Below are 144,179 nucleotides of genomic sequence, written 5' to 3'. Positions count from 1 at the left end.
AGAAGTTACACAACGCTTCCCCAGGTTATTGTCAAACAGGTTTATTTGAAATCACACAAGCTTTCAGAGTGCAGCCCCCTTCATCAGGTGACTTCTGACTTTGTCCACCCCAGTCCAACACTGCACCTTCACACCAATATTTGTCATTTGCTTTTCTTGCAAGTCTCACATTTGCCTTAACCCTCCTCTCTGAAACACTTGTGACCTGAGTCATTGTGAATATTAGTCTTTGGATATAAATACTCTATGGTGAGTCCTGATCACTCACTCACATTGGGGAATGACCATATTTTATTCCATTGGACTTCACTTAGAAAACAGGAAAATATTTCAGGTATAAGGGACCTTGTTTACTTTAATGCACTGTAACAACGTAGAACAAAGAGCAGTCTTTACTCAGTCTTATACTTATATACAAAGTGAAATATCACAAGTTTACACATCTCTGTTTCAATAAGTACAGCAAACCTTGTTTTAATTGGCACCTTATGAACCAGCACTCTCGATAAACCGGCAATAATTGTATTCCCGAAATATCGGACATTTACTGCATTACTGCGATCTCCAGGATATCTGAGTTGAGGGTGCGAGTGAGAAAGCTCTCTACCAGTAAGTTTTATTTAAAGCAAAGTTGCATTCTATTTAAGTGATTTATAAATAGAATATAATGGTGATGTGTATATCCCCTGCATTACTTTTCTATTACTTAGTGTGTGTTTTTACATTAGTTGTGTAGACTCCTAATCAAACTGGCACACTCCTGGTCCAACAGATGCCAGTTAATAAAAAGTTTGCTGTATCTGTTTGTGCTCAATATTGTTGTTGACCAGTAGAGGATTAAAGAAAATTGATATTTGTTTAGAACATGGCAGTAGTTGAAGAGGAGAAAAGGAGTTCTCCCAGTACCAACATTAATATTTATCCTTCAGTCAACATCACTGGGAAAAAAAAGTATCACCTTGCAATTTCTTTAAAAGTTATATTTTCATTGAATGTGGGAATGACTGGCAAAGACAAAATCTGTTGCCCATCTTAATGCTGTGTCACCTTCTTAATGCTTTATAGTCTATCGTGTTTAGGGACATCCACAGTGGTGTAAGTTCCAGGTTTTTGACTTGATGATAGTGGAGCTACAGTGATATAGCTCCAAATCAGGCTGATGTGTGATTTGAAGAGGAACTCGTAGGTGGTGGTATTTCCACGCAGCCTTTTGCCTTTTAATGTGGTGATGATCATGGGTTTAGAAGGTGCTGACAAAGGTGTTTTGCTGAGTTGCAATGGTTCAAGAAGGGAGATCCCCATCTTTTTAGGAGCAATTTGTATAAGCCTATATGAATTAGGCCTATTCTCTCTCGAATTTAGAAGGTTAAGGGGTGATCCGAATGAAGTCTTCAAGGTATTAACAGGAAAAGATACGTGAGATACAAATACACTACTGGTTGGGCATTCTGGAACTAGGGAGCATAGATTGAGAATGAGAGCTAGATTGTTAGGAAGTACTTCTACACAAAAAGAGTGCTTTGTTTTGGAACATTATTCCACAAATGGCAGTGGATGCTGGATTAGTTGTTAATTTTGAAATCTCAGATAGACACATTTTTGTTAAGCAGAGATATTAAGGGATTTGGGCAAGGGCAGGTTAATGGAGTTAGGCCACATATGATGGGGTTGAGTGGTGGAACAGGCTTGAGGGGCTGAATGGCCGACTCCAGTTTCCACATGCCTGGGTCTCGAGGGCAAGTGTGCAGACTGAAATGTATGACATCACAGGTGACTCAGGCATACATGGAAGTGGAAACAAAATTGGGGGATAGTAATGGTGGATTAGTCTCCTTTTTGAGGAAATGTACAAGGATCTCTGGATCCACAGACATGATTCCAGATGGGATGTCACCTCTTTGGTTCCAAAAAAATGGGAGCCATCACAGAGCTATACAGCGCACTGATGATGAGGATGGACTGCCAGAGACTGTAGTCAATATCAATAGTGGTAACATAAGTAAAGCAGGACTGAGTCCCACAGACAGATATTAAGGAGCTAGGAAAGACACTAGAGCCTGAATCTTTTGGATAAAATGAGTGTTGCATCGAGTTTTTGGGTGTTTCTTGCTGCCAGGCCGAGTGAGATATTTTGCCACATCTGACCAAACTCATCTCATTAACTTTCTACCCTTCCCCTATGGAATCCATCTCATCCAATTTTAGCCCCTTCTTACCATGCACCATTCCCAGCAAACTCTCCAGTCATAGAGTCATACAGTTGTAGAGATGTACAGCATGGAAACAGACCCTTCAGTCCAAGCCGACCAGATATCCTAAATTAATCTGGTCCATTGACCAACATTTGGCCCATCTCCCACTAAACCATTCTGAGTCATATACCCATCCAAATGTCTTTTAAATGTTGCAATTGTACCAGCCTCCACCACTTCCTCTGACAGCTTGTTCCATTCACGTACCACCCTCTGTGTGAAAAAGTTGCCCCTTAAGTCCCTTTTAAATCTTTCCCTTCTCAACTTAAACCTATGCCCTCCAGTTTGGACTCCCCCATCCCTATTTACCCTATCCATGCCCCTCATGATTTTATAAACCTCTAAAAGATAACCCGTCTGCCTCTGACACTTCTGGGAAAACAGCCCCAGCCTATTCAGCCTCTCCCTATAACTCAAATTCTCCAACCCTGGCAACATCTTTGTAAATCTTTCACATTTCACAACATCCTTCCTATTGCAGGGAGTATTCCAAAAGTGGCCTAACCAACATCCAGTACAGCCACAACATGACCTCCCAACTCCTATTCTTAATGGAGAAAGTGAGGTCTGCAGATGCTGGAGATCAGAGCTGGAAATGTGTTGCTGGAAAAGCGCAGCAGGTCAGGCAGCATCCACGGAACAGGAGAATCGACGTTTCGGGCATAAGCCCTTCTTCAGGAATGAGGAAAGTTTGTCCAGCAGGCTAAGATAAAAGGTAGGGAGGAGGGACTTGGGGGAGGGGCGTCGGAAATGTGATAGGTGGAAAGAGGTCAAGGTGAGGGTGATAGGTCAGACTGGGGTGGGGGCGGAGAGGTCGGGAAGAAGATCTCAGGTTAGGAAGGCGGTGCTGAATTTGATGGATTTGACTGAGACAGGGTGGGGGGAGGGGAAATGAGGAAACTGGTGAAATCCGAGTTCATCCCTTGTGGTTGGAGGGTTCCTAGCTGGAAGATGAGGCGTTCTTCCTCCAACCGTCGTTTTGTTGTGGTCTGACGATGGAGGAGTCCAAAGACCTGCATATCCTTGGTGGAGTGGGAGGGGGAATTGAAATGTTGAGCTACAGGGTGGTTGGGTTGGTTGGTCCGGGTGTCCCAGAGGTGTTCTCTGAAACGCTCCGCAAGTAGCCGGCCTGTCTCCCCAATATAGAGGAGGCCACATCGGGTGCAGAGGATGCAATAGATGATATGTGTGGAGGTGCAGGTGAATCTGTGGCGGATATGGAAGTTTCCTTTGGGGCCTTGGAGGGAGGTGACGGGGGAGGTGTGGGCGCAAGTCTTGCACCTCCTGCGGTTGCAGGGGAAGGTGCCGGGAGTGGAGGTTGGGTTGGTGGGGGGTGTGGATCTGACGAGGGAGTCACGGAGGGAGTGGTCTTTACGAAATGCTGATAGGGGAGGGGAGGGAAATATATCCTTGGTGGTGGGGTCCGTTTGGAGGTAGCAGAAATGACGGCGGATGATGCGCTGTACATGGAGATTGGTGGGGTGGTAGGTGAGGACCAGTGGGGTTCTGTCCTGGTGGCGGTTGGAGGGGCGGGGTTCAAGGGAGGAGGAAAGAGATGCGGTGGAGGGCATCGTCGACCACGTCGGGGGGGAAATTGCGGTCCTTGAAGAAGGAGGCCATCTGGGTTGTGCGTTTTTGGAACTGATCCTCCTGGGAGCAGATGCGGCGGAGTCAAAGGAATTGGGAGAATGGGATGGCTTTTTTACAGGGGGCAGGATGGGAGGAGGTGTAGTCCAGGTAGCTGTGGGAGTCGGTCGGTTTGTAGTAGATGTCCGTGTTGATTCGGTCGCCTGAGATAGAAATAGAAAGGTCGAGGAAGGAATCTGAGACTGTCCAGGTGAATTTGAGGTCGGGGTGGAAGGTGTTGGTGAAGTGGATGAACTGTTCAACTTCCTCGTGGGAGCACGAGGCGGCGCCGATACAGTCATCAATGTAGCGGAGGAAAAGGTGGGGGGTGGGGCCAGTGTAGTTGCGGAAGATGGATTGTTCCACATATCCTACGAAGAGGCAGGCATAGCTGGGGCCCATGCGGGTGCCCATGGCTACTCCTTTCGTTTGGAGGAAGTGGGAGGATAGAAAAGAGAAGTTGTTCAGGGTGAGGACCAGTTCAGTCAGTCGAAGGAGGGTGTCAGTGGAAGGGTACTGGTCGGTACGGCGGGAAAGAAAGAAGCGGAGGGCTTTGAGTCCTTCGTGATGGGGGATGGAGGTGTACAGGGACTGGATGTCCATGGTGAAGATAAGGCGTTGGGGATCGGGGAAGCGAAAATCATGGAGCAGGTGGAGGGCATGGGTGGTGTCCCGAACGTAGGTGGGGAGTTCTTGGACTAAGGGGGACAGGACGGTGTCAAGGTATGCAGAGATGAGTTCGGTGGGGCAGGAGCAGGCGGAGACAATGGGTCGGCCGGGGCAGTCAGGGTTGTGGATTTTGGGCAGGAGGTAGAAGCGGGCGGTGCGGGGTTGTGGGACTATGAGGTTGGAGGCGGTGGATGGGAGATCCCCCGAGGTGATGAGGTTATGGACGGTCTGGGAGATGATGGTTTGGTGGTGGGGGGTGGGGTCATGGTCAAGGGGGCAGTAGGAGGAGGTATCTGCGAGCTGGCGTTTGGCCTCAGCGGTGTAGAGGTCGGTGCGCCAAACTACTACCGCGCCTCCCTTGTCTGCTGGTTTGATAGTGAGGTTGGGGTTGCAACGGAGTGAGTGGAGGGCTGCGCGTTCCGAGGGTGAGAGGTTGGAGTGGGTGAGTGGGGTAGGGGAGTTCAGGTGGCGGTTAATATCGCGGCGGCAGTTAGCTATGAAGAGGTCGAGGGCAGGTAGGAGGCCAGCACGGGGTGTCCAGGTGGATGGGGTGTGTTGGAGGCGGGAGAAGGGGTCGTCAGAGGGTGGGCGGGAGTCTTGGTTAAAGAAGTAGGCACGGAGGCGAAGGCGGCGGAAGAATTGTTCGATGTCACGCCGCGTGTTGAATTCATTAATCCGGGAGCGTAGGGGAATGAAGGTGAGGCCTCTGCTGAGGACTGATCTTTCATCCTCAGAGAGGGGTAGGTCTGGAGGGATAGTGAAAACACGGCAGGGCTGGGAGCTAGGACCTGGTGTGGGGCTGGAGGTGGGTCTGGGGGCGGGGTTAGGTCTGGGGGCGGGGACAGGGATCGGCGTGGGGGCGGGGTTAGACGTGGTGACGGAATTCTTAATGCACTGACTAAGAAAGGCAAGCTTACCAAATGTCTTCCTCACTATCCTATCTACTTACCACTCCATATACAAGGAACTATGACCTTGTGAGCAGATGTCCACCAAAAGACCAGCATCCCTTGCAGCCACATCATCTTTGAAAGGCTGCTGTGCATATGAACAAAAGTGGAAAATCTGGCAGTGCAATTCACTGACAATGTAATTGTACAATGACCACAAACCCAGACTGCACACAGTGCATAGCCAGCATAGCTGACACTCACTCACATGTACAATGCCTTCTTCTCACCCTCTCACTGCTTTACCGCCAGGCCACATAGTTTACCTATCCTTAGTTACATCCTGTCTAAACACCCTCTCTAAGTCAGTGCCACTCTGTCCCCAATGCCCACTGTAGACCTGCATCTTGTCATTGCCCTGTAAAAGGAGAAAGTGAGGAGTGCAGATGCTGGAGGTCAGAGTTGAAAAATGTGGTGCTGGAAAAGCACAGCCAGTCAGGCAGCATCCAAGGTGCAAGTCGCGGAATGTTTCAGGAAACATCTCTAGGATACATGCATCAAACAACCCCATCACCCTGTGGCCGACCATTTCAACTCCCCCTCCCACTCTGCCAAGGACATGCAAGTCCTGGGCCTCCTCCACTGCTAAATCCAACCCACTCAACATCTGGAGGAAGAATGCCTCATCTTCCACCTTGGGACCATCCAACCATATGGCATTAACATTGATTCCACCAGTTTCCTCAATTCCCCTCCCCTCTCCTCATCCCAGATCCAACCCCCCAAATTAGTGAAAGGAGGGGAAATGAGGTGAGGGGAGGGAAAATGAGGAAACTGGTGGAATCAACATTAATGCCGTATGGTTGGAGGGTCCCAAAGTGGAAGATGCCCTCTTGACCTGTCCTGCCTGTCCATCTTCCTTTGCACCTATCCCCTCCACCCTCCCCTCTTAACACCATCACCCCCCCACCTGCATCTACCTATCGCCTTCCCAGCTACCTTCCCCACAGCCCCACCCCCACCCCACCCTCCTATTTATCTCTCAGCCCCCCTCTCCCCTCCCCCAAATTCCTGATGAAGGGCTTATGCCCCAAATGTTGACTCTCCTGCTCCTTGGAGGCTGCCTGACCTCCTGTGCTTTTCCAGTGCTACACTTTTCAACATTGTCCTATAAGAGTCTCATGCTGACAAGAAATCTGGCAATTCCAAGTACAATCATATACTTACAGCTACCTAAAACAAGCATAAACTATAGGAAATGAGATAAACGAAGAGCCGCCTGATGTTTAGTGACTATGAAGCACTCCACAGCGGTCTTCCATATCTAGCTCACATCTACTGGAACTGAGTGTCAATCAGGTTCTGCCTGGCTTGTAGCACCCACTACTGCTGAACTCTGTCAGGCAACCTTCTTCTTCCCCAATGTCCTCACCCTCTTCCTCAGGTGATTGCTCCCATTGCCCCAGTTCCTTAACATCCAGCATATCACCTCCAATTCTTGAGTACCCATCGCACCAAGATAATACAGCAGACTCTGTCCAGGCCGTACTGGAGGGACCCCCAAATTGGTTCAAGCAGCATCTTCAGCAGTCCTGTACCCTGCTCCAACATGGGCCTAGTCAGAGTGTGGACAGCATTGACTATGTGTTTTGCATCAGGTGCTGTGCAATGCTGTCATGAGCCATGGTTGCAGCAAGTAGTCTTTGTCCTCAGTAACCAGCCTTGGAGGTATCAAGACTCTCAAACACACATGAGCATGCTCCAGGATGTAGCAGTGATGGCAGCGGCCAGGTTAGCCGGCACGCACCTCCAAGAAGTGGCAAAGGCAATCACAGACCCGCTAAGCTTTGAAGAAATAGATCTGTTGATGAATTTCTCATAGTTGCGAACTAGTTCTTTAAGTGCCATTCATGTGCAGTCGATGGTATCCTGTATGTGGGAGGATCAGCAGAGGTCTTGAATCCAATGCCCAGGAAATGGTGTGGTGGATAGGCCTCATGTGGACCCACACATCCTGAGAGGCCCTACAACTGGGATCTCTCCTTGAGCTGACTGCTCCTCATTCTCTGTGAAAGCACGTTGCTGCACCTGGGCTTGTTGTGATCCTCATCCCCATCCCACCAGCAGCAGGGCACAAGACTCTTGTTGGAAATAACCAGCTTTGGTAGCCTAAGAAATAGATTAGATTAGGTTAGATTCCCTACAGAGCGGAAAAAGGCCCTTCAGCCCAACCAGTCCACACCGACCCTCCGAAGAGTAACCCACCCAGACCCATTTCCCTTTGACTAATGCACCTAACACTATGGACAATTTAGCATGGCCAATCCACCTAACCTGCACATCTTTGGACTGTAGGAGGAAACCGGAGCACCCGGAGGAAACCCACGCAGACACGGGGAGAATGTGCAAACTCCACACGGATGGTCACCCAAGGCTGGAATCGAACCTGGGACCATAAGGCAGCAGTGCTAACCACTGAGCCACCATGCCACCCCAATAAAAAAAGGATGTTAGGTCTCAGAAAGGTCACTGATGTATACCCTGCATGGGAGGGCTGCACACACTCTTCCACACAGTGAGACACACTGCACCCGATAACAAAGGGCTGTCTCCATCGTTCCTTCAGCTTTAGCCTCAGCATGTGTGCCAACTTGCTGAAGGTACAACACTGGCTAAGTGACCAACACATTACTGCAAAATGGAGTGCCTGCTGCACTCTGAAACCCTTCCCAGCCCACACCAACATCTATCATTTCACTTCTTACAGTTTTTAATTCAGCACAGACCATCATTAATCTTATATGACATGATGTTGAAGTGATGGTTTGCACCTCCCACAGCTCCTTTGGAAGTTGCACAACTAATAATTCACCTTTGGCCAGTATTAGCCTCTTTTTAAGTCATTACTGCTAAGTTCAGCATCATTGAGGCATCAACGTCTAGCTTGCAAGGAGCAGTGACAAGCTGCCCTTGACTGCTATTTGAATCCGAAACACTTTGACTCTGCATGCATCGCAAATGGATGGTGATTAAAATTAAATGTAGTTGCAGTTTGCCAATGCAAGTTTCATGTATTTGCTTTTTCACTGTCTTACCACTTGGCAGATGTGGATCCTGTGCTTTTGCCTGTTAAACTGACACTGCCCGTACTATATGACTCGATGTGAGCATTGCTGGCTGGGCCAGCATTTATTGCCTCTCCCTAATTGCCCTTGAGGAGGTGAGCTGCCTTCTTGAACCGCTGCAGTCCATGTGCTGTAGGTTGACCCACAATGCCATTAGGGAGGGAATTCCAAGGTTTTGATCCAACGGCACTGAAGGAACGCCGATATAATTCAAAGTCAGGATAGTGAGTGGTTTGAAGGAGAATTTGAAGGTGATAGCATTCCCATGTATCTGCTGCCCTCGTCCTTCAAGGTGGAAGTAGTTTTGGATTTAGAAAGGGCTGTTTAAGGATCTTTGGTGAATTGCTGCAATGAATCTTGTAGATAATCCACATTGCTGCTACTGGGCGTCGGCGGTAGAGGGATGCTTGTGGACATGGTGCTAGTCAAGCAGGATGCTTTGTCCTGGATGGTATCAAGCTTCTTAAATGATGCTCAATCCAGGCAAATCTTCCAGCCTTGTATCACTCCTCATGAATTCTGTATTTTAAATCTGAATATGAGCTCTTGTGTGGTGAACCATGCTGGTGTGCTACCTGTAGCTGTTCTTTTTCTCGCAAACACAGCAGACTAACTATGCCTGTGAACTTTCATGGATATTTTAGACCGTTCCCATCTCAAAGCCCATCTCAATGTGTACATGAATCATAAATCCTGTATCCAGGTACAAATGCTGATTATTTATTCTTGAGATCACAATTCTCTTCTTAGCTTTAAAGTAAATGGACAGTTAAGAACATAACTATGAAAACCTGACAATCTCAATATTTTTCTGTCACATTGGAGACTCACAGTATATCCACGCTGTCAGGTGCCATTATCTCCAATGTCAACACCTTGCATTTTCTTCCAGCAAAATAATCAGGGTCCCCTTTAAACTCGAATAATTAAACCAGCTGGAATTGTTATGAGGCGGATTTCAAAACAGGTTTACATTTTATGTTCACTTAAAAACATGGTCCCAAAACATCATAACCTTGTATATCCCATAACTATAACACAGAAGGCTGAAGATCCTAGGATTGTATTCATTAGAGTTTAGAAGGTTGAGAGGAGATCTAATAGAAACTTACAAGATAATGCATGACTGAGAAAGGGTGGACGCTGGGAAATTGTTTCTGTCAGGCGCGGTTACTAGGACTCATGGGCACAGCCTTAGAATTAGAGGGGGTTAATTTAGAATGGAAATGAGGAGACATTTCTTCAGCCAGAGAGTGGTGGGCCTGTGGAATTCATTGCCATGGAGTGCAATGGAAGCCAGGACGTTAAATATGTTCAAGGCAGAATCTCGCAAGAAATTAAGGGATACGGGAAAACTGTGGGTAAGTGGCATTGAAATGCCCATCAGCCAGGATTGAATGGTGGAGGGAGCTCGTTGGGCTGAATGGCCTTATTTCTTATGGTCTTGTGGTCTTAACACAGAAACACAGCAGTGGTGGACGGCTGCTTTTCAGGTTGCTGGTAAGAATTTTGTGTGGTTTCGCAAGGGTGGTGTGTGAACCATTGCTTTTCTTGATCTATATTGCTACTGTAGGTTAGCTGTATGGAACATGATTTCAAAACTTGCAGTTTTCGCAAAATTTGAATATATTGTGAACTGTGGAGAGGCTCATGATGGACTTCAAATGGACACAGCTAGACTGGTGAAACAAATGGCAGTGAAGTGTGTGTCCTTGACTGGCCCTAATCTTACCCTAATTTGCAGAATGAAGAAAAGAAATATAAAACGAAAAGCCAAGTCCTGAAGGAGATGCAGGAGCAGGGACCTGAGTTGTATATATTTACACATCATTGAAGGTTGTACAGAAGGTTAAGAAAGTGGTTGAAATAACATGTTGCATCTATAGCTTTAAAGAAGGACTGAGAGTACAAAAAACAATGAGGTTCAAATAGAGCTTCAGTCTCAGCTGGGGTATTATGTGCAATTCTGGGCAACACACATTAGGAAGGATGTGGATGCTTTCTTGATGGTGCAGAAAAGATTAATGAGAATGGACCCAGGGATGGAGAACTTCAGTCACATGGATAGATTGGAGAAGCTGTGGCTGTTCCTTAGAAAATAGGTATAAAGAGATCAAAATCACAAGGGAACTGAACTCTTGGATTAAAATTTCCCATCAAACATGGCCTTCTGTCTTCTTATAGCTAGCCAATTTCTGATCCAAACCGCTAAATCACACTCAATCCCATGCCTCCATATTTTGTGCAATAGCCTACTGTGGAGAGCCTTATCAAACGCTTTACTGAAACGCATATACAGCACATCAACTGATTTACCCTCATCCACCTGTTTGTTCACCTTCTTAATGAATTCCATAATGTTTGTGAGGCATGACCTACCCTTCACAAAACTGTGTTGATGATCCCTAATCAAATTATTCCTTTCGAGATGATTATAAATCCGATTTCTTATAATCCTTTCCAAAACTTTACCCACAAGCGAAGTAAGGATCACTGGCCTATAATTACCAGGGTTGTCTCTATTCCTCTTCTTGAACAAGGGGACAACATTTGCTCTCCTCCAGTCTTCTGGCACTTATTCCTGTAGACAATGGTGACATGAAGATCAAAGCCAAAGGCTCTGCAACCTTCTCCATAGCTTCCCAGGGAATCCTAGGATAAATCCCATCTGACCCGGAGGGCTTACCTATTTTCACATTTTCCAGAATTGCTAACAATTCTTCCTTATGAACCTCAATCCCATCTAATCTAATATCCTGTATCCCAGTGTTCCCCTCAACAACATTATCTTTTTCCTATATGAATACTGATGAAAGATATTCATTTAGTGCCTGTCCTCACTCTTCGGACTCCACTCATAACTTCTTACTACTGTCCTTGACTGGCCCTAATCTTACCCTAATTTGCAAATGCATTTTTTAAACATTGTGGCCTTCCAGCATGACAGAGTACCACTCTGCACAAATGTGTCGTAGCACGGAAACAGGATTTCCTTGTACTCGGTGTGGTTAGAACGGCATGGTGAATCAAGTGAAATTAGCCCATCATGGTAAAGAAAGGAAATGCACTGGATTACACTTACTTGGTTAACTGCTTCATGATTCTGAATCAGCTTAACAACAGCACAAAAGTAGTTTGAATTTGTTTGTGTTTCCTCAAATTAATTTGTATCCATTCTGATGTAAAATATGATAAGTATACTTTCACAGCCTCCAACAGTTTTCAAACATAACAAGCATGTTGTCACTTTTAAACTCTGAGCTTTAAATACTGTGTGCACTGTTTCAGTGCCAAATACTGTTAAAAAAGGATTGGTCTCTTCAGGAATATGACCTCAATAAGGAGCTCATTCTGTCGCTTAGTGTCTTTGCATGGTATTTACTGGTGGAATCCAGAAAAAAAGTCATTTTCATTTACTATCCTCTGTGTCAATTGCTCAATGTTCTCACTTCTATAGAAGTCCCACAGCATAGAAGCAGACTGTTCAGCCCATTGAATCCACACTGATCTGCCAAAGAGCATCACACTCTCTACCCTATCCCTGTATTTCCCCTGGCCAATCCACTTAGCCTTCACATCCCTAGGAAATTTAGCATGGCCAATTCACCTATCCTGCACATCTTTGGATTGTGGGAGAAAACCATAGCACTTGAAGGAAACCCTCGGAGACACAGGGAGAATGTGCAAACCCCACACATTCGCCCAAGGCTAGAATTGAACCCAGATCCCTGGTGCTGTGAGGCAGCAGTGCTAACCACTGAGCCACAGTGCTGCCCTACATAAAGAATGTTTCCCTTAATCCTCTTTTCAGTCTTGTCATGGAAATTTCAAACCACTATCTCCTCCTCACTGATTCCTAACCAAAGGAGGTAGTGTATCCATTGGCTGTATCAAAGCTAATAATGCCTCATACAACCAATGAGCTTATTGTGGAAACTGACAATGATATCATGGTCTCGAATGAGTCATGGCGAAAGAGCAGTGACAGCTTTTCTACTTAGTGAACTTTTCTCACCTGGCTAGACTTTTTGCATGTACACACTCATGGACTGTAGCATTTCCTCCAATGTTGAGGCAGCTCACCAATACCTTCTCAAGGCCAGTTAGAGGTGGAAAATAAATGCATGCCCACATCCCCAGGACTAAATATACAAATATTCATCCCAGCTGGTGGCTGGGAGTTTTGGGGATGTTAACTTGGTAAAGGTTGAAGGGGCTTCTCCATTAAATCACACTTTGGTTTGTTGCCCTACTCCTTTGGCAACGTCTCTTTTGAGCAGATGACTTTATCCTGGTCTTCACAACTCTCATTTAAAATCCAATCAATGTGAATATATCACATGGCACTCCATAGAAAGAATGAGAATGCATTGAAGGGAGTGCAGAAGAGATTTACTAAAGCTCCAAGATGAGAACTTCAGTAATGAAGAGAGACTGAAAACATCGATACTGTCAGCTTTGGGCAGAAGAAAATTCAGAGAAAATCTGACAGAAGTTGTCAAATTGTTAATGGGAACTGAATTGAGTAGATAGGGAGAACATGTTCCCATTCATAAAAACAATAAGTACGAGAGGGTACAGACTTAAATTATTCATCAAAGAAGCAAATGTGGTGTGAGAAAAGCTTTTTCAGACAAGTGTTTTAGGTCTGGAATGCAGTTGCTGGAAGTGTGGTGGAGGTAGGTTAAACTGCGACGTTCAAGAGAACATGAGATAGTTCTTTAAATAGAGACAATGTGCAAGAGCTCGGAGAAATGGAGGGTGAATAGTATTAAGTCATGATGCTCATTTGTCGAACTGGTTGCGACACAATGAGCTAAATGGCCTCTTTCTGCACTCTACTACTTCTTTGATTCTGTGATTACGTTTCTGCAAATATTGGATAACACCTTTACCTTCTAATGTCCCTTGTCCCCATGTGTATTATAACACAATGACAAACTATTCTCTTCCCATCCATTTTAACCTGTCTCCAGTTTTCAGGCCTTGATCACATCACCTCCATAAATGCAATAGCTCAATGGTCCAGGTAGATGGAATTGACCTAACTTATCAATTCACTCATAACCAAAGAATTACTAGAAAATGGTTTGTTTTTCCATTTTCATACTGAGACTGGAAACCCCCATAGACTTACCTTTGACTGTTTTCAATTTCTTAATCATTGCTAAAAAGAGAGGTGGGGTTAAATCTCTTACCATAAGTGAAATGCTGGTGACAGTAGTGGCAAGGCAAGTGCATTCTCGAAGCTACATGGAACTTGCACACGAGACACCCTTCAGGCAATTATGGATTGCATTAGGTCTGAGTCACCCTGAGGCAATGTGTAGCTGGGAAGCAAGCAGACATCAGAAGCTGTGTGAGGAAGGGTAAAGTCTAAGAGAAGAAAGTAAGGAGTGTATTGAGGTGGCAACAAAAGCATGAGACTAGGGTGGCACAGTGGCTCAGTGGTTAGCACTGCTGCCTCACAGTACCAGGGTCCCAGGTTCAATTCCAGCCTCAGGCAACTGGCTGTGTGGAGTTTGCACATTCGCCCCATGTCTGCATGGGTTTCCTCCGGGTGCTCTGGTTTCCTCCCACAGTCCAAAGATGTGCAGGTCAGGTGAATTGGCCATGTTAAATTGCCCATAGTGTTAGGTGCATTAGTCAGAGGGAAATGGGTCTGGGTGGGTTACTCTTTGGAGGGTCGGTGTGGACTGGATGGGCAGAAGGGCCTGTTCCACACTGTAGGGAATCAAATCTAATCTGTAACTGAAACTGTGGTGAAGAGGAAGAATTTGTTTACAGTCGCAAAACATGGGATTCATTCAGTGAAGCTGTTAAAGAGAATGGGAATTTTCATTACAAACACAGGGCAACGTGGGTTATTAGCAGTGCAGGGGACAGCATGAATTCTGCATGGAAAGTCATTAATACAGCAGGAATTATCTTTAAAGCTGCAGATAGTGAGATTAATTTAGGAAAGCCATTAAAGAAGACAGAAATGATTTATTAGCCCACAAAGGCAGGAATCATCCACATTATTAGCAGGAGGCAGGAAGTCTCTATCTCCGACACAAATGCGAGGGAAAATCTTCAATACAGAAGCACAGGAAAGCTAGCTCACAATGCAGAGCGATGACAGCAATGTAAGGGGAGGTGATGGCCTCATGGGATCACTGCCAAACAATCAATCCAGAGACGTGAGTTCAAATTTCTGCCAAAGAAGAAGGTGGAATTTGAATCCAAAATCGGTCTGGATTTCAGAATCTAATGATGATGATGACCACAAAATTGCTGTGAACAGCTGCCTGATTCACTAAACCCCTTCCGGGAAGAAGACCTGCTGTCCTTACCTAGCCAGGCCTACATGTGACTCCAGATGTGGTTGACTCTTAACTGCTGACCGAGCCAGTGACTCCTACATCCTGTGAATGAATTTAAAAACAATGTTCGCTCAATTCCCACACCAGCTGAGGTTACCATGGTGACCCTCCTTTGCCCCTCGCCTGAGATGTGGTGTTTCTCAGATTAAACCGTCACCAGTCATCTCTCTCCAATGAGACAGCAGCCTAGAGTCTGGCAGGACAGTTGCAAAGTTAAAGAACTCCATGTACAGAGGTTATTGTTGGGTCTGCCTGGCAACTCCTAGAAACATGCAGAGAGCAGCAGCAAGGTCTACACAAAGCCATGTTTGATCTCATAAGCCTGAAATTCTGTCAACTGAGAGGAACTATGGAGCAGTGTTCTCAAATTTGATTGTTTGCAGAAGTTTATCACCATCCTCTCTACCTGCCGCATGATGACATGCGAGCTGTGATCTTTACCAATGGATCCACCATAGACAAACATGAGTGCAAGCTGGTGTCAAGCAAGGCTGCTTCATTAATCCAATGGTCCTTTCCACCTTCCTCACAACAAACCTCCACCCTATGTTTATGGAGCTAGCTGCTGGAGTGTAACATCACTATAGGATAAGCAGGAAGCTGTTCAACCTGAGTCATCTCCAGTCCAGAACCAAGACCACCCTGATCTTTATTATCATGCTGTAGTGTGTTGATGGTGAGCGTACACTCAGAGGCCAAGACAACATCCTACTCCTACTTCACATCTTTGTCCCTGAAGATCAGGATCCATAGCGAGCCACTGGACAATGTGAGCCATTCTTTTTACACATTATGAGCTTCCTCTCACTGAGGGCAAACATTGAAACTCAACATTGCCTCCAGGTCACCAGCATGGACTTTAGCTTTCTGAGGACAAAGTGTTTGATGACAAGAATCTCCAAACCAGCTCCAGGTTCATGAATCTGCCAAGCTCCTAGTACCCCCCTGTATGCCTCAGAGACATGAACAATGTACAGCAGCTACCTCAAATCCTTGGAAAAATATCATCAGTGACATTACTGCAGTGTCCAGCATGTCCACTGACAGGGACAAGCATTCCAATATCAGTGTCTTCTCTCAGGCCAACATCTCCACCATCCAGACATTGGTTACTGTCCATCAGCTGTCGGCCCAAGCCACTCTGAGTGAATACTTGAAACAGGACTCCCACAGCAAGCTCTCCCACTTTGACATTTACCCCGAGAGCAGCGGAAACACTTCCAGGACATCCTCAAAGCCATGGATAAAATGCCACACCCCCTACCACCTTGTGGGAATGCCTTGTCCAAGGCCACCCAAACTGGAGAAGAAGGCGACAAACATTTCGACGACCTATGACAGGCCCAGGGGGAGTCCAAGGCAAAACAACAGAAGACCCATGTTAAAAGCTGAGTATCCCACCTATTTGCCTCACCAAACACCAACTACCCTCTCTGTGGCAGAAGGTACAAATCCAGTATCAGACTGTTTAATCACCGTAAAGGGTGCTGGAAGCAGAAATCCAAAGAAGACAAGGACATCCTTCGCACAGAGGAGCCATTTAGAATCCATTTAGCTTATAATATAAAAGCCATAAGACCATAGAAAATAGGAACAGGAGTAGGCCATTTGGCCCATCTAGCCTGCTTCAAGATCATGATTCAAGATCATGACGGATCTAACATTCCATTTTCCTGCCCTTTCCCCAAAACCCTTGATTCCCCGACTAATCAGGAATCTATCTATTTCAGTCTTAAAAACTCAAAAGGACTCTGCCGCATAGCTCCCTATGGCATGAAGTTCCAACCCTCTGATAGAAGGAATTCCTCCTAATCTCAGTCTTAAATTGCCACTTCTTAATTCTGAGACTATGCCCTCTGGTCACAAACTCTCCCACGAGGGGAAACATTCTCTCAGCATTTACCCAGTCAAGGCCCTTCAGAATGCGATATGTTTGAATGAGATCACCTCTCATTCTTCTACATTCCAGTGTGTAGAGTCCCAATCTGTTTAGCCTTTGCTCATAAGAAAATCCCTCCATATCAGGGACCAGCCGAGTGAGCCTTCTTTGAACTGTCTCCAAATTAAATGGTATATTTTCTTAAATAAGGGGACCAAAACTGCTCACAATACTCCAGCTGTGGTCTCCCCAACACCTTGTATAGTTGCAGTAAGGCTTCCCTACTCTCATACTCCAAACCTTGAAATAGGGGCCAACTTTCATGAGGCAAGCCGAGAGTGGTGCTGGAAATGCACAGCAGGTCAAGCAGCATCCAAGGAGCAGGAAAATCGATGTTTCAGGCAAAAGCCCTTCATCAGGAGGGCTGATAAAGGACTTTTGCCCAATACATCAATATTCCTGCTCCTTAGATGCTGCTTGACCTGCTGCGCTTTTCCAGTACCACTCTCATCTTGTCTCTGATCTCCAGTATCCGCCGTCCTCACTTTCACCAAATTTCTATGAGCCTTCCTGATTACCTGCAGCACCCATGTGTTCGAGGTTGGGGCACAAGGCCTCCCATAAGTCCATGGGTGTTGCTGCAGATAGTATTCAACTGATACTCAGTTCTTTTCTTCTACATTCCAAGATGTACAGTGATCTTTCAAGAGCAAGCGGATGAGTGTTGGAAATTAGTGTAATTTTTCTTTCTGGGCATTATCAGGCAGGGAGACATGTTGTATCATTTTAGAGCAGGAATCTGCCTCAGTCACATGGGAGTGCAAGAGGTTTTCAGACAACATCCTTCAAACCTTCACTGAAGGCACTCACAGAGACAGACCATAAGTCATTGCCTTCTGATAGATAAGCAGCAGTTGGCAATGACATTTCCATGGATACACTGACTCTGATTGCACCTTCTGCAGGTCACATTTGAGACAAGACGTATGCAAGGGAATTGACAAACAATGGTGCACGCATTCTGTAGAGCAAAGATTATAAAACATGATGAGTAATTTGCTAATGAAAATGAGTCATATACACAGTGGTGCAGTAACCACATGCCAGAATAGCATAAAACTATTCAAAGAACTATGTTAGAAATCACACAACACCAGGTCATAATCCAATAGGTTTAATTGGAAGCACAAGCTTTCAGAGCACTGCTCCTTCATCAGATGAAGGAACAGCGCTCTGAAAACTAGTGCTTCCAATTAACCCTATTGGACTATAACCTGGTGTTGTGTGATTTTTAACTTTGTACACCCCAGTCTAATACCGGCATCTCCATATCAGTGGAAATAGTGTGTCTCATACCTGACTGTGACACTATTCACAGGCCTAGCAGTGAGAACTTGCTAATACCCACCTGACCAAGGGAATGGGTAGGAACAGAGTGATTTAAATTTAACTTATTGGTGTCAACTACTTATTACAGTGCATAGAGGTGCAAATTTATATACCACTGCCAGTCATCAGGGTCTTAAATGAAGTATTCATTACACATGGGATCCCTGAAGTGGTCATGTCAGATAATTGATTACAGTTTGCCAACGAGTCCTTGTGCCAATTTGCAGCTAATTCTGGATTCGAACATATAACAAATCAACCGCTATACCCATAGGTGAATGGGCGAGACAAACATAGAATCTAGATGTACAAGTAACTTTTGAAGAAAACCACTGACTTCAATACAGCATCATTAAATTAAAGGACCACATCATTCCAGTGTGAATTAACAGCATCAAAATGGAGGATGGAGTGAAAACTGAAGAGTCAACTCCCTAACCTACCAAAGAGGTTGACTCAAAGGTTACATCCATGGGACTATTACGTATGTGAGAGAAAGAACTGTCTTACTGAGATCACTACAGTAATATATATGACACCGCACATGAAGAAAACTTTAATTCAGCCAGCAGCTTTAGTGAGTCAATAACAGTCATTGAGTTGAGAAACTCTGTGTTAACCAGATGACCATAGCATCAAACAAATATTGTAATACTTCACAGATGGTCAGTGATAATTAGGACTCAAATTAAACAGTCAGTTAGAATGAAGAACAGATGCAAACTAAACAATTATAATAAAGCAGAGGTTTTTTTAAAGTTAGAATGAAGCAAAGGCCTGTATCTTTTTAGATTACATTACATTACAGTGTGGAAACAGGCCCTTCGGCCCAACAAGTCCACACCAACCCGCCGAAGCGCAACCCACCCCTACATTTACCCCTTACCTAACACTAAGGGCAATTTAGCATGGCCAATTCACCTAACCTGCACATCTTTGGACTGTGGGAGGAAACCGGAGCACCCGGAGGAAACCCACGCAGACACAGGGAGAATTTTATGGGCCACTTGCAGATGACAAACTTGGCAGAAAGACTTATAGTTTAAGGTACCACACCAATGCATATGCCTGCTGTTGGTCCACCTGAGCCTGAGCTGAAGAGCAGGAGAAGCCTACAGTCTATGCGTAGCCAGTAGATAAACCACAGCAGGCTGCTGGTCAATGTGCTTTCTTGCTTGCCCCCACTATGCCAGAGGATCCCACTCCACCGAGGATATGCAGGTCATTGGACTCATCCACCGCCAAACCACAACAACCCGACGGTCGGAGGAGGAGCGTCTTATCATCCGACTGGGAACCCTCCAACCGCAGGGGATGAACTTGGACTTCACCAGTTTCTTCATCCCCCCTCCCCCCACCTTGTCTCAGCCGGATCCCTCCAGCCCGGCACCGCCTTCCTGACCTGCAGTCTTCTTCTTGACCTCTCCGCCTCCATCCTACTCCGACCTATCACCCTCACCTTGACCTCTTTCCACCTATCACATTTCCAACGCCCCTCCTCCAAGTTCCTCCTCCCTACCTTTTATCTTCTCCTGCTGAACACTCTCTGCTCATTCCTGAAGAAGGTCCTGTGCCCGAAACGTCGAATCTCCTGTTCCCTGGATGCTGCCTGACCTGCTGTGCTGTTCCAGCAATAAAGTTTCAACTTTGATCTCCAGCATCTGCAGACCTCACTTTCTCCTTCCCAGAGGAATTATCCCCCAGTGCTTCGTTCCTGCCTCCGTTAAAAAGGACCTTCAAGATGAAGGCTTCTCTCTGAAGAAATTATGAAATGATAAATGTTAACTGTGGCCCCAGCTGCAAACCATCCTTACGGAGAGTGAATCTCACCTCAGGATGGTCAGCAGCCACAGTTTTCGCCTCTTGGTCTTCCCATTTAAAGAAGGTATTGATGTCTCTTCAGCCGACTGATACAAGGCTCTGAAGGTCTTGAACAAACAGACTCGCCTGGTTTAAATTTAAACAAAACCTCAGCAGTAGCTACTCCATTGTACATTGTCCATGGCAACGCTTTTACCAATCAAAGTATAACCAATCCATACACTTCTCTCATGCAGTATACTTTAGTAAGTATTTAGATGTTCACTTGTGTTGCCAAGGTTTATAATGCAATGGATCAAGAGCTGGAAAGTATTAGATAAGTTAGATGGTTGGTTTTGATTAGTGTGGACATGATGGACTAAAGGGTCTTTTTCTGTGCTGCAAATCACTATCACTCTATAACTCTAAGTAGATGTTCCCTTGGAGATATGGCATTCTTGTGAATCTACCCTGATGTGTGCAAGATGAAAACTTTGACAGACTCTATCTCTGTTCAGCAATACTCAAGTAAACAATGGTTAATGTTTTGAGTGCAGTGACCACTCCTCAGGACTGAAGTACTAAAAAACAGTCACTGGACCTGAAATGTTAACTCTATTTCCCTCTCCACAGACACTGCCAACCCACCGAGTTTCTCCAGCAATTTCTGTTTTTGTTTCATATCTTCAACATCCGTAATGCTTAGTTTTGTTTTACTCAAATAGACATTATTTACCGTGGTAGAAAAAATACTTGCTTGATCCTCAAGTATAACTAATTTGTTAAAGTGTAATCAGTGTCATATTAAACAAAGTTTGATTTGGTTTTCGAGATTTCCTTGAGCGCTTAAAATGCAGGGATTGGCATGATCACAATTTACTTTAGTAGGATATTGTGTTAACTTCCCATCATATTTCTTATTATTTACTGCAAAATAAATACACTACATTTTACTGGGCACTTGGACAAAATAATTAATCTGTCTGCTTCAGGGATTGAAACGGAGACATTAACCAGTTTCCAGCTCAAAGCTTGGCTACTCACATGATCTCAGTTCCTCCTGATTATTGAAAGATTTAATTTTAATACTTTGCACTTGTGGCCTGTTTATTCTTGTTTCAAGATGGCGGCGGCAGGAGCAAGGTAGCAAATGTTTGGTCTCCGTGCCCATACATTCCTGCTCACCTGGCCGGCCGCGTTCTTCTTCGTGTTGTTTTCTGTTTCTTATCTTCATTTCTCTTTCATATCTGAGTTCACCTTTCCTTCTCTTCCGCAGCTGCGGGTAGGGAAAACTGACGTGGCAAGAGGACTGGTCTCCTTTCTGAATAAGCAGCACTACAGACCCTCCTATCGAACTTGCCACATCCCTGGGCCACCCGTTTTGTCCTTCATCTGACTGGACTCCCAGAAGTGTCTTCTTAATTGGTAGGTTCCAGAGGGTGGTGACCAACACCTGGACACAATCACGTCCGGGTTTCCTGACACAGAGTCAAGGCCAATGGGGGGTTGGAAGCCTAATCCAGAAAATGCTGCCCCCTCCCCACACACACCACCCACCCCGAATCCTTTTTTCAGCCTGAATCATTTTTTCACGTTGCAAATAAGAGATGTCATTCTCTGGAAGATGATGCCCTGATTTAATAGATCATTCAATTCATAGGTCGCATCACCTTTGTTGGTTTTACGCAAATTATTGACAGCACACTGAAGTAGAGTACAGGAAAAGATGGGCAGCAAGGTCAGCAGCCTGCCCTTATCTCAGGAGGCTGGAACCTTACAGGAGCACTCATAAGAAGTCAAGAAGAGAGCCAACATGGGATTCACCAGTGATTTAAAAATCTAAACATTACAATCAAAAACAAATTTGGTGGAAAGACTCAGCAGGTCTGGCAACATCTGTGGAGAGAAAGCAGAGTTGATGTGACCTGCTTTCAAAACTCCCAGCATTCACAGCCCTTTGAATTTTTTAAAAATTGAAATATTACATTTCCTTTCGCTACCTCAATTAATCTCTTTAGTTCAATATTCCTGCTTCTCTTTCCAATTTTTGCTTCGTTGTGAGAATTCAACTATTCCCTTCTTTTCTCAAGCTACAGCAAGCAATGGATTAAGGCGCAGCTGTTCATTTCTTCAGCTTTGCCAAAGTGTCCCGTGCATCTGGACACTAGGATTGAGCAAAAATCCCCATCGTCTAAAATACTGGACAAGATCCTGCACTTTTCCAATGTCTAAAATACTGTACTGGACAAAATGCTGACCTCAGGCTGCAACTGACACGCAACAGATCTGGACTGATTTCTGTCAGTGACTATTGTTCATCCACAACCACCTGATGAAGGAGCGGCGCTCCGAAAGCTAGTGCTTCCAAGTAAACCTGTTGGACTATAATCTGGTGCTGTGTGATTTTTAACTTTGTACACCCCAGTCCAACACTAGCATCTCCAAATCATTGTTCAGCCTGGAATTCCAATTTACACTTCCAGTCTAAGAGAACAACCAACCAAGCCTGACACTCTGCACTGAAACTAATTTGTACACCTCGGGCAACTCAGCACAGACAGCATGGGGCCTACAGAGATACTGAGCATTCAAGTACAATCAAATCCATTCACACATATTGTTAACTATCAGAAAACCAATTGACTTCGAAAGGAACACCAGAAACACAAAATAAGGCAGAGATAAGGGGCCCACAATCAGTATAATTGCAGGCCTGACCTCACCCGAGGCAGCTATCCCCAGGAACATTCCAGAGAGCTATCTCCAGAAGACGAATTCCAACAATTAATTCCAGCGGCCACTTTCCAACAGCAATTTTTCCAGCCGCTATTTCCAACAGCTATCTCCAGAAGGGGGGTCCCAACAGGAATTCCAAGAGCAGCTGACACAGGCCTGTTCTGAAGCAGGGGAACCGACCATGTCCAGCAAACCTAAGAACCGACAAACTCTGAAAACCCACTGACCCGACTGACACCACAAGGCCTCAGACACATCCTGAGCAGAAAGTAAGGAAAGGCAGGTACTCACCTGACAGATTCACCATGTGCCTGACTGGATGAGCGAACTCAACTCAAACTGAAAGGCCGATGCAGTCTGATGTCTTCAGCCAGGCTCTGGGTATGGCGGGGGGAACAGCCAGATGTACTTCCAAATTGCGTTTTCCTCAGTGATGAGCTTAAACTCCAGATTCCAAGGTTTCCGACCTAGCTAGCAGGGAGTGGAAGACGAGTGGTGACAGTGCATGGGACCCCATGGTTAGGAAGCCTGAGTAAAGTTTCTGTGATCAAAACTGTTGTCTTTAGGTTCTAATAGTATTAAGTCCTCTGTATAGTTAGATTAGATTCCCGACAGTGTGAAACAGGCCCTTCCGTCCAACCAGTCCACATCGACCCTCTGAAGAGTAACCCACCCAAACCGATCTCCCTCTGACTAATGCACCTAACACAATAGGCAATTTAGCATGGCCAATTCACCTAACCTGCACATCTTTGGACTGTGGGAGGAAACCAGAACACCCGGAGGAAACTCACACAAACACGGGGAGAATGTGTAAACTCCACACAGACAGTCACCCGAGGCTGAAATTGAACCTGCATCCCTGGCGCTGTGAGGCAGCAGTGCTAACCACTGAGCCACCGTGCTACCCTTGTGTTACACTCACCTTTTGTATTGTGAATCACCTGTCTACTGTCTTCTCCATTTCACATTCCCTAAATAAGTCCAGTGTCTCGAACCAGGGATCTGGTGGCGATTCAAAACACTTAAAATCATAAAATTACTGATTGCAAACCAGAACCCGACAGTGCTGGGATGTGGAATGCTGAGACGTAGTGGACCAAATTAACAGCAACATTTTATGGAAATATTTCCAAAAGCCAAATAAAGGCTGACAAGAAAAGATTTTCTTTTGGTATCTCAAGCCTCCCTTCCTCTTTTCTCATTGTACCATGCCTGTGAACAATGGGGTTCCTTGTCTTAAATTGCCTGAACAGTATGCTTCTCTGCATGGTCATTCTCAAGGAGGCTACACAATTATAGAGTCATAGAGATGTACAGCACGGAAACAGACCCTTTGGTCCAACCTGTCCATGCCGACCAGATATCCCAACCCAATCTAGTCCCACCTGCCAGCACCCGGCCCATATCCCTCCAAACCCTTCCTATTCATATACCTATCCAAATGCCTCTTAAATGTTGTAACTGTACCAGCCTCCACCACATCCTCTGGCAGCTCATTCCATAGACGTACCACTCTCTGCGTGAAAAGGTTGCCCCTTAGGTCTCTATTATATCTTTCCCCTCTCACCCTAAACCTATGCCCTCTAGTTCTGGACTCCCCGACCCCAGGGAAAAGACTTTGCCTATTTACCCTTTCCATGCCCCTCATAATTTTGTAAACGTCTATAAGGTCACCCCTCAACCTCCGCGCTCCAGGGAAAACAGCCCCAGCCTGTTCTGCCTCTCCCTGTAGCTCAAATCCTCCAACCCTGGCAACATCCTTGTAAATCTTTTCTGAACCCTTTCAAGTTTCACAACATCTTTCCGATAGGAAGGAGACCAGAATTGCACACAATATTCCAACATTGGCCTAACCAATGTCCTGTACAGCCGCAACATGACCTCCCAACTCCTGTACTCAATACTCTGACCAATAAAGGAAAGCATACCAAACACCTTCTTCACTATCCTACCTACCTGCGACTCCACTTTCAAGGAGCTATGAACCAGTGATGTCCTTATTGTTCATTGTGTTATGGACTAGACTAAATCCCTTCAAAGTATTCGGAAGATAGTCCAGAGGGAGAAAGTGCAGACTGCAGATGCTGGATTTTTGAATCGAGAGTGTGGTGCTGGACAGCAGGTCAGGCAGCATCCAAGGAGCACGAGAATCAATGTTTTGAACATAAACCCTTCATCAGGAATGAGGCTTGTGGCCTTAGGGGACTGAGAGATAAATGGGTGAGGGGTGGGGCTGGGGGGGTTTGGTACGTTTTGGCACAGCCGTTTGGGCGCCATCCTATTTGGCGCCAGGCGTTTGGTGGCGGATGTTTTGGTGCTAAAAGCATTTCTTTATTTGTAAACCTGTATGGACAGCTTTAGTGTAACAAAATTACAATATATCTGTTATACAACCATCTGTTATGTTGAATAACCATGCATGTTTATTGAATGGTGTAGATAAGTTTAATAGGAGAAAGTGAACACTGCAGATGCTGGAGATCAGAGCTGAAAAATGTGTTGCTGGAAAAGCGCAGCAGGTCAGGCAGCATCCAAGGAACAGGAGAATCTCCTGCTCCTTGGATGCTGCCTGACCTGCTGCGCTTTTCCAGCAACACATTTTTCAGCTCTAGATAAGTTTAATTTCAACATAAATATACTACTTGTACATATGAACATATAATTGCATGCATTTTTTTGTACTAAGTGTTTTTGTATATAGTAGTTGAGCATTTAGCCTCGAAAAGACCAATAGCTATTTTGATTTTTGCACTTCCTTTGTATTCCTTTATATAAATTGAGGTAGTATATATTTGGAAACAGGAAAACTAGCTCTCTCCTTGTTTCGCTGTTTGCTCAGGCTGCAATTAGTCCTTAGCCTCAGTTGAGTTAACTGCGGGTGCGCTGCCACAAGTGTTCCGTTCTTTTGACATCTTTTTATATTTTTTAATAATTTTATCCATATGATGGCTGAGGAGGTATTAACAAAACGTGGTAAAGAAAAATTTACGCATAATGGATTCCTCTACGTCTTTGACAAAACAAGCAAAGTTGACAGCGACTTGAAATTTTGGCGTTGGGAGCAAAAAAGTCGTGCAAAGCACGGCTCCATACTAAAGATGGAGAGGTGGTGAGGGAGCTGAACAGCCATTCGCATGAAGCTTCTGCTGCACAATTTGAGGTTACACTTGTGAAAACTAAAATAAAAATGAGAGCAAAGGAGACTCTTGAGTCACCGACTGTAGTTGTTAATGAATGTTTGAAAGGCGTATCCTAAGCTAGTCTAGCCATCATTCCTAATATGTCTGCTTTGAGGAAAATAATATGCAGAAAGTGTAATTCAGTGATGAACGCCCCACCAATCTAACTGATTTGTAACAACTATTTGTGCCAGAATGCTACAGAATATATGTCCCTCAACCAGGTGTGGAAGAAAATGTTTTACTGTGTGATAGCGGACCAGGTCCCGACCGGATATTAATCTTTGGAAGACAGAGCTGGCTCCAACACTTAGTGACATCTGATATGTGATTTGCCGATGGCAGATTCAGTATTGCTCCCAACCTCTTTTCTCAGATTTATGTAATTCTGGCAACAAAACACAGAGGTGTTCACCCTATAGTGTATGCTTTTTTGCCCAACAAACAACGCACCACATACATGAGAACGTTCGAGTTATGGAATCCAATTTGAAACCCACTTCAATCGTCTGCGATTTTGAACAAGCTGCACACAGTGCTATGAAGGACATATTCCCTGATGTTCAAATAAAAGGATGTCTTTTTTCATTTAGCTCAAAATATGCAAAAACATTTAGCTAGATTGGGGTCCACTAGTTTGTACAACACTGATCCTGATTTCAGGTTAAAAGTTAGAATGATTATTACCCTTGCCTTTCTACCTTTGAACAAGATCGATGAATATCTGGATGCTCTAGTGACCGAACTACCGCAAGAACTTCAAGATTTACTCAACTGGTTTGAAGATACATATGTTGGTCATCAGAACAGACGAGGAAATAGGGTGTAGGTTTGCTCACTGAGCTGTAGGTTTGATATCCAGACATTTCATTACCTGGCTAGGTAACATCATCAGTGGCGACCTCCAAGTAAAGCGAAGCTGTTGTCTCCTGCTTTCTATTTATATCTTTCTCCTGGATGCGGTTCCTGGGGTTTGTGGTGATGTCATTTCCTGTTCGTTTTCTGAGGGGTTGATAGATGGCTTCTAGATCTATGTGTTTGTTTATGGCGTTATGGTTGGAGTGCCAGGCCTCTAGGAATTCTCTGGTATGTCTTTGCTTAGCCTGTCCCAGGATAGATGTGTTGTCCCAGTCGAAATGGTGGTTTTTTTCATCCTTGTGTAGGGCTACGAGGGAGAGGGGGTCGTGTCTTTTTGTGGCTAGCTGGTGTTTGTGTATCCTGATGACTAACTTTCTTCCTGTTTGTCCTACGTAGTGTTTGTGGCACTCCTTGCATGGAATTTTGTAGATGACGTTGGTTTTGTCCATGGGTTGTACTGGGTCTTTTAAGTTTGTTAGTTTTTGTTTGAGAGTGTTGGTGGGTTTGTGTGCTACTAGGATTCTGAGGGGTCTTAGTAGTCTGGCTGTCATTTCTGAAACGTCTTTGATGTATGGTAAGGTGATTAGGGTTTCTGGCTGTGCTCGGTCTGCTTGTCGTGGTTTGTTCTTGAGTTCTCTAGCTCCTGATGGCTTTTGTGATTACATCTAGCGAGTAGACTTGTACCTATTGCTAATATGCAATAAATTATGTCTCGCTCTAAGTGTCTCTTCTCATTCAGCCTCAGTAGTGATTTATACCACTGCTTACTAGATAGGCCCCTGAATTCAGCAGAGAAAGAAAGATCCCTTTGATGATTTGGAGGGGTGTGGAGGACTGAATACATCATCACCCATCAAAATTATATTGTAATTTAAACTGGTAAATTTCCTTTGAAATGTTGATTCTCTGTTATCCTTTAGGAACTGAGGACTCTAAGTTGGTTTATTTAAAACCATGGTGCAGTAACAATGTCCATACCCCTGGGGCTGGTGGTCCAGGATCAAGTCCCAGCTGCTCTGGATGTAATAACATTTCTGAGTAGGTTGATGAGAAAAATAGGTTAATAAAAATAAAATACAATAATACATAGGAAGTTGATTCAGTGGGGAAGTGGAGGGAGGTTTTCCCCAACCGCAAACTTCCACTGTTTGGTTACGGAGAGGAAAATAAGACAATATTTTGTTCTGGAGGCTGTTCTATTGATGCATTCTGACACACCACCACATGAATGTTCCACGGTGCTGCTGTTCCATGAGGAAGCAACAACAACATTACAAGAACACTACAAGGTGAATAAGGAGTTGCAATGGGCCTGTCGCAAAGGTATTACTACAGTTGTTATGGGGGATTTCAACATGCAGGTAGACTGGGAGAATCAGGATGGTACTGGACCCCAAGAAAGGGAGTTTGTGGAGTGCCTCCGAGATGGATTCTTAGAACAGCTTGTACTGGAGCCTACCAGGGAGAAGTCGCTCCTGGATCTGGTGTTGTGCAACGAACCAGATTTGATCAGGGACCTCAAAGTAAAGGAGCCATTAGGAGGTAGTGACCACAATACAATAAGCTTTAATCTGCAGTTTGAGAGGGAGAAGGGAGAATTGGGAGTGTCAGTATTGCAATTGAACAAAGGGAACTATGGAGCTATGAGGGAGGAGCTGGCCAAAGTTCAATGGTTCAATCCCCTAGCAGGGATGGCAGTGGAACAACAATGGCAGGTGTTTCTGGATATAATGCAGAAGGTGCAGGATCAGTTCATTCCAAAGAGGAAGAAAATCCTAAGGGGAGGCAGGGGTGGCCGTGGCTGACGAGGGAAGTTGAGGACTGTATAAAAGATAAAAGAGAAGTATAACATAGCAAAGATGAGTGAGAATCCGGAGGACTGGGAAACTTTTAAAGAGCAACAGAGGAAAACTAAAAAGGCACTACGCAGAGGAAAAAAGGAGGTACGAAGGCAAACTGGCCAAAAACACAAAAGAGGATAGTACAAGCTTTTTTAGGTATGCCTAAAGAACAAAAATGGTTAAGACTAAAATTGGGCCCTTGAAGACAGAAACGGATGAATTTATTATGGAGAGCAAGGAAATGGCAGAAGAGTTGAATAGGTACTTTGGATCTGTCTTCACTGGGGAAGGCACAAGCAATGTCCCAGATGTAATAGTAGCTGAAGGACCTAGGGTAATGGATGAACTGAAGGGAATTTATATGAGGCAGGAAATGGTGTTGGATAGACTGTTAGGTCTGAAGGCTGATAATTCCCTGAGACCTGATGGTCTGCATCCCAGGGTATTAAGGAGGTGGCTATAGAAATCGTGGATGCATTGGTAATCATTTTCAAATGTTCTATCGATTCAGGATCAGTTCCTGCGGATTGGAGGGTAACTAATGTTGTCTCACTTTTCAAGGAGGGAGAGAGAGAGAAAACAGGCAATTATAGACCGGTTAGTCTGACATCAGTGGTGGGAAAGATGCTGGAGTCGATTATAAAAGTTGAAATTACGACTCATTTGGATAGTAGTAACAGGATAGGTCGGAGTCAGCATGGATATACGAAGGGGAAATCATGTTTGACTGGAGTCAAAACTTCTGGAAATTTTTGAGAATGTAACTATGAAGATGGACAAGGGAGAGCCAGTGGATGTAGTGTATCTGGACTTTCAGAAAGCCTTTGATAAAGTCCCACATAGGAGATTAGTGAGCAAAATTAGGGCACAGGGTATTGGGGGTAAAATATTGACTTGGATTGAAAATTGGCTGACTGACAAGAAGCAAAGAGTAGTGATATACGGGTCCCTTTTGAAATGGGGTACCACAAGGTTCAGTGTTGGGACCGCAGCTGTTTACAATATACATTAATGATATAGATGAAGGCATTAAAAGCAATATTTGCAAATTTGCTGATGATACAAAGCTTGGTAGCAGGGTGAAATGTGAGGAGGATGTTATGAGAATACAGGGTGATTTGGACAGGCTAGGTGAGTGGATGCAGTTTAATGTGGATAAATGTATGGTTATCCACTTTGGTAGCAAGAACAGGAAGGCAGGTTACTATCTAAATGGAGTCAAGTTAGGTAAAGGGGAAGCACAACAGGATCTAGGTGTTCCTGTACATCAGTCAATGAAAGCAAGCATCAAGATACAGCAGACAGTGAAGAAAGCTAATGGCATGCTTTCCTTCATAACAAGAGGAATTGAGTATAGGAGCAAAGAGGTCCTTCTGCAGCTGTACAGGGCCCTGGTGAGACCACACCTGGAGTATTGTATTAAGTTTTGGTCTCCAAATTTGAGGAAGGACATTCTGGCTATTGAGGGAGTGCAGTGTAGGTTCACGAGGTCAATTCCCAGAATGGTGGGACTATTATATGTTGAAAGATTGGAGCGACTGGGCTTGTATACACTTGAGTTTAGAAGGATGAGAGGGGATCTGATTGAGACGTATAAGATTATTAAAGGATTGGACACTCTGGAGACAGAAAGCATGTTTCTGCTGATGTGTGAATCCAGAACCAGAGAACGCAGTTTAAAAATAAGGGGTAGGTCATTTAGAACAGAGCTGAGGAGAAATTTCTTCACCCAGAGAGTGGTGGATATATGGAATGCTCTGCCCCAGAAGGCAGTGGAGGCCAAGTCTCTGGATACTTTCTAAAAAAGAGATGGATAGAGCTCTTAAAGATAGTGGAATCAAGGGTTATGGGGATAAGGCAGGAACAGGATACTGATTGTGGATGATCAGCCATGATCATAATGAAGGGTGGTGCTGGCTCAAAGGGCCGAATGGCCTACTCCTGTACCTATTGTCTATTGTCTATAACACACACTACTGTTACCTGATGATGAAAGAGAAAGAGGTAGAGAGGAGAATTCTTTGACTAATGGGCACTGCATGGACTGTGGTGAATTGTCATCTTTCTCCCCAAAAACAAGATCTTAATTTAAATTTGTATGTTTCCTCTGTGATTTTAACCTTTGTTCTAATGGGTCGGGGTTCAGGGACTGAACCTATCAACAGTGAATGTAGGAGAGAAACGAGCTGAGATCGCAGGAGCAGTGAGCAGCGCATCATGAGCTACCAAGGCCTGCAGCCAAGGAAGATACCATCTGGTGGAAGAGTGAAATGAGACTTGGGCATTGAGATGCCGGGAGCAGATTTAAATTTAAACATGGTGAGAAATGGGCCATTGGGGGAGGGGGGCTGACACGTAGTCATTAACAGGTGGGGAGAGATATTGAGGGTCAGGTCACCTGAGAATGGAATGGGGGTTGATTGCAGTGGTGCACGAGATTCAGGCAGTTGGGTGTAGATAGGTGAGAGTTACACAGTTGGGTGAGTGATGGCAATCAGATGACTGGGTGTGGATAGGTGAGAGTATGGTAGTTGGGTGAGGGATGGAAATCAGGCGATTGGGTGTGGATAGGTGAGAGTATTGCAGTTGGGTGAGGGATGGGAATCAGACGATTGGGTGTGGATAGGTGAGAGTATTGCAGTTGGGTGAGGGATGGGAATCAGACAATTGGGTGTGGATAGGTGAGAGTATTGCAGTTGGGTGAGGGATGGGAATCAGACGATTGGGTGTGGATAGGTGAGAGTATTGCAGTTGGGTGAGGGATGGGAATCAGACAATTGGGTGTGGACAGGTGAGAGTATTGCAGTTGGGTGAGGGATGGGAATCAGACATTTGGGTGTGGATAGGTGAGAGTATTGCAGTTGGGTGAGGGATGGGAATCAGACGATTGGGTGTGGATAGGTGAGAGTATTGCAGTTGGGTGAGGGATGGGAATCAGACGATTGGGTGTGGATAGGTGAGAGTAATGCAGTTGGGTGAGGGATGGGAATCAGGCAATTGGGTGTGGATAGGTGAGAGTATTGCAGTTTGGTGAGGGATGGGAATCAGGCAATTGGGTGTGGATAGGTGAGAGTATTGCAGTTGGGTGAGGGATGGGAATCAGACGATTGGGTGTGGACAGGTGAGAGTATTGCAGTTGGGTGAGGGATGGGAATCAGACGACTGGGTGTGGATAGGTGAGAGTATTGCAGTTGGGTGAGGGATGGGAATCAGGCAACTGGGTGTGGAAAAGTGAGGGTCAGGCAATTAGGTTGAGAGTGAATGCTGGTTTGTTGACTCCCATGAACCTCCCATGAATCTTTCTCAGATTGCTTTTTGAAGAAATTACTGTGGCTATAGAAATACTTCGGGGTTAATCATTAAACACCCTCAGATGCATATAAAATCCTCATATGTCACTGGTTCAAATCCAGAAGTCCAAACTGAAAAATAAATACTAATATATATAATTGACATACTGAAGTAAAATGAGACTACATAAATTTTCTTGAGTGATCATAATTCAGTTCCATAAAACACAATTTCCATAATTTAGCACAAAATACCACTGTGAGATCACGCAGGATGCACTGTGAGAAACAATAGTATAATGATGTGTTATCTGTTTTTCATTGCACTTAGTAAACACAAGGGAATATTATTCCATATCTATTGAGAGGATCTGACACTAAACTTGATACTGGGCTTTTAAAAATAGTGGAAACTGTCCCAGTCTTTTCAGGGTCTAAGGCTGGGCAGAATATTTTACAGCCTGTGCAGGACGTTTTTGAATCATTGCCACCTTTGGAAACGTATTCACCAACTTTACAATGGAAAAAATAACACATCTTTTTGAAGAAATATGCCAGTCGTCAAAACCTTTGCAGAAAATGGAAGCTGAATGAAAATACATAGAACTGAGAAACCCCGAAAAATCTGTCAAGATGTACATCAGAAGATTTGGATCCTGATAACAAGTAGGTTATAGTATAAATCTGGTGGCCCCCAGTTACAGAGTCATACAGTCATAGAGTCATAGAGCTGTACAGCATGGAAATAGACCCTTCAGTCCAACCCGTCCATGCCGACCAGATATCCCAACCCAATCTAGTCCCACCTGCCAGCACCCAGCCTATATCCCTCCAAACCCTTCCTATTCCCATCCAAATGCTTCTTAAATGTTGCAATTGTACCAGCCTCCACCACTTCCTCTGGCAGCTCATTCCATACACGTACCAATCTCTGTGTGAAAAATTTGCCCCTTAGATCTTTTTTATATCTTTCCCCTCTCACCCTAAACCCATGCCCTCTAGTTCTGGATTACGCCACCCCAGGGAAAAGACTTTGTCTATTTATCCTATCCATGCCCCTCATGATTTTATAAATCTCTATAAGGTCACCCTGAGCCTCTGATGCTCCAGGGAAAACAGCCCCAGCCTGTTCAGCGTCTCCCTATAGCTCAAATCCTCCAACCCTGGCAACATCCTTGTAGTCATGATTTGGAGATGCATGTGTTGGACTGGGAGGAACCACCTGATGAAGGAGCGGTGCTCTGAAAGCTCGTGCTTCCAATTAAACTTATTGGACTATAACTTGGTGTTGTGTGATTTTTAATTTCGAACATCCTTGTAAATCTTTTCTGAACCCTTTCAAGTTTCACAACATCTTTCCGATAGGAAGGAGACCAGAATTGCACACAATATTCCAACATTGGCCTAACCAATGTCCTGTACAGCCTCAACATGACCTCCCAACTCCTGTACTCAGTACTCTGACCAATAAAGGAAAGCAAACCAAATGCCTTCTTCACTATCCTATCTACCTGCGACTCTACTTTCAAGGGGATTTGAACCTGCACTTCAAGGTCTCTTTTTTTCAGCAACACTCCCTAGGACCTTACCATTAAGTGTATAAGTCCTGCTATGATTTGTTTCCCAAAATGCAGCACCTTACATTTATCTGAATTAAACTCTTCTGCCACTTCTCAGCCCATTGGCCCATCTGATCAAGATCCCCTTGTAATCTGAGTTAACCTTCTTCACTGTCCACTACACCTCCAATTTTGGTGTCATCGGCAAACTTACTTAACTACACCACCTGTGTGCACATCCAAATCATTTACATAAATGACAAAAAGTAGAGGACCCAGCACCAATCCTTGTGGCACTCCACTGGTCACAGGCCTCCAGTCTGAAAAACAACTCTCCACCATCACCCTCTGTCTTCTACCTTTGAGCCAGTCCAGAATCCAAATGGCTAGTTCTCCCTTGCTAATCAGTCTCCCATGGGAACCTTGTGGAATGCCTTACTGAAGTCCATATAGATCACATCTGCCGCTCTGCCCTCATCAATCCTCTTTGTTACTTCTTCAAAAAACTCAATCAAGTTTGTGAGACATGATTTCCCACGCATAAAGCCATGTTGACTATCTCTAATCAGTCCTTGCCTTTCCAAATACATGTACATCTTGTCCCTCAGGATTCCCTCCAACAAGCTGCCCACCACCGACATATGGCTCACTGATCTATAGTTCCCTGGTTTGTCCTTCCCACCCTTCTTAAACAGTGGCACCACGTTAGCCAACCTCCAGTCTTCCAGCATCTCCCCTGTGACTATCGATGATACACATATTTCAGTTGGAGGCCCAGCAATCACTTCTCTAGCTTCCCACAGAGTTCTAGGGTACATCTGATCAGGTCCTGGGGATTTATCCACTTTAATGAGTTTCAAGACATTCAGCACTTCCTCCTCTGTAATATTGATATTTTTCAAGGTGTCACCATCTATTTCCCTACATTCTATATCTTCCATGTCCTTTTCCTTAGTAAATACTGATGCAAAATACTTGTTTAGTATCTCCTCCATTTTCTGTGGCTCCACACAAAGGCCGCCTTGCTGATATTTGAGGGGCCCTATTCTCTCCCTAGTTACTCTTTTGGCCTTAATGTATTTGTAAAAACCCTTTAGATTCTCCTTAAGTCTATTTGCCAAAGCTATCTCATGTCCCCTTTTTGTCCTTCTGATTTCCCTCTTAAGTATACCTCTACTGCCTTTATACTCTTCTGAGGATTCATCCGATCTATCCTGTCTATACCTGACATATGCTTCCTTCTTTTTCTTAATCAAACCCTCAATTTCTTTTGCCATCCAGCATTCCCTATACCTACCAGCCTTCCCTTTCACCCTGACAGAAATATACTTTGTCTGGACTCTCGTAATTTTATTTCTGAAGGCTTCCCATTTTCTAGCCATCGCTTTACCTGCAAACATCTGTTTCCAATCACCTTTTGAAAGTTCTTGCCTATAACCGTCAAAATTGGCCTTTCTCCAATTTAGAACTTCAACTTTTAGATCTGGTCTATCCTTTTCCATCACTATTTTAAATCTAATAAAATTATGGTTGCTGGCCCCAAAGTGCTCCCCCAATGACACTTCAGTCACCTGCCCTGCCTTATTTTCCCAAGAGTAGGTCAAGTTTTGCATTTTCTCTAGTAGGTACATCCACATACTGAATCAGAAAATTGTCTTGTTCACACTTAACAAGTTCCTCTCCATCTAAACCTTTAACACTATGGCAGTCCCAGTCTATGTTTGGAAAGTTAAAATCCCCTACCATAACTCCCCTATTATTCATACAGATAGCTGAGATCTCCTTACAAGTTTGTTTCTCAATTTCCCTCTGACTATTAGGGAGTCTATAATACAATCCCAATAAGGTGATCATCTGTTTCTTATTTCTCAGTTCCACCCAAATAACTTCCCTGGATGTATTTCTGGGAATATCTTCCCTCAGCACACCTGTAATGCTATCCCTTATCAAAAACACCACTCCCCTCTTCTCATGCCTCCCTTTCTATCCTTCCTGTAGCATTTGTATCCTGGAACATTAAGCTGCCAGTCCTGCCCATCCCTGAGCCATGTTTCTGTAATTGTTATGATATCCCAGTCCCATATTCCTAACCATGCCCTGAGTTCATCTGCCTTCCCTGTTAGGCCCCTTGCATTGAAATAAATGCAGTTTAATTTATTAGTCCTACCTTGTCCCTGCCTGCCCTGACAGTTTGACTCACTTCTGTTCTCAACTGTACCAGTCTCAGATCGATCTCTTTCCTCACTATCTCCCTGGGTCCCACCCCCCAACTTACTAGTTTAAATCCTCCTGAACAGCTCTAGCAAATTTCCCTGCGAGTATATTAGTCCCCTTCCAATTTTGGTGCCATCCGTCTTTCTTGTACAGGTAACTTCTACCCCAAAAGAGATTCCAATGATCCAAAAATGTGAAACCTTCTCCCATACACCAGCTCCTCAGCCATGCATTCATCTGCTCTATCCTCCTATTCCTGGCCTCACTAGCTTGTAGCACTGGGAGTAATCCAGTACCTGATCTTTTCCAGCCTGCCTTATAAGCTACCAAGAATGTCCATTCAATTTTCATGGGGCAAATCTTCATGGGGATCTAGAAGCTGGTATGCACCATATGAGCTGGAACAGGGGAAGTGAGGGGAAGAGTAGGAGAGGGGGCACAGGAAGTAGTCAGGTGAAGGGTGGGAGAGGGGATACTGGGGGAGTGAGGTGAATAGTGGGAGAGGAGGCACAGGGAGGAGTGATGTGAAGAGTGGGAGGGGGGCACTGGGGGAGTGAGGTGAAGAGTGGGAGAGCTGGCACTGGGGGAGTCAGGTGAAGAGCGGGAGAGGGGCACTGGGGGTAGTGAGATGAAAAGTAGCACAGGAGGCACTGGGTGGGTGAGATGAAGAGTAGGAGAGGGGGCACAGGGGGGAGTGCGGTGAAGAATGAGAAAGGGGGCACTGGGGAAGTGCGGTGAAGAGTGGGTGAGGGGGCACTGGGGGGAATGAGATGAAGAGTAGGACAGGAGGCACTTGGAGGAGTGAGATGAAGAGTAGGAGAGGGGGCCCCTGGGGGGAGTGTGGTGGAGTGAGAGACGGGGCACTGGGGGGGTGCGGTGAAGAGTGAGAGAGCTGGCACTGAGGGAAGTGAGATGAAGAGTCGGAGAGTTGGCACTGGGAGGAGTGAGGTGAAGAGTGGGAGAGCTGGCATTGGGAGGATTGAGGTGAAGACTGGGAGAGGGGGCACTGGGGGCAGTGAGGTGAAGAGTGGGAGAGGGGGCACTGGGGGGACTGGGATGAAGATTGGGAGAGCTGGCACTGGGGGTGAGGAGTGAAGAGTGGGAGAGCCGGCACTTGGGGGAGTGAGGTGAAGAGTAGGAGAGCGGGCACTGAGGGAGTGAGGTGAAGAGTGGGAGAGGTGGCACTGGGGGCAGTCAGGTGAAGAGTGGGAGAGGGTGCACTGAGGGGAGTGAGGTGAAGAGTGGGAGACGGGGCATTGGGGGGAGTGAGTGCCCCCTTTCTCATTCTTCACCGCACTCCCCCCTGTGCCCCCTCTCCTACTCTTCATCTCACCCACCCAGTGCCTCCTGTGCTACTTTTCATCTCACTACCCCCAGTGCCCCTCTCCCGCTCTTCACCTGACTCCCCCAGTGCCAGCTCTCCCACTCTTCACCTCACTCCCCCAGTGCCCCCCTCCCACTCTTCACATCACTCCTCCCTGTGCCTCCTCTCCCACTATTCACCTCACTCCCCCAGTATCCCCTCTCCCACCCTTCACCTGACTACTTCCTGTGCCCCCTCTCCTACTCTTCCCCTCACTTCCCCTGTTCCAGCTCATATGGTGCATACCAGCTTCTAGATCCCCATGAAGATTTGCCCCATGAAAATTGAATGGACATTCTTGGTAGCTTATAAGGCAGGCTGGAAAGGGAGAGGGCACACTGGGGGAGTGAGGTGAAGAGTGGGAGAGCTGGCACTGGGGTGAGTGAGGTGAAGAGTGGGAGAGCTGGCACTGGGGTGAGTGAGGTGAAGAGTGGGAGAGCTGGCACTAGTGGGGAGTGCGGTGAAGAGTGGGAGAGGGGGCACTGGGAGGAGTGAGGAGAAGAGAGGAAGAGCTGGCACTGGGGGGAGTGAGGTGAAGAGTGGCAGAGTGGTCACTGGGGGGGTGAGGCGAAGAGTGCAAGAGCTGGCACTGGGGAGTGAGGTGAAGAGTGGGAGAGCTGGCACTTGGGGGAGTGAAGTGAAGTGTGGGAGAGCTGGCACTGGGGTGAGTTAGGTGAAACTTAGGAGAGCTGGCACTGGGAGGGAGTGTGGTGAAGAGGGGATAGCAGGCACTGGGGTGAGTGAGGTGAAGAGTGGGAGAGTTGGCACTGTTGGGGAGTGAGGTGAAAAGTGGGAGAGCTGGCACTGGGGTGAGTGAGGTGAAGAGTGGGACAGCTGGCACTAGGGGAGTGAGGTGAAGAGTGGGAGAGCTGGACCTGGGGGTGAGTGAGGTGAAGAGTGGGAGAGCTGGCACTGGGGGGAATGAGGTGAAGAATGGGAGAGGGGGTACTGGGTGGTTTGAGGTGAAGAGTGGGAGAGGGGGCACTGGGGGGAGTAAGATGAACAGTGTAAAAGGGGTCACTGGGGGGAGTGAGGTGAAGAGTGGGAAAGGGGACTCTGGGGGGAGTGAGGTGAAGAGTGGGGGGGCACTGAGGGGAGTGAGAGGAAGAGTAAGAGAGGGGGCACTGTGGGGAGGGGGGTGAAGATTGAGATAGCTGGCACTGGGGGGAGTGAGGTGAAGAGTGGGAGAGCTGGCACTGGGGGGAGTGAGGTGAAGAGTGGGAGAGCTGGCACTGGGAGGAGTGAGGTGAAGAGTGGGAGAGCTGGCACTGGGAGGAGTGAGGTGAAGAGTGGGAGAGCTGGCACTGGGGTGAGTGAGATGAAGAGTAGGAGACGGGGCACTGGGGGGAGTGTGGTGGAGTGAGAGAGGGGGCACTGGGGGGGGTGCGGTGAAGAGTGAGAGAGCTGGTACTGGGGGGATTGAGATGAAGAGTGGGAGAGCTGGCACTGAGGGAAGTGAGATGAAGAGTCGGAGAGCTGGCACTGGGAGGAGTGAGGTGAAGAGTGGGAGAGCTGGCATTGGGAGGATTGAAGTGAAGACTGGGAGAGGGGGCACTGGGGGAAGTGAGGTGAAGATTGGGAGAGGGGGCACTGGGGGGAGTGAGATGAAGATTGGGAGAGCTGGCACTGGGGGGTGAGGAGTGAAGAATGGGAGAGCCAGCACTTGGGGGAGTGAGGTGAAGAGTGGTAGAGCGGGCACTGGGGTGAGTGAGGTGAAGAGTTGGAGAGCGGGCACTGAGGGAGTGAGGTGAAGAGTGGGAGAGGTGGCACTGGGGGCAGTCAGGTGAAGAGTGGGAGAGGGTGCACTGGGGGGAGTGAGGTGAGGAGTTGGAGAGGGGGCATTGGGGGGAGTGAGGTAAAGGGTGGGAGAGGGCACACTGGGGGAGTGAGGTGAAGAGTGGGAGAGCTGGCACTGGGGTGAGTGAGGTGAAGAGTGGGAGAGCTGGCACTGGGATGAGTGAGGTGAAGAGTGGGAGAGCTGGCACTGGGGTGAGTGAGGTGAAGAGTGGGAGAGCTGGCACTAGTGGGGAGTGCGGTGAAGAGTGGGAGAGGGGGCACTGGGGGGAGTGAGGTGCAGATTGGGAGAGTGGTCACTGGGAGGAGTGAGGAGAAGAGAGGAAGAGCTGGCACTGGGGGGAGTGAGGTGAAGAGTGGCAGAGTGGTCACTGGGGGGGTGAGGCGAAGAGTGCAAGAGCTGGCACTGGGGAGTGAGGTGAAGAGTGGGAGAGCTGGCACTTGGGGGAGTGAAGTGAAGTGTGGGAGAGCTGGCACTGGGGTGAGTTAGGTGAAACTTAGGAGAGCTGGCACTGGGAGGGAGTGTGGTGAAGAGGGGATAGCAGGCACTGGGGTGAGTGAGGTGAAGAGTGGGAGAGTTGGCACTGTTGGGGAGTGAGGTGAAAAGTGGGAGAGCTGGCACTGGGGTGAGTGAGGTGAAGAGTGGGACAGCTGGCACTAGGGGAGTGAGGTGAAGAGTGGGAGAGCTGGACCTGGGGGTGAGTGAGGTGAAGAGTGGGAGAGCTGGCACTGGGGGGAATGAGGTGAAGAATGGGAGAGGGGGTACTGGGTGGTTTGAGGTGAAGAGTGGGAGAGGGGGCACTGGGGGGAGTAAGATGAACAGTGTAAAAGGGGTCACTGGGGGGAGTGAGGTGAAGAGTGGGAAAGGGGACTCTGGGGGGAGTGAGGTGAAGAGTGGGGGGGCACTGAGGGGAGTGAGAGGAAGAGTAAGAGAGGGGGCACTGTGGGGAGGGGGGTGAAGATTGAGATAGCTGGCACTGGGGGGAGTGAGGTGAAGAGTGGGAGAGCTGGCACTGGGGGGAGTGAGGTGAAGAGTGGGAGAGCTGGCACTGGGAGGAGTGAGGTGAAGAGTGGGAGAGCTGGCACTGGGAGGAGTGAGGTGAAGAGTGGAAGAGCTGGCACTGGGGTGAGTGAGATGAAGAGTAGGAGACGGGGCACTGGGGGGAGTGTGGTGGAGTGAGAGAGGGGGCACTGGGGGGGGGTGCGGTGAAGAGTGAGAGAGCTGGTACTGGGGGGATTGAGATGAAGAGTGGGAGAGCTGGCACTGAGGGAAGTGAGATGAAGAGTCGGAGAGCTGGCACTGGGAGGAGTGAGGTGAAGAGTGGGAGAGCTGGCATTGGGAGGATTGAAGTGAAGACTGGGAGAGGGGGCACTGGGGGAAGTGAGGTGAAGATTGGGAGAGGGGGCACTGGGGGGAGTGAGATGAAGATTGGGAGAGCTGGCACTGGGGGGTGAGGAGTGAAGAATGGGAGAGCCAGCACTTGGGGGAGTGAGGTGAAGAGTGGTAGAGCGGGCACTGGGGTGAGTGAGGTGAAGAGTTGGAGAGCGGGCACTGAGGGAGTGAGGTGAAGAGTGGGAGAGGTGGCACTGGGGGCAGTCAGGTGAAGAGTGGGAGAGGGTGCACTGGGGGGAGTGAGGTGAGGAGTTGGAGAGGGGGCATTGGGGGGAGTGAGGTAAAGGGTGGGAGAGGGCACACTGGGGGAGTGAGGTGAAGAGTGGGAGAGCTGGCACTGGGGTGAGTGAGGTGAAGAGTGGGAGAGCTGGCACTGGGATGAGTGAGGTGAAGAGTGGGAGAGCTGGCACTGGGGTGAGTGAGGTGAAGAGTGGGAGAGCTGGCACTAGTGGGGAGTGCGGTGAAGAGTGGGAGAGGGGGCACTGGGGGGAGTGAGGTGCAGATTGGGAGAGTGGTCACTGGGAGGAGTGAGGAGAAGAGAGGAAGAGCTGGCACTGGGGGGAGTGAGGTGAAGAGTGGCAGAGGGGTCACTGAGGGGGGAGAGGCGAAGAGTGCAAGAGCTGGCACTGGGGAGCGAGGTGAAGAGTGGGAGAGCTGGCACTGTGGGGTGAGGAGTGAAGAGTGGGAGAGCTGGCACTTGGGGGAGTGAAGTGAAGTGTGGGAGAGCTGGCACTGGGGTGAGTTAGGTGAAACTTAGGAGAGCTGGCACTGGGAGGGAGTGTGGTGAAGAGGGGATAGCAGGCACTGGGGTGAGTGAGGTGAAAAGTGGGACAGCTGGCACTAGGGGAGTGAGGTGAAGAGTGGGAGAGCTGGACCTGGGGGTGAGTGAGGTGAAGAGTGGGAGAGCTGGCACTGGGGGGAATGAGGTGAAGAATGGGAGAGGGGGTACTGGGTGGTTTGAGGTGAAGAGTGGGAGACGGGGCACGGGGGGAGTGAGGTGAAGTGTGGGAGAGGGGGCACTGGGGGGAGTAAGATGAAGAGTGTGAAATGGGTCACTGGGGGGAGTGAGGTGAAGAGTGGGAAAGGGGACTCTGGGGGGAGTGAGGTGAAGAGTGGGGGGGCACTGAGGGGAGTGAGAGGAAGAGTAAGAGAGGGGGCACTGTGGGGAGGGGGGTGAAGAGTGAGATAGCTGGCACTGGGGAGAGTGGGAGAGCTGGCACTGGGGGGAGTGAGGTGAAGAGTGGGAGAGCTGGCTATGGGAGGAGTGAGGTGAAGAGTGGGGCGTGTACTGGGGGAGTGAGAGGAAGAGTAAGAGAGGGGGCACTGTGTGGAGTGCGGTGAAGAGTGAGAGAGCTGGCACTGTGTGGAGGGAGGTGAAGAGTGGGAGAGCTGGCACTGGGGGGAGTGAGGTGAAGAGTGGGGGGGCACTGAGAGGAGTGAGAGGAAGAGTAAGAGAGGGGGCACTGTGGGGAAGGGGGTGAAGAGGGGATAGCTGGCACTGGGGGGAGTGAGGTGAAGAGTGGGAGAGCTGGCACTGTTGGGGAGTGAGGTGAAAAGTGGGAGAGCTGGCACTGGGGTGAGTGAGGTGAAGAGTGGGACAGCTGGCACTAGGGGAGTGAGGTGAAGAGTGGGAGAGCTGGACCTGGGGGTGAGTGAGGTGAAGAGTGGGAGAGCTGGCACTGGGGGGAATGAGGTGAAGAATGGGAGAGGGGGTACTGGGTGGTTTGAGGTGAAGAGTGGGAGAGGGGGCACGGGGGGAGTGAGGTGAAGTGTGGGAGAGGGGGCACTGGGGGGAGTAAGATGAAGAGTGTGAAAGGGGTCACTGGGGGGAGTGAGGTGAAGAGTGGGAAAGGGGACTCTGGGGGGAGTGAGGTGAAGAGTGGGGGGGCACTGAGGGGAGTGAGAGGAAGAGTAAGAGAGGGGGCACTGTGGGGAGGGGGGTGAAGATTGAGATAGCTGGCACTGGGGAGAGTGGGAGAGCTGGCACTGGGGGGAGTGAGGTGAAGAGTGGGAGAGCTGGCACTGGGGTGAGTGAGATGAAGAGTAGGAGACGGGGCACTGGGGGGAGTGTGGTGGAGTGAGAGAGGGGGCACTGGGGGGGGGTGCGGTGAAGAGTGAGAGAGCTGGCACTGGGGGGATTGAGATGAAGAGTGGGAGAGCTGGCACTGAGGGAAGTGAGATGAAGAGTCGGAGAGCTGGCACTGGGAGGAGTGAGGTGAAGAGTGGGAGAGCTGGCATTGGGAGGATTGAGGTGAAGACTGGGAGAGGGGGCACTGGGGGAAGTGAGGTGAAGATTGGGAGAGCTGGCACTGGGGGCAGTCAGGTGAAGAGTGGGAGAGCCAGCACTTGGGGGAGTGAGGTGAAGAGTGGTAGAGGGGGCACTGGGGTGAGTGAGGTGAAGAGTAGGAGAGCGGGCACTGAGGGAGTGAGGTGAAGAGTGGGAGAGGTGGCACTGGGGGCAGTCAGGTGAAGAGTGGGAGAGGGTGCACTGGGGGGAGTGAGGTGAGGAGTTGGAGAGGGGTCATTGGGGGGAGTAAGGTAAAGGGTGGGAGAGGGCACACTGGGGGAGTGAGGTGAAGAGTGGGAGAGCTGGCACTGGGGTGAGTGAGGTGAAGAGTGGGAGAGGGGGCACTGGGGGGAGTGAGGTGCAGATTGGGAGAGGGGGCACTGGGAGGAGTGAGGAGAAGAGAGGAAGAGCTGGCACTGGGGGGAGTGAGGTGAAGAGTGGCAGAGGGGTCACTGGGGAGGAGAGGCGAAGAGTGCAAGAGCTGGCACTGGGGAGCGAGGTGAAGAGTGGGAGAGCTGGCACTGTGGGGTGAGGAGTGAAGAGTGGGAGAGCTGGCACTTGGGGGAGTGAAGTGTGGGAGAGCTGGCACTGGGGTGAGTTAGGTGAAACTTAGGAGAGCTGGCACTGGGAGGGAGTGTGGTGAAGAGGGGATAGCAGGCACTGGGGTGAGTGAGGTGAAGAGTGGGAGAGTTGGCACTGTTGGGGAGTGAGGTGAAAAGTGGGAGAGCTGGACCTGGGGGTGAGTGAGGTGAAGAGTGGGAGAGCTGGCACTGGGGGGAATGAGGTGAAGAATGGGAAAGGGGGTACTGGGTGGTTTGAGGTGAAGAGTGGGAGAGGGGGCACGGGGGGAGTGAGGTGAAGTGTGGGAGAGGGGGCACTGGTGGGAGTAAGATGAAGAGTGTGAAATGGGTCACTGGGGGCAGTGAGGTGAAGAGTGGGAAAGGGGACTCTGGGGGAGTGAGGTGAAGAGTGTGGGGGCACTGAGGGGAGTGAGAGGAAGAGTAAGAGAGGGGGCACTGTGGGGAGGGGGGTGAAGAGTGAGATAACTGGCACTGGGGGGAGTGAGGTGAAGAGTGGGAGAGCTGGCACTGGGGGGAGTGAGGTGAAGAGTGGGAGAGCTGGCTATGGGAGGAGTGAGGTGAAGAGTGGGGCGTGTACTGGGGGAGTGAGAGGAAGAGTAAGAGAGGGGGCACTGTGTGGAGTGCGGTGGAGAGAGCTGGCACTATGTGGAGGGAGGTGAAGAGTGGGAGAGCTGGCACTGGGGGGAGTGAGGTGAAGAGTGGGAGAGCTGGCTATGGGGGGAGTGAGATGAAGAGTGGCAGAGGGGGCACTGGGGGGAGTGAGGTGAAGAGTGGGAGAGCTGGCACTGGGGGGTGAGGAGTGAAGAGTGGGAGAGCTGGCACTGGGGGCAGTGAGGTGAAGAGTGGGAGAGGGCGCACTGGGGGCAGTGAGGTGAAGAGTGGGAGAGGGCGCACTGGGGGGAGTGAGGTGAAGAGTGGAGAGCTGGCACTGGGGTGAGTGAGATGAAGAGTAGGAGAGCTGGCACTGGGAGCAGTGATGTGAAGAGTGGGAGACGGGGCAATGGGGGTGAGTGAGGTGCAGAGTGGGTGAGCAGGCACTGGGGGAAGTGAGATGAAGAGTCAGAGAGCTGGCACTGGGAGGAGTGAGGTGAAGAGTGGGAGAGCTGGCACTGGGAGGATTGAGGTGAAGACTGGAAGAGGGGGCACAGGGGCGAGTGAGGTGAAGATTGGGAGAGGGGGCACTGGGGGGAGTGAGATGAAGATTGGGAGAGGGGGCACTGGGGGGTGAAGTGTGAAGAGTGGGAGAGCCGGCACTGGGGGGAGTGAGGTGAAGAGTGGGAGAGCTGGCACTGGGGGGGAGTGAGGTGAAGAGTGGGAGAGCTGGCACAGGGGGGGCGTGAGGTGAAGACTGGGAGAGCTGGCACTGGGGGGTGAGGAGTGAAGAGTGGGAGAGCCGGCACTTGGGGGAGTGAGGTGAAGAGTAGGAGAGTGGGCACTGAGGGAGTGAGGTGAAGAGTGGGAGAGGTGACACTGGGGGCAGTCAGGTGAAGAGTGGGAGAGAGGGCATTGGGGGGAGTGAGGTGAAGAGTGGGAGAGCTGGCACTGGGGTGAGTGAGGTGAAGAGTGGGAGAGCTGGCACTGGGGTGAGTGAGGTGAAGAGTGGGAGAGCTGGCACTAGTGGGGAGTGCGGTGAAGAGTGGGAGAGCTGGCACTAGTGGGGAGTGCGGTGCAGATTGGAGAGGGGGCACTGGGAGGAGTGAGGTGAAGAGAGGAAGAGCTGGCACTTGGGGGAGTGAGGTGAAGAGTGGCAGAGGGGGCACTGGGGGGGGTGAGGCGAAGAGTGCAAGAGCTGGCACTGGGGAGTGAGGTGAAGAGTGGGGAGAGCTGGCACTGTGGGGTGAGGAGTGAAGAGTGGAAGAACTGGCACTTGGGGGAGTGAGGTGAAGTGTGGGAGAGCTGGCACTAGGGCGAGTGAGGTGAAACTTAGGAGAGCTGGCACTGGGGGGGAGTGTGGTGAAGAGGGAATAGCAAACACTGGGGTGAGTGAGGTGAAGAGTGGGAGAGTTGGCACTGTTGGGGAGTGAGGTGAAAAGTGGGAGAGCTGGCACTGGGGTGAGTGAGGTGAAGAGTGGGACAGCTGGCACTAGGGGAGTGAGGTGAAGAGTGGGATTGCTGGCATTGGGGTGAGTGAGGTGAAGAGTGGGAGAGCTGGACCTGGGGGTGAGTGAGGTGAAGAGTGGGAGAGCTGGCACTGGGGGGAATGAGGTGAAGAATGGGAGAGGGGGTACTGGGTGGTTTGAGGTGAAGAGTGGGAGAGGGGGCACGGGGGGAGTGAGGTGAAGTGTGGGAGAGGGGGCACTGGGGGGAGTAAGATGAAGAATGTGAAAGGGGTCACTGGGGGGAGTGAGGTGAAGAGTGGGAAAGGGGACTCTGGGGGGAGTGAGGTGAAGAGTGGGGGGGCACTGAGGGGAGTGAGAGGAAGAGTAAGAGAGGGGGCACTGTGGGGAGGGGGGTGAAGAGTGAGATAGCTGGCACTGGGGGGAGTGAGGTGAAGAGTGGGAGAGCTGGCACTGGGGGGAGTGAGGTGAAGAGTGGGAGAGCTGGCTATGGGAGGAGTGAGGTGAAGAGTTGGGCGTGTACTGGGGGAGTGAGAGGAAGAATAAGAGAGGGGGCACTGAGGGAGTGAGATGAAGTTTAGGAGAGCCGGCACTGTTGGGGAGTGAGGTGAAGAGTGGGAGATCTGGAACTGGGGGAAGTGAGATGAAGAGGGGTAGAGTGGCGGAGGGGGCACTGGCGGGAGTGAGGTGAAGAGTAGGAGAGCTGGCACTGGGGGGAGTGAGGTGAAGAGTGGGAGAGCTGGCACTGGGGGTGAGTTGTGAAGAGTGGGAGAGGCGGCACTGGGGGGAGTGAGGTGAAGAGTGGGAGAGCTGGCACTGGGGGTGAGGTGTGAAGAGTGGGAGAGGCGGCACTGGGGGGAGTGAGGTGAAGAGTGGCGGAGGGGGCACTGGCGGGAGTGAGGTGAAGAGTGGGAGAGCCGGCACTGGGGGGAGTGAGGTGAAGAGTGGCGGAGGGGGCACTGGCGGGAGTGAGATGAAGAGTGGAGAGCTGGCACTGGGGGGTGAGGTGAAGAGTGGGAAAGCTGGCATTGGGAGGAGTGAGGTGAAGAGTGGGAAAGCTGGCATTGGGGGAGAGAGGTGAAGAACGGGAGAGCCGGCACTGGGGGTGAGGTGTGAAGAGTGGGAGAGGCGGCACTGGGGGGAGTGAGGTGAAGAGTGGCGGAGGGGGCACTGGCGGGAGTGAGGTGAAGAGTGGGAGAGCCGGCACTGGGTGGAGTGGGGTGAAGAGTGGAGAGCTGGCACTAGGGTGAGTGAGGTGAAGAGTAGGAGAGCTGGCACTGGGGGGAGTGAGGTGAAGAGTGGGTGAGTTGGCATTGGGGGGAGTGAGGTGAAGAGTGGGAGAGCTGGCACTGGGGGTGAGTGAGGTGAAGAGTGGGAGAGCTGGTACTGGGGGGAGTGAGGTGATGAGTGGGAGAGGGAGCACTGGGGGAGTGAGGTGATGAATGGGAGAACGCACACTGGGGGGAGTGAGGTGATGAGTGGGAGAGCTGGCACTGGGGGAAGTGAGGTAAAGAGTGGGAGGGGGGCACTGGGGGAGTGAGGTGATGAGTGGGAGAAGGCACACTGGGGGGAGTGAGGTGAAGAGTGGGAGAGCTGACACTTTGGGGAATGAGGTGAAGAGTGGGTGAGCTGGCACTGGGGTGAGTGAGGTGAAGCTTAGGAGAGCTGGCACTGAGGGGAATGCGGTGAAGAGTGGGAGAGCTGGCATTGGGGGGATTGAGGTGTAGATTGGGAGGGGAGCACTGGGGGAGTGTGGTGAAGATCGGGAGGGGGACACTGGGGGGAGTGAGGTGAAGAGTGGCAGAGGGGCACTGGGGGGAGTGAGGTGGAGAGTGGGAGAGCCGGCAATGGGGGTGAGGAGTGAAGAGTGGGAGAGCCGGCACTGAGGGGAGTGAGGTGAAGAGTAGGAGAGCTGGCACTGGGAGCAATGATGTGAAGAGTGGGAGACGGGGCAATAGGGGTGAGTGAGGTGAAGAGTGGGAGAGCAGGCACTGGGGGAATGAGGCGAAGAGTGGGAGAGCTGGCACTGGGGGGAGTGAGGTGAAGAGTGGGAGAGCTGGCACTGGGGTGAGTGAGGTGAAGAGTGGGAGAGCTGGCACTGGGGTGAGTGAGGTGAAGAGTGGGAGAGCTGGCACTGGGGGGAGTGAGGAGATGAGTGGGAGAGCTGGCACTGGGGGGAGTGAGGTGAAGAGTGAGAGAAGGCACACTGGGGGGAGTGAGGTGAAGAGTGGGAGAGCTGGCACTTTGGGGAATGAGGTGAGGAGTGGGTGAGCTGGCACTGGGGTGTGTGAGGTGAAGCTTAGGAGAGCTGGCACTGGGAGGAGTGCGGTGAAGAGTGGGATAGCTGGCACTGGGGTGGAGTGAGGTGAAGAATGGGAGAGGGGGCACTGGGGGGAATGAGGTGAAGAGTTGGAAAGGGGGCCCTGGGTGAAGTGAGGTGAAGTGTGGGAGAGGGGGCACTGGGGGGGTGAGGTGAAGAGTGGGTGAGGGGGCACTGGCGGGACTGAGATGAAGAGTAGGAGAGGAAGCACTGGGGGGAGTGCAGTGAAGAGTGAGAGAGCTGGCACTGGGGGGGAGTGAGGTGAATAGTGGGAGAGGGGGCAATGGGAGGAGTGAGGTGAAGAGTGGGAGAGGGGGCAATGGAAGGAGTGAGATGAATAGTGGGAGAGGGGGCAATGGGAGGAGTGAGGTGAAGAGTGGGAGAGGGGGCAATGGGAGGAGTGAGATGAATAGTGGGAGAGGGGGCAATGGGAGGAGTGAGATGAATAGTGGGAGATGGGGCAATGGGAAGAGTGAGGTGAATAGTGGGAGAGGGGGCAATGGGAGGAGTGAGGTGAAGAGTGGGAGAGGGGGCAATGGAAGGAGTGAGATGAATAGTGGGAGAGGGGGCAATGGGAGGAGTGAGGTGAAGAGTGGGAGAGGGGGCAATGGGAGGAGTGAGATGAATAGTGGGAGATGGGGCAATGGGAGGAGTGAGGTGAAGAGTGGGAGAGGGGGCAATGGGAGGAGTGAGATGAATAGTGGGAGATGGGGCAATGGGAGGAGTGAGGTGAAGAGTGGGAGAGGGGCAATGGGAGGAGTGAGGTGAAGAGTGGGAGAGGGGGCAATGGGAGGAGTGAGGTGAAGAGTGGGAGAGGGGGCAATGGGAGGAGTGAGGTGAAGAGTGGGAGGGGGGCAATGGGAGTATTGAGGTGAAGAGTGGGAGAGGGGGCAATCGGGGAGTGAGGTGAATAGTGGGAGAGGGGCAATGGGAGGAGTGAGGTGAAGAGTGGGGGAGGGGGCAATCGGGGAGTGAGGTGAATAGTGGGAGAGGGGGCAATGGGATGAGTGAGGTGAAGAGTGGGAGAGGTGGCAATGGGGGGAGTGTGGTGAATAGTGGGAGAGGGGGCAATGGGAGGAGTGTGGTGAATAGTGGGAGAGGGGGCAATGGGAGGAGTGTGGTGACGAGTGGGAGAGGAGGCACTGTGGGGAGTGAGGTGAATAGTGGGAGAGGGGGCACTGGGGGAGTGAGGTGAAGAGTGGGAGAGCTGGCGCAGGTATGAGGAAATCAAAGTGAGAGTGTTGGCAAGGAAGCTGCTCGAAGTGGAAGACCAACCACACCGAAGATAACTATGTGATGACTGAGAGCTTACTTCAGAAAACTTCACCCGCTTTCCAGTGCTCTCCAGCTGCTTGGTTCTGCAATGGGAAATCCGTCTCGTTAGTGACAGACTGCATTGCTTTCAGGCATTTACAGCAATAAAAACGTGAAGCCCCTCATCCCCAAGATTCTATCTATTGCCTTGCAAGAAACTCTTGAAGATAAAAGCAGAGTCCTGGATGCCGGAAACCTGAAACAAACACAGGAAGTGCTGGAGAAATTCAACAGCATCTGGAGAGAGGGCGAAATAGTTAATGTTTCGAATTCGAAGGGGGGCGGTGCTCGGAAAGTTAGTGCTTCCAAATAAACCTGTTAGACTGTAACCTGGTGATGTGTGGTTTTTAACTTTGTCCACCCCAGTCCAACACCCGGCACCCCCACCTAATCGACTGGAAATGTTTTGTTTCCCTCTCGCTTGGCTCTGCCTTTCTCCAGCACTCTCTCTGTCGCTGTTGTTAAGAATATGACTGAATCCCGGAGATTAGGTAAGTAAATCTTCCAAAGATGTATCAGCTGAAAGAAAGGGGAACCGCTCTGGTCTTACAGAAATGCTTGTCCCATCTACCAAAGTGATGCTCGTTTATTTCCCAGTGCAGACAGAAACCTCAAGTCACCATGATGCCCCGAGTTAGCAAATGCGTGCCCTGTCTGCACTTTCTTGTGGTCGCTGGGTTGGGAGATTGTGTCCTTGTGCTGGAATGAGTGAGAGTGACCGCTTGTGTGTGTGCGCGGGAGGCTGCCTCTTGTTCTTCGATCGCCTTTTGTAGGCGTGCCTGTGATCTGAAGGCACTGGCATTTCGCCAATCCCTGGCCGCAGTTACACAAACACACACACATACAAAAGGGGGACGGCTCTCCGCGTTGCAATCTTCCCTGGCAATAACTTGCAAGCCGCAGACAGCTTAGGAGGCGCAGAGTGGAAGGGACGGTTCGGTTGGTGCAGAGCTGTCTTACACATTACACACATCAGAAAGGGGGAGAAGGTGGGGAAACTCATCAGCTGTGTCTCAACTGGAACTGCACCCGATCATGGTGAGAAGGAACCTAGCCGACTGAGATATAGGTAAGCCATTGAAGAGAAAGAGCATTCACACTCTTAAAGGTAGCATTGGAATTTGTTCCACCTCTGTAACAGAAACCGATAAATCGGCAGCATTCTCATTTACAACCTTTAATTGGCGATGTTTAGTCACAGGCATCAGACATTAATCTCCAGTTTGTTCATTGCTGGCAAAATTTACTCACAAGAATCACGTTTACTTTTGTAGGTGAAATATGATCCACCCCAGGAGGTTGAAATTTTTAACTTAACTGGGAGGGTATTAAATATCACTGCCTTTTCATGCGTTGTGCACAGTTTGAGTGTGAGAGGTGAATATGGTAGTTCTGGGGAACTGCGGTGCACACTGCCTTCTGTATTATATGATGTGGAGGTGCCAGTGTTGGACTGGGGTGGTACAAAGTTAAAAGTTACACAACATCAGATTATAGTCCAACAGGTTTATTTGGAAATACCTGACGAAAGCTTGGTATTTCCAAATAAACCTGTTGGACAATAACCTGGCGTTGTGCGATTTTTAATTCTGTATCATATATTCTGTACAATACACTCACGGACAATCAGACCCGTGACCCATTTTGCAGGAAATCCTTGCAGAGCCGTCGAGTTCCAAGTGAAAGTCGGAAATCTCCGCTCGGGAAGAGCAGAGAACGCTAAGTATGGGTCAGGTCAACTGGACACCTCCCAGACAACCAGAGGTTGAAAAACAAAACATTCGTTCCCACTTGTTTCCGTAGGACATCGTTGTGCCAATGTTGTAGTCTTTTTACACAGAAGGGGAAAAGGGTGGGGGGCGTTTGAAAAGTACTGCAGAACTAATAGATGTAGTGCATAGTCAATTGGTACAGAACCATTAATAAGATGGTAATTGTTTACCTCTATTTGAGTTTTTATATTTTGGAAATCTCCTTCTTTACAAATTGCTTTTGCCCTTGATATTTTTTTCTTTTTCTTATTTTTGACTGGCTAGTCGAGTCTCCTGAAACCAACTGGTAGAGGGACTTCTAGCTTTTCTATTCAGCTAAGCAGGGACCATGTGAAAATAAAAGTTAATTCCTGTGCTCGGTGGAGCACGGAGTGGGGCACACCATGTACCCATAACACAACGTTGTCAAGGAGAAAAGATATGACTGGTTCAGTTATGATTTGGAGGCGCCGGTGTTGGACTGGGGGTGTGCAAAGTTAAAAATCACACCACACCAGGTTATAGTCCAGCAGGTTCAATTGGAAGCACTAGCTTTCGGAGCGCCGCTCCTTCATCAGGTGGTTGTGATTCAATTATAGTTAGCTTTACTTCAACCTATCCAGGTCAATTTTACAATTTGCCAAAAACAGAAACAAGATGCAGCTGGCCCAAGATATTCAACGAAATCTCAACGAGGGAGTGAGAAAAAAGTTGAACCGACTGGCAGTTTTGTTTTCCCGTTGACTCACTGTTCATTAAAGTGTTGCACGTCGAAATGGCCCAACCCTGGGGCACCCTACTGGAATTCATTCACGTTTAAAATACCTTCACAGAACTGACTTTGTTTTTTGAAAATATCGAAAGCCAGGAATATGAAGTTGTTTTAGTTAACTGGAAATTCCATAACTGATTAGGTAATTAGTGTCTTCAAGCTCTCTTTTAAAATGGAATTATTCGATTTAAACCTCTCCTGAGTCCACAGTTTAGAAATTAATGTTATATTTGATGCTGCTCAACCTCCTGCTGGATGTAGCAGAGCTAACAACTTGCTTAAAATACAGAAAATGATTAACAATATTGCCCACTCTGGGAGAACCTTTTTCAGTCTGACGGCAGCCAACGTAATAGGAGAGTTGAGGTTACATATTACAGCAGTATTACTGCTCCCCGATGCATGATGTTTTCAACGGTGAACTCGGTTCCTACATTTTGCCCCTTTTCTTAGTCGCGCCCAACTTTAGCTCCTTCCGTCCTTTTAATTTCAGTTTCATCCATTAGAGTTACATCTATTTTATTTGTGCTTTGTCCTCAGGTTTGGTCATGCTCAACATTCATTTATTTACACTAAGTCCCATTAAGCCATCACCCCTGTGCTTGATGACCTAATTGTCCTGGCCGTTTCACAACTTCTTGATTTTAAAATTCTCATCATTGTTTTCAAGTTCCCCGTAGCCTCACCCTTCCTCTTTCTGCAACTTCCTCTCGTCCTCTGACCCTCCAAGATGTACATATTCCTTCAATTTTGGAATAAAGACAGAAATTGAAGGAGAAATGCAACAGCAATAGTGGAAAGGAAGCAGAGTTAACGTTTTGGGTCCAATGACCCTTCTGCAGAACTATTAGTGAAAAGGTGGTTGTACAGGCTGCAGAGGAGGGGTTGGGGCTGGCTGGCAGGGTAAAGGAGTAAGAAAATAGGCAGAAATGGAGCCCAGACAGGCAGGGCATGATGGTTAGGATGGATCGTGATGAGCCAGGGAGAAATAAAATTTGATAATGGATACCATTATTGTGTGGAAATTGGTTGGCTTGCTGAAATCAGCCCATGTGGTCAGAGGGCTGGGAGTGGTGGGTTTGGAGTAAGGATTTGGAGAAGTTGCACAGATTCTAAAATGATTGAACGTGATATTGAGTCCGGAAGGCGGCCTCAGTGGAAAATGAGGTGTTGTTCTCCCAGCTTGCACTCAGCTTTCCTGGAGCACTTGCAGCAAGCCTGAGACTGAGATGTTGGCCAGGGAACACCGTGGTGTGTTGAAGTGGCGGGCAACTGGAAGCCCAGGGTCATTTTTGCAAGCAGAATGTAACTGTGCTGCCACGTGGTCACCCAGCCTGTGTTTCACCGCCCAAACATGGAGGAGACCACACTGTGAGCAGCGAAAACAGCAGACAAGATTGAGTGAGGTGCAGGTAACTCGCTGCTTCACCTGGAAGATATGTCAGGGGCTTGGGAAGGTGAGGAGGGAACAAGTAAATGGGCAAGTGTTAGACTTTCTGTGATTGCATGGGAAGGTGAGGTGAGGCTGTGGGGGAGGGATTTTGGGAATGGAGAAGGAGTTGATTAGGGTATCCAGAGGAAACAGTCCTTGCAGAATGCTGACAAAGGAGGGGAAGGGAATATGTGTCAGGTGGACCAATTTTGGTCTCTGAAACATTCCTGATTTTAATCACACCAGCATTTGTGGCTATTCCTTCAGCTCCTCAGATTCTAATTCTAGAATTCCCTCCATGTGTTCCTTTAAAAAAAAACCCATTCAAACCTTAACATTTGGCTAAGATTATTTCTCATTTGTCTTAATATCTCCTTATATGACTTGATATCAAATCTTGTTCTATAACTCTGCGAATATTTTACTGTCTTCAAGGCACTTTATAAATACAAGTTGTTATAAACATCTGTTCAGTTTCTGTCTAAGGCTTGTTCTGCAAACAACTTAGATTAGGTACTTAGTAATACTAATGAGACCTGTATTGATTCTTTAGATTTACTGTCACCTGTCATTACATTACATTGTAATCCTGCACAGTTAAATTTCATTTCAACCATGCCTTAATCACGTCATGAGTTTGTTTCTTTGTATCAAATTTCATTTTCTGCTCAGGTGTGATACCATTTCTAACACTCTGTTTGAAGCTGTTTCAAATGTTTCTGACTCTACCTTGGAGTTTCTGTTGTCAGAGTTTTGGACTTACATTCTCGATAATTTTTTTTAAAAATCCATTTTCTTCCTGCTCAGAGCTTTTTCTCCCGCCTCCTAGGTTACTGACTTCCACGAGTGATATGTTTATCTGGTTTCTGCACATGTCCAATGGTCTTTGTACAAATTGTTCACAAACCTGTGAAAGCAAATCATAAATTTCTGCTTTGTATATTCCAACTTTCACAACAAGGCTCTGGCATCTTGTTCTTGGCTGTCGTTAATCTTTCATAAGCATCACCTCCTCCTACGAGTCAACCCACCATCAGGAAACAGCCTGTCAGTGGGAGTGGTGATTACAAACCCCTCCCTTTGCTGCTGTTATCACCTTAACCTCATCTCATGCAAGTCCATCTTCTGCATCATGATTGATGAGAAATTGCCCTTGACACCCAGAAGAATATAATGTGATTCCTGGCAATATAGATGCCCCATAGGAAACCCAAACCTGATGCAACACAGGAATTCTGAGGAAAAGGGAGAGTGGCATCCTTACAGTAGAAAGTGATCTGGAGTTAGCAGTAGAGGAGCTAATCATCTTGCAATATTCATGTCTTTGAAAGAAAAGGAATAAAATATATCTGCCTCCCCCACTCAGACTCATTTTCCTTTGTGGTGTAAGTTTTGCCTAACATTGGCTATGGTTCTGGTTGAAATAAAGCAGTGCCGTCTAAGTAACTTATTCAAGCTAACTCTGCTGGTTAGACATGGAAGAGGGAAAGGGCAGGTAATTGGTATTTATTTAGACTGCTGCAAAATTAAGTTGATACGGACACCGTGGGTCAACTGACTACATTATGCACTTAGATTTATGCAGTTAAGTGACTTGGCATGAGTTGCTATAAGTGAGTTATGTAAAAATAGACATCCAAGCCTACCCAATGAAAAGAAAACGGACAGTAAATTATATGAAAAGATTCTTGTCATTCAGTTGCATTAATTTCTATTCATACCATTATTGTACAGAATATAATATTGAACGGCCCAGCATTTGCTACAGCATATTTTGCCTTAATTTTAATTTATTTTGGACTAAGCATTATTGTTGAAAATAATACACTTAACAGAAATGTTGGACTTGAAGATCAGATCCTCAGGCTGTGCCAAATGTCTCATCAACAAATGAAATCGCTTTCCCGTTATGGAGACAAACAAAACAGGCTAGTTTCCCACAGCAGAGTACTACCAAGAATGACTGAACACTTTCACTCATTAATCTGTTTTTGATTGAGGATAGTGGTTGACCTAGGAATCTCTCTATCCTTTTACACACACCTTTAGAGACTGAAGACCTTAGACTTATTTAAGATCTTATCTAAAAGAGATTATTTCGACCAATACAGCACTCAAGTAATGACAGAAACCAGAATAGTGACGATGGCCTTTTCTTAAATTTGTTTCATTGACAGTGAAAAATTTACAAGCTGACAATTACACCTCAGCAAATCCCTATTGAAAACAATGTCTGTATAACACTGTATAATTAATACTGTATAATGAAAGCAAAGTGCTGTGGATGCTGGAGATCCAAAATATAAACAAAAACTCAGCAGGTCGGGCACCTACTGCAGACAGAGAAGTAGACAGTCAACTGTCTCTTCTTTGTGGAGAAAGTGAGGTCTGCAGATGCTGGAGATCAGAGCTGGAAATGTGTTGCTGGAAAAGCGCAGCAGGTCGGGCAGCATCCAGGGAACAGGTCTCTTCTTTGTAACAACTCTGTGGATGATTGCTTACAAAATCTAAACACCATTGCATCTTATGGAAGCGATCATGACTAAACTTGTGATAATGCGCTCTTGTAATATTGGCTAACTACATACTTTTGAAAGGTTACTGAAATTCTAAAGAAGACAGTTTCCTTTTCACACTTTGGTGTTAACTATTAAGCAAATAAAGCACATGACTCAGGAAATGAAAGGCACAATACACAAAAATTTACAGTAACTCATTTCTCATTTCTTCTCCATTGTTAGGATTTTAAGTACTTAAAATCTTGAAATTCTGGTGAGGGCTCTTGAAGGTTGAATACACAGTTCTTGTCAAAGATATTAAAAGTAATTTCTGTTAAGAATTGAAGAGTAGTTGGCAAAGAAAATGGTCATCTCCAGTATAAGGAACTACCACTTGTATGGTAAGTTGCTTTAAGTAGAGAGTAGAAAAGATAGAAAGTAGAAATACAAAAAGAGAAATCAAATCCAAGCATTAATTGAAATTACTTATCTTGGCAGTTTCAGATGAATTGTCAGTTGCAGAAATTTTTGAATCAATTTGTTCAAATGAGTTATGCCACACCTCTCGAACAGATGGGACTTGAGCCCACACCTCTTGGCTCTGAGGCAGGCACAGTACCATGTGCCACAAGATCCCTATTTGTCAATTGTCAGCTCACCTCAAGATGGGAAGGACAATCCTTCATTATTATCTGTTCATACCTCAACCTCCTCCTCTGCCACTTTGGAGGCTGAGGAGTGACCTTATAGAGGTTTATAAAATCATGAGGGGCATGGATAGGGTAAATAGACAAAGTCTTTTTCCTGGGGTAGGGGAGTCCAGAACTAGTGGGCATGGATTTAGGGTGAGAGGGTAAAGATATAAAAGAGACCTGAGGGACAACATTTTCACACGAGGGTGGTACGTATATGAAATGAGCTGCCAGAGGAAATGGTGGAGGCTGGTATAATTACAGCACTTAAAAGGCATCTGGATAGGTATATGAATAGGAAGAGTTTAGAGGGATATGGGCCAAGTGCAGGCATATGAGATGAGATTAGGTTGGGATATCTGGTCGGCATGAATGAGTTGGACTGAAGGGTCTCTTTCAATGCTATACATCTCGATGAGTACTGAAAACAATCAATTAAAAATCACAGAAACAGGGATCTAAGCACTTGTGGTCAGATGACTCACCATCACTGAATAGACATTTTTGCTTTCACCTATTAATAGATATGGGAGCAATCTGGCAGTTGTTGTTGTTGCCTTCAATCTTCCAAACAGCATTGCATTAAAGGGGGGAAGGGGGGGAGGGGAGTGGTTCCGCTTCTAACCTTGGTCATGTCTCGTACTCGGTTCTGCTTGACTCCACATGAACGACTACAAATGTCTCTGGTTTCAGCCTTGTGGAACAATCACAGTCAGAACAGAGGGAGGGGGGAGGCACAGAATGTAAAATTGTGAGGAAGAGGTAACATAATGACACAGAGTACCAAAGCCAATGTCTTATCCTGTGACAAATCATTGACAATCGAGTAAGAGTGTTGGAATCTTGAGTTGAAAGACATAAGTATAGGCCTCATTTTGTCTTGTTGGCTTGAGGGCAAACATTCAATGGAGATCAGTTTTGCTACAATTAGATGTAAATCAGAGGCCGAGTTAAATAGTTCACTTTCTCATATCAGACGCCTGAGATAGCTGTCAATGTAGGTCATCTGCCTTCTTTGAGAATAGTGCAATTATTGGAAGGAAATTGTTTCAAATGGTGAATGATTCTTTTAGTACATTAGATTATATCAAGTAAGCAACACTCTCTTGAGACACATTCAAAAGTTAGAAAATGTCATCGCTTTCTGCCACTGCACCCACATTCCTGTTGTCTAATTCGATATAATTGCAATTATTTTTACCAGTCATAACGACAGGAATTGAATTACGTTTGTGGTAAAAATTGGCAAATTTCAGATCATTTTGCTTATTTGAAAATTTTATGTTGACCAGTCCTTTTAGTAAACACTAAAAGTAGTAACTACTCTCATATTCACATCATGTTGCAAGCCCTAATACTTATGAAGAAGGTGAGACTTTTACATTTTGCCAGTTTAAATCTATCAGGGACTGTAATGGCTACTTTATTTCTCATCTGTCCATTTATGTCCAGTGATGTGTGTTGTGTGTGATCAAGACAGAATGGGCAGACTGCCATTGTCCATATGTTCATGTCCTTTTCTGATAGAGTTCTGGATTTGATTGCTTTCTTCACCAATGGGGTTCTGTTTGTACTCGAGCAAGGAGCATTCTAAATCTTTATTCTGATTGGGATAATAGTAAGTAATCCGTGCAGTCAGGATATGAGTTGTTAGCCAATTCTGTTGCGATCAGTATTCTTTTTTAATCACTGCCAAATAAGGCTCAGAAAGTTTAACATTGTGTTTGACTTTGAAGTTTCAGAATTGTACATAACCAAACTTCAGAACTATGAACACTCACTCTTACCAGTTAGTCAGTCTAAAAGTGAATTTCAATGCTCAGTGTGTAAAGGCCTCTACATTTTAAATAACAAGTTAAAAGTAGTGGAGTATTCATTCCAATGCAACGTCTGTTTAGTCAGATTGAAAAGCGATCTAGAAAGAATATCACAAATGAAGATTTAAGTAATTGCTGCACACTGAAGATTATCCACATAAATAATGCCTTTTTTAGTGTATAAGTAGAGATATGCTTCCAAGATCATTTCAAATGTTAACCTGCAAAAGCCACCATCCAGCAACGTTCATGAATTAGTGACTCTTCAGTGTTTTTCATAGTAAAAATTGATGTAAATGACCATGCTGGAAAGTTGCCTTTTTCATTTCTGAACAAGAGAAAGTGAACCCAGTTTGTTTTATTTCTGCATGGGTATTATCTGGCGGAAGGGACAGGATGCTTATGATAAAGTATTTTCAAACTTTTGATTACATGCAGTTACTTCCACAATCGTGTCAACCTGTGGTTGTATAAATTGATGCAGTTTACATGACTGAAATACAACAGTTTCCCAAATTTTTAAAATTATCTTTAATTCTCTAAAGTGAGTAAAATCAATGTGATTATTCACCAAATTCACCAAAAAAAACCGACACTGGGTCAAAATTGTGGAATTCCCTCCCTTAAGGCATTGTGGGACAACCCACAGCAGCTGGACTGCAGCGGTTCAAGAAAGCAGCTCATCACCACCTTTTCAAGGGCAACTAGGGACAGGCAATAAATGCTGGCCGAGCCAGTGACACCCACATCCCACAAGTGAATTAAAGAATTATCTTGCAATAGCTTGCATGTTTATTACTGCCATCTAGTGGCACCTTTTAACATTCACCAAAGCTTTGATAACCTCCAGATCCTTCCAGAGCAGCTCAGGGTCTCTAAGGTTTTCAGTTTTTGTTTTAGATGTCCAGTCTCTGCAGCTTTATGTTTGTATCTTTGAGCAGAGTTTAAGTATAGGTGATGAGGCAAAACTCAGCAGAACAATGGAAAGCAAAAATGTTTTTTGTGCAGAATAATAGTCTGAAGAATATCATAAAAAGAATTGATTTTTTTTCAGCAGATTAATCTTATAGTAAGAAAGGAAGCAGCAACCATCCATTCTGCCTGAAGGAGAGTTTGATTCTTTTAAGAAGCCTGACAGCATTGTATGGTACGTCAGTAGACAATCCTGGCAGCAGGCACCTAATTATAAGCCTCTCCTGACCTATGTGACATTCTGAGCACATCACATTTACTCGTCTGACTGCATGCCATTTCCTGTAGGTTAACGCCTTTTGGCAGAGGTACCACCAAGCAGCCAGTGAGCTGTAACACCAGGTTGGCACCAGTTGTGGCTTAGCAGTTAATACACTGAGCTCTCTCTCTAAATGTCAAGACTTCAAACTTATAAAAGCCAGAACCTGTCCACCATCTACAAGGCACAAATTGGGAATGTGATGGAAAATTCCCCACTTGCCTGGATAGGTGCAGCCCAAATAACACTCAAGAGACCAGCCAGGACAAAGCAGCTCATTTGATTGGCACTGCATCCCTAAGCAACTATTCCCTCCACCACTGACGCTCAGTACCAGCAGTGTGTACCATCTACAAGATGCACTGCAGAAATTTGCCATAGATTCTTAGACATTACCTTCCACCTAGAAGGATAAGGGCAGCAGATACATGGGAACACCACCTGCAAGTTCACCCTTCAAGCCACTCACCATCCTGACTTGGAAATATATTGCAATTCCTTCACTGTCACTGGGTCAAACTTCTGGAATTCCCTCCCCAAAAGTGTTGCAGATCTACCCACAGCACATAGTCTGCAACGGTTCAAGAAGGCAGCTCACCACCACCTTCTCAAGGACAACTGGGGTCAGGCAATAGATGTTAGCCAGCCAGCAATACCTGCATCCCATAAGAAAATGAACAAAAAGAGGCTGCTACTCCAGTGCAGGGTTGACACAATGTTGCGCTGTTGGAGGTGCCATATTTCAGATCAGACATCAAAAGAAGATTTATAGGACCCCACAACACTATTTTGGAGAGGAGCAGATAAGTTGTTCCTAATAGCCCTGGCAATACTTATCCTTGAGCCAACATTGTTTAAACAACTGGCCGTGATTATAGAACCCAAAATTACTTACTGTATGTGCTACAACAGTGACTGCATTTCAAAAGTGCCTCATTGATTGCAAATCACTTGAATGTTCCCATGAAAGGTGCTATAAAATTACAAGTTATGTTTGTTATCAATTCCCTGAAAGCCTCACAGAATAGAAAACGCTAATCTGTAAAGTAAAATTTCCAGCTGAAGCCTTGTAAAATGTCAATGAATTAACACTGGTAGTAATTTGTGATAAATTTGGTAATATCATAATTCAACCTTGCCACTATTCATTGGTAAAGGATTGCTTTTGTGATAAGTTATTGAATGTTTACATTTAATGACTGTTAATAACAAGAACTGGCTGCATGGCTAATAACGTAATTAATGACTTTTAATATTGGGGAGAGTAGGTTCAAGACTTATCAGTCATTTGAGGTTTAATGTAGAGGAATTTTGATGCTTCTCAAAATGGACATTTTGTTTACAATAAAGTGAAGAGAATAAGGGGCACACATAAGGAACAAATTATCTTGTCTTCATCAATCATAATCATAATTAGAGTCATATAGCATGTAAACAGACTCTTTGATTCATCCAGCTTATGCTGAAATTAATCCCAAATTAAACTCATTCAACGTATCTCCAAACCTTTCCCATTCATGTATCTATCCAAATGTCTTCTAAATGTAGTAATTGTGTCAACATCCACATCCATCTCTTTATGTAAAAAAGTGTCCCTCAAGTCTTTTTTAAATCTTTCTCCTCTCACCTTAAAAATGCACCACCTTGACTTGAAACCCCCTATCCTGGTGAAAGGACACCAGGACTTTTTGCACAGTTTTATCCTTTAAATGCGCCACTGAGAAGGTAAGTTATAGGAAGATAGGCCACAAAGTTGATCACACAAGTATTAGGATATTTCAAATACAAGGAGCATTTCAAATCTGCTTTAAGAAAACAGATGGCCTTTTACAGCGAAAGCAAAACCTTCCTTTTATCTTCTATTCACATTTTAATAAATGACAATATAGCATTTGTCTTCCTTAATCAATTACTGTTCCTGCATTCTAACTTTCTGTAATTTACATACTGGGACACCCAGATCCCTCTGCATCTCCATGTTCTGCAATCTCTTTTAAAAGAGAGAGTAGGAGTGCAAGGAGAGGCAAGGACTTGTGGAGAGCAGGGAGCGAAGAGAGTGCAGAGAGAGAAGGAACTTGGAGTGAGCATAGGGAGAACTGGAGCTGGGGGAGTGAAGGGAAAGCAGGAGCTCAGGTAGCATGAGGACAGCAAGAGCGGGGGAGGGCTTTGATCACATATAGAGTAGGCCATTTAGGACTGTGATGAAGTGAAATTTCTTCCCCCCCCAGACAGTAGCAGAGACATACAGCGTGGAAACGATGAGTCTGTGGATGAGGACAAAACATTGAATGTTTTCAAGAGGAAGTTTTATACAGTTCTTAGAGCTAAAAGGATCAAAATGTATGAGGAGAAAGTGGGAACTGAGTACTGACTTGAATGTTCAGCCATGATCATAATGAATAGGATCAAAGGGTTGAATGGCCTACTGCTGTTTCTACTTTCTATGTTTCGATGTTGAGGGACATTTTTAATGAAAGAAATAGAGGGGTAAGGCTGTTTTCCCTCAGACCTATGGCAATCTTTCTTTCTCACTGTAACTCAAATACCAGTGGTTTATTTATCCCCAAAACCAGAGTCACATCACCCCCATAGACTCTGCATCTCCCAGAAAGCTATCTGTATTCTTCACAAAAGCATCATTTCAGATAAAGTCAACCAAATGTCCTTTGCTTTGAAAACTGTTCTTTTTGTTAACTAGAGATATATACATATGTCCGGCTGATAACATTCTGATTAATATTGCAGAGAACATTCTGTTTTAGCACAATAAATAATAATATACAAAAAGCGCTGGAGAAACTCAGCATCAAACTGAAGAAGACTCCATATCAGACTCCAATTGTTGATTCTGTTTCTGAACCCACAGACACTACCAGACTTGCTGAGTTTCTCCAGCATTTTCAGTTTTTATTTCAGATTTCCAGTATCCATAGTATATTACTTTTGCACATCCTTGTAATATTGTTCTGTCTGCATGTGAGTGCAATGATCTGAAGGATGATAGAATATTATACATGCTGTCATTGTGTGTGTAAGCCAAAGGTTTCAATAGACTGGTGCCATTATACTGTGACTCAAAGACTTACTCAATTCATTCAAGTCCATCACCCTTCTCAAAAAAACACCTCTTTCCAGAGATACGGGGAAAGAATATGACTTATTTGATAACTGTTTCTGTGCAGTGAGATTCTAGCTGTCACAAACATGATAAACTTGGGGAGAAAAAGTGTTTTTTTTAATTTTATAATGGACCAAACATGTACACCAGAACAATGTCTGAAACTCACTCTATAGCATCAATAATCCTGTAAGCATTGAACATCCTGACAGCAGACACCAAATGTTGGCATAGAATGGGAAATGTCACAGAAAGTCAGTCAAACATTGTGATGACAACATGTGAGCTTTATAGACTTCAAGCATGTGTCTCATGCAAGAGTCTGAATAACAGAAACATAAACAATGGATTTATAACAGCATCAGTTTTTGTTGATGTCTTGTAAACATGTTGTGCAACCAGAAAACATTTGAGTCAGTCAGATATTTTAGAAGTAAAAGCACTTGTTTGTCAAATAATAATGAAGGATATTGTGGACAGCAAGCACCTTACTGTCCAGCTGCAACATGGACTATTCAAGCTGGGAAGGGAAGAAGACCTTGTTACAGCCTTGTTTCAAACATGGACAGAAGAGCTGAATTCCAGAGGTGATGTGAGAGTGACAGATTTGACATTTCACCGAGTTTGGCATCAAGGAGCCCTGGAAAAACTGGACTCAGTGAGAATCAGGGGGCAAACTCTTTGGTGGGTAGACTCGTATAGGAAAGTGGTTGTTGGGGGTCAGCCATCCCAACTCTGCAGGGGTTCCTCAGGGTAGTGTCCTAGGCCCAACCACCTTCAACTAATTCGTCAATGACCTTCTCTCCATCAGAAGTGGGGATGTTCACAGATGATTGTACAATGTTCAGCACCATTCATGACTCCTCAGACACTGAAGTTGTCCATGTGCAAGTCAACAAGATCTGGACAATATCTAGGCTTGAGCTGACCAATGGCAAGTAACATTCAAGTCACACAAATGCCAGGCTATGACCATCACCAATAAGACACACTCTAACCACTGCCCCTTGGCGTGGTGTGCCCAATGGTGTTACCCATTACCAACATCCTGGGAATTATCATTGATCAGAAACTCAAATGGACTCACCACATAAACACAGTAGCTACAAGAGCAGTAGAGACACTAGGAATACTGTGACAGGTAACTCACCTCCTGATTCTTCAAAGCCTATCCACCATCGGAAAGGCACAAGTCAGGAGTGTGATGGAATGCTCCTCACTTACCTGGATGAGTGCAGCACTCAAGAAGCTTGACACCATCCAGGACAAAGTAGCCCGCTTGATTGGCACCACATCCACAAATATCCACTCCTTCCATCACTGACGCTCAGTAGTAGCAGTGTGTACTATCTACAAAAAGCACTGTAGAAATTCACCAAATATCCTCAGACCGCACATTTCAAATCCATCTCGAAGGACAAGGGTAGCACATATATAGGACCACCACCCACTTCAAATTCCGCTCTAAGCCACTCACCATCCTGACTTGGAAATATAGCGCTTTTCCTTCAGTGTCACTGGGTCAAAGTCCTGGAATTCCCTCTCTAAGGCATTGTGAGTCAACCCACAGCAGGTGGACTGCAGTGGTTCAAGAAGGCAGCTCACCACCACCACCACCTCAAGGGCAGCTAGGGATGGGCAATAAATGCCGGCTCAGCCAGCAACACCCACATCCCCACAAAATGAACGCATTTTTAAAATTAGTTCTATGGGATGCATAAGGTCCACAGCCATGTCATTCAAGTCATGCTGGGTAACCCTCCCAAACTGCAGCTAGGAGATGTCAGGGAAAACTGCAGCTCTCAGTCCCTGATTGAGAGTTTGGAGTGAAACAGACATTCTCATTTTCTGATCGCTGTGGGTATGTCATTTCAAGAACGGAATCAGTGAAGATCACAACCACATGCAAAAAGGATGCTGGCTTTCTGAAACAACTATGCATCGATGCAGTAATTACTTTGGAATTACTTAACGTCATGTAGCACAGAAACAAATTCCTCAGCACTAAAGCTCTGTATCAGTGTTTTTGCTCCACACCCAAGTGCTCCCACCTTATAGCAAGTCACATTACCAACACTTCCTTTTATTCTTCTCCCTAAATATACTTATCTAGTGTTCCCTTCAACGCATCAATCATTCCATGCTACAGAATCTAATCTGCAGCTTTTCATGAACAAAGAAAGTTCTTCATTCACCAGAGGGCTCTGTCAATAAAACATCCGGATTTGTTTATCTGAATTCTAGTGACAAAGACCAAAGATTTTCTTGTATGATGAAGCAGTATGAAGGAGCCACTCCTTTTTAGTTAAGGAGAGGCATCATTCTCTTGGTAGTGTGATCAAAGTCTCTCAGTTATCTTCAGTGTAACCTCGCAGCTTGTCAAACATTTACTCAAGTTTTATTAAGTATGAGCAGCCACTGGAAACAAATCGGGAAAACCGAATCCAATGGAACAATAATTGTACAGAACGTCGGGACTTTGGATAAATAGGAAGATGCTAATTATTAGATTAGATTACATTAGTGTGGAAACAGGCCCTTCGGCCCAACAAGTCCACACCGACCCACAACCCACCCATACCCCTACATTTACCCCTTACCTAACACTACAGGCAATTTAACATGGCCAATTCACCTGACCTGCACATCTTTGGACTGTAGGAGGAAACTGGAGCACCCGGAGGAAACCCACGCAAACACGGGGAGAACGTGCAAACTCCACACAGTCAGTCACCTGAGGCAGGAATTGAACCCGGGTCTCCAGCGCTGTGAGGCAGCAGTGCTAACCACTGCTGCCCAACCATAATAAGTAATTTGGAAACAAATCAACCTGTGGTGGTTTTCTGAGATTCAGGTAGTTGGATAGTGAATATTCACTCATTTTCACACCATCAAAGGAGTGGGTTGATTGTAACCCAGGTCAGTTCTGACTTTCTTTATTAACTGATTCACAAGTTGGGTGTGCATGGTGAGTAGTACATGGCTATTCTTTAAGGTTGCATTTGAATCTATCAAATGGGTATTGACTTTCGCTAATGCAAAGTGGTATATCTGCAAGCACACCAGCTATATTTGCAATGAAATCTGACAATCCACTATCGTATTTTAGCAATAAGCAAAGGAGAAAACACCAACTTTATAACCATTTCAAGAAGGCAGTACAACGACCGGTTTGTTTTGGTCAATCACCCTTTGTTACATTGTATGTTCTTTCTTTAGATATTGAAAGTTTCAAACCAGTTTAGCAAGTATTAAACCAAAAGGACAGTCTGTTTTGGCAGCTTTTAAAAATTTTTAATGTGACTCATAACTTTTTAAAAAAAAACTTAGGCATTCAAAGAGACAGAGTGTACAGAACAGCAGTAGAGTGAGGATAAATAGAAAAGATTCATTACTCTCTTCCCTGTTGCAACTAAGATTTTAGACATCCTTTTCTTTTTATCTCAGCAGCACATGTGCAGGACATTTGTTAAAGGATCAGGAATTGGTTACTGGTTCTCGTCCAACTTGCATTTTAATTTAGCCCCATCTTCCTCTCCCTATCTCTCTCTTGCCTTTGCTGGTCTGCATTGCCCTTAGCTGACTTTGCAGGTAAATTAATCAGTTAGAACATGCAGAGTTTTTTTTAAACTTTTGGAGATTAATAAGTGAAATGGCCACTGGTGATTTGGCAATGGGAAAAATCATTCAGTTGTGTATAATAGCACTTCTGGTTACTGGGTGTTTTTGTGCTATGGTAGTGTCCATACCTCAGGGCCAGGAGACCCGAGTTCAAGTCCTGTTAGTTCCAGAGACGTGTAAGAATATCTCCGAAGAGGTTGATTAATAAATGTCTGAAGTGGTTACTTTACAAATCCTACCTGCTCCGAGAGGTGTGTTGTAACATCTCTGAACAGGTTGATTAGAAAATATTGGAAGTACAAGCTTTCAGAGTGCTGCTCCTTCATCAGGTAGCGAGTGACCAGCTATCTAACGAAGAAGCAGCACTCTGAAAGCTTGTACCTCCAAATAAACTTGTTGGCCTTTAACCTGGTGTTGTGATTTTTAACTTTGACAATCCCAATCCAACACTGGCATCTCCGCATCATAAAAAATATTGAACAGTCGGTTGTCTAATGTGCTCAATCTTTTTCTCCTGGTATTTGCTTCAAGCCTCTGCTATATGTCACTTGGAGCATGGCACAGGAAGCTTAACAGAGCCTGCTTTTGGTGGCTGTTGATAGCAGGAGACTGCCTCTCTTTTCTCTCAGACAGAACCATGTATTCTATTTCACATTCACAAGAACTGAGAGGCAAATCCTGTTTTGTAGATCTCATTCAAAAGGCGGCACTTCTCTCTGTGCAGTATTTGATGGGCTTGACTGCACAGAGATTTGAGGTAAAACTGTGCATCCCTGTTTTGTAATGAGGCTCAAATCCATCACTTTCTGATTCTGAAGCAAGAGTGTATGACTGGAGCCAAACTGCCCAGTGGCTGACTGATTGTGGATTTTTGCCTCATTTATATTATGAGCCACTGCAGTAACCTTTCAGTGGTACAGCACAAGAGCAACATGCATTTTACAGAAACTGTAAAATTAAACAAAACATCCCAAGGTGCTTCTTCAAAGCATTACAAGGTCCAGTAACCCTTCCTCAGAACTGATGGTAGCTGGGAAAATGTTGATTTATGTGCAGAACATAGGGAGGGGTAAAGGGAGGAAGCTGGGACATCACAGGATGGGTCAGCTCAGAGAGCACTGGATGGGTCAGCTCAGAGAGCACTGGATGGGTCAGCTCAGAGAGCACTGGATGGGTCAGCTCAGAGAGCACTGGATGGGTCAGCTCAGAGAGCACTGGATGGGTCAGCTCAGAGATGAATGGTTGGGTCAGTTCAGACATCACTGGGTCAGCTCAAATACTAAGGCATGTATCAGCTGGGATATCTCTGGATGGATCAGGTGGGTCTTTCAGCTGGCATAACACCAGCTGTATCAATTGGGATATCAATGGGAATGTCAGCTGGATCTATCAGCTGGGATATCACCAGGGGTACTAATTGGTATATCGGGAAGTCTGCCAGCTGGGAAACCACCTATTCCTTTCTCCTGTTACCTCTTACTATCACTTACTCAAGTTTTCTTTTGCCCTGGCCTGCTGTCCATAATCTCCTGTTTACCTTTCATTTTTCTCTCTCTGGGCTCCCATCTTCACCTATCTGCTCACCTTTCATCTTAGCGCCCCTCACCCCCACCCCAAAGACTTCACCTATGGCATAAAAATAACTCTTTTTCTCGCAGCTAACAGTTCTGATGAAGAGTCACTGGACTCTGCTTTCCTCCCACAGATGCAATCAGATCTGTTGAGTTTCACCAGCAATTTCTGTTCTTCTTTCAGAATTCCAAAACTGTCATGGAGAAAAGATATAAGGTTGCAAATTACCATAGAGAAAACATAACAATGATACTAGAATTTGCTTCATTGAAATGCATATTTTCCATATTTATTTTCAAGTGATCTGCTTCTCTTTTTTTTGTTTATGATGTCTTGTACATGCTACTTTCTTGTCATGGAGCATGTTTGCAGAATTTCCCATAACCATTTATGGAAAGAAATTAATGTTTAGATGCTGTGATGTAATCACATTGTATGTGCTGGTCTGCAGTCCATATTTGACAGTACAGTGGACAGATTGCTCAGTTACACTGAGCCTGTGCAAGCTCCTTGAGTGATGGAGCCCCATGCCACCCCTATACCAGAAGGATTGACATGATGATGTAAACATCTTTGAGAAAATATTTGGATTTGAAGGATAAGCATTGGATTTTGTTGTGAAGTTAAACAACTTTGAGGGAAAACAAGCAGATTTATTTTTGTTGTTATTCTTGGTGAATGGACAAGCCCACCCAGGCTGCATTTTTAATCCATGAGCAAGTATCCTGATGCCATTAATGGTTAACCATACAGTGTGATACTGAAGTCATGTGGTCACTGAGGCATTTGCATTGCATGACTTAATGAGTGAACCATGTTTGCTTCTTATAACAATTCCGCAGCTTCCTTAGTCTACATTCTCTTCTGGCAGCCCGCAAGCGATCAGATTTTTTCAGAATTCAAGGAGATGAGAGATAGGAGCGGACAGAGATTATGTGGCTTATTGAGCAGACTCCGACATTCACGTGGCTGATCTGAGACTTCAACTTCACTTTTCCACCTTCTCCAAGCCCCGAAATATCCCTTGATTCTCCAAGATGCTAAAATTCAGTCAGGTGTAGCCTTAGGTATATTCAATGGTGCTCCTACCATTAGGCACTGGCATTAGCATGATGCCACCGCCTCATCTAACAACTGCCCTGCAAGCCCTTTCATAATCCTGAAACTTTCAATGGGATCATGTCTCATTCTTCTAAGCTCCAGAGAGTATAAACCCAATTTATTGAGCCTGTGAGGAAGACAAAGAGTGGGCGGGCATTGTGGTGTGTAAATAGATGAGTGAATCAAACAATTGAGGGTACTACTACCAGCACCATGAGATCAATTTGCTGTTGCATCTTGAGGTGATTGGGCACCCTGTTCTTGACAACATTAGACTGAGATACACAGGAAAACATACATGAAGAACCCATTTGGTGCTAGGTTTACACCTCCTGCTTAACTTACTTTGGAGTCAGATTAGAAATCCCCTCCCTGCTCTGTGTTGATTGTTAAGGACCAGACCAGACCCCCTCAAAATATTTTAAGGCAGCCCAGACCCTACATTTTCTTATTTTACATTTTCTTTATTTTAAAGAAGGGAAGTGCTGTGTTCCAGTTGTGGTGCAACTAGTCAAACTACTCGACATTAAGCAAAATGCAATTCATTTAAATACTATGGTTCAAATATAAACAAAAGAAAGAGGAATTTAGAATAACTTAACTATTGGAAAATTTAACCGAGTGATAGATACAGTACCTTTTACTGTTCCAATGCAGAAACATCCCATAAACTCATCCCATAAACTCACAAAAGGCAAATTCAGACACAATTCTGACATGCAGTTCTCCAATCTAGGAGGAAACAACATCAAGAGAGAGTTCAGAGAAACTCACTGAACTCATTCACTGAAGCTTCCAACTCTTCCAAAATCCCAAACAGCTTCTGACTGCTATTGCTAAAAAAAACCCAGAAAACCTGGTCTGTGAAAGCTGGCCACGCCCATTCAGGCTTTCTTACATTTGGTAAACTCACAGGTCTCGACAGGTCTGTAACCTGTTGCTTCTGCATTTGCAGGCTCTGGGAGGTCATCTGATATATTACCATGTACCTGTTTTGCTCCTCTAAATCCTCTCTCTATTCACTGCCTAAGTTGCAGAAGACAGGCACCTTTGAGTAACTCCAACTTCCAGGGTCATCCCCTAACTCTTCATTATTTTTTGTCAAGCTTGATGCCGTATCTTTAATCCTTGAAGTGCAACTGTTCCTGCATTTTGCAAATGTCGAATCGCCTCACCTCCAGGCATTAAATGCAAGGCCACTAACCATAACACTACTGTTTTGAACTTCCTGAAGGTGCTGAGAAGGTACTTTTAAAGTTATGCTTTGCAGTTAAACATTATTTTTTTTAAAATGTTATATCTGCATGCATTTAACCAGCCAAAATTCCTTGCATCTCATGTGTTGAGGTTATGTACAGTTTAACTATGGGGAGGAAATTATTATCTGATATCACTTGACAAATAGTCAACCTTTTTGTATCAATTATCCCACTGCAATTTTAATGCAAGTACAGCTAATCTGCCAAACATTTCCATCAGAATAGCAGTGAGAAAAATTTGATAGAAACTAGAGCAATAATATTTATATAAGGTTGGATGGACTGAATATTTTGTTTCTTCTTGTTACTGTAAATATACATGGAACTACAAGGGTACACAGATCTTGTATTGGTTTAATGTTGTTGCTTGAAAAACTTACTATTTTTGGATGTCCATCTGAATCCCAATAGTTACACAATTTCTTTATAAAAAGTCCACTTCCCCAGATGGTTCTTAAATCAGTTCACCTGAGCACACAAAACATATTAGAATAGTACTTTTAAAAAAAGAAACAACATTGAATTCCTATAGTGTGCTAAACATTAATTCCATGTTTCATTGAATGAATCACCACAGCTGCAGCTTCAAATTAAAAAAGAAAATCAGTCATTTTGTCCCCTACATCACTCACCGCTCTCTCAAATCTGTATCAGGGTCTGTTAGAGGTTTTTAACACATGCAAGTTTTTAACACATCAGGAATTGGAGACAAACAGAACAATTCATAAAAGCACAATTTGCTTAATTATGATTCATTTAAGATGGCATAAGTAGAAAAGATGCAGCAAGCACATCTTAGTTTGCTGTTCAAATGAATTTGCTTTTTTCAGAAAACTTGAAATATTAGAGACTCTTCCCACACCATTAGAATAAGATGTACTGCCCCGTAATCCCATTTATTCAGATATCTGCCTAAACTCTTAATGTCTCTCATCATTCCTCTCCAACCTTCAAAGGGTCCAGGGATCCTGCACTCTGTGGCCAATTATTGGTCAGACATGATGCTAACACACCACGGTGTTCATTATTTGGCTCTCATTGAAGCAGATTGAGGCTTCCCTTTAGGGCATAACATCATTGAATAAATCCACCTGATTTGTTCAAACAATGTAGTGGCAGAGCAATGGCAGTGCCAATATTCAGCACCAGGGCCCAGATTTTAGGTTTTAAATCAGGCGTCATCATTCAAGGTCGAAAAGAAGATAGGGCCACAACTCCACACAGAGCTGGATTTAATGTCCACCTGGCTGGTAGCAACATTCCAGGGATCTACATGACAGATGACCACCTCCACGTGCTACCAATTAGGGATGGCAGCTCTTCAGTATCAGGACACCATCAGGTGCCGTAGCCACCATTGGTACTGCAGGCAACCCAGCAGGATGAATATTACTGGAGCCCCAGAACCCACCTAAGAGAGGGGTGGGTCTCATCCAGTTCAGTAATGCAGGCCTGAGCAAGGTAGAGGGTTGTTGGTGATCTGTCTTGAAGACTGGAATAGTTTCTCCCTTGCTGCTGGCTGTTTCATGACCAGCAAAGAGTCCAATGCCAGTACACAGGCAGGCCTGCCTGGATATAACCCAGCCTTCTCCATGTATAGCATGACTATTGCCAATTGCAGTGGTCTGGGGCACACCAACAAAGAAAGCTAAACACAGTTGAGAATAAAAAGAGAAGACAGAGCGCAGCAATGTTGACGTGGCCCAAATGACACTCATGGAAAAAGTGCAGTAATGCATCCAAACCTGGAGAAAAATGTGTTGGAAAATTATCCCTGTCATGTTTTTGGACTGAGATTTAAATTCCAATGATCTTTTGTAAACTCAGCCCTGCTGTTAAATGTGCCAACTTGATTGGATTGCTCGGAATTTTGTATACTGTTCATTTCAAAACTTTATCAGAGTGGATACTGAGAGTGAGAGTGATGGAGGGTGCATTGGAGGTATGAAGGAGAGGATAAATGGGCTGGTATAGGGATAAATGGAGGTGAGGAGGGTGAGGGTGGTGTGGAGTTGACAAAAGAACTCCGCTAACTCAGATTGGCCTTCTGATGAGCCCACTTCTCTGAACACAGCTTTCATTTCAGAGACATGACCCTCTCTGCCAATATCTCCGGGAGTGAAAAATAGGAAAGTATCAAAAGCTCAAGTTTCCAAATGTGGGAAATGGCCCAATTGGCTTATCTCAAAAAGGCCAAGATGAAAATCCAGCGTATAGAGACAGAGGGAAAGTACAGATAGCAATCTGTCTACAGAACAGAAAACCGAGAGTAATGGTTAAGGATAGCATAGAAAGAAATGAGAATCAATGTTCCACAGCGATTGATGCTGGGCCCATTGTTCTTCACTGCTTAAGCTGATGATTTCGAGTGAGGAATTGAAATGTCAAAATTAGCAGGTAATGACAAATTAGAAGGGCTCCCTCTCCTGCACAAGAGAATTGGAGTTCCAGTGTAAACGATATACTGTGTGTAGGACACTGAGCTAAAGCTGGTATCTGCAATACAATGGCAACAGAAGACAGCAGTTTCATGAAAATAAAACTTGGATCAAAAACAGATAAAACATTTTGAAACTTATGCAACCCATCTTGAATTTATCATATATTTCACATCTGATCTGGAAATTTTCCATTCCTTCACTCTCCTCTCGAGTAATAGCATACATTGGTTCCTATGTTATCATCTGCCTTGGTGGTTATACAATCGTTAAATCATAGATGTACAGCATGGAAACAGACCCTATGGTCCAACCCATCCATGCCAACCAGATATCCTAAATTAATCTAGTCCCATTTGCCAGCATTTGGCTCTTATCCCTGTAAATCTTTACTGTTCATATACCCATCCAATGCCTTTTAAATGTTGTGATTGTACCAGCCTTCACCATTTCCTCTGGCAGCTCATTCCATACACACACCATCCTCTGTTTGAAAAAGTTGCCCCTTAGGTCCTTTTTAAATCTTTCCCCTCTCATCCTAAATTTATGCCTTCCAGTTTTGGACTCAGCTACCCCAGGAAAAAGACTTTGGCTAGTCACCCTATCTGTGTCCCTCAAAATTTTATAAACTTCTGAAGTCACCACTCAGTCTCCGATGCTCCAGGGAAAATAGCCCCAGCCTCCTCACCCTCTCCCTATAGCTCAAACCGTCCAACCCTGGCAGCATCCTTGTCAATCTTTTCTGAACTCTTTCTAGTTTCACAACATCCTTCCTATAGCAGGGAGACCAGAACTGAGTGCAGTATTCCAAAAGTGGCCTAACCAATGTCATGTGCATACGCAACATGACTTCCCACTCATGTACTTAAAAAGCACTGACCAATAAAAGAAAGAATACTAAACACCTTCTTCACCATCCTATCTATCTGCGACTCCATTTTCAAGGAACTATGAACCTGCACTCCAAGGTCTCTTTGTTCAGCAACACTCCCTAGCACCTTCCCATTAAGTGTGTCCTGCCCTGATTTGCCTTTCCAAAATGACTGTTTTATATTTACTTAAAGTTTTTGCATCAATGCCACAAAACTGAGCAAACATTGTAAGAAACAAGTGCCCTGTTGAATAAAGAGTTAGATAATCACACTTGATTCGCTGCAAAGAAAAATCTTTTGTGTCACCTGGATAGGCATAAGATTAGTCAGCATGTATTCCTGATGCTAATCCTGACTCAGGACTGACCCCAGCTCAGAATGACAGTGTACAGACATTAAAGAATCAGGCTAAAGAGGCCAGACGTTCAAAAGTTTAACAATAGTCATTACACAGGATTGCACAAATTAGAAAATTAAGAAGATTTATTTGATGTAATTGTTGAAATACAGATTACAGGAAAATTGTAGACAGAGGTGTGACCACTGATAGTCATCAGATTGTTGAACTGAAAACTGTCAGGCACTAAATCAAAGTGTAGGTACCTAAAATAACAGAAATTACAGTAGCAAATTACAAAACTATATATGTGATAGCTAAACAAATATGTCTGTTGCAATTTCACCCAGTCTTTACCTTGTGACAGAGGATCCTGCTGTAAATTGTTTTCTGAATGTGGTATGAACACTATATTGTGGCTGGATCACTCAAGCCAAATTGGCCTAAGATTAATTTTACAGAACATCCCTCATCCAACTGGAGGTTCTGGCTTGAGGCCAGTAGTTAAATGGGCTTGAGTGAATGTTTATACAGGGATGAAAATGTGTTGCTGGAAAAGTGCAGCAGGTCAGGCAGCATCCTAGGAGCAGGAGAATCGACGTTTCGGGCATGAGTCCTTCTTCAGGAATGAGGAAAGTGTGCCAAGCAGGCTAAGATAAAAGGTAGGGAGGAGGGACTTGAGGGAGGGGCGTTGGAAATGCGATAGGTGGAAGGAGGTTACGGTGAGGGTGATAGGCCGGAGTGGGGGTGGGGGCGGAGAGGTCGGGAAGAAGATTGCAGGTTAGAAAGGTGGTGCTGAGTTCAAGGGTTGGGACTGAGATAAGGTGGGGGGGAAGGGAAATGAGGAAACTGGAGAAATCTGAGTTCATCCCTTGTGGTTGGAGGGTTCCTAGGCGGAAGATGAGGCGCTCTTCCTCCAGCCGTCATGTTGCTTTGGTCTGACGATGGAGGAGTCCAAGGACCTGCATGTCCTTGGTGGAGTGGGAGGGGGAGTTGAAGTGTTGAGCCACGGGGCGGTTGGATTGGTTGGTCCGGGTGTCCCAGAGGTGTTCTCTGAAACATTCCGCAAATAGGCGGCCTGTCTCCCCAATATAGAGGAAGCCACATCGGGTGCAGCGGATGCAGTAAATGATGTGTGTGGAGGTGCAGGTGAATTTGTGGCAGATATGAAAGGATCCCTTGGGGCCTTGGAGGGCGGCATGGTGGCACAGTGGTTAGCACTGCTGCCTCACAGTGCCAGAGACCCGGGTTCAATTCCCGACTCAGACGACTGACTGTGTGGAGTTTACACATTCTCCCCGTGTCTGCGTGGGTTTCCTCCGGGTACTCCGGTTTCCTCCCAAAGTCCAAAGATGAGCACGTCAGGTGAATTGGCCATGCTAAATTGCCCGTAGTGTTAGGTAAAGGGGTAAATGTAGGGGAATGGGTGGGTTGCGGGTCGGTGTGGACTTGTTGGGCTGAAGGGCCTGTTTCCACACTAAGTAATCTAATCTAATCTAAGGGGGGAGGTGTGGGCGCAAGTTTTGCATTTCTTGCGGTTGCAGGGGAAGGTGCCAGGTGTGGAGGTTGGGTTGGTGGGGGGTGTGGACCTGACGAGGGAGTCACGGAGGGAGTGGTCTTTTCAGAACGCTGATAGGGGAGGGAAATATATCCCTGGTGGTGGGGTCCGTTTGGAGGTGGCGGAAATGACAACGGATGATACGATGTATCTGGAGGTTGGTGGGGTGGTAGGTGAGGATCAGTGGGGTTCTGTCCTGGTGGCAATTGGAGAGGTGGGGCTCAAGGGCGGAGGAGTGGGAAGTGGAGGAGATGTGGTGCAGAGCATCGTCGATCACATCTAGAGGGAAATTGCGGTCTTTGAAGAAGGAGGCCATCTGGGTTGTACGGTATTGGAACTGGTCCTCCTGGCAGCAGATACGGCGGAGACGAAGGAATTGGGAATATGGGATGGCGTTTTTACAGGGGGCAGGGTGGGAGAAGGTGTACTCTAGGTAGCTGTGGGAGTCGGTCGGTTTATAGTAAATGTCCGTGTTGATTTAGTCGCCCGAGATAGAAATGGAGAGGTCTTGGAAGGGGAGGGAGGAGTCTGAGACGGTCCAGGTAAATTTGAGGTCGGGGTGGAAGGTGTTGGTAAAGTGGATGAACTGTTCAACCTCCTCATGGGACCTCGAGGCAGCGCTGATACAGTCATCGATGTAGCGGAGGAAAAGGTGGGTGGTGCCAGTGTAGCTGCGGAAGATGGACTGTTCCACATATCCTACAAAGAGGTAGGCATAGCTGGGGCCCATGCGGGTGCCCATGGCTACTCCTTTGGTTTGGAGGAAGTGGGAGGATTGGAAAGAGTGAGGACCAGTTCAGTCAATCGAAGGAGGGTGTCAGTGGAAGGGTACTGGTTGGTATGGCGGGAAAGGAAGAAGCGGAGGGCTTTGAGTCCTTCGTGATGGGGGATGGAGGTGTACAGGGACTGGATGTCCATGGTGAAGATAAGGCGTTGGGGACCAGGGAAGCAAAAATCCTGGAGGAGGTGGAGGGCGTGGGTGGTGTCCTGAACGTAGGTGGGTGTTCTTGGACTAAGGGGGACAGGACCGTACAAATGGTTTATGGAACTGGCAAATACAAAACAATGAGCCTCATTGAGAAGTCAAGTTGACACATGCCTGCTTGTGCACATATGTGTCTGATCTTCAACCTCTGACAAATTCATCTTATTGAAAGTGCCACTCATTTGCCAAATTGACCCCAGCATATTCAAAACCAGCAACAAATGACAAGTCACTTTTCAAATATAAGTAATGTGCATGTCACCACCTCTCACAGTAGGAGCGCTAACAAATTTACACTTAGCACATCTCAGAATGCTGCCTCCAGCAAGTGAACTTTAATTAACCGCAAGAAATCACAAAAGTAATAACCACTACTTGAGTGATTGAAATTCTCTCAATTCTCCCGTAAACCAACCTATTTGTTCTCAATTGTCCCATCTTTCAAAAGCCTACAACTTTGACCCCCCCTTCTTCTATCTCTTCATCAAGTTCCATCTCAGTGTGAGATAATGAATTTTGAAGAAGAGTCATTATTGAAGTCAAAACATTAACTCTCTTTCCCTTTCTAGGTCACTGCCAGATTAGCTGAGTCTCTGCAGCACTCTTTTTGTGTGAGATTGCACCACTCTCTTCTACAGCATTTTGGGATATTTTGGGTCTACAGAGGTGCTACACAATTGCAATTGTGAGCAATTACAAGCATCTTATCCCTTGAAGTTAAAAAGTGGCAACAAAGTCATAATAGAATGGGCTAAATAAGAACAGTAAAAACAATATTATATTCAATTGTGAGATATCTCCAAATGGTTTTTTGAAACCAAATGTTCCCAAAGAGACAGGTTTCCAACGTTCACAGTCATACTGTACCTTAGAGTAAATGCAGAGTTTTGGTGAGACAGATGCCTTTGGTTTAATTGTTTCTCATCATTTTTTTTGTCCAGTGTAGACTCTGAAGACATTTCCTTCGAACAAACAGCTTCAAAAATGGCTGAAGGAACAAATCCGATCGCAGCAAACTATTCGTGGAACATGTCCTGCCCGTCGATTGATGATTTCCGGAATCAAGTGTATTCGACAGTATACTCCCTGGTCTTTGTGGTGGGCTTGTCAGGAAATGCCTTTGCTCTGTTTGTACTGGTGAGAACGTTCAAGCAGCGAACAGCCTTCAACATCTATATGCTCAACCTGGCAGTGTCGGACATGCTGTGTGTTTGCACCTTGCCCTTACGTGTGGTTTACTACGCTTTCAAGGGCAGGTGGATCTTTGGGGACTTTTTGTGCAGAATCAGCTCTTACTCTCTCTATGTCAATCTGTACTGCAGCATTTTCTTCATGACCGCCATGAGCTTCAATCGTTTCCTGGCCATTGTGTTCCCTGTTAAGAACCTGAAAATAGTCAATGTTAAGAAGGCCAAGATAGTTTGTGCTGTGATATGGATTTTTGTCACTGTTACCAGCAGTCCGTTCCTTTTGTCAGGCTCTCACAAAGAAGGAAACAAAACAAAGTGCTTTGAACCACCGGCTGGTAAGCATAAACAAGGCCTGAAAAGCCTGTTGATAATGAACTATATTTCGCTGGTTTTAGGCTTCATCCTGCCATTTCTCATCATTCTTGTCTGTTACACCTTCATTGTGAGGGCACTATTGAAAAGCACAGCAGCCATTCACAAGAAGAAAGCATCGCGCCAAAGAGCAGTGCATTTGATCATCATTGTGCTGGGTGCTTTCCTGATCAGCTTTATGCCCTATCACATCCAACGTACAGTGCACCTGCATTCCCTGCTGCAAAGCAACAGGAACTGTGATGAAATTGTTTACATGCAAAAGTCTGTGGTGGTCACACTCTGTCTGGCAGCTGCCAATACCTGCTTTGATCCACTCTTGTACTTCTTCTCTGGAGAGAACTTTAGACGGAGACTGACCAGTTCCTTCACGAGGAAGTCATCCGTATCCAGCAATCAGCTGTCAAACAAGAGGAAACGCTCATTAATGCGCGTTGAACAAGACAAATCAGATGAAGATTCTTTCAGCCCTGCTCGGGCAAATGGAAGCATGAGCAAGTGAATCTAAAGCTGTCGTGATGCAGAATACACAGAAAGGAACTGAGCCTTTCAAGTGTGCAGTAACCTTTGCCCGGGTAGTGTTGCTATCACAAAGCATATAGAAACCAAAATTCACATAAATGCAGAGATTCAATCTGTAGAAATTGAATGTAAAGCACACTTTCTGATTATAGAGTTCTTGTAGGTTTTTCAAAACTGTGCAGTAATTCATTGCAGTGTTCAAAAGATGGCTCATCACCATGAGAAAGCCTTTTTGTTGTGCTTGGTTTACAAACATATATAATTATGAAATCTATCTGAAAGGCATTTGACGATGAGTGAAGTGGATAGTTTGTGTATAAATCACTGGTCAAGTTATCATAGCTTTGCAATGGACCTTATTTGTTTTCGATTATGTGATTTAGATATCCATGTTAGGGTAATGAACACAGTGTCCAAATACTTCAACGTTATTTCTTCGGAAAAAGGTTGAAAGGGGATAAAATCCAATTCTTTAAACTTCTGAGAAGTCTCTGAGAGACTCAAAGCTACCTAGGATGTTGAGGATGAAATAGAGGGCATTTGTTTAAGGTTCACAAACCTCCACGTAGGATGCGAAGAGTTAGTTCTTATCTTTGAAACAAGAAAAATGAACCATTGAAAAAACCTTTTAGATACATCTGGGGGGGTCCCCAGTTGACAGTGTGTTTCAACATTACAGGGTTAATTGTGAATGATTGGAGGTCAGATGGACAAGTGAAAGATTATGATCCCATTAGGGATCAACAGTTAAAATCAGTCAGTCGATACTACACACAGCAAAAAGCTCCCAAATTGAATCATTTTTCTGTGTTGAAGTTTCTGATCTCAGCCAAGGTAGTCATTGAATGTTAACAATTGACATCAGCTGCCTATTCATCAATGTCTGCTGGGATGTACATATTCAGTCACTACTTTAATGCTCCCTTAAAAAGTCAGAACTCTGCTGACACTTTGACTTGAATTGTTTCCAGTCAGGTGGCTGTTGGAGAACATCAGTCACCCATTCAGATGAGCAAGAACATAGTATAATATGCTTGAGAGAGAGAAGTGACATGACAAAGAATAACAGAGATAAAGAAAAGGACATTAATAATTGCCAGAAGAAGTGCCTTGAATTTTCAAATGCTTTTTCTCCTTTAGTGCTTTCTTGACATTTTAAAAACCAAGGTCTATTTTGTTGAAATGCAAAATTTAAGTTTAGTGATAATCAGGTATTAAGTGTATGATTTCATCACAATGTGTGTGACAGTTTTGTTTATTTTTCATAAAGAAGATAAATCTTGTTTAACCATGCATTCACATAAATATACTGCCAAAACAGGTGGATTAAAGTAGATTTGTAAGTTACTTCCCATGTTTTGTATTTCAGTGGGAAGTTATGCTTATTGAAATAAAAATTTTCCAAAGTAAAGTCTTTGCAGGACAAAATCAATGGAGACAGTATAGGGTTGGGGAGTGGGAGTTTATGACAATATTTTGAATGATTTTTTATGTAACACTTTTCAGCATGGAAAAGTGGCATTGACTTTTTTCAGACTTTTTAACGTGCCTTTGAGTATTATGTTTAAGTTAAGGTAGCTGCTTAACTATGAATAGAGAAAGTGAGGACTACAGCTGCTGGAGATCAGAGTCAAGAGTGTGGTGATTCCTAATGAAGGGCTTATGCCTGAAACATCATTTCTCCTGCTCCTCGGATGCTGCCTGACCTGCTGTGCTTTTCCATCACCACACACACAACTATGAATGGAGTAGAAAAGGTCAAGTGTGCCACCCCATCTAGACACGATTCAGCCCACATAGAACACCAAACCACCCTCCATCATTTAGTCTCCTACTGAAACAACCAGTGCCTAATCCAAGAAGCAGTGTACAATGGTTGGCACGGTGGCTCAGTGGTTAGCACTGCTACCTCACAGCGCCAGGGACCCAGGTTTGATTCCAGCCTTGGGTGGAGTTTGCACAGTCTCCCTGTATCTGTGTGGGTGTGCTCCAGTTTCCTCCCACAGTCCAAAGATGTGTAGGTTAGGTGAAGTGGCCATGCTAAATTGCGAGGTAAAAACAAGGACTGCAGCTGCTCGAAACCCTCTATTCCTGATGAAGGGCTTTTGCCCGAAATGTCGACTTTTCCTGCTCCTTGGATGCTGCCTGACCTGCTGTGCTTTTCCAGCACCACTCTAATCTAGACCATGCTAAATTGCTCATGGCATTAGGTGCATTAGTCAGAGGGAAATGGGTCTGGGTGGGTTACTCTTCGGAGGGTCGGTGTGGATTTGTTGGGCCGAAGGGCCTGTTTCTGCACTGTAAGGAATCTAATCTATAGTCCTCTCCAATATCTGAAGGAAAGTTAGGTGTGATCCAGAAGTTACTCATTAATGTAGCTCCTCTTTATTCCCAGACCTACCATCTTAACTCAGGCAGCAGTCTACCTTTCAGGATTTGTCCAGCTCTTTTCTAAAGACCTGTGGGTAGTAGAACCTAAATGTGGAAATTGCTATTGCTTCCCTTTCTGATGGAACTTGCACAAATGGTTAATGCAACTTCAAAACATATATTTCCATATGATCATAGTAAACACTAGTTATGGTGCCGAGATAGTATAGTATTTCTGTCCCTGGGCCAGAAGGCCAGGCATAAGTCTCACCAGCCCCAGATAAATGTCTTAGGGTTTGGGGCACAGTGGTCGTGCTGCTTCTTCTGGACCAGAAGGTCTGGGTTCAACTCCCACCCGCCCTTAGACAAGTGGCATAGTACATTTAAACAGAATGATTAAAGTAACAATGGTCAAGCTTCCATTTGTGCATGAAATAAAGTGATTTAGGATTTTGTGGTGCAGAGATCAGATTCAATTCTAACCTGGCCTGGAAATGAATCATAACATGTCCAAACACGTTGATTTAAATAACTAAACCATCCTTCAACAAGGTAATAATTCATGTAAACAAACAGAAAGCCAGTCAGGTTTTGTAAGTGAGAGAATTAGGTACTGAGAGCTGCTTTATAAATGTGCTCATATTGCCAAAGATCTCTCGATTGAGGCCCACGTGCACTTTCATTCCAGCCTATGCAGCTGAGAAACATCAGTCAATCTGCACTTAGATTTCTTCCTCACTGGCTTGTTTCTTTAAAGCCATCCAGGTCTGGAGGTTCCAAGATGATTAATACCAGCGCGGATGAATAAATCTTAAACACCAAGATCTGTTAGTAATTGCATTTCACCATTGAAACAAATTAGTCAGAATATTGATTCATAGATTTTTTTTCATGCTTGAGTTCCATGTTAAGCAACACAGGCTGTGAAAAGAAAACATTTGGGTACTTTTCTCTTAGTGCAACACACTTTTCAAAAGAAAAGTACAGCAGTAGATATCGAAAAAATGACTTAGGGAACAAAAATGCACTGACTTATATTGATGTAGTAAGCAAAGTTGAACTTCAAATAAGGAGCTGGCACATTTTATAATTGGAACAGTCCGCTAATGTGAGGCTGCCAGACTTTTTAACTCTAATCATCACAACGTTGAATGGATTCACAGAATCTGTCGCAGAACCACAGCAACTGAAGCAACACTTATTAAGGCATGCTTAAAAAAAAAGTCATAATTATTGCCTCCACAAGCCCATCTGTCAGGAAACTGATGAGATTGAGTGCAACACTGGTTTGACGTCAAACAAGAAATACTTTTGAGCCGTCCACCCAACCCAATGGTTTGCCCATCTAGCAGGTTAGGTTAAAATTATCCCTCATGTTTCTTGATGTGGATGTCTTTGATTTTTTTGGGGAAGGATCATACAAGTCAGGGATTCAACATAGAATTTACATTGGATGAAGCACCATACAAAGTTCAGACGGATTATTGTTTTATCTCTATCAGCACAAAATATCACTTTGCGTTCTTTGTTGTGATACATCTGCATGAAGGTAAGTGACATAGATGTGGAAGTGCCAGTGTTAGACTGGGGTGGACTAGGTCAAATGTCACATGACACCAGATTATCGTCCAACAGGTTTATTTGAAATCATAAGCTTTCGAAGCGCTGCTCCTTCATCTGACTTCACCTGTCGAAGGAGCAACACTCTGAAAGCTTGTGATTTCAAATATACCCCTGTTGGACTGTAACCTGGCATCGTGTGACTTCTGTCAGTGTGCAGAAGATAGCCATTTCAGGTTGACTATTTACAGAGGAAGTAATTAGGATAACTGAAGACTAAAAGAAGTGATTGCAAAGGAATTTGTTTTTGAAATAACGATGTAACAGTTTTTCCATTATGTCACTTTGTAATCTCATTATATATTTCTGTTTTGTTATCTTGTGTTAATGTTAATTTGATATCAAGATTTTTTTGATTGGTGCCATATTGAAAAAACACCAGTCATAATTTTGTTATACCAACTTATACAAGAAGTTTCTATTTTTATATTTCTTAAGTATCCTTATATGTGCACAATTTGTTATTATGAAACAAGTAAGTTTCACAATGTATATGCATTTTGCAGTCAGTTACCTTAACTAATAAGGAAAATAATAAAAGCTGTTTTATCTCCATATTTGAATCTGTCTGCAATCTTCAACTCTTCCCAACTGACCATCTATCTGGATTTCTTTTTATTTGTTCATAAGATGAAACATCCATTGGTATCATAGACCAGCATTTATTGTCTGTGCTGTTTGACTTGACCAAATCTATCCAATAATCTCAACTCCACTGTCACAATTTCTGATGTGGTTGACAAAATCAATGCTTTTGAAACAGACCTTTCCCACACCGAAGGCATGTCGATTTCACATCACTCAATGTATCGAGATACAGTATCAGCTGCAGCACAGTGATAAACCTCTCACCTCTGGATCACAAGGTTAGGTGTTCAAAGCCTCTTCCAAAGACTTAGACGCAAAATCTAGGCTGATGTGTTCAGCGTAGCACTGTTGGAATGCTGTCTTTTAGCAGAGATGTTAACAACGACCCCATCTGCTCTCTTAACCAGATGGAAAGGGTGCACAGCATTACTTTGAAGAAGAGTAAAGGGGTTCTTCCCCATGTCCAGCTTAATTTTAATTCTTCAAACTACACAACAGACAGTACGTGTGCTCATAGGCATGAACGCCCCTTAAGGTAAGGCTGCAGCAAATCGAGATTGCAGTGGGAGATGGTGGAGAAGGTGTCTGGAATGTAGGGCTAAAGATGGGACATATCCATGGAAGCGGTCGTCTTCACTGCTGCTCTCAGTACTCCTCAGAGAGCTTTTCAGGTATGATAGCTCACTGCTTAGAAGTCACTGCATCTGTCTTGCACCTCACTGATCTTAAATGGTAAAGGCCCTGCTGTCAGCCTTCACCACAGCTGATGCAACTGTACCTTGTATCTCTGATGTGGAACACACCCAGCAGTAACATCAATAGCAGTGGCTGGAGCAACACCAGCAGAATCTGCCTTGTCCACTTGATGGCAGCAGATTCTCCAATCTATCTGAACTTACTTAAGGAATATAAGAACATAGGAACAGGAGTAATCCACTCAGCCCACAGCACCTGCCCTACCATTCCATACAGTCATGGTTGGTCAAATACCTCAATATCTTTTAGCCACTCAATCTGCATAACTTCATAACACCAATGCAGAAATCTATCAATCTACACTGTCAATGCACTCAAAAGACTGGACTTTCACACCCTTGTTGTAGAGAATTCTGAAGATCTGTAACCATGTGTGTCAAAAAACATTATTCTTTATTTTCTGACCTAATTTCAGAATTATTACCAAGCAGTAGTCAATGTATGCCATCCTTTATAATAGATCCTTGCATTTTTCTTACTACTGATGTAAAGCAAGTCTGTAGTTGCCTGATTTTATTTCTTCCATTCCCTTCTTGAAATATTTGCTACAAAGAAATGCACAAAAATTATTTCAGAATCTATAAATTTTGGAAGATAATCATAAATATATTGATTATTTCTACAGTCATCTCCTTCACCACTAAGTCATATAATGGTAATTTAATGCAATTTAAAAACTATCTATTGCCAATGTATATTCTTGTATTTAATGTATTTTCCCAAATGTCAGCCAATTTGTCCCTCATGCTTTCCTAAGTGCCCTTATCAAAATTTAACATCTTTTCTTCAGAATACATGAGCTCACTTTCCAACATAATACAAAATTCTATCACATTGTAATCACTCATATCCTGAAAGGTGTTTTACAACATGATTGTTAGTTAGTCTTGTTTCACTACATAGGTAGACAGGCAGGAGGCTAGAAGAACACAGCAAGCCAGGCAGCATCAGGAGGTGGAGAAGTCAATGTTTTGGGTGTAACCGTTCTTCAGGGCTGGGGCTAGGTGTAAGGGGAGCTGCAGATAAAGAGGGAGGTGTGGAGAGGGGCAGAGTGCTGAGGTTGCGATAGGTGAACACAGGTAGCGGGTATGACTTGGTTGGTCGATGGGAGGACTGAATCTGGGAAGCTAGATATAAAGTAGCTCATTGTTTAGCCAGCTCCTCAAAAGACTGCCATTCCAAACCTACTCCAGAAACCCTTCCTTCACAGCTTTACCACTTACCTGACTTACTGAGTCTCTATGCAGATTGAAGTTATCCATGATAACTGATGACTCATACTACATGCTTTTCTCTTCTGATAATTACCATGCCCCCCACCCTACACTACTATTTGGTGGCCTATTCCTTCCAATGTCTGCTGCCCCCTGCTGATTCTTAATTCCATCTGGATTCCACAAATTATTCTTCAGATCTGAGATCCTCCCTTCGTAATGTACTGATCCCACTCCTTTATTATCAGTGAAGCTCCACCCTCTTTTCCTTCTTATATGTCCTTAAATATTCAATTTCTAGTCTAGCCACCATACAGTGATGTTTTATTAATGGCAGATAGATAGTATTTATGCAGCTATACTTGTCTTTAGATCATCTGGCTTGTTGTGAATGTTGCATGCCTTCTAGTAAAATGCCCTTAACTTTGTCATTCTGACATAACTTTGCCTTAAAAGCATACTTAATGTTCGGTTTATCCTCTCTGCCAGTTTCCCCAGGATCTTTTCACAGGAAACTTAGAAAATAGGAGCAGGAGTAGGCCATTTGGCCCTTCAAGCCTGCTTTGCCATTCATTATGATCATGGCTGGTCATCCAACTCAGTACCCGGTTCTCACTTTTACACATACATTTTGATCCCTTTATCCTTAAAAACTGTGCCTACCTCCTCCTTGAAAACATTGGATGTTTTGGTCTCAACTGCTTTCTCTGTGGCAGAGAATTTGACAGGCCCACCAGTCTCTGGGTGAAAAAATTTCTCCTCATCTCAGTCCCAAATGGCCTACTCCACATCTTTAGACTGTGGCCTCTTTCAGTTGCCCAAAACCAATTTTACTCCTCAGGTTCCCATCAATCTGACAGGTTAGGTTAAACCCATCCCAGTAGCACAAGCACATCTCCCTGTGAGGATCTCAGTCCCAGTCCAATTAAGGTGTCCAGCTTTTACAGGTCCCCCCCTGCTCCAGGACTGGTCCCAATTCCTGAAGGAAATCTGATCCTCTCCCTCCTACACCAGTTCTCCAATCATGTATTCCATCAATCAGTCCTCTTGATCTTATGCTCATTTTCACGTCACTGGGACTGATCTTAAGATTACTGCTTCTGGGGTGCTAGTTTTTAATTTCATTCCTATCTTCCTGAAATCAGCCTTTAGAATTTCATCCTGCTTCCTACCTATGTCGATGGTTCCTATGTGAACCTTGGTTCTGGATGACTCCCCTCTCCCGAAGATTGACCTGCAGCTCCTCCATGACAGCCTTGCCCCTTACAAATAGATATGGGGGTGGCATGGTGGCTCGTGGTTAGCACTGCCATTTCACAGCTCCAGGGACCCAGGTTTGATTCCAGCCTCGGGTGACTCTGTGTGGAGTTTGCACATTCTCCCCGTGTCTGCATGGGTTTCCTCAGGGTGCTCTGGGTTCCTCCTCCAGTTCAAAGATGTGCAAGTGAGGTGGATCGGCCATGCTAAATTGCCCTTAGTGTCCAGGGATGTGCAGGCTAGGTGGATTAGTCATGGGGAATGCAGGGTAGAGAGATTGGATAGATCTGGATGGGATGCTGCTGGAAGGTCAGGGTAGACTCAATTGGCTGAGTCGACTGCTTGGGAGTGTAGGGATTCTATGATTCCTTTTTTTGTTTCTGCTAATGAGGCTATTGTGTTGAATAGTTCGCTGTGTTTGCTTCAGATTTCAAGCATCAGTAGCATTTTGCTTTTACTTGAAATAAATTGGGGACTTTGGGTTATTTACTTAAATCTCTTCACAGTTGTGATGACTCCAGGATTAATAAGGCTTACATATAATCGCCCATCATACAACTCTGGTGAGATATGACAGTGCATGGAAAAGGCATTTCACCCCATAACATTTCATCTTCGCCTTCACATGCAGAGAATGTGGGTTCCTTGCAGTTATACTAACTCTAAATGGACGTAAGATTTTAGCCAAAATTTGTAGTACAACATACTCAAAGTCATATTTCATAGAATGATTTTTTTAAAAAGTATTCTTACTATGTGTTCCAAATTAGGAAAATAGACATCACATTAGCCAATGAGATTGGTCAGAATTGGAACAGTACCAAATGAGCAGTGACCGATGCATACAGGAGACAGCTTAGCAGATAACCTTTCCCCAGTGGACTGCAATGACCTAAGTGGCTGGCTGTGCACAGCACCCTAGTCAAATAGTGCTAAGTCACTAGAAGCAGTATGTAGAGATTAAATTTATGCTCTGTATCTTTTCACACATTGACATTCAGAACGTCAGTTCAGAATGACATGTGTATTCCAAGTCTTTCTGAAGCACATTAAACAGGACATGAGTGTAACCCATCAGGAGAAGTGAATTGCCACTTGGCAATTTTAATTTCCCTGCTTCCCACAAGGATAAAGGCAGCAGATGCATGGAAGATCACCACCTTCAAGCTAAGTCACACACCATCCTGACCTGGAACCATGCCACCATTCCTTCACTGTCGCTGAATTAAAATCCAGGCAATCCCTCGCTAACAGCAGGTTAGGGGTACTGCACCACATGAACTGCAGTGATTCAAAAAGGCAGTTCATTATTGCCTTCCCAAGGACATCTATTTTATAGCGCTACAGAGATAGAGCTGAAGAATGGGCCTAGTTAGCTAACCCTTTTGGGAACTAATATAGGCATGATGGGTCGAATGGCCTCCTTCTGTCCTGTAAATTCTATGATTCTCTGACAACTAAGTTAGGCCATGAATACTGGTCTTACCAAAGATGACCCAATCTCATGGACAAATAATAAAACCATAATGCATTTCAACTGGACATGCATTTTAGGCACTGGAAATCATGGCAAGAGTGAGATTGACTGGATTACATAAGAAAGGCAGAATAGTGCAGATACCAGGCTCCAATTTTCTCAACACAGCATCAGGCCTCAATGCAGAAGATGGTCAGCAGGACAGTGGTTTTGTGTCAATTGGGGACCAGGCAGGCCTCCCAGCAGACATTGGGAAGGGAGTAGAAGCAGGTAGGCTCATGGTCAATGCAGGTTGTATTGTCTGAAGGACCTAAAAGCAGTGCTGCAGAAAGCTTAATGACCTGATTTAAGTAGTCAAAGCCTGTGAATGTGTCTTCACAATCTTTATCACTCATCGCTGGTAGCTCAGCATGTGCAGATTCCATCTCTAATCTATCCTCTAAAGCCCACACTGTATCAGTATCTGATCTGGTAGATCTAAGTGAGAGACCAAGTTATGGTGTTTCATCATGATCCGACTCTTCTTCCTCTTCCACTTTATGCTCCAGTAATGCTGCCCAACCAAGTTACAGTGCTTGAGTAAGGAAACAAATACGTTATTGTGTTGTTCTAGCTTGGCCTTTGTGGACAGAAACTTCCCTCAAGCACTGGAACTTGTACTACTCATAATAGTTTCTTCATTATTTCGTAATCTTGTTCAGTTACACCTTGGTGAAAAAAATGCCTGAATTCTTGAATGCCAGTAAGTTGTGTGGGAAACTGAGATGTTCTGAGGTCAGTACTATTGTTCTGAGAGATCTTTGTATGCAACATCTAAGTTATTGTGTTTCACGTTGATGTATGATTGAATATAATTACATATTGCACAATGAAAGTGGAACAGGCTAACATTTCCCAGCAACACTCAATGATTATGAAAACATCATTACTGAATTTGACAGCAATTGCCAAGTCAAATTGAATTTTGGTTTGTGCCATTAGGTCATATGAGAAGAAATGTCCCTCCAAATTTCCTTTTAAATGATCACCTTGAGAGTTGGGTGTTGATATAAGTCTTTTAGTTCAAATATATGGAGGCAGAGTCACTTCACAAATGCAGGCTGTGGTTCAGATGATATGACCTTGAACAGATTCAGTTTATACCGTAACAATGCTTGTGAGGGCATGAAACATTTCCACATGACTCTGTATTCCTACTCCAATATCATTCCCCCTTTTGAATAACATCTGACCCAGGAGGCTGAATACTCTGCCTGTCAAAAAATCCAAGGATTTTACTGAATTCAACAGGCTTCAGATTCTTACTTGCTGCCTTCGTTCAGCCTTAACCAGGTCCTAATGACCTAGGATTGACCTAGGATAAGATCATCACCCTTCCAACACCACACTCTCAGCATCCATACCAGGTGTCCCTCCTCCTTTAGAAGTCGCACTTTCACATTCCTCATGGTTTTGATCTGTGTTAGGGATTTTTTGGTTGCCTTACCAGATTACTCATCACACTTATCCCTCACAATAGCATCACCAACTTTGCAACTACTAATATATAGGAGATCATTCTGATCCATGTGTGGATCTGCATATTGAAGCTCCAATTTCAAAGCTCCTCCCACCAGGGGTTAAAGTCTATCTGCTTTAAAACCATATCTATATCCTTGCTGTTCTGCTGCAAAGCATATTATAGCTTAGGCACTTCCTCAGCTTCTTGCGCTGGATGCTTGAGTACAGGAGGAGGTCAGTAGGTTAATATGTTATGTCAGGTTATCTCTGATAGCTTCCCATCTTACATGTAGGTCGTTTCCCATTTACAAACTTCCATTAGTTCCACCCTCCCCACCCATACTGACAAAGACAGCTGCAATCATACTGTTTGATTGGTCAATGGACATATACAATTCCTATGGAGATATTCCAGGCCTGCTGTGATGATACAGTATCTCCCATTGCCCAGAGAAATGTTGGTTCCAGTGTGACCCATATGGCTTCCATTGTACTGTTATCTGCTGCCTTAAGCATATGTGTGGACTATTCATTCTCTTATACTGGTTTGGGCCGTGCCACTATGACGATCCAAACACCACACCCATAGAAAGTAATACTTGACACGTTCACCCCTTTCTCTTCTACGCATGAACACAGATCACAGAGTCGCACATAACAATCTCCTCTAATTACTCCTATATTCTCTACTCTATACTATGCTCTTCCTGGCATTAATTCTATAAAGACAGGGATCATCAAGACCTTGCCAAGCAACATGCCATTACTCATAATAAATTTAGTATTTGTCAACCTCACTCCAATCTGCGCCCTCATCTTTGTCATCATTTAATTTGTTCATTGGATGTGGACATTGTAGGGTCGGCCAACATCACTAAAGCTCAAGGGGCAATTAAGAGTTGACCACATTGCTCTGTGGCTGGAATCACATGTAGGCCAGTCCAGGTAAAGACAGTAGATTTCCTTCCCTAAAGGATGTTAGTGAACCAGACTGATTTTTTATGACAGTTGACAGTGGCTATATGGTCACCATAGGCCAGCTTTTATTCAGTCCAGATTTTATTGCATTCAAATTTAATTGTTTGGATCCAAACCCATGTTGCCAGCTCATTGGCATGCTCAATGATATTACCAGTACCTCCATATAATGGAAGGAAGCTGCCATCCTTATCTGGTCTGACCTACATGTGACTCTGGACACAGAGCAATGTGGTCAACTCTTATTTGCCATCTGGGCTTTAGGGATGGGTATTAAATGCTGGCCTAGCCAGTGACACCTCATCCTTTGAATGCGTAAAAAAGAAATACACTGTATGTCCTTGTCACTAATCCCTGACGCCTCCATTGAGTCTTAGAAGGAAATTAAATATGACTATGAATGTTAATCATAGAATCATTGAATCCCTACAGTGTGGAAACAGGCCATTTGACCCAACAAGTCTACACTGACCCTCCGAAGAGTAACCCACCCAGACCCATTCCCCTACCACTCTACATTTACCCCTGACTAATAGACTTAACTCACTTATCCCTGAACACTATGAGCAAGTTAGCATGGCCACTTCACCTAACCTGCACATTTTTGTCTTATCATTCCCAAGTTTCCTTTGTCTTTTCCCATCACACCCTTTGGGCTTCTGGCTTGCTTTTGGGATCCCACCTATTTTTCCCCTATTTTCCTAATCAGCTTCTGATATACATCTGATAGAAAACTAGCAAGAGTTTCCTTTGGTTCTCCAGTCCATGTCCTGTCCTCTATTCGCCATTGTGCTTGCTATAATGTTTTAAACAGCCTGTGTGGCTCTGGCTTACACATAGCTGTCTGCCCATTCTGTACAGTTCAGGACTAGGGATGCTCTTAGTCCCACAGCTGTCACCTACACAGTCTGACCTACTCACGTTTCCCTGTCCTGGTGCACTTACAATCACTACGCACCGAAATCTCCAGGTACGGGCTCCTTTGCACCAATTTAAATTAGCCAGTCCATGACTGTGAGGTAATTCTTAATTGCAAAAATAAATTAAAATACATTTTCCTCTTTGCTCAGTCTTCACACCATGGGAAGCTCCGATATAGTGTGTCCCATCCTCATTGCCAAGTGTTGGGGGAAATGTCCCTATAAACTTTTGCTCAAATGATTATCTCGAGAGTTGGATGCCAACATGGACAGTTATTTTTAAGCCACCATTTTCAGGGAGAGAGACAGTTTGCAATTGTGGGAGCGACAGTCACAAATTCCTTTAATAGTTCTGCTCTGCTTCAGAAGGTTCATGGCAAGCCAACACTCTCAAGAAAAGACAACTATAAAAGTTGCTTTTACCAAAGAAAGTAATATGAATCTGCCTGATTCATATCACCACTGTGACAACACTGCAAGAAGCATGATCTCCTTGCTTGATAATATTCCTCCGTATGGATGTTGACCTCAAAGTTAGCAATTTTTGGATTAATGCCCAAGCCATGAGCAAATTGGCTCAGGCACAGACAGATCTGGAGAATTAACATGTAGCTAAAAGGCTGATATGAGAAAGAAGACTTACTCTTCATCAGGCATTGGCACCAGTTCTGAGACTGGAAGGAGTTGGGACAATATCTGCCTGAACTGTAGTTGGACCCATTTATAAACCAGTAATGGTGGACGGCTAGTGTTTTAATCTCGATAGACCAGGATTAGCCAGGGAGGGCTGTGGATGAGGTGAGAAGTGCTCTACGAACAATGAAACAAGGAGAGAAATTAATAAAACAGGAAAGGAGAGCAAGAAACAGGTTAAATTAAACTATTTAAATGATGAGAGATTGCTGAGCTGTCAGATCTGGAGGGATTTGGGTGACCTAATGCATGAATTGCAAAAGTATAAGAGGTAAGTACAACACTTAGTAGGAACACTAATGCAATGTTATCACTCATTTAGTGGAGAATTGGATACAAAAGTAGGGAGGTTATGTTTCAATTATACTGGTATGATCATGTCTGGCATCCTGAAAAAGCATTGGTCTCCTTATTTAGGAAGGATGTAAATATATTCAAAGCAATTCAGAGAAGGTTTATAACTTGATTAACACTGGAATGGATGTGTTGCCTTATGAAGAAAGACTGAATGGGAGAGGCTTGTATCTACTGGGAGTTCTTATATAATGCGATGGTTGCATTCTTGTAAACCTGCTTTATAGAAAAATTGTGCTTTAGAAACAGAGTTTAAAGTGTTGGCGATGTAATCACATGACAGCTAACACATGTTTTAAAAGTTCACACTGTAGAAACATTGTCCCCAATTCGTCAATCGAGTTGCACGTTATAACAGAATGACCTGTATGAGAGCTTAGAAGTGTAAGAGGTGTCTTGATTGACGCATTAAATCGTGAGGAGGCTGGCAGGGAGGATGTGGACAAGATGTCTCCTTTTATGGAAGGATCTAGAACAAGAAGCCATTTTTCTCCTCTAACCTAGTAACATATTCATTTTATGTGACCTCCTTATTTGCCTTATTAAAATATAATGCCTGACACTTAGCTGCATTGAAATTCATTTAATAATTAATTTTCACGCTGCAAGTATGTCAGTTGTTGTAGTCCTGCTCAGTACTGATTATCTGCAGGAGCCCCACCTTTCTCCAGTCTTCAGTTTGGGATCATCCACAGATTCTGGATTTTTTTTTATTTGTTCAGTGGCTGGCCAGTTTTTAACACCCATCACTAGTTGCCCTTGAGAGGCTGGTGGTGAGCTGCCTTCTTGAACCGTTGCAGTCCACCTACCCAGGTTGACCACAATGCCATTAGGGAGGCAATTCCAAGATTTTTACCCAGCGACAGTGATCGAACAGCAATGTATATCCCAGTCAGGACAGTGAGTGTCCATGTTTGTTTCTTGGTTTACTATTTCTCTTCTTTTCATTTTAATTGCAATTATAAAATTTCATACTGTCTGACGTGACACTTATCTAATCTGTCTCCCTGTAAAAACTAATGAAAGGTACATACTTAATATTTCTTCCAGTCTGTTGAAGCTGTCTATAATATAGTTTTGTTCATCCCTTAATCTCATTCTAATCGATTTTTAACATTGGTATAATTGCTGTTTTGTTTCATATTTATTAAATGTTTCATCATTTCTCTTTGCACTTGGAATGTTTCTTTCCACTTTATTCTGCCTTATCGTAAACTCCCCTGCAGTCCATTTATATCTCGTTTATTATGCTCATTTTTTTTCTCTTGCATCCTTTTTATATATGATGCCTCATTAATGTTTAATTTGCTCACGAGTTGCAGTGTAATATTGGAGTGAAAGAGGATGAGAGGTGATTTGATAGAGGTGTACAAGATGATGAGAGGCATAGGTAGACTGGATAGCCAGAGACTTTTTCCCAGGGTGCAACTGACTATAAGGGGACCAAAACTGTGCACAATTCTCCAGGTGCTGTCTCACCAATGCCTTGTATACTTGCAACAATGCTTTCCTTACCTTTATGTTCTATTACTTTGGCTATAAAACCCACCATTTCATTCAGTCTCTTTATTATCTGCTGTACTTGGATGCTAGTTTTCTGTGACTCATGAACGAGTGCACCTAGCTCTCCCTCCAAATTCTCTCCCCATTAAGATAATAGGTCGCCTTCCCATTTTTCTGACCTAAGTGCACGACTTCGCACTTATCCATGTTAAATTCCATCTGCCACATTCAGGTCCAGTTTCCTAATCTATCTCTACCCATTTGTAATGATCTTATTTCCTTATTGCGATTAGCATACTTTTTCCGAGAATCTCGTAAACACCATTTGAACAATTTCCCATTGCTGTTCTACATCATTGTTATATTGTTCTGTTTTCGTAAGTTCTATTTTTAGCTGCTCAAAATTGTTTTCTCTATATTACGTGTTTGTGCCATTTGAACCATTTCCCATTGCTGTTCTACATCATTGCCATCAGTTCTGTTTTCATAAGTTCTAATATTTGTTGCTCAAAATCATTTTCTCTGTGTTACGTGTTGTCCTCATCTTTGTAGTGCTTATGTCTTTCTCAATAATTATTATTGTAAGAGTAGTGTGCTGATATTGCAGTTACTCCTGAGTTGCAGGCTTTCTTTAATAATTCTTATGGTTTTTACATTGCAGAATCATAAGATTTTTTTATTTTGAATCATTATGGAATTCTTGCAGTCCAAATAATTACAAAAAAAAAACAAAAAGAAGTAGAGATTTTCTTTTTAAACAGAGATTGTGTGGGACGGGCTTCAATGTGTTTGTCCAGAGAGATTTACAAGAGAGATTTTGTCCTCTTTCTCTGTTTTAAACTTATAAATTTCTAAAAATAAATGTTTAAAGATAATTAAAAGAAAACAAAATAAGAGAGATAATTTCACAATTACAAAGAAAGAGGGATTGTTTTTCTCAATGACGTTTTCTTCTCAATGGAATTTTTGTCTTTGTCAAGTTTTGATCTGCAGAACAATTTCATTTATTTTTGACAAAACAAATTATGTAAAAATTTATACGAAGGAGAGATTGTTTATATATGGAGCTTATGGAAAAGCTGAGACGTGGACTGCCTGAAAAGAGTCCTTTTAATTATCCGGAGATTGAAATCTGAATGTTGGATTATTTGAGGAGGAGTTATTTTCTTATTTGTGCTTGATTTCTTTTTAATGCTTGTATTTTTTGCATGCTTGTTATTAAATCTGTGATGAAGAAAAGGTAGTTTATTTTTATATATAAAGTACTATTGAGAGCTTCTTCTTTGTAGGCTTAATGTCACTGAGGCCATACAAAAGACACTAAGTGTGATGATGAGTAGATTTGGAGAAATGATTACACAGCAGGATCAGTCAAATAGATGGTTGACTGTCAGGAAAGGTAGAGTGGATAAAGAATGGAGCTTAAAAAAAGCAAAGCAGGTCAAGAGGAGTAGGGGAGTTGATGTTTCAGGTCCAACCTTTTCATCAGGACTAAGGAAAGGTGAGAGGAAAGTTTAGAAATCTCCTGTGGATATTCCTCTCTCAGACAGGTATTCCATTTTGGGTGCTGTTTTTTAAGATTGAATTCCCTACAGTGTGGAAACAGACCCTTCCGCCCAACCAATCCACACCGACCCTCCGAAGAGTAACCCATTTCCCTCTGACTAATTGCACTATGGGCAATTTAACATGGCAAAATCACCTGATCTGCACATCTTTGGAGCGTGGGAGGAAATTGGAGCACCCAAAGAAAACCCATGCAGACATGGGGAGAATGTGCAAACTCCACACAGACAGATGCCTGAGGCTGGAATTGAACCTGGGACCCTGGTGCTGTGAGGTAGCAGTGCTAACTACTGAGCCAAGAGGCAATCTCTTAGAAGAAAATAGAAGTGGTAGTCAGATCTTGGGCACTAAGGATGAATCTTGTGTTAAGCAGGATTTGTCAAAATTTTAAAAGTAATTGTTCTGGGAACTCTCATGATAGGGGAAACAGATGGGAGATCTATGGCAATGAGTGTGAATTTAGGATAGCATGTTGCTTTCCTGCTGCCTAGATTAAGGATCTCTCAAAACCTTTGAAGCATATTAAAGGGAGATGTGAGAAGCTGGAAGTTGTTGTACACATTGGCAGAGAAAGGGTTAAAGCTTTGCAGAGTGAATATAAGAGGTTAGTTAGAGGTTAAAAAAATAGAACATCAAAATTAGTAATCTCTGGTTTACTCCTGGGTGCAAAGTTCTATTAAAGGAAGGAATAAAAGGATAGGACAGATAAGTTAATGGCTAAAGAGGTGGTACAATGTGGGGTTCAGTTTCTTGGATCATTAGGATCTCTCCCAGGGCAGAAAAAAGCTGTTCAAAATGGATGGGATTCACCTGAACTAGAAAGAGACCAGCTGGGGAGATTTGCCCATTCTATTTCTGGTGTCTGTAAGCTTTTGAGAGGAGGGCTTCCTAAGTAACAATGAAAATAGAAAGATTGGTAAGAATGGTTCTGAACCAGAAAAAGGCAAGTTAATTAGAAAAGACAGAGGAGTGCAAGTCAGAGAACAAAGTAACTCTGAAGAATTAAATGGCATTTATTTCAATACAAGAGGTCTTACAGGTAAGGCTGACAAACTCAGGGACTAGAAGGTCATAACTGGGAAGGACAGGACTGGCAGCTCAATGTTCAGGGTGTTAGATGTTATGGGAAGGATAGAAAGCGAGGTAAGAGAGGAGGCGGCATGGTATTTTTGATTAAGGAAAACATTGCTACTGTAATTAGAGAAAATATTTCTGAGAGATCGTTTCATAAAAATATATGGTTGAAATTAGAAATAAGAAAGGGATGAACGTCTTGATGGGATTGTACAACAGGGTAAAAACAATGACTGCAGATGCTGGAAACCAGATTCTGGATTAGTGGTGCTGGAAGAGCACAGCAGTTCAGGCAGCATCCAAGGAGCTTTGATATCGACGTTTCGGGCAAAAGCCCTTCATCAGGAATAATAGCAGTGAGCCTGAAGCGTGAAGAGATAAGCTAGGGGAGGGTGGGGGTGGGGAGAGAGTAGCATAGAGTACAATGGGTGAGTGGGGGAGGAGATGAAGGTGATAGGTCAGGGCAGAGAGGGTGGAGTGGATAGGTGGAAAAGGAGCTAGGCACAAGTCATGGGGACAGTGCTGAGCTAGAAGTTTGAAACTAGGATGAGGTGGGGGAAAGGGAAATGAGGAAACTGTTGAAGTCCACATTGATGCCCTGGGGTTGAAGTGTTCCGAGGCGGAAGATGAGGTGTTTTTCTTCCAGGCGTCTGGTGGGGAGGGAGCGGCGGTGAAGGAGGCTCAGGACCTCCATGTCCTCAGCAGAGTGGGAGGGGGAGTTGAAATGTTAGGCCATGGGGCAGTGTGGTTGATTGGTGCGGGTGTGCCAGAGATGTTCCCTAAAGCGCTCTGCTAGGAGGCACCCAGTCTCCCCAATGTAGAGGAGACCCGCATCGGGAGCAACGGATACAATAAATGATATTGGTGGATGTGCAAGTAAAACTTTGATGGATGTGGAAGGCTCCTTTAGGGCCTTGGATAGAGCTGAGGGAGGAGGTGTGGGCGCAGGTTTTACAGTTCCTGCGGTGGCAGGGGAAAGTTCCAGGATGGGAGGGTGGGTTGTAGGGGGGCGTGGACCTGACCAGGTAGTCACGGAGGGAACGGTCTTTGCGGAAGGCGGAAAGGGGTGGGGAGGGAAATATATCCCTGGTGGTGGGATCTGTTTGGAGGTGGCGGAAATGTCGGCGGATGATTTGGTTTATGCGAAGGTTGGTAGAGTGGAAGGTGAGCACCAGGAGCGTTCTGTCCTTGTTATGGTTGGAGCGGTGGGGTCTGAGGGCGGAGGTGCGGGATGTAGACGAGATGTGTTGGAGGGCATCTTTAACCACGTGGGAAGGGAAATTACGGTCTCTAAGGAAGGAGACCATCTGGTGTGTTCTGTGGTGGAACTGGTCCTCCTGGGAGCAGATACGGCGGAGGCGGAGGAATTGGGAATACGGGATGGCATTTTTACAAGAGGTAGGATGGGAAGAGGTGTAATCCAGGTAGCTCTGGGAGTCGGTGGGTTTGTAAAAAATGTCAGTGTCAAGTCGGTCGTCATTAATGGAGATGGAGAGGTCCAGGAAGGGGAGGGAGTGTCAGAGATGGTCCAGGTAAATTTAAGGTCAGGGTGGAATGTGTTGGTGAAGTTGATGAATTGCTCAACCTCATCGCGGGACCATGAGGTGGCGCCAATGCAGTCATCAATGTAGCGGAGGAAGAGGTGGGGAGTGGTGCTGGTGTAATTACGGAAGATCAACTGCTCTACGTAGCCAACAAAGAGACAGGCATAGCTGGGGCCCATACATGTGCCCATGGCTACCCCTTTGGTCTGGAGGAAGTGGGAGGATTCAAAGGAGAAATTGTTAAGGGTGGGGACCGGTTCGGCCAAACGAATGAGAGTGTCGGTGGAAGGGTACTGTTGGGGACGTCTGGAGTCATGATCGCGGCCCAAACAACTGCCTCCGGGATCGCCGCACAGACAACCTGCTCTGCGATCGTCATGAAGACAATCACCAACAGATTGGCGACCTCCGCGGCTATGGGGAAGAACTCTGTCTCCGTGGTCGCCGCAGCTACTTCCGCCCCCAGTGACGTCAGCAACCTACATTTGGACCACATCGCCGCATGTGTCTCCGCCCCCCCGCCGCGTTCCGTCACCACGCCTAACCCCGCCCCCCCGCCGCGTTCCGTCACCATGCCTAACCCCGCCCCCCCGCCGCGTTCCGTCACCACGCCTAACCCCGCCCCCCCGCTGCGTACCGTCACTGCGCCTAACCCCGCCCCCACGCCGCGTTCCGTCACCACGCCTAACTCCGCCCTCCGGCCGAGTTCCGTCACCGCGCCTAACCCCGCCCCCACGCCGCGTTCCGTCACCGCGCCTAACTCCGCCCCCCGGCCGAGTTCCGTCACCGCGCCTAACCCCGCCCCCCCCGCCGGTCTCCATCACCATGTCCAACTCCGCCCCCACGCCGACCTCTGTCCCCGCCCCCAGGCCTAACCCCGCCCCCACATCCAGCTCCAGCCCCACACCAGGTCCTAGCTCCCCGCCCTGCCGTGTGTTCACCATCCCTCCAGACTTGCCCCTCTCTGAGGATGAAAGATCAGTCCTCAGCAGAGGTCTCACCTTCGTTCCCACACGTTCTCGGGTCAATGAATTCAATACACGGAGTGACACCGAACAATTCTTCCGCCGCCTTCGCCTCCGTGCCTTCTTCTTCAATCAAGACTCTCGCCCACCCTCTGACGACCCCTTCTCCCACCTCCAACACACCCCGTCCACCTGGACACCCCGTGCTGGCCTCCTACCTGCCCTCGACCTCTTCATAGCAAACTGCCGCCGCGATATTAACCGCTACCTGAACTCCCCCACCCCTCCCACCCACTCCAACCTCTCACCCTCGGAACGCACAGCCCTCCACTCCCTCCGTTCCAACCCCAACCTCACCATCAAACCAGCTGACAAGGAAGGCGCAGTAGTAGTTTGGCGCACTGACCTTTACACCGCTGAGGCCAAACGCCAGCTCGCAGATACCTCCTCCTACCGTCCCCTTGACCATGACCCCACCCCCCACCACCAAACCATCATCTCCCAGACCATCCATAATCTCATCACCTCAGGGGACCTCCCATCCACCGCCTCCAACCTCATAGTCCCACAACCCCGCACCGCCCGTTTCTACCTCCTGCCCAAAATCCACAAACCTGACTGCCCCGGACGACCCATCGTCTCAGCCTGCTCCTGCCCAACCGAACTCATCTCGGCATACCTCGACACGGTCCTGTCCCCATTAGTCCAAGAACTCCCCACCTACGTTCGTGACACCACCCACGCCCTCCACCTCCTCCAGGATTTCCGCTTCCCCGGTCCCCAACGCCTCATCTTCACCATGGACATCCAGTCCCTGTACACCTCCATCCCCCATCACGAAGGACTCAAAGCACTCCGCTTCTTCCTTTCCCGCCGTACCACCCAGTACCCTTCCACCGACACCCTCCTTCGACTGACCGAACTGGTCCTCACCCTGAACAACTTTTCTTTCCAATCCTCCCACTTTCTCCAAACAAAAGGAGTAGCCATGGGCACCCGCATGGGCCACAGCTATGCCTGCCTCTTCGTAGGGTATGTGGAACAATCCATCTTCCGCAACTACACTGGCCCCACCCCCCATCTTTTCCTCCGCTACATTGATGACTGTATCGGCGCTACCTCGTGCTCCCACGAGGAGGTTGAACAGTTCATCCACTACACTAACACCTTCCACCCCAACCTCAAATTCACCTGGACAGTCTCGGACTCCTCCCTCCCCTTCCTAGACCTTTCTGTTTCTATCTCAGGCGACCGAATCAACACGGACATCTACTACAAACCAACAGACTCCCACAGCTACCTGGACTACACCTCCTCCCATCCTGCCCCCTGTAAAAACGCCATCCCATTCTCCCAATTCCTTCGTCTCCGCCGCATCTGCTCCCAGGAGGACCAGTTCAAAATACGTACAACACAGATGGCCTCCTTCTTCAAGGACCGCAATTTCCCCCCCGACGTGGTCGACGGTGCCCTCCACCGCATCTCCTCCACTTCCCGCTCCTCCGCCCTTGAGCCCCGCCCCTCCAACCGCCACCAGGACAGAACCCCACTGGTCCTCACCTACCACCCCACCAATCTCCATGTACAGCGCATCATCCGCCGTCACTTCCGCCACCTCCAAACAGACCCCAGCACCAAGGATATATTTCCCTCCCCTCCCCTATCAGCTTTCCGTAGAGACCACTCCCTCCGCGACTCCCTTGTCAGATCCACACCCCCCACCGACCCAACCTCCACTCCCGGCACCTTCCTTTGCAACCGCAGGAGGTGCAACACTTGCGCCCACACCTCCCCCCTCACTTCTCTCCAAGGCCCCAAAGGAAACTTCCATATCCGCCACAGATTCACCTGCACCTCCACCCACATCATCTACTGCATCCGCTGCAGCCGGTGTGGCCTCCTCTATATTGGGGAGACAGGCCGCCTACTTGCGGAGCGATTCAGAGAGCACCTCTGGGCCACCCGGACGAACCAACCCAACCAACCTGTAGCACAGCATTTCAACTCCCCCTCCCACTCCACCGAGGATATGCAGGTCATTGGACTCATCCACCGCCAAACCACAACAACCCGACGGTCGGAGGAGGAGCGTCTTATCTTCCGACTGGGAACCCTCCAACCGCAGGGGATGAACTTGGACTTCACCAGTTTCTTCATCCCCCCTCCCCCCACCTTGTCTCAGCCGGATCCCTCCAGCCCGGCACCGCCTTCCTGACCTGCAGTCTTCTTCTTGACCTCTCCGCCTCCATCCTACTCCGACCTATCACCCTCACCTTGACCTCTTTCCACCTATCACATTTCCAACGCCCCTCCTCCAAGTCCCTCCTCCCTACCTTTTATCTTCTTCTGCTGAACACTCTCTGCTCATTCCTGAAGAAGGGCCTGTGCCCGAAACGTCGAATCTCCTGTTCCCTGGATGCTGCCTGACCTGCTGTGCTGTTCCAGCAATAAAGTTTCAACGTCTGGAGAGGAAAAAACGGAGGGCTTGGAGGCCCTGGTCATGGCGGATGCAGGTGTAGAGGGATTGGATATCCATGGTGAAGATGAGGCGTTGGGGGCCGGGGAAACGGAAGTCTTGGAGGAGGTGGAGGGCGTGGGTGGTGTCTCGAACGTATGTGGGGAGTTCCTGGACTAGGGGGGATAGGACAGTGTCGAGGTAGGTAGAGATGAGTTCAGTGGGGCAGGAGCATGCTGAGACAATGGGTCGGCCAGGGTGGTCAGGCTTGTGGATCTTGGGAAGGAGGTAGAACTGGGCAGTGTGGGGTTCCTGGACTATGAGGTTGGAAGCTGTGGGTATCTCCCACCCACAGCTTCCAACCTCATAGTCCGGGAGCCCCGCACTGCCCGGTCCTACCATCTCCCACCCACAGCTTCCAACCTCATAGTCCGGGAACCCCGCATAGCCCAGTTCTACTTCCTTCCCAAGATCCATAAGCCTGACCACCCTGGCCGACCCATTGTCTCAGCATGCTCCTGCCCCACTGAACTCATCTATACCTACCTCGACACTGTCCTATCCCCCCTCGTCCAGGAACTCCCCACATACGTTCGTGACACCACCCACGCCCTCCACCTCCTCCAAGACTTCCGTTTCCTCGGCCCCCAATGCCTCATCTTCACCATGGATGTCCAATCCCTCTACAACTCCATCCGCCATGACCAGGGCCTCCAAGCCCTCCGTTTTTTCCTCTCCAGACGTCCCCAACACTCTCATTCGTTTGGCCGAACTGGTCCTCACCCTTAACAATTTCTCCTTTGAATCCTCCCACTTCCTCCAGACCAAAGGGGTAGCCATGGGCACACGTATGGGCCCCAGCTATGCCTGTCTCTTTTTTGGCTACGTAGAGCAGTTGATCTTCCGTAATTACACCGGCACCACTCCCCACCTCTTCCTCCGCTACATTGATGACTGCATTGGCGCCACCTCATGGTCCTGCGATGAGGTTGAGCAATTCATCAACTTCACCAACACATTCCACCCTGACCTTAAATTTACCTGGACCATCTCTGACACCTCCCTCCCCTTCCAGGACCTCTCCATCTCCATTAATGACAACCGACTTGACACTGACATTTTTTACAAACCCACCGACTCCCAGAGCTACCTGGATTACACCTCTTCCCACCCTACCTCTTGCAAAAATGCCATCCCGTATTCCCAATTCCTCCGCCTCCGCCGTATCTGCTCCCAGGAGGACCAGTTCCACCACAGAACACACCAGATGGCCTCCTTCTTTAGAGACCGTAATTTCCCTTCCCACGTGGTTAAAGATGCCCTCCAATGCATCTCGTCTACATCCCGCACCTCCGCCCTCAGACCCCACCCCTCCAACCGTAACAAGGACAGAACGCCCCTGGTGCTCACCTTCCATCCTACCAACCTTCGCATAAACCAAATCATCCGCCGACATTTCCACCACCTCCAAACAGACCCCACCACCAGGGATATATTTCCCTCCCCACCCCTTTCCGCCTTCCGCAAAGACCGTTCCCTCCGTGACTACCTGGTCAAGTCCACGCCCCCCTACAACCCACCCTCCCATCCTGGCACTTTCCCCTGCCACCGCAGGAACTGTAAAACCTGCGCCCACACCTCCTCCCTCACCTCTATCCAAGCCCGAAAGGAGCCTTCCACATCCATCAAAGTTTTACCTGCACATCCACTAATATCATTTATTGTATACGTTGCTCCCGATGCGGTCTCCTCTACATTGGGGAGACTGGGCGCCTCCTAGCAGAGCGCTTTAGGGAACATCTCTGGCACACCCGCACCAATCAACCACACCGTCCCGTGGCCCAACATTTCAACTCCCCCTCCCACCCTGCCGAGGACATGGAGGTCCTGGGCCTCCTTCACCGCCGCTCCCTCACCACCAGACGCCTGGAGGAAAAATGCCTCATCTTCCGCCTCGGAACACTTCAACCCCAGTGCATCAATGTGGACTTCAACAGTTTCCTCATTTCCCCTTCCCCCACCTCATCCTCATTTCAAACTTCCAGCTCAGCACCGTCCCCATGACTTGTCCGGACTTGTCCGACCTGCCTAGCTGCTTTTCCACCTATCCACTCCACCCTCTCCTCTCTGACCTATCACCTTCATCTCCTCCGCCACTCACCCATTGTACTCTTTGCTACTCTCTCCCCACCCCCACCCTCCCCTAGCTTATCTCTTTACGCTTCAGGCTCACTGCCTTTATTCCTGATGAAGGGCTTTTGCCCGAAAAGTCGATTTCAAAGCTCCTTGGATGCTGCCTGAACTGATGTGCTCTTCCAGCACCAGTAATCCAGAAAATGGGATTGTCCTACAGCTTGCCAATAGTCAAAGGGAAATTGAGAAGCAAATATGTAGACAGATCTCAAATATGTGTAAGAATAACAAGGTAGGGGATTTTAATTTTCCATTGACTGGGACTGCCATCATGTTAAAGGTTTGGATGGTGAAGAATTTGTTAAACGTGTTCACGAAAATTTTCTTTATCAATATGTAAATGTTCCTATTAGAGACGGAACAAAACCTGACATTCTCTTGGGAAATAAGGTAAGGCAAGTGACTAAAATGTTAGTAGGGAACACTTTGGGGCTAGTGACCATAGTTCTGTCAGTTTTAAAATAGTTATGGAAAAGGACAAATTTTCCCTAAAAGTTATGTTCTTAATTGGAGTAAAGCAAATTTTAGGGGTATGAAACAAAAACTTTCAAAAGTTGTTTGGAGTGGACTGTTCATGGGTACAGGGACAACTGACAAACCTGAGGCCTTCAGAAGTGTGATAGTAAGAATTCAGAAGCATAATATTCCTGTTAGAGTGAAAGGTAAGGTTGGTAAGATTAGGGAACAATGGATGAAGTTCTAGTCAAGAATAAAAATGAATTGCATATTAGATATAGACAAGTGGGATCAACTGAATCTCTTGAAGAATGTAAGGGCATTCTGAAGAAAGAAATCAGGAAGACAAGAAGGGGATATGAGATTGCCTTGGCAGATAAGGTTAAAGATAATCCAAAAAGATTCTACAATATATTAAGTATAAGAGAGTAGCTAGAGAGAGAGTAGAATCCCTTAAAGATCAATGAGGGTGTCTTTGTTTTGAACAGTAGGAGATGGAAGAGATACTAAATGAATATTTCATGTCAGTTTGTACTATTGAGAAAGAAATGGAGGCTAGAGAACTCAGGGAGATAAATATTAATATTTTGAAAACAGTTCACATTACAAATGAGGAAGTGCTAGAGTCCTTAGAAAACATAAAGGTAGATAAATCTTCAGGACCTGATCATGTATATCCCAGGATGTGTTGGGAAGTTAGAAAGGAAATTGTGAGGCACCTACCAGAAATATTTGCATCAGTTACAAACACGGGTGAAGTACCAGTGGATTGGAGGATGGTTAATGTTGTGCCACTGTAAGGAGGAATCTGGAAACTACAGAACTATGAGTTTGACATCAGTGATGGATAAATTGTTGGAAATGATTCCGAAAGATAGGATTTACATGCATTTGGAGAGGCAAGGATTGACTAGGGATTGTGAGAATGGTTTGTGCAAGGAAAATTGTGTCTCACAAATTTGATTGAGTTTTTTAATGAAGTAACCAGGAATATCGATGAGGGCAGAGTGGGAGATGTTGCTTACTTGGTCTTTAGTTAAGCCTTTGATAACGTTCCACATGGTAGATTAATGAGCAAGGTTAGATCACATGGGATTCAGAGTGAGCTTGCCAATTGGATACAAAATTGGCTTTATGGTGGGAGACAGAGCGTGGTATGGAGGGCTATTTTTTGGACTAAAGGCCTGTGACCAGCGGTGTTCCATAAGATCAGTACTGGGTCCACTTTTGTTTGTTATTTATATAAATGATTTGGATGACAATATAGGAGGTATGGTTAGTAAGCTTGCAGATGACACTACAATTAGTGGCATAGTGGACAGTGAAGAACACTATCTCAGATTACAAAGAGATCTTGATCAATTGGGTCAATGGGCTGAGGAGTGGCAGATGGAGTTTAATTTGGATAAATCTGAGGTATTGCATTTTGGTAACGCATACAAGCACAGGTATTATACAATTAATAATAGGGCCTTGGGTAATGCCTATAGAACAGAGGGTTCGAGGGGTTCTTTGAAATTTGTGTCATATATAGACAGGCTGGTTAAAAAGGCTTGCCTTCATTGCTCAGTCCTCTGAGTATGGGAGTTGGCATGTCATGTTGAGTTGTACAGGACATTGATGAGGTCCCTTCTGGAGTACTGTGTGCAGTTCTGGTTGCCCTGTTATAGGAAAAATATTATTAAACTGGAGAGGGTTCAGGATGGTGCCGGGAATGAAGGGTTTGAGATACAAAAATAGACTGGAAAGGCCAGGAATTTTTTTTGTAGGAATGCAGGAGATTGAGGGGTAACCTTATTGAGATTTATAAAATCTTGAGGAGCAGAGGTAAAGTGAATGATGAGGGTCTTTCCCCTAGAGCAGGAGAGTTGAGAACTAGGGGCATATCTGTAAGGTGAGAGGCGAAAGATTTAAAAAGGACATGAGGAGCAACTTTTTATACAGAGACTGGAATTAACGGCCAGAGAAAGTGGTGGATACAGGTACAGTTACATACTTAAAGAGCATTTGGATAAGTGCATGAATAGGAAAGATTTGGAGGGATAAGGGCCAAAAGCAGGCAGGTGGGATAGTTTCATTTTGGAACATGGTCAGCATGGACGCGTTGAACCGAAGAGACTGTTCCCATGCTGTATGAAAGTATATCATATTACAAGTGCCCTACTTCAATTTATCTGATCCACTCTGGTTTGTTTTCCATGACTACATCGTGTGGCAAGCCTTCCCTTTTAGCGCTTCTTCCAGACTGGGGTCAGAAGGAATCCTGTACATACTATAAGATTTCTATCTCCTTCCTACATCTGTTTTTTTAATGTTCATTCATGGAATTTGGGCTTCATTGGCCAAACCAGCATTTACTGCCCATCCCTAATTGCCCAGAGGGCAGTTAAGAGTCAACCATATTGCTGTGGGTCTGAAGTCACATGCCAGCCAGACATTTCGTCCATCCATATCTTCTGTTCACTTAATATCAGACTCAATATTTTCTTTCTTATTTCCCAAAGTTGTTTGCTTTTTTTTCCATCTCCCTTCCACTCAAGGTATAATAAATCCTATCCTTACAGGTGTGATTGATTCTTTATTATATTTTATTTCTGTACACATGTCTCACTGTGACACTCTTCATGATACTTTATTTTCCATGCTGTTTTGTTTGGTAGGTACAGCTACTCCAGCAATCCTTGTTCCCATTCTCTCTTTTCTAAATATGTTACCACCTGTTTAATTCCTAATCCTCAACTTTTGGTTTGTCCTTCCCACCAAAATGGACAATTTCTCATTTTCCCACAGTATACTCCATTTTCCAGATTTTTGCCCACTCACTGAATCTATCTATATCCCTTTGAAGGCACCTTTTGTCCTCCCCTATCATTCTTTCCTGTTTAAATGTGTGGTAGCAGATTTAGCAACCACAACGTGAGTCCTTTCATCCAAGTCATTTGTATAAATAGTAATATGTTGAAGCCACATGCAAGGTGTTCTTGCGTCTTGCCAATCAAAGAGGAAAAATTGATACACACCTTTTTTTATAAGCTAATTAATCTTCTATCCATGCCACTATGTAACCCCTATATGATGAGGTTAGATTTTCTGTAACAAACTTTGATGTGGCACCTTATCAAATGTCTTCTGGAGGTCGAAGTACAGTACATCTTGCTGTTGCCTTTCATCCACAGAACGTGTTACTTCTTCAAAGAATTTCAAAAAATTTGGTTAAACACAACTTCCTTTCGGTGTTGATTCTGCCTGATTACCTTGAAGCTTCCCAATACAATTGCATTGCACCACAACACATCTGGTGCAGCCTGTTCTCTGGTTGGATCCAGAATGGTACTCTAGGAAATTATCCAAAAAACACTCTGTGACCTCCTTTCCTTAATACTATTTTGGGCCATCTGACCTCATCAATCTAAATGCAGATTAAAATTCCCTATGACAATCACTGTATTTTTCTGACACACTCCCCATTTTTTCTTCCTTTCCACTCCATTTTACCATGTTGTTACTGTTACCAAGTGACTTGTAGCCTTTATCATCTCTCATCACAAGCTTAACCATTTCTACTTCATGGTTTCATAAACTTAGCCAATCCTTCTCTATTGGACTAATGTCATAATTAGTTAACTTAGTCACCTCTGCAAATTTTCCTACCTTTCTGGTACTTTCCGGTACGCTTCAATGTTCCAATCTTGATCTAGAACCCACCCTCCCATCCTGGCACCTTCCCCTACCACCACAAGAATTGCAAAACCTGCGCCCATACCTCCTCCCTCACTGCCATCCAATGCCCTAAAGGAGCCTTCCACATCCATCAAAGTTTTACCTACACATCCACTAATATCATTTATTGTATCCGTTGCTCCCAATGCGGTCTCCTCTACATTGGGGAGACTGGGCGCCTCCTAGCAGAGCGCTTTAGGGAACATCTCTGGGACACCCGCACCAATCAACCACACCGCCCCGTGGCCCAACATTTCAACTCCCCCTCCCACTCTGCCGAGGACATGGAGGTCCTGGCCTCCTTCACCGCCGCTCCGTCACCACCAGATGCCTGGAGGAAGAACGCCTCATCTTCCGCCTCAGAACACTTCAACCCCAGGGCATCAATGTGGACTTCAACAGTTTCCTCATTTCCCCTTCCCCCACCTCATCCCAGTTCCAAACTTCCAGCTCAGCACTGTCCCCATGACTTGTCTTACCTGCCTATCTTCTTTCCACCTATCCACTCCACCCTCCCCCTGCCCCGACCTATCACCTTCACCCCCTCCCCCACTCACCTATTGTACTCTATGCTACTTTCTCCCTACCCCCACCCTCCTCTCACTTATCTCTCCACCCTTCAGGCTCTCTGCCTGTATTCCTGATGAAGGGCTTTTGCCCGAAACATCGATTTTACTGCTACTCGGATGCTGCCTGAACTGCTGTGCTTTTCCAGCACCACTCTAATCTAGACTCTGGTTTCCAGCATCTGCAATCATTGTTTTTACCTAGTCATCCTGTAGCCATGTCTCTGTAGTGGCTATCAGATCATAGCTATTTTTTCCATTTGCATAATCAGTGAATGATTAAATAATAATTAATTAACACTTCTTGGGCAGTGGTTAGCACTGTTACCTCACAGCACTAGGGATCAGAGTTCGATTCCAGCCTAGGGCCACCGTCTCTGAGGAGTTTGCACATTCTTCCTGTGTCTGTGTGGGTTTCTACTGAGTGCTCTGATTTCCTCCCAAAGATGTGCAAGTTAGGTGGATCGGACATGCTTGATTAACCATATAGTCCAGGGATTTGTAGATTAGGTGCATTAGGGGATAGGTCTGGGTGGGATGCTCCTCAATAGGGGCACATTGGGCCGAATGGCCTGTTTCCATGCAATGACAATTCTATGATGATGAACAGCCAAACAGCAATGGTATGTGCATTTTGTTTTTATATCCTTTCGCCTTAGCTGCAAATTTGTTCTTACATTTTTATTTGTTATTTTTTTCCTGTCATTGTCCATTTATTATTTTCCACATCTACTATTTTCGTCTCTACTCCTTGGTGTCCTACCTCTGTCCAAATTTGATCTTTTACTCCCACGATTTAGTTGAAAGCCTGCTTTACATCCCTAGCTTTGTGGCTGACTAGAATACCAGCCTCAACAGGGTTCAGGTATAAACCTTCTGTAAAATGTAGACCCCACTTTTCCCCAGTGCAGGAGATGAACCAGAATCCACTTCCCTGTCTTTGAGTCACCTATTCATTTATCCACGTAGAGAGGTAGTCCGATTTAGGGAGGTGATTCCAATGTTTTAAGCTGAGACAGCTGAAGGTATTGCCCATAAAACCTAGAGCAAATAATATTTGGGATTTTCAAGATATCAGAATTATGAGGAGCACACACAACTTGGACAGCTGTTGGAATGGAGGAGATTCCAGAGTTTTGGAAGGATATGACTGGAATGGATAAGAGGTGACAGGATTAGCAGGTAAGTCAATGAGTTTAGACAAATGTGACTAGCTGACACCAGTGAAGAGATGAGGATTGGGTGTGATCTGGGTTTAAGAGATTGGGGGGAGAGGTTAAAAGGAAAGGTATGATCTGATGGGAAGTCCTCCTTCCTTACTCAACACCAGCTCACACTGACAAAGCTGTTAGGTCATCCATTTGGCTGGGACCTCCCCTTACCCATGGTAGAACAGTGGCAGTGGGAAGCTGAGGCATGCACTTCGCTATTGATTGACAACACAAGAACCTAAATAGGCCCCAAGCAGTACAAGTTGCCTGACGCCTTCTCCACCCACTGTAAAATGGCAGCTAGATTGGGAAGAACACCCACTGACTTACAAATTGGCATGGGGGTGGGCAAAGGTGGATGGTGGTGGCAAGCTCATGAAATACAGCCTAAGGCATTGCTTAACCAGGTGCTAATGTAAGTCAGAATCGCAGGGCTCAAGGGTGAATGGCACTTGATGTCAATAAGAACACAGGCTGGATGCAGTGTGGAGAACCCAAGTTTACAAAGAGTAGTATGTGGGGGGGATCCACCAAGGAATTGTTAGAAATGTCACATCTAGAGGTGACAAAGGAAAGAAAAGGATAGCATCACTAAAGCAGATTAATTTATCCAAAAGTAGGTTTCTAGTTCCTATTTATAGCACCTGTAAATTGGTTACTGCACTTCAAAAGTGCTTAATTGGTTATTAAGCACTTTGAGTTTTGCTAAAGCCATGAAAAGCACTATATAAATCCAAATCTTTGTTTTTAATTCTCAATTTTCACACATTTGCTATTTGGATCATCAGGAGAGCAACCAAATTGATCTATCAACATTGTATTCATGTTAATTCTGTTTGTTTCAGCTGCTGATAAGCAGATTAACCCAACACTTCAGTTATATACATTTTTGCAACATTTTGAAACACATTTGCACTAAACTGCCATTCCAGTGATCAGGCAATAATTTTGTCAATAGCAAAAGAAAATCCGTTTGATTTTACAGAACCTCGCACTGTTATCTGAAAACCACACTTTGCAATATTCTAAAAGTCCTACTATCCCCATCTCAACATCCAACTGTTACTTAAATAATTTCCTGTGTTTGCTTCCGCTTGCTGACCCAGAAACTCATTTCTCCTTTGTGTGAAAAGTAACTCCCTCATGTCAGGTCTAACTGCTTCTTGTAGTAATTTGAACCTACAAACTCTTTGTCCGGCTGTCATGGTTTTGTAGGAATTAATTTCTCATTCACCTCTCCCTCTACTCATCTGTAAAGTTCACAGACGGTACTCCCTCAGAAAATTAATCTCACAAACTACCTCAGCTGATTAAAAACAGCATCTTCTGACAGAATCGGGATTTTTGACCTCTTTATTGAGAACCAAAATGTTATGACTAAATGACCTTTCAGTGCAAGCTGGATTCTAATTACTGTTAAAATTGCTTTGAGTCATTGATGTCATGCTGAACTGCTAACTTCCCATCACCACAAGATGGCATCATGTTACAAAAGAGATAAGTTGCTGTCTCAGGACAATTAAGTTTTACCACTAAGGTTACCTTTAAAAGTATGATCACTTGTAGCCAGTGGCACAGAAACTGTGAGTTGTGCTTTAGTCTTCTAATTAATGGCAGCACCTAGAAATTCACACCACATTGCTATGAAAGGGTAGGACAGCACAACCCTCAGTTAATAATACATGGTAAAATGGTGCCTATTCAGCTTGAAAAGACTAATCTACCACTTAGTATCCCAAAAGGCCAACATTACCAGCTTAGATCTGGAAAACATTGACCTGATTGTGCCCTTTATTTTTATAAATTTCATTTCATTTGATCAACCCCAATTTTATTTTCTGCTTGAAAGAGGAAAAGAGTAAATCTGATCATTGAGTCATGGTCAACATGCAGTACTTCTTGCTGTGACTGTACAGAATATAGTATTAATACAGTTAGTATTGAATTCATGCTAAGAAACATGAATCACCACTTCATGTTGCCAAATATGACTAAATACTAACATTAGGGCATTCCAACCATCTTGATATTTCCACAGCTTTGTCCCTGCCCAGCTAAGGAGAGTGAAAAAGAGTCAGGTATTGTATCACCAGTTCCCAGTTAGCACCTTTCAGAATCAGGTACTTGAAAGCAGCATGCTGTGACCTGATCCTTCATTTGGGGATGTGGGTTTCTTTTGCTCAACACCTTCCTTGGCTAACCTTGGTTCATGTTGACTCAGCATATTTTTAAAAAACACAGTGGGAAGAAACCACGTTAACTTCCTGTGTGAATGCGTGCAGAAACTTCAGTCTGTCTATCGTAAACAGCACTGAATGTGCTTCAACCAAATTGTCAGGTCACTATGTTTAAGTTCCCAGTCAAGCCAAGGGAAACTGTTGTCACTTAGTTAAAAATCATAAAATACCAGGTTATAGTCCAACAGGTTTAATTGGAAGCACTAGCTTTCGGAGTGCTGCTTCTTCATCAGGTGGTTGTGTAAGGCACAGAATTTATAGCAAAAGTGATGAAAGAGTGGCGCTCCGAAAGCTAGTGTGCTTCCAATTAAACCTGTTGGACTATAACCTGGTGTTGTGTGATTTTTAACTTTGTACACCCCAGTCCAACACCGGCATCTCCAAATCATGTTGTCACTTAAGGGGGGGGGGGGGGGGGGGAGGGTACCAGCACGTTCAGTCAATATCAGTCAATATCATCCAATATCAGTTCAGGAGCTTGGACAGAGTGAGACAGACACTTGTGGCAATCAGCTTATCATCCTGACTCTAATCTAGCAAACACACCCACCGAGGTGTCAGTGTCTGAGCTAGTGGAGGGTCCACGAGAAAGCCTTGCCAGTGCATCCTCTGAGAGATCTGCATCCTCTTTCTCAAATGTGGACAAGGCAGCGTTGGCTGGACTGGTGACTCTGCAGAAAGCAAGAGACTTAAAGAGTTATGAAATAGGGGTCAAAGCTTGGGCATATTAAGAAGATATTCACCCAGGTGGTAATGGGACAATGGCACAGCATATCACAGGGAGTTGTACTTGGTGCTAGAACATGGAAGGTCTCAGCATCCCGGTATCCGTGGTCCCCATATCCCCCTCTCCTCATTGGGTTTGAAGAGATGAATGCCAGGCCATCCCATCACCTATCTTTGCCCTTTCTGCCCCTCTGTGTGCCGTGTTCTCCTTTAATGAGACAAAAGGATAGATTGAGTGAGACGAAAGTAGCTGGCATGGTTGTTGTGTTCGGTGCAGGTGGTGAAAACTGGTGAGGTGCCCGAGAGAGTGAGTAGAAACGCAGGAAGGGTGAATAGTTTGGGAGAATGGGGTGAGTGAGAACCATTCGGGGAAGACGCTATGGGCATGGCTGGTAATGGTTCAATGGAAGGAAAAGAGGAACTGCAAGAACTGGAGTCAGGGGAATAATTTGAAGTGGTAGCAACAGCTGGAGATGACCTATAGTAAGTCACTTTTGTGCTGTCACTAAGACTGTCTATTCTAACCCCATTACATCGCCCACATTCACCACATCGCAGCTTGCCTGCAGCTGGAACCTTCATCCCTGCCTTCAATATCTCAAGGCTTGACTAGCATCACTTAAACCTGAAGGAAGCCTTGCTTGATTAACTTTTTCCATTTTTATATTGAGCTAATATTGCCAGATGGCACAGTGGCTCAGTGGTTAGCACTACTGCCTCACAGCGCCAGTGACCTGCGTTCGATTCCACCCTCGGGCAGCTGTCTGTGTGGAGGTTGCACATTCTTCCCATGTCTGTGTGGGTTTGCTCCAGTTTCCTCTCACAAACCAAAGGTGTGTAAGTTAGGTCAGTTGGCCATGCTAAATTGCCCATTGTATTCAGGGTGTGTAGGTTAAGTGCTTTAGCCATGGGAATTGCAGGGTTATGGGTCTGGGTGGGATACTCTTCGGAAGATCAGTGTAGGCTCTTTGGGCCGATGGACCTGTTTCCATACGTAAGGATTCTATATATTCTATAGTATCATTAACTACCCTTGAAGAATTCCAGAGGTAAATGTACAAGAACAGCAAAAGCCACTGCAAGTGATTCATTGGCTACAACTAGATTGATGAGAATACAAGGAGGTGAGTGGAACTCCACTCAGCTGGATGACAGAAGAGGGGTGTTCCGATTGATTGGTGCAGTAAATTGTGTCAAAGGCTGCAGTCCATTGGTCAAGATGAGCAGGGATAGTTTGCCATTATTATAGTCATATAGGTACAGAGTTTGTGATACTGATAAGAGATGTCATAGTGCTAAAGCAGCAGTTAAAACCTGATTGGAGGCATTCGAACATGGAATTGCTGGAAAGGTAGGCTTAGATAGATGGTGAAAATATATTCCAGAGGTGGGGTAGATAGCGTTTTTTTTACACAGAGGGTGGTAAGTACCTGGAATGTGCTGGAGGCAGATACAATATCAGTGTTTTAAGAGGCATCTTGACCGATATATGAATGGGCAGAGAATAGAGGGATCAGGGCCATGTAGAGGCAAAAGATTTTTAGTTTCAAAAGGCATCATGTGTTGGCACAGTCTTAGTGGGCCAAAGGGGCTGTTTCGTCCTATACTGTTCTTCATCTTTACTAAAGACTGCCCTGTAGCAATAATAATGACAGCAGCCTTAATGAGAGAAAAATGGAATTTCTGTCCCTCAGGGACAGGTGGTCCCATCACTGACAGCAGCCAGCCAATCAAGTGGCCAGCAGCTGAGTAGTCTCACTAGTACCAGGGCGTAGTGATGGCCAATTTTGGAACTACAAGGGCATCACAACAAATGAGCTGAAAATGTGTTGCTGGAAAAGCGCAGCAGGTCAGGCAGCATCCAGGGAACAGGAGAATCGACGTTTCGGGCATAAGCCCTTCTTCAGGAATGAGGAAAGTTTGTCCAGCAGGCTAAGATAAAAGGTAGGGAGGAGGGACTTGGGGGAGGGGCATCGGAAATGTGATAGGTGGAAAGAGGTCAAGGTGAGGGTGATAGGTCAGACTGGGGTGGGGGCGGAGAGGTCAGGAAGAAGATTGCAGGTTAGGAAGGCGGTCCTGAGGAAGGAGATATGGCTGTGGTAGCGAGTCTGTTTGAGAATGTGGCTGAAGAGCTTCTGTGCAGAGGAGATGACCTGGGGGGTGCAGTGAGAGAGGGACTCACTGAAATCTTTGTAGAGGGAGGAAGAGAGCTTCTTCAAGGAAGGCATCCTTGTAAGAGGATTCGCAGTAGGTTGAAGTCTTTGAGGAGAAAGTGAGGACTGCAGATTTCCTTATTCCTGAAGAAGGGCTTATGCCCGAAACGTCGATTCTCCTGTTCCCTGGATGCTGCCTGACCTGCTGCGCTTTTCCAGCAACACATTTTCAGCTCTGATCTCCAGCATCTGCAGTCCTCACTTTCTCATCAAAACAAATGATCCATGCTGGTTCGACTGAAAGTTAAATCTGGTTGGGAAGGAATTAAGAATCCCGGCAGAGAGGAGTGCAGTGGGGCCTTGTTAGACAGGATGTGGGAAGTTCTCAGCAGGTCTCACAACGACTGTGGAGTTAATATTTCAAGTCCAATATGACTTCTTCAAAAGTGTTTGTCAAGATTTTTAGTTCCTAGAAATTTGTTTGTTTATCTTTTGAACTTAATTACCCACTGGTCAAACTTGGTATCTATTGGCCACCAGTTGTACAGTTAACTATTGAGGAATGTGTATACGTAAGGAACCATGTTTTATAATGTCAGGTATTCTCATTTCATCCATCCAAATACTTACTCAGGAAAATCCAGAACTCTCCATCAGTGATGGAAGCAGATTGACGCATACTGAATTTCTGGGACGTGTCTGCTGATAGTCCAACTGCAATACCTCTTGCATTTGCAGTGTATGTAACCTCACTGACAGTGAGCTGTCTATGTCAAAAACAGAGCAGATCCAACAAGGACAGGGAAGAATGCTGAACGCTGTTCTCACACCACCATGCCTCATTGTCCACCCCAGTCACCCGACCCCTTACTGCCCCTTTCGAAACTCTTTGCCATTGCCAACTTCTGATCGCTCAGTGGTCCCTCATACCCGGTTAGGTGTCTTCCTCCTGGACTCTCGCTTCCCCTTGCCGCCCTGCTCACCGATGGTGCCAGTATGGAGGCAGACTGTGAGCACATAACTGTGACTCCACTGATGAAGAGAACGGGCAGAGCTAGCAGACACAATGTGACATCCACAACCATTCGTATGAATGGCAGAAATTGCAGTGTAATTGCCATGCCATTTTTCTGTCTGCTATCTTAATCTGTAATATTTAGTACCCTTGTTAAAGTGGTTGCCCAAGATTGCATTTAGCTGCATCAGCCTTAACTTCTGGAATTCCCTCCCTTCGCCTTTCCAGTTCTACTCCTCCTTCTCCACTGTTAAGCAGCCCTTGACGATTAGCTCATTTATTAATCTTTTGATCACCTGCTGTAGTTTGTTCTTCTGTAGCATAGTGTCACACTTTGTTTCAACTGCCTTAGGTCATTGTATTACATGAGAGGAGCTTTATAACTGTAAATCGATATTTTCAATACCTTACAAATGCAATTATATTTCAAACCCTGATTGTAAAATCCCTACCTTAGATTGTAACCTATCAATGTTTATATTTTATGTATATAATTCTTCTGATAACTGATGCAATCTTTCTGAGTTTAAATAAAAATTGGGCTGCATCTGACTGCTGTGATGGATTCGAAACGCCATCAATGCTTCATTGTTGTAACTAGCCACAGATCTGATAGTTAATCTCTTGCTCACAAAGCTCAACATGTGTTATTTCGTTGGAATTTATGTCTTATATCCGTGACTATTTTCAACACTAGTAAGCATACATAATTCACAAAGTATTGGCACTTTTATCAAAGGTACATCAAGTTGTGGTTTTTGTTGCCAAATCCACAACAGAGAACGGGATCATCCTGTACAACTGAGTATGTGTAAAGCATTATAAGCAATTAGAGAAAGAGAAAAAAAATTGAGAAGAGAGCGATGTCAGTTATAAGCAAGTATCAAGTTTCATCATGTGTAATACATGTTCTTCTGCGTGAATTATAAGTGAAACCATTGCCTCCTGAAAACAGATTAATAATTTTTACCATCAGGCTTCTTGACTTCTCACAAGTTTTGGAAACTTGGCTCAAGGATTTTGTAGACCCATTAATGAACTGCATTAACCCTTCCTGGGATCCGGCTGCATCATTGACATTGTACAAAGGTCTTTGAAGTGAGTTGGTACTATTGACATGAAAGAGAATTGTTACAGGCGGAATGACTGTCAACAATTTCTCTGTGACTCACTGCCTATGGTATGTATATTCCCATGAGCCATGAAGAAAGGGGGTAATTTAGTCTCTTTGTAATGGGTCCTCAGTGGGCCTCTGCGTAATGGCAGTCAAGAACTTAGCATGTCCCTGAGACCAGCTATTAAAATACCAGATGATTCGATGTAGGAACAAAGAACTCTGAGAACTTGAAATAGGGAGGGACTTATCATGTGGAGGGGGACAATATAGCAGAGAGTGAGTTACTTCAACTCTCTAGGCCTCTGCCTTTTAATTGGTAGTTTGTTCATTTCATTCTTGAGCTTAATTCTTAAAGGCAAATAAAATCATTTCTTTTAAAGAGAAAGGAAGAGCATCCATTTATATAACTCTTTTAATGCTTGTTAAAAGCACTCCCCAACTAATGGGCTACTTTTGAAGTGCAGTCACTGCTGTTTTATAGGTAAACGTGGCAGCCAATTCACCAGATGGGGTCATGAATCTAACGCGGTATGACGGACGGTGTGTGTGTGTGTAGGAGTTTACCCCTTGGGAGAGTGACTATGGAGGAGGCTTGATCCTTTTGAAATTTCTGACCGACTTGTTGTTTATTATTAGCCCCTGCAATCCCCCACAAGCCTTCCCCTCGCTACACGGATTCGACATGAAATCTGATCATTACTGTACACTGCTTGGTCGCACTCGGTGACTGGAAAGGATTTCTTTGGGAGTTTTGGGAGGATTCTTTGTAAATCTGAGTTCACTAAAATAATGGGAATTACTGAAAAAACTGTAGAAGACATTTTTTGGTATATGAGGATTAGTAGTAATTCTTTTATATGAGATATATATTTTGTATACTGCCTGGAAAACTATCCTAGGCCACCTCTGCTTCTGTCACACTCTATGTCATTTTGATGTTGGTTTTAGAATTCCTAACAGTCTTTGTGGGACCTAAGGGTCAGGATTGGTATACCAGAGTATCTAATATTTCTAGACTGGCATGTCAGATTTCCAGGCTCGCAATGCCCACTCATAAAGTCACCGCAATTTGAAAGGAGAGTGCAGTTTATTAGAGTCCAATAGCACATTCAGATATCTGGGAAAATCCTGGCTCTATTACAATAATTTAGATTGGGATCCTGCCATAACCAGCTGGAAGAGGAAGCAGGCCAGAAACTGAACCCATTGACCCACAGGATCGGTCTCCATGTCCCCCACGTCTCCACTAGACAGAGTCTGGAGCCAGGGTGAAGGGCATCGAAGAGTGTGGTGCTGGAAAAGCACAGCTAGTGAGGCAGCGTCCGAGGAGCAGGAGGATCGACTTTTCAGGCATAAGCTCTTCATCATAAGCCTAAAACATCGACTTTCCTGCTCCTCGGATGCTGCCTGACCGGTTGTGCTTTTCCAGCGCTACACTCTTGACTCTGATCTCCAGCAGCTGCATTCCTCACTTTCTCCAGGGTGAAGGGCGTGATGATGTTGTGGAGGGATTAATTACGAAGGCCGGAGGATCGAGAGGTCCGAATTGACCTTGTAACTTCCAGGACTACTATTGGCATAACATGGCCCACAGAGAAATCTCAAATACAAAATAATACTTTTTAACTCTTTGTTATTCGCTAACGGGATGTGGGCATCACTGGCTAGGAGACCATTTATTGTCCGTGCCTAACTGCCCTGCAGAAGGTCACGGTGGTAAGTTGTTTATTTGAACCGTTGCAGTACTTTGAATGTAGGTACACTCACAGTGCAGTTAGGAAGGACATTCCAGGACATTTTCCCAGCAATGTTGATAAGGTAATGGCATAGGCCCAAGTCGAGATAGTGAGGGTCTCGGAGCAGACCTTGCCCGATGCTGATGTTCCTATGCATCTGATGCCTTGTCCATCTCGGTGGTAGAGGTCATGTGTTTGAAAGGTTCTTTTGGAGGATTATTAGTGGGTTATTGCAGTGTATCCTGAAGATGGTATACACTGATGCCACTGTGCATCAGTAGCAAAGGGAATGAATATCAAAGGTGACAGATGGGATCCCAGACAAGTGGGCTGTGTGGTCCTGGATGATGCAAAGCTTCCTGAATGTTATTGGAGCTGCACTCATTCAGGCAAATGGGGAGTATTCCATCGCACCCCTGTCTTGTACCTTGTAGATGATGGAAAGGCTTAGGGGAAACAGGAGGTGAGCTAATCATCTCAGAATTCCTAGCCTTTATCTCAATATTTCCCTTCCCACATACTTGATTTGAGAGGAAAACTAAAAATTGCAAATTGGCTCCGGACAATGTCATCAGAGCCCACTTTGGCAAATTTAAAGAACATCCTGCCAGATTGAAACAAATATCTTGCTTCTCAGTTCAGAGAGCAGTATAAGTAGATTACTAGACAGAAAGAAAGTCCTTCTCATTACTACTGCAAACCCTCCAGCCCCACCATTCAGGATCCTAACTGTCAGGAGATAACATTGAGGCCATTTGCCTTCAGTCACTCATTGGGATTGAGAAATTCTAGACATTTCTCATATAGAACTCAGAACAGTACAGCACAGGAACACGTCCTTCGGCCCACCCATGATGCTATTCTAAACTAATCCATCTGCCTGCACATGGTCTGTGTAACTCTATTCCCTGCCTGCTCATATATCTGTTGAAATGCCTCTTATCTGCTTCTACCATCTCCCCTGACAGCATGTTGCAGACACCTTCACTCTAATGTGAAAATCTTTCTTTGCACATCTCCTTTTAAACATTCCCCATCTCACCTTAAACCCATGCCCCTTAGTATTTGACATTTCCACCTTGGGAAGGCTACTCCGATCCATGCCTCTTATGATTTTATACACTTCTAACAGGTTGCCCCTCGGCTCGAGTGAAAACAATCCAGCCTCTCCTGATATTGAATACACTCCAATCTAGGCAGCGTTGGGTAATTCACTTTTGCACCCTCTTCAAAGCCTCCACATCCTTCCTATAGTGTGGTGACCAGAATTGCACACACTACATTAATTGTGGCCTAACTGAAGTCTTATACAGCTGCAGAATGACTTGCCAATTTTTGTACAAAATGCCCTGACTGATGAAGGCAAGCATGATGTACTCCTTCCTGTGTTGCCACTTTCAGGGAGATATGGACCTGCACCCCAGGATCTCTTTGTACATCAATGCTCCTAAGTGTCCTGCCATTTACTCTATACATTCCTCTTGCATTTGACCTCCCAAAATGCAGAATAGGCAATAGGTTTGGTTTGAACCAAAGCCTTTCTAAGTTCATCAGTGGTTATGTGGATTTTCCATTTAAATGATAGGAAAGTGGTTGAATCGAGTTAAGGACACAATAGAAAGGATCCTGCTTTAACAAGTTAAAGAGCCTATGGAGGCAGTTGGTTATCTTCCAGGATTTGGAGATGCCGGTGTTGGACTGGGGTGTACAAAGTTAAAAATCACACAACACCAGGTGATAGTCCAACAGGTTTAATTGGAAGCACACTAGCTTTCGGAGCGACGCTCCTTCATCAGATGATTGTGGAGGGCTCGATCGTAACACAGACTTTATAGCAAAAATTTGCAATGTGATCTAACTGAAATTATACATTGAAAAATTGATTGTCTGTTAAGCCTTTCATCTGTTAGAATACAGTGATAGTTTCACTTTTTTCATGTGTAAATCACAAAACCTTTTTTTTAAAGTTGCATTCTCGGGTTAGCTGTTCTCGGATTATCTTCCAGGCCTCATTGATTTATTAGAAGCATTGCTAACTCTGAATTTAAATAAGCCCTTCTTATAGCTTATCTCATTATTGTGGTCCCTAGTCAATGATTCCTTTCCATAACATGATGGCACATTTTACATGAAGAAATGACAGGAAAGAAAGGAGTAGGGAATGAGTCATGAAAGCGTGAAAGCAGGCCATTCAGCCCATTGAGTCTACACCAACCCTCCGAAGAGCATCCCACCCAGACCCCCAATCCCTATCCCTGTAACCTTGCATTTCCCATGGCTAATCCACCTGGTCTATGCATCACTGGACAGTTCAAGCAATTTAGCATGGCCAATCCACCCAACCTGCATATCTTTGGGTCTTGGGAGGAAACTGGAGCACCCAGAGTAAATCTGCACAGACACAGGGAGAATGTGCAAACGCTGCATAGTAACCTAAGGGTGGAATTGAATTGGAGCCGCTAAAGCTGTGAGGCAGCAGTGCTAACCACTGAGCCTCCGTACCTCCCCATCTTTACTGTGTACTTTCTCATTCCCAACTATATGGTGACTATCTCCTGCCATTCCAGAGCCAAAATCCTGATATAACCTTGAATGCAAGAAGCTGAGAGAAAACATCTCTAGCAGTAAGTTCAACACTCAAGTTGTTATCGTCCAAATTCTGAGTGGTAATCCTAAATCAAACCATGAAAAAAAAAGCCTGAAGCTCTTATTTGTTAAAAGACCCACTCAAAATTCACCATGGATTTATATTTGTATTCTGATTTGTTACATGCTGTGAGCTGATCACAAAAGGATAGCAGAGAGTTTGAAGTACTGCTGAAAAATAAAATAAAAGTAAAATAAAATAATAGTTCCCTGGTGCACACTCCATGGCATGGTCTTGAGCAATCAGCGTTGACTTGCCAATCCTTCTCTCATTCAATATAAATGACTGCTCCTTTTGAAGTGTGACATTCCAGAGTGTGTCCTGATGATCCCAGGATGAGAAGGTTCAACAGCCTGTCTTCCTTAATCAAGAATATTATCAAGGAGTGCGGGTGCTTTGCCAGGGAACGGGAAGCTAGTTTGTGTACATGCAGGGAGTTAAATCCCCTGAAATCATTGGTCAGTCTGAAGTCTGACGTTATCCCATCCTCTTCCAGGTTTCTGTCAGATGGGATTGAAAACGAACAAAGATCTGTCAATTATCAATGTTATTAATAAAAAAATGATAAGAACTGATTTCACCGCTCATTTCTGCATATCCCAACCGGCATTAACACATGATTCGGAGATGCTGGTGTTGGACTGGGGTGTACAAAGTTAAAAATCACACAACACCAGGTTATAGTCCAACAGGTTTAATTGGAAGCACACTAGCTTTCGGAGCGACACTCCTTCAATCACCTGATGAAGGAGCGTCGCTCCGAAAGCTAGTGTGCTTCCAATTAAACCTGTTGGACTATAACCTGGTGTTGTGTGATTTTTAACTTGGCATTAACACAAGTTGCTCTATACTCAGCCACATTGTTCTCCACAGGGTAGAGCAGGAGGACGGAGATCTGCACATGGGGTGGGGGAGGGGTCACGCCTTCCCATTACAAGGTCGAATCATAGAATCCCTACAGTGTGGAAGCAGGCCATTCAGCCCATTAAATCTGCACCAACCCTCTGGGGCGGCACGGTGGCTCAGTGGTTAGCACTGCTGCCTCACAGCGCCAGGGATGCAGGTTCAATTTCAGCCTCGGGTGACTGTCTGTGTGGAGTTTGCACATTCTCCTCGTGTCTGCGGGGTTTCCTCCAGGTGCTCCGATTTCTTCCCACAGTCCAAAGATGTGCAAATTAGGTGAATTGGCCGTGCTAAATTGCCCATGGTGTTCATGGATGTGTAGGTTAGGTGCATTAGTCAGGGGTAAATATAGGATAATATAGTAGGGCAATGGGTTACTCTTCAGAGGGTCAGTGTGGACTTGTTGGGCTGAAGGGCCTGTTTAGAACATAGACCAATACAGTGCAGAACAGGCCTTCGGCCCTCAATGCCGACTGTGAAGTAGTCTCAGCTCATCCCCCTACACTATCCCAAAATCATCCACATTTCCATGCTGTACGGTTTCTATAATTTGAAGCCACAGAAGGGTCAAACTTTCTTGGCGAGTTATTGTTGAAGGTAGCAGCCTCACGGAACAGGATCACTCCAACATGCTGTCGCATTGCCAGTAATCACCAAGGTACCCAATACTGGAGGATCTCCACTCACAGGCCTCCACTTCTTGCCAAATTCATGGCTTTCCTTTGTGCACCGGAGGAAATATTCATAGTGACATAAGTTGAGAGGAGGGAAACACAGAAAAAAAGCAGTGGGAGTAGGATATTCAGCTTTTCCAGCCTGTTCCAACATGCAATATGACCATGGCTGATCATCCAACTCAGTGCTCTATTCCCACTTTCTCCCCATCCCGTTTGATTTCTTTATGCCGAAGAACTATATCTAACTTCTTCTTGAAAACATTCAATATGTTGGCTTCAGTCTCTAGCTGAAGAAATTTCTCCTTATCTTAGACCTTAGTGGTTTACCCTGAATCTTTAGACTGTGGTCCCGGGATCTAGGCTCCCCAGTCATTGGGAACATCCCTCCTGTCAAATGTTTTAATACTTTTTTCATAGATTTCAATGTGACTCCTGCTCCCCCATCCCCCGCCATTCTTCTAAGTTCCAGTGAATATATTCCTAACGTCATTCAGTCTCTCTTCATTCGCCAGACCTGCCATGCCAAATGGGCATTTGTGAAGGGTGATTGTGGGGCCTGAGTGCAAGGGGACAAAGGACAAGAGTAAGTCGAAACGTTGGGCATTCAGATAGGGTTTAAGTTAAATTGCAGAGAGAAGGGAGCGAGTTGGGTTGGAACTCATGCTGTCCTGAAAAGAAGTTCCCAGGAGAATGCTGGGAAAGTCAGAGTGCGCAGCTTGATATCCAAATAGGTTCTGCCAGTTACATTGGAGAAACTGAGGACTGCAGATACTGGAGATCAGAGTCGAGAGTGTGGTGCTGGAAAAGCACAGCAGGTCTGATGAAGGACTTATGCCCAAAACACTGATTCTCCTGCTCCTCAGATGCTGCCTGACCTGCTGTGCTTTTCCAGCACCACACTCTCAGCAATGCCAGTTACCTCTTCCACTCTCCAGAAGCCCAGAATGCTCTCAGTGCATTGATTTGAGGTTAGAGACTGGAGGGGACACATATTCTGGTGACTTTTTCTATCCTTGCTGTTGATTCTTGCCAGGCTAGCCAAACTAACCTCTTCATCCCATCCTTCAAAGTCATTGTGTCACTGCCTTCCCTCAGATCCATCAGCTGGACCTCTAGATATGTCAAGGAGGCCTGGGAAGCAGTCTTTCTTGGTCTCCTCCCCATCCTTTTAGCATTAGGTATCAAGATGCAGATGGTGGTATTTTATCCAGGCAGATGGAGGCGGGAAGGTGAGTAAAATTTGAGAATAATGCCATAGGTTGATTATGCACATGTGTATTGCCTGCAGCTATTTTCCCCCTGAATAGGCTGAGTCTGATATCTGTAACCCCAACTGGAAGCAGCAGGAAGCCACCTGAGCTGGACAGTTAAACAACTGACTGTATTCAAATCTACAATTTTCCCAGTGTTTTACTGGCCCCATGTCAAAGTGGCCCAGCACCTCAGCAGGGAGGTGCAGTGCAGTGGGAGCATGGAGTAGCCTGGAGATTTCAAACTTTTCTTACCTCCATCAGCAAAAATCTCTTCTGCTGGCAGCTGTATGTTATTGTATGAAGATCTCCTGGAGACCAATGCCTCACGGTGGTACAGTGGTTAGCACTGCTGCCTCACAGCGCCAGGGAGCCGGGTTCAGTTCCTGCCTCGGGCAACTGTCTGTGTGGAGTTTGCACATTCTCCCATGTCTGCATGGATGTCCTCCGGGTGCTCCGGTTTCCTCCCACAGTCACAAAGATATGCAGGTTAGGTGAATTGGCCATGCTAAATTGCCTGTAGTGTTAGGTGAAGGGGTAAATGTAGGGGAATGGGTCTGGGTGGGTTGCTCTTCGGAGGGTTGGTGTGGACTTGTTGGGCCAAAGGGTCTGTTTCCACACTGTAAGTAATCTAATCTAATCTAGTCTCCCATTTTGCTAGGTGTAGTGCAGTAGCCATCACCTCCTGTTGGACAGATCACATGTCTATTGCATCTGTTCCAGACCTTCCGCATTCCCCTTAGCAGCAGCTGGAGTGGGGGTGCCAGCAACCAGCAGCCCGAAGCAGCCCAGTGCAGAGCATGACAGCAGCCAGTGGCCAGATCACACAGAGGCTACTTACACTGGTCTGCTGCAGAGTGTCCTTTGAGAAACACAGTGATGTTCATCTTTTAAACGCTTGCTTTTCTGCCCTATGGTTCTACTGTGCAAAACTGTGATGTAACTTTTTCTTAATTTCTCGATTCTGTAACTAAGGATTGTACTTAGGTAGTCCGAACCTAAGATGGTGCTGTAAGTGGTAACTTGTAAACTTTTCATTCTGCTCATTCGAATATGTTGACAGGAAAGCTAATTCAATTCAGTTCTCACTGGAATACAATGAAGGCTACCTGCCTATCTCCCTCAAAATGACTAAATCAAACTCTTGCTTCCTCAGGCTGTCCACCATCTCCAGGTAACATGAAATTTAGATGCATAAAGACTCAAAGATCATGAAGCCTCGGGCGACTGTCTGTGTGCAGTTTGTATATTCTCCCTGTGTCTGAGTGGGTTTCCTTCATGTACTCCAATTTCCTCCTACAATCCAAAGATATGCAGGGTAGGTGAGTTGGCCATACTAAATTGCCCGTAATGTTCAAGGATGTGTACGTTAGGTGCAATAATCAGAAAGAAATGTAGATTAATAAGGTTCTGGGTGGGATACTCTTCGGCCGGTCGATGTGGACTTGTTGAGCCAAATGGCCTGTTTCCACACTGTAGGGATGCTATCATTCTATGAAGCAGGGATTCTTTATTCGACTAGCATTAGGTTTTTACAAACAGGAAGGGTAATTAAGGATAAACAAGTAACTGCATGCACAGACTGACCACATTGGTTATGAAAACAAAAAATACAAAAAAAAACAAAACTCACAACGGTTCAGGCAGCATCCATGGAGAGACAGCAAGCTAACTTTTCTGGGCTAAATGACTGTTCATCAGCGCTAATATTTGTTATCCTGAACTGAGGAATACCTTTGTCCATCTGCTTTTCCTTCTCATCAGAACAGTCTCCACCAAAGGCACACTTTCATTTTCAGCGAGAGTCAATTTGGCTTCTCAAACTGCCATCTCCTCCCATTGCCACCTGCTGGTGGAGGTCCTGGACAATTGGTCAACTTCCTTGCTCAATGCCCTCCCTCTCTGTTACCATCTGGAAGAGGAGGTCACAGACAAGTGCTCAGCTCTCTTGCTCCATGCTGTCCACCACCATCACCACTGCTTCTAGAGATCCTGTCCCCTCTATCTATTTATTTAGCAAATTCCCAAAGCTAAGCGATCAGCTTCTTGTTTACTGAATTTAACATAATTAGTTCATCACTTGGCCAACATTCCTCAACAATATGCAGCATTGTTTCAGTCTTTCCACAAGTGCATAACAGATTTGCACTAAGACCCCATTGACAGAGATTTGTTGTCCAGGGACTGTGGCCAGTCCTGAATCTATTTATCAACAACACAACAACATAAGAGCTAGGAGCAGGAGTAGGCCATCTGGCCCTTCAAGCCTGCTCCGCCATTAAATATGACTATGGCTGATCTTTTCGTAGATTCAGCTCCACTTACCTGCCTTCTCACCAGAACCCTTAATCCCTTTATTGTTCAAAAAGAACTATCTTAGCTTTAAAAACATTTACTGAAGTAGCGTCAACTACTTCACTGGGCAAGGAATTCCATAGATTTACAACCCTCTGGGTGAAGAAGTTCCTTCTCAATTCAGTCTTCAATCTGCTCCCCCTAATCTTGAAGCTATGCCCTCTTCTCTTAGTTTCACTGGCCAGTGGAAACATCCTCTCCATGTCTATCTTATCTATTGCCTTCATAATTTTATATGTTTCTATAAGATCCCCCCCACCCCCCCACATTCTTCTAAATTCCAATGAGTATACTCCCACTCTACTCAGTCTCTCCTCATAAACCAACCCCCTCAACTCCAGAATCAACCTAATGAACCCCCTCTGTACCACCTCCAGTGCCAGTACCTCCTTTCTCAAATAAGGAGACCAAAACTGCACCCAGTACTCCGGATGTGACCTCACCAGCACTCTATACAGGTGCAACATAACCTCTCTGCTTTTAAACACAATTCCTTTAGCAATGAAGAACAGAATTCCATTTGCCTTCCTAATTACCTGTTGTACCTGCAAACCAACCTCTGTGATTCATGCACAAAAACACCTAGTTCCCTCTACATAGCAGCATGCTGCAACTTTTTACCATTCAAGTAATGGTCCTTTTTACTGTTATTCCTACCAAAATAGATGACTTCACAATTTATTAACATTGTATTCCATCTGCCAGACCTTTGCCCACTTGCTTAAAGTATCTATGTCCCTCTGCAAAGTTTCACAGTCCTCTGCACACTTTGCTCTGCCACTCATCTTAGTGTCGTCTGCAAACTTTGACACACTACTACACGTGGTCCCCAACTCCAAATCATCTATGTAGATTGTGAATAATTGTGGTCCCAACACTGATTCCTGAGGCACACCACTAGTTACTGATTGCCAACCAGAATAGCACTCATTAATCCCCACCCTTTGCTTCCTGTTAGTTAATCAATGCTCTGTCCATGCTAATACATTACCCGTAACACCATACATCTTTATCTTATGCAGCAGCCTCTTGTGTGGCACCTTGTTGAAGGTCTTTTGGAAATCTAGGTACACCACATCTACTGGGTCCCCATTGTCTACTGTGCTTGAATTGTCTTCATAGAATTTCAAAAGTGGTAGTTCAATGACCATCATTGGGGTTTGCCATGAGAAACTTCTGTGGGGGAGCAATGGATCAACATTTACACTCTGTCCCATTGTCAACATCCAGACCCTGAGAGAAACAAAAACATTTTCCCAGTCAACTGAATTCTAAAAGAAAATTAAAGAACTATGAAGGAGTCCCCTTTTGGAATTCCAGTGGATCTTGCATTCTAGGCCTGCATTAATTGCTCAGAGAGCGGTTAAGAGTCAACGCTGTTGAAGCTCTGGAGTCACATGAAGCCAGATCAGGTAAGGATAGATTTATTTCCCTAAAGGAAACATTCCTAAAGTGAACCAGATTGGTTTTATGATAATCAGTTGCCATTTGTATTCCAGATTTTTATTGAATATAAATTTCACTATCTTCCTTGGTGGCATCAAATTGATGTTTCCAGAAGGTTAACCTGGTGCTCTGGATTACAAGTCTGGCAATATTACAACTATGCCAATACCACGACCACCTCCTTTTAATTCCTGGAGATTTGGCATGTTACCTATTGTATCTATATACTGTTTGGGACACCCAGACTCCCAATAAGACCAACACACAGGAATTGCAAATTACTACTATCTGGTAATGGCAGAATTAGACATTGTGCTGGATCTTTAGCGCTTCTTCACATCACAATGGCCACCATGTTACGTGACTGAAATCTGCAGTTGTTGAATTGCAGTTTTGTGACAGTTTTGCCTTCTTACTGTAGTTGCTATCTTAACTTCACAACTGTAGCAACCCCAGGCCTTAGCAGCAAAAAAGGCTGCGAGGCGAAAGTGGGTACTACAGATGCTGGAGATTAGAGTCAAGGTTAGAGTGGTGCTGGAAAAGCACAGCAGGTAAGGCAGTATCTGAGGAGCAGGAAAATCGACATTTCGGGCAAAAGCCCTTCATCAGGAACGAGGTTGTGAGCCTCAGGAGTGGAGAGATAAATGGCAGGGGCGTGGGGTTAGGGAGAAGGTAGCTGGGAGTGCAATAGGTGGATGGAGGTGGGAGTAAAGGTGATAGGTCGGAGAGGAGGGTGGAGTGGATAGGTGGGAAGGAAGATTGACAGATGAGACAGGTCATGAGGACAGTGCTGAGCTGGAAGGTTGGAACTGGGGTAAGGTGGGGGGAGGGGAAATGAAGAAACTGATGAAATCCACATTGATGCCCTGGGGTTGAAGGGTCCTGAGGCGGAAGATGAGGCAATCTTCCTCCAGGCGTCGAGTGGTAAGGGAGTGGCAATGGAGGAGGCCCAGGACCTGCATGTCCTCGGCAGAGTGGGAGGGGGAGTTGAAATGTTCTCGCATAGGGTGATGGGTTGGTTGGTGTGGGTGTCCTGGAGATGGACATTTGTGGATGTGCAGGTGAAACTTTGATGAATGTGGAAGGCTCCTTTGGGGCCTTGGATGGAGGTGAGGGGGAGGTGTGGGCGCAGGTTTTGCAATTCCTGTGGTGGGAGGGGAAGGTGCCAGGAGGGGAGGGTGGGTTGTTGGGGGGCGTGTACTTGACCAGGTAATCATGAAGGGAATGGTCTTTGCAGAAAGCGGATAGGGGTGGGAAGGGAAATATATCCCAAATGGTGTGGTCCATTTGTAGGTGGTGGAAATTTCGGCGGATGATACGGTTTATGTGTAGTTTGGTGGGGTGGAAGGTCAGGACCGGGGGAGGGGGGGTTCTGTCCTTGTTGCGGTTGGAGGGGTGCGATTCGAGGGCAGAGGTATGGGGCATGGATGAGATGCGCTGGAGAGCATCATCAACTACGTGGGAGGGGAAATTGCAGTCTTTAAAGAAAGAGACCACCTGGTCTTTGTCTGTCATGGAACTGGTCCTCCTGGTAGTAGATGCAGCGGAAGCAGAGCAATTGGGAATACGGGATAGCATGTTTGCAAGAGATAGGGTGGGAGGAGGTGTAATCCAGGTAGCTGTGGGAGTCGGTGGGTTTGTAGAAAATGTCAGTGTTGAATTAGTCATCGTTGGTGGAGATGGAGAGGTCTAGGAAGGGGAGGGAGGTGTCTTAGATGGTCCAGGTAAATTTAAGGTCGGAGTGGAATGCGTTAGTGTAGTTGATGAACTGTTCAACTTCCTCATGGAAGCACGAGGTGGCGCCGATGTAGTCATCAATGTAGTGGACAAAAAGTGGGGAGTGGTTCCGGTGTAACTCTGGAAGGTAGATTGTTCTATGTAGCCTACAAAGACACAGACATAGCGGGGACCATGTGGGTGCCCATGTCTACCCCTTTCGTCTAGAGCAAAAAGGCTGCTGTCTATCTCTCTCTCTCTCTCAAAAGTATCATCTTTAGACAGTAATTCAGACTTTGCCTGTGAAACTGGACTAATTCTCCAAGTAAAGGAAATACTTTTGCACTTTTGACTGCAACTCAGCTCCCAGGAGAGAATTGCAGCAACTTCAGCCAACTGAAAGACTCCCAATTGGTCACTGATTTGTTGGAACCCAAGTCATATAAAACTCATCCAAACATATTTGATTGTTTTTAAAGAAATTCATAAGTTGAAATTTCCTTCTTGCCTTTCTCTTCCTTTCTACCTTGTATGCCTGTGTTTGAGTGAATTAGTGAAGCAATTACTCTGTGTTTTCAATGTTTTGTTAAGTAAATCCTAGCTTTGATCTCACTTTAAGGGATTTCATTGTGGGTTTATTTTGAAGATTGAAGCTCAGAAAGCCAGAATTTGGGGAATACCCTGCAGCCTACCTCAGGAAGTGACTGGAGTAAAAATAGAAAGGAATAAATCAAACATTACCTCATTGTCGCAGGCTTAAGAGGAGGAAAGTGATCCTTATTGAAATTCATCGAATTCCTACTTTATCAGTGAAAATTACCAAAGAATGTATTCACTGTCAGCGGCCGTACATTCAAATTTCAGTAAGAGCAGTTCTAGATCCTGATACAGTCAAATACTGTTAAATATTTTGAGGCGTCAATAGGGATTTATTAATGCGTACACTCTGATCCCAGTGCAAGGAAATGAACAACTTGCCTGTCAAACTCTGCAGGTTGAGGGCAATGAGCCATCCCATCATTTTTGGAGACATGGAGGAAAGCATTATTGCATCTTTTATGAAAATAGCAACACCGACATATAGTGAGAAACTGCCAAGTACTTGCAAAGTAACATCAAGATCTCGATCAATCCTTCCAGATCCAATTTTCACATAAGTAGTCAACCGTAGTCCTGTGGTGGTTGTTTTCCCTTTGAGTTAGAAATAGTGGGTTCAATCTGCACTCTCATTTCAATACAGTGCTGAGGGAGTGGTGTCCTGTCGAAGGTCCTGAAGAAGTGATGAAGAGGATTACTGAAGGCAGAGCAGTGGATGTGATCTAGATGGACCTAAGTCAGACTTTTGTCAGAGTTCTACATGGTAGACTGGTTAACAAGATTAAATCACATGGAATACAGGGAAAGTTCCCATGGCAGACTGATTAGCAAGGTTAGATCTCATGGAATAAATGGAGAACTAGCCATTTGGATACAGAACTGGCTCAAAGGTAGAAGACAGAGGGTGGTGGTGGAGGGTTGTTTTTCAGACTGGAGGCCTGTGACCAGTGGAGTGCCACAAGGATCGGTGCTGGGTCCTCTACTTTTTGCCATTTATATAAATGATTTAGATGCGAGCATAAGATGTATACTTTGGAAGTTTGCAGATGACACCAAAATTGGAGGGGTGTAGTGGACAGTGAAGAAGGTTACCTCTGATCACAACAGGATCTTGACCAGATGGGACAATGGGCTGAGAAGTGGCAGATGGAGTTTAATTCAGATAAATGCGAGGTGCTGCATTTTGGGAAAGCAAATCTTAGCAGGACTTATAACTTAATGGTAAGGTCCTAGAGAGTGTTGCTGAATAAAGAGACCTTGGAGTGCAGGTTCGTAGCTCCTTGAAAGTGGAGTCGCAGGTAGATAGGATAGTGAAGAAGGCGTTTGGTATGCTTTCCTTATTGTCCTCAGAGGACAATATTTGAACAGTGGTCTAACCAGGACATTGGTTAGACCACTGTTCAAATATTGCGTGCAATTCTGGTCTCCTTCCTATTGGAAAGATATTGTGAAACTTGAAAGGGTTCAGAAAAGATTTACAAGGATGTTGCCAGGATTGGAGGATTTGAGCTAAAGGGAGAGGCTGAACAGGCTGGGGCTGTTTTCCCTGGAGCGCGGAGGCTGAGGGGGGGACCTTATAGAGGTTTACAAAATTATGAGGGGCATGGATAGGATAAATAGACCAAGTCTTTTCCCTGGGGTCGGGGAGTCCAGAACTAGAGGGCATAGGTTTAGGGTGAGAGGGGAAAGATATAAAAGAGACCTAAGGGGCAACTTTTTCACGCAGATGGTGGTACGTGTATGGAATGATCTGCCAGAGGAAGTGGTGGAGGCTGATACAATTGCAACATTTAAGAGGCATTTGGATGGGTGTATGAATAGGAAGGGTTTGGAGGGATATGGGCCGGGTGCTGGCAGGTGGGATTAGATTGGGTTGGGATATCTGGTTGGCATGGATGGGTTGGACTGAAGGGTCTGACCGAAGATGCTGTACATCTCTATGACTCTATAACTATCCATTTGGATACATAACTGTCTCTATGGTAGGAGGCAGAGGGTGATGGTAGAGGGTTGTTCTTCAGAGTGGAGACCGTTACCAGCAGTGCACCACAAGAATCGATGTTGGTCCACTGCTTTTCATTGTTTATATAAATGCTTTGGATGTGAATATAGAAGGTATGGTTAGTAAGTTTGCAGATGACATCAAAATTAGAGGTGTAGTGGACAGCCAAGAAGGTTATCTCAGAGGACAATGAGACTTGATCACGTAAGTCGATGGGCCAAGGAGTGGCAGATTGAGTTTAATTTAAATAAATATGAGGTGCTGCATTTTTGAAAAGCAAATCAGAGCAGGACTTATACACTTAATGGTAATGTCCTGGGGAATGTAGCTGATCAAAGACACCCTGGAGTGCAGGCTCATAGTTCCTTGAAAGTGAAGTCACAGGTAGATAGGATAGTGAAGAAGGTTTTTGGTATGCTTTCCTTTATTGGTCAGAGCATTGAGAATAGGAGATGAGAGGTCATGTTGCAGCTGTACAAGACGTTGGTTAGGCCACTTTTGGAATACTGCGTGCATTCCTTGTCTCCTTCCTAACAGAAGGATGTCGTGAAACTTGAAAGGGTTCAGAAAACATTTACAAGGATGTTGCCAGGGTTGGAGGATTTGAGTTAAAGGGAGAGGCTGAACAGATTGGGGCTGTTTTCTCTGGAACGTCAGAGGCTGAGGGGGGGACCTTATAGAGGTTTACAAAATTATGAGGGGCATGGATAGGATAAATAGACCAAGTCTTTTCCCTGGGGTCGGGGAGTCCAGAACTAGAGGGCATAGGTTTAGGGTGAGAGGGGAAAGATACAAGAGAGACCTAAGGGGCAACTTTTTCACGCAGAGGGTGGTATGTGTATGGAATGAGCTGCCAGAGGATATGGTGGAGGCTGGTACAATTGCAACATTTAAAAAGCATCTGGATGGGTATATGAATAAGACGGGTTTGGAGGGATATGGGCCGGGTGCTGGCAGGTGGGATTAGATTGAGTTGGGATATCTGATCGGCATGGACGAGTTGGACCGAAGGGTTTATTTCTGTGCTGTACATATCTAGGACTCTAAGAGGATGGACAAGCTGAAACTATTCCCCTGGCGCATCAGAGGTTGAGGGGTGACCTTATCGGGTTTATAAAACCATTAGGGGCATAGATAAGGGGCATAGACAAGGTCTTTTTCCAATAGTAGTGGAGACCAAAACTAGAAGGCATACGTTTAAGATGAGAGGGGAAAGATTTAAATGGGGCCTAAGGGGCAACCTTTTCACAAAGAGGGTGGTCAGTGTATGGAATGTGTTACCAGAGGAGGTTGGTCCAGTTCCAATATTTAAAAAACATGTTGTGTATAAATAGGGAGGGTTTGGAGGGATATGGGCCAAATGCTGGCAAATGGGACTATTTAATTTTGGATATGTGGTTGGCCTGGGCAAGTTGGACCGAATGGTTTGTTTCCATGCTGTATATCTCTATGATTCCATTTCTCCGATGAGGTGCAAAACCTGCCCTTTCTGATGGATGAAGATTTCATCACACAAGCCTTCACCTCCAGTCACTTCACCATGGCAAACAACCGTTCTTACGTTTTCCAATATTTTTGGTAGCTAATAAAGAAATATAAAAGGAAGTAAAAAAGCATGATGTGTTTAATAGCCCTATGATTGTTCCTCAATTTTGTTCTTATAAGTGTTCAATAAATGAATCTTCCATTCCCAAGAGAGTTTGAAGTGATCCCATGTCAGAATCCAGTATCACAATGCTATGGAACAGCATTACTGAAACAATAAATTCGACCCAACCAAACCAAGTATTCTTCAAATGAAGTAATAACAATCCATTCCAGTAAAACAAAAGAAACCTTGACAGTCTGTCCTGAAATGGCCTCACTGATTTTAATGCGGACCAGGAATTCAGAATAACTTAGAACTGGCTTCAGTCCAAAACCACCCACACCAATCTGTCAGGGACAAGAAAGTTGAGTCTAGACAACTATTGTTCTCAAGAGAATCAGCCTAGATAGCTATCTGTCCAGCCTTCAGGACAATTACAGTCTTGCCCCCACCCACTCCCCTAATTTCTCCTTAGCCCACGGTTCCCTCCTCCTGAACCATTCCCACCATAAGTACAGGATAAAAACAATCACTTCCATCTTCAACAAATCACCAGCTTTTCAGAATTAGGTCAAGTTTTATATCGATAGTGGGAGTTTTGAAAGCAAGCAGTTTCTTTTTCTTTGTATTAGTAGCAACCGTGTGTCTATTTGGGAAACAAGCGCTCCAATTCAGCAACAGAATTGTAGTATTTCCAATTGAGGGAAATTTGATTCTGTTAATAGTAAAAGCTGTTTTGTTCAGGGGAAGTTTGAATTAGGACACTGGCACGATTTGAAGTCAAAAGATTGAATTGCCCAGTTCAGAATACAGTCTGAGAGAGGAGGAGGAGAGAGGACTATCTGACCCAGGTATAGGGGCAATTGTTGCCATAATGTCTGGGTCAAAACATACCAGGAAATGGAAAGGAGAAGACAGAGAGGGGACAATCTAGCAGGAGGAATCTGAACCCTGTGTAGAAGGTTGGTGCAAATTTTGAGATCATGGATCTGCTTCAGCAACTCCCCGATAGTAGCCTGGCTGATTCAATATCATCATAACTATCTCCCTGAACCCATCAAAATATCCCCTTGACTAAAATTTAATAATAAAAAAACCCAATAAAAACCATCGCAAAGTTTTTTTTATCAAACAACATATCCAACTTTTATAACCATACGATTCGCTACCCTTGTGCATTCCCTTAATATTTGACTTCCCTCAGTGTTTGGGTGAAATATTCTGTTCCCTGATGGGGTATGAGCAGTGGAGAGTATAGTGTCAAAGTACAGAGATTGAAAAGGTCACAATTACAATGTTCAGAGACATTTTTGCATACCTCCCCTCAAGTCTTTACATTGTGACTTCAGAATCTTTGAGGGGTGACTACCTTATTTCCATTTGTGTGCAACCCAACAAAACTCCAAATTGCCTTATTTATATTACCAGTTCTAATTCTCATCTCCTTCCCTGAGAAAAATGATGGCGCAAATCCCAGAGGGATAAGTCAGAGAGGGGACCTGGTGGCTGCAGCCTGCTGAATGCTTGGCCTAGCCATCATTCATTGACATCTCAAAACAATCTCCCTGCAGGCCCCATAGCCACCAACCTCCTGGATCCTTTATCCAGACTAGTTGGCACTGTTAATAGCCAGCATCTTTATATTGCCTCGCCTGCTCTCATGCCAACTTAGACACCACTTCAACTCTTTGGAAGTTAGGGACAGCTAAGACTTGTTTTCCTCTGCTAGGTCACTTTGAGTGCAGGGACACACAACCATCTTATAGATCTGAACTTAGTTCGCTTTCACTCACTCACTCACTCACTCCTACTTACCTGCAGGCTGCCAGTCTCTGGTGACTTCACTTTGTTTACTTTGCGCATATCTGCTGACTTCACCATTGACCTACAGGCTGCCATCCTATATGGCTGACATCACTTTTTGATGCAGAGGCAGACAGCTCATCATGGTAGGGAGCACGGAAGAGTCAATGAAGTGGACATGTTGCTGTATGGCACTCTGCTCTGTCAATGTCACATCAGCAGCTAATGCAGCAAACACACATGTGCCTCAAGAAAATGGTCATGTGTGTGAAAGTCAAATGTCTACACTCAATCAGTCAATTGGCCTATCTAATTCCAGTCCAGGGGGTTGGCCAAGATCAGTCTGCCATACAGTCCTATCCAAGACCATAGATTTCTGTCTTGTAGTTGGGGTTTTGATCAGGATCAGTCCTATAGGTTACTGCAACCAGTCTGGGAATTAGTAGGTAGTTCAGTCAGGGTGCTGTGGAGATATCAGTCCAGAAGGTGAGCCATGTTTTTTTCCCTGCAAAGCGATGGATTGAGCATGATGGAAGAACAGTTAGTGGTGATGGAAGACCAAAATGTGGCGAGTGAGTAGAAAGAGCAGAGAGCAGGAAGGGTTAATAGCTTGGGAGGATGAAATGGGTGAGAGCCGTTGAGTGGACGTGACTCATGGAATACTGAATATTGTAGTCCTTGAGCCCGAATGAGGCCCATGTGCAGTGGTAGAATTAGAGTGAGTAGTGGGTTTGTGAGAAACAGGCAGATGATAGTGGAAGGCTCACTGGACCCAAAATGTTAACTCTGATTTCTGCACACAGATGCTGCCAGACCTGCTGAGTTTTTCCAGCAATTTCTGTTTTTGTTTTGAGGAATTTACCCTCTTGAAATACAGAAGATTATTGAACTACTTCTACTGCTAGGCACCTGCTTCACTGATGCTCGCTGATGATTACACAATGTTTAGTTCCATACGTGATTCCTCAAATACTGAAGTGGTCCATCCCTAAATGCAGCAAGGCCTGGACAAAATCCAGACTGCGGCTGATAAGTGAAAAGTTACAGTCACATCACTCAAGCTCCAGGCAATGACTATCTACAAAAAAACAGAATCCAACCATCACCTCCTGACGCTCAGTGGTGAATTCAGAAAAGGTATTGCTAAAATCAATATCATCGGGGATACCACTGACCAGAAGCTGAACTGGATCAGCTATATAAATACTGTGGTTACAACAGCAGGTCAGAGGTTAGGAGCTCTGTGCTAAGTAAGTCACCTGCTGACTCTTCAGTGTCTGTCTACCATCTAGAAAGCATGAGCCAGGAGTATGATGGAGTACCCCCCCACTTCCTGAATGAATGCAGCTTCAATGACACTCAAGACATATGACATCATTCAGGATGAAGCCGTTCGCTTGATTGGCATGGACATTCACTCCCTTCTTACCAATGCACAGTGGCAGCAGTGTGTACCATCTACAAGATGCACTGTTAAAAAAAAACACCAAGGCTCCTCAAATTGCAGTTTCCAAAGCCACGACCACTCCCATCGAGAAGGACAAAGGCAGCCGATACATGGGAATCCCAGCCACCTGCAAGTTCATCTCCAAGCCACTGACCATCCTGATTTGGAAATATATCGCCGTTTCTTCACTATCACTGGGTCAAAATCTTGGAATTCTTCCCCTAATGGCACTGTAGAGGGGTCCCTACAAAAATGGACAGCAGCAGTTCAAGAAGCCTGTTCACTACTAACTTCTCATGGGTAACTAGAGATGGGTGATAAATGCTGGCCAGCTAGTGGTGCCCTCATTCCAGGAATGAACAAAATAAAAACCAAGTCCTGATTGCTACACTACAAATGCCAGTACAAATGACATGATGGAAGAACAGTTAGTGGTGATGGAAGACCAAAATGTGGCGAGTGAGTAGAAAGAGCAGAGAGCAGGAAGGGTTAATAGCTTGGGAGGATGAAATGGGTGAGAGCCGTTGAGTGGACGTGACTCATGGAATACTGAATATTGTAGTCCTTGAGCCCGAATGAGGCCCATGTGCAGTGGTAGAATTAGAGTGAGTAGTGGGTTTGTGAGAAACAGACAGATGATAGTGGAAGGCTCACTGGACCCAAAATGTTAACTCTGATTTCTGCACTAAACTGCTACTAAAATTGGAACATGCAGTGACGGTGTTCTTAATCATTGCCACACAGTTGTTCTTATCTTGCTCTTGTGTGTGCTACGGAAGCCCAGCTGGCAGCTTTTGGGTGTTCAGAAGCATCAATCTCAGAGGGCGAGGGTCAGGCTAGAAGGAGTTACAATATCACTCCATCTGAAACGTCCACTCAACTCCACATCTCAGTGTGACCATCAGAACAGAGTTGAGATTGTGCAGAAGGTGGTCTGTTAGCCTAATCCTGCAGCACATGTCTAGCACCAGATGACATGGATCTATCATCTTTGAGCTCACCTTCAGGAACCCAATCTCCTCAACAGGGGTCCAGGGACAGGGCTGTACAGACTTCCACAGGGTTTACCCGAGGTGTGTGGACTACTATCTCTTACAGCATAAAATGAACAGACGTTTAGTGGCTGTGACATTGTGTTTGGCTGATGTGTCTGTCATTAGTAAGTAACCAGAGATGTAAACAAACAGCAAGAGCTGGCTGGCTGACTCTCAGCATTGGTAAGAGTGTGAGGCTGAGGTACAGTATAGGAACTTTACACACGAGTCCAGAATGCCAGGAACTGCTGTCAGGTGAGTGATGTGGGGGTAGGGCATTGAGCAGCGTAAACTTGTGGCATGTTGTGTGAGGGCGCACAATCCCAATTGACCATCTGTTCACGATTCCTGTACTTTCAGATTGCTGTTGCCATGCCCTTGGTAACAGATTCTGAGCACTGACCTCCGAGCCCACACTGTGTTCACCCTCGGTTCGAATATATACAGGGGCTTCCTGCCCTCAAGGGGAAATATAGTCTCTGTCCTTGATCCCATCCTTGGCACCAGAATGTCTAAGGCAGTGTAGGTAAATCTGGAAGCCTATTACCTTACAAAAACAGAAATAGCTGGAGAAACTCAGCAGGTCTGACAGCACCTGTGGGAAGAAAGCAGACGTAATGTTTCGAGTCTGGTGACTCTTCATTAGAACGGTTAATAGCTGGAAAAAGGTAAAGTTAACAATCACACAACACCAGGTTATAGTCCAACAGCTTTATTTGGAAGTGTTGCTTATTCATCAGGCAAAGAAGATGCTTCATCACCTGATGAAGGAGCAGCGCTTCGAAAGCTAGTGCTTCCAAGTAAACCTGTTGGACTATAACTTGGTGTGTGTGATTGTTAACTTTGTCCACACCAGTCCAACACCAGCTCCTCCAAATCCCACAAAAAGGTAGAAGTTGGTAGCAGGATTGGATAGAAGTGAGTGGATAGGTGGAAATGGAACCCAGAGAGAGAGACAGAGAACGATATGAAAGAGATCAATAAACAAGGAGATTATGGATAGCAGGCCAGGACAGAAGAAAAGCTGAATAAGTGATAATGAAAGCTAAGAGTAGGAGACAACGGTGAGTTGTACAGAATGTAACCTACATAGTATGATTAAAAAAAAGAACTGGGAATGCTGTAAATCCGAAATTGCAGGAAAAGCTCAGCAAGTTTGGCACCATCTGTGGAGAGACTTCAGAATGAACATTTCAGGTCCAGTGACCCTTCCTTAGAACATGATGTGATAATGGGCCTAGGATCACATGGGAATGGGTGACTTTGTTAAAAACAAGCCAGGCCACAACAGGACCGAGTATGGGGTGGGTAATTAACATGGAAGGATGCAATCAGGCTCAAGACTTATTAATGTTGAGTTCTAGACAATTGAGGGACCCCAAGCGGAAAATGAGATGCTGTCCTTTGAGCTTGTGCTGAGGCTCACTGGAGCACTGCAGCTGACCTGCGACAGAAATATTGGCCAGGGAACACGGTGGTGTGTTGAAGTGGCAGGTAACTTTGCAGACATTCCATTGTTGTTCTGATTTCTGCAATGTATCTAATCCTTCCTTTGGCTATGCAATTCCTTGTAGGCGTGTGAACGATGTTGATTGGATACTCCTGCTGAGTGCAGAGGCTGCAGACTGCATTTATAAGAGTAGCACAGCAACCAGTGTTCCCTCTTTCATTTGCTGTGGGCAATCTCTTCATTCAAGTACACAAACTCTTTAAGTCGGCTTGTGCAGCTTGGAAGAATCATTGGCAAGAGCTGCTCAGGTCATACGCCAATCATTAAAATGATGTGTGTACACTTTGTTGTGAAGGGGAGTGGGCAGGTGATAAATCATAAACCTCACACCTAAAGAGGACAAGGTGATCCGATTTCTTGCCCTGAATGTTTTATTGTATGTTGAGGCCAAGCACCTTGATTACTTGGATTTATTTTAAACTCTCTACTGCAAAAGATTACATATTGGCAAATCAATAATTACCTGCTTTTATCCTGTTTGCTTTTTTAATGGAGATAGTCCTTTTAAATGTGTTAATGTCCCTGTTAAATTTTTGGCAAAAGAACAAACAGCAGCCTTTTGTACATCAGTGATGAAATTGATTTTTCCCAGGATTGCAAAAGTGGATGATACTGGAGTCAGAAAGATAGGTGGATCTCGTGTTTCATAGGCAACTGTGTCAGTTGAACCTATGTTGTGCTATTATTGAAGGAAAACACTTGCCCTTTGATTGGGATTTCCACAATAAGTGGACATTGAACTTTACAGTCAATGGAATATATTTGAAGTCGCTTTCATCATTTTTATAGGGTACTAAACATAGAAGCCAATGTATGCACAGTAAGCTCCCACAATCAGCAATAATCAGATCATCTGTCGTGGTCATATTAACTGATGGACAGGACCATCAGGTGATGTCAATCAATGATGAAGGAGAAGCGCTCCAACAGCTAGTGCTTCCAAATAGACCTGTGGTACTGTAACCTGGTGTTGTGTGATTTTTAACGGTGGACAGGCCAACATGGGTAACTCACCTAGTGCAATGGAGTTTTTTGTACCTGTCTGAAATGACAGACAACAGAGGCATTCAAGAATGGATTGGATGTTCATTTGGATAGAAATAATGTGCAAGGGTATGGGGAGAAAGTAGGAAGTTGGCAAGAGGTAAGAATCAAAGAGTGTGGCGCAGGAGAGTCGACGTTTTGAGCGTAAGCTCTTCATCAGGAATTCAGCTCTTCAGTAGGTAAGAATGCGCATTTGAAGGGCTGGTACAGACATGATGGGCCAAATTGTTTTGTTCTGCACCACAATGCTTCCATAATTCAGTGATAGGGCCTCAGTTTAAAGACAACATTGCTGAACTGCGGTATCAGCTAGAATCATGTGCTCATGCCCTGGGATAGGACTTGTCCCCACAGCCAGCTGACTGAGGTCGCAGTGTTACTCATAACGACAGTTGGCACACCACAGTTGTGTGCACAGTGACAAGTGTAATCTTCACCCCAATATCTGAAACAACAATTATTAAACAAATATATTGTTCAAAAAGGGAACAACACTGTTTCAGTTTATCATATTCTTGAAGAAGTTTGAAACTTTCTTTGATCTTTCTTGTAAATTAGATTAGATTATATTACAGTGTGGAAACAGGCCCTTCGGCCCAACAAGTCCACACCGACCCGCCGAAGCGCAACCCACCCATACCCCTACATTTACCCCTTACCTAACACTACGGGAAATTTAGCATGGCCAATTCACCTAACCTGCACATCTTTGGACTGTGGGAGGAAACCGGAGCACCCGGAGGAAACCCACGCAGACACGGGGAGAATGTGCAAACTCCACACAGTCAGTCACCTGAGGCAGGAATTGAACCCGGGTCTCTGGCGCTGTGAGGCAGCAGTGCTAACCACTGTGCCACCATGCCGCCGTAACCAAATCTACTTTGGTTAAAACTTAAAGAATAATACTTTAATGGAAAGAACCAAGTCTCTCCCTTTCACACATTAATTTACCCCTTTTTACACTCTGAATATTAACAACCCCTTTGTCTTTTGCACAGGACCCCATGTCATCTGCCGTCTTTCTCCTCCTCTGCCTTTACCAAAAGTTTTTTAAAAACCTGTTTTCCAACATATTTCAGATTCTGAAGAGACATACAAGACTTGAAACGTTAACACTGTTTTTCTTTCTCCACAGCCAGACCTGCTGAGTTTCTCCAACATTCGTTGTGTTTGCTTCAAATATCCGGCATCTGCAGCATTTTGCTTTAAGTTTAGTGACCAGGTTTCGTTCAATTTTATGACTTTGACAAATACAATCAAACAAGATTGCAAAGAAGCTGCTTGGATCATACACCATTCATTTTAACACAAAATTATAAGTTTCACAAATCTAGACTTTTGACAATGAGCTTATCACTTGGATTGCACTGGGATCAGATATTGTCAATGCTCCAACATATTCACAACACAGCGCCTTTATCAGAAATGATACATCCCAAGATCCCAAGATGGGGCAGCATGGTGGCTCAGTGGTTAGCACTGCAGCCTCACAGCACCAGGGACCCAGGTTCGATTCCAGCCTCAGGTGACTGTCTGTGTGGAGTTTGCACATTCTCCCCGTGTCTGCATGGGTTTCCTCCGGGTGCTCCGGTTTCCTCCCACAGTCACAAAGATGTGCAGGTTAGGTAAATTGGCCATGCTAAATTGCCCATAATGTTAAGTGCATTAGTCAGAGGGAAATGGGTCTGGGTGGGTTACTCTTCGGAGGGTCGGTGTGGACTGGTTGGGCCAAAGGGCCTGTTTCCACACTGTAGGGAGTCTAAAAAAAAGACTTTCCAGGAACGTTAAACGTCAAAGTATGACACCGAGCCACATCAGGCAACGTCAGGTCAGATGACCAAAATCTTGGAGCCAAATGAGGTTTATTTTAAGAAGCATCTCAAAGGAAAACATGAGAGATGCAGAAAATAAAGAATTTGGTGGGGTTAGACAGGGAACAGTCGATGGAGAGGTGAAGGGAGGGTCTTTCCGAAGTTAGGGCTGAGGCCACCGAAGATATGGCTACTAACAGCGAAGCCATTAAAATCTGGGATGCACAATGAGAACAGTGCAGATATCTTGAAGGGTTGGAGAGATTTGGAGGAGTGAATGCATGGAGGCAACAAGAATGAAAATTTTAAAATCAAGATATCGTTTGACCAGAAGCTGGCAAACCAGGGATGATAGTGGAACAGAACTTGTTCGAAATCGGTGTCCAAAGTAGTGATGGCAATTAGTGGACATGTGGTCAATATGTCATTAATGTTTACTACCAATAGGAGGAGCTCCACAGATGCAACACATTGTTGTGTTATGTCTCTTAGCAAATTTGAGGTATATCTTTAAGAGACATGTTCATGGTGTCACCATGGTACCATGGCATGTGACCTGATGGTATAATAGTCTCAGTCTCCACCTTACTGAGTCCTCTTGAAGTTTGACATGATAAGAGAAGCATACCATAGTTATTTTGACTAGCTTAGCTCAAGCCCAGACACTTCAGTGCCTGTGTTTGTAGTTTACATATGTAGATATCAGGTACTGTCGTAAAAGTTAATTGAGTTCTTCAGGTCAATGTGATCCATGTCTCATTAATTTGATAAAGGAGTTAATATAAATATCATACCAAAATAGGTGAAGATCGTCAGTTTTCTCGTCACCTCATATCAATTTGTCGTACTTTATTCCAGGGTGTCAACAAACCATGGAATTTGCCTCCAAGCCACAGACCAATCTGAATTGGAATTATAATGTCATTCCCTCACCGTCGTGGGATCAAAATCTTGGAAAAATAAAAAAAATTAAATAAATGTTTTCACACTAGCCTTTTGTTGTTTTGGAAATGTGTTTGGATGTTTTAGTTCTTGTAACATTGCAAACGTTGGTCATTTCTTTATTGTTTAGCCATTCTTTTACAGAGCAACCCTACTACATAAGGTGTTCTAAGTAGTACATTAAGGGTTAACTAAGCAGTGGCATTTCTTGCCACATATTATAGACCAGTAGCAGCAGGTCACGATAATGGACTCAGGTCAATGGGTTTACTTAGCCTTTAAATTCAAATTTCGCATGAGAAGGTAAAAGACTAGCTGGTTGTTAACACGCTGTTTGCTCAGTCTGGAATGGAGGTGTGTGCTCTGTCTGCAGTTATTAGGTTGTAAAGATATCCCTCAATCTCAAAGACGTCACAATTCAGGAATGATTAACCAGTAAACAACACAAAATAAAATATCAAGCTTCACATTAGGGCTTTGCGTTTTGGAAAAAGTGGTTATATCAGATAGCACACAGCTGGGAGTTTAGAAATTAGTCAAGCAGCGGCCAAAGTTAAAGGTCAATAGTTGCCTCATTTCTTTCCATATCCTGGAGTGACTAGAGTCTGTAAGGTATGCGTCACACCTGTGGTATTCTGATTCAAAACCTAGTGAAGGCTCACATTACATTCTCAATAGTCTGTGGGAAACAAGGCAAGGCTGAAAAGGGTTCTTGTGGTGCATTGGTAGTGCCCCTATCTCTAGGCTTGAAGGTTGGTGTTCAAGTTGTATTTTGCCCTGTGGATATGACGAAACATGTCTGAATAGGTTGAATTAAAATGATAACACCCGAATGAGCTGCTGATGCTGGAAATCAGAAACAAAAACAGAAATTACTGGAAACCCAACAGGTCTGGCAGCATATGTGTACAGAAAGCAGAGTTAACCTTTCAAGCCCAGAACTGATGGTAGCTAGGATGGGATGGGGGAAGGGAAGAAGTAAATGCTAGGTGGAGATGGAGCCTAAAGTGAGAGAAAAATAGGTGGAAAAAGGACTGGGTAAAGGTCAGCCCGAGAGGATGAATAGCTGCTAATGGGGATTGTTAATCCGTGGCAATGATTAAAAGATGATCATTTTTAATACTACGTTAAATTTTTCCACTGTGGTTCAAGTTACACTGTCATGGCCGATAGCCAGAAGTGACCTTGTATCAGTTAGCAGTGGGAGCTGGAGGGGCAGAGTCTCAACAATGGCCAATCAAGTGACCCGCCTACCCCTGCTCAATACCCTGCATTGTTTGCTGAAATTGGAGGGCCTGCAGCCTCACAGCATCACTACTAATAGTGGCTATTACTGAGTCTACAGCTGCGTGAGGAACCTACACTGAGGAGTAAATAGGGTCAGGGAATGTGGAACCAGTTAGACAGCACCCAGTTATTCGAGGGTTGTCCATCACAGAGCACTGTTAGCAAAATGCCTCACAGAGGTGGAAAGTATTCCTTAATTGGCCTCTTAAGTAGCACTGTTGGCTTCAGTTGAGC

At 45.2% G+C, this 144,179-nt stretch overlaps 1 protein-coding gene and 1 long non-coding RNA gene across 5 annotated transcripts; one reads left to right on the top strand and one right to left on the bottom strand.

The window, feature by feature from the left end:
* The first annotated feature begins 49,177 nt into the window (after positions 1-49,177).
* LOC122557123 (cysteinyl leukotriene receptor 1-like) lies at positions 49,178-82,467 on the top strand. 4 transcript variants are annotated; one of them, XM_087992167.1, is made up of 3 exons: positions 49,797-49,853; positions 58,804-58,893; positions 76,785-82,467. In XM_087992167.1, exon 3 carries the CDS (start codon positions 76,823-76,825, stop codon positions 77,900-77,902), a length of 1,080 nt encoding a protein of 359 aa, XP_087848293.1. In that variant the 5' UTR covers positions 49,797-49,853; positions 58,804-58,893; positions 76,785-76,822; the 3' UTR covers positions 77,903-82,467. The 4 variants fall into 4 exon arrangements, with proteins under 4 accessions (XP_087848292.1, XP_043560398.2, XP_043560397.2 ...); XM_087992166.1 differs by lacking the exons at positions 49,797-49,853; positions 58,804-58,893 and adding an exon at positions 49,178-49,275; XM_043704463.2 differs by lacking the exon at positions 58,804-58,893 and having other exon boundaries at positions 49,723-49,853.
* A 37,169-nt stretch (positions 82,468-119,636) lies between these two features.
* LOC122557124 (uncharacterized) lies at positions 119,637-127,125 on the bottom strand. The gene is made up of 3 exons (XR_015758679.1): positions 126,710-127,125; positions 125,098-125,275; positions 119,637-121,033 (listed from the first exon to the last, which is right to left on the bottom strand). It is a non-coding gene; the product is annotated as an uncharacterized LOC122557124 (long non-coding RNA).
* Between the last annotated feature and the right edge of the window lie 17,054 nt (positions 127,126-144,179).

Source organism: Chiloscyllium plagiosum, unplaced genomic scaffold (assembly GCF_037043375.1).
Source record: "Chiloscyllium plagiosum isolate Xiang-an unplaced genomic scaffold, Cpla_swu_hap1 HiC_scaffold_11, whole genome shotgun sequence".
NCBI classification, from domain to species: Eukaryota; Metazoa; Chordata; class Chondrichthyes; order Orectolobiformes; family Hemiscylliidae; genus Chiloscyllium; species Chiloscyllium plagiosum.
Note: the sequence above shows the minus strand (reverse complement) of the source record. Positions and strands in the feature narration are given on the sequence as shown.

Excerpts from the sequence above, each read along its gene's own strand:
- LOC122557123 (XM_087992166.1), top strand. The coding sequence starts at position 49,254 with ATGACTGAATCCCGGAGATTAG. Across the intron at positions 49,276-76,784 it reads GACTGAATCCCGGAGATTAG|ACTCTGAAGACATTTCCTTC; the intron begins GTAAGTAAATCT and ends TGTCCAGTGTAG.